The 144,179-nt window shown below is 40.6% G+C and overlaps 6 protein-coding genes and 2 non-coding genes across 10 annotated transcripts; 3 read left to right on the top strand and 5 right to left on the bottom strand.

Annotated features, from left to right (window-relative positions):
- Nucleotides 1-32,897: 32,897 nt before the first annotated feature.
- Nucleotides 32,898-43,569, bottom strand: SOD2 (superoxide dismutase 2). The gene is made up of 5 exons (XM_060753663.2): nt 43,412-43,569; nt 41,741-41,943; nt 37,778-37,894; nt 34,667-34,846; nt 32,898-33,839 (listed from the first exon to the last, which is right to left on the bottom strand). The coding sequence occupies exons 1-5, from the start codon at nt 43,444-43,446 to the stop codon at nt 33,694-33,696; spliced, it is 681 nt and encodes a 226-aa protein (XP_060609646.2). The 5' UTR covers nt 43,447-43,569; the 3' UTR covers nt 32,898-33,693.
- A 6,260-nt stretch (nt 43,570-49,829) lies between these two features.
- WTAP (WT1 associated protein) lies at nt 49,830-67,494 on the bottom strand. 2 transcript variants are annotated; one of them, XM_060753665.2, is made up of 8 exons: nt 67,249-67,494; nt 63,861-63,898; nt 63,713-63,768; nt 62,947-63,005; nt 61,109-61,236; nt 59,156-59,334; nt 52,662-52,816; nt 49,830-51,024 (listed from the first exon to the last, which is right to left on the bottom strand). In XM_060753665.2, the coding sequence occupies exons 2-8, from the start codon at nt 63,888-63,890 to the stop codon at nt 50,438-50,440; spliced, it is 1,194 nt and encodes a 397-aa protein (XP_060609648.2). In that variant the 5' UTR covers nt 63,891-63,898; nt 67,249-67,494; the 3' UTR covers nt 49,830-50,437. The 2 variants fall into 2 exon arrangements, with proteins under 2 accessions (XP_060609648.2, XP_060609647.2); XM_060753664.2 differs by lacking the exon at nt 67,249-67,494 and adding an exon at nt 66,821-67,090.
- Nucleotides 67,495-75,749: 8,255 nt separating this feature from the next.
- On the top strand, nt 75,750-101,844 carry ACAT2 (acetyl-CoA acetyltransferase 2). Its single transcript, XM_060753667.2, has 9 exons — nt 75,750-75,891; nt 81,890-82,024; nt 84,519-84,700; nt 85,978-86,095; nt 86,980-87,123; nt 91,212-91,334; nt 93,262-93,416; nt 94,971-95,081; nt 96,188-101,844. The coding sequence occupies exons 1-9, from the start codon at nt 75,828-75,830 to the stop codon at nt 96,353-96,355; spliced, it is 1,200 nt and encodes a 399-aa protein (XP_060609650.2). The 5' UTR covers nt 75,750-75,827; the 3' UTR covers nt 96,356-101,844.
- TCP1 (t-complex 1) lies at nt 97,057-108,421 on the bottom strand. The gene is made up of 12 exons (XM_060753666.2): nt 108,247-108,421; nt 104,598-104,683; nt 103,655-103,783; nt 102,463-102,560; nt 101,687-101,797; nt 101,205-101,386; nt 100,633-100,759; nt 99,249-99,424; nt 98,971-99,094; nt 98,438-98,630; nt 97,632-97,795; nt 97,057-97,394 (listed from the first exon to the last, which is right to left on the bottom strand). Exons 1-12 carry the CDS (start codon nt 108,317-108,319, stop codon nt 97,178-97,180), a joined length of 1,680 nt encoding a protein of 559 aa, XP_060609649.1. The 5' UTR covers nt 108,320-108,421; the 3' UTR covers nt 97,057-97,177.
- On the bottom strand, nt 103,097-103,231 carry LOC132762267 (small nucleolar RNA SNORA29). The gene has a single exon (XR_009630153.2). It is a non-coding gene; the product is annotated as a small nucleolar RNA SNORA29 (small nucleolar RNA).
- Nucleotides 105,219-105,353, bottom strand: LOC132762268 (small nucleolar RNA SNORA29). Its single transcript, XR_009630154.2, has one exon. It is a non-coding gene; the product is annotated as a small nucleolar RNA SNORA29 (small nucleolar RNA).
- Nucleotides 108,422-109,085: 664 nt separating the features above from the next.
- Nucleotides 109,086-114,441, top strand: MRPL18 (mitochondrial ribosomal protein L18). The gene is made up of 4 exons (XM_060753668.2): nt 109,086-109,374; nt 112,732-112,918; nt 113,622-113,856; nt 114,244-114,441. Exons 1-4 carry the CDS (start codon nt 109,308-109,310, stop codon nt 114,313-114,315), a joined length of 561 nt encoding a protein of 186 aa, XP_060609651.2. The 5' UTR covers nt 109,086-109,307; the 3' UTR covers nt 114,316-114,441.
- Nucleotides 114,442-116,645: 2,204 nt separating this feature from the next.
- Nucleotides 116,646-142,256, top strand: PNLDC1 (PARN like ribonuclease domain containing exonuclease 1). Of its 2 annotated transcripts, XM_060753669.2 has the most exons (19): nt 116,646-116,751; nt 120,683-120,737; nt 120,840-120,913; nt 122,362-122,395; nt 122,505-122,628; nt 124,438-124,523; nt 125,941-126,041; nt 127,095-127,174; nt 127,649-127,786; nt 128,691-128,760; nt 129,756-129,841; nt 130,029-130,084; nt 132,082-132,146; nt 132,648-132,701; nt 134,606-134,648; nt 135,956-136,055; nt 136,432-136,607; nt 138,607-138,705; nt 142,087-142,256. In XM_060753669.2, exons 1-19 carry the CDS (start codon nt 116,676-116,678, stop codon nt 142,157-142,159), a joined length of 1,590 nt encoding a protein of 529 aa, XP_060609652.2. In that variant the 5' UTR covers nt 116,646-116,675; the 3' UTR covers nt 142,160-142,256. The 2 variants fall into 2 exon arrangements, with proteins under 2 accessions (XP_060609652.2, XP_060609653.2); XM_060753670.2 differs by lacking the exons at nt 116,646-116,751; nt 120,683-120,737; nt 122,362-122,395 and having other exon boundaries at nt 120,842-120,913.
- Nucleotides 142,257-144,179: the final 1,923 nt, after the last annotated feature.

Below are 144,179 nucleotides of genomic sequence, written 5' to 3'. Positions count from 1 at the left end.
CACAAGATGAGAGAAGAAGGGCAGATACAGCAGTGAAATGCAAAGAAGGGAAGCAAGACAGAGTCCAGGAAGGAGGAAGAATAAGGGTAGGGCAAAGAAGGAGCACAGTGACAGAGACAAGGCAGGGAAAGAAGAGAAGACGTGGTCCTTTAGGAGGAGGGAAACAATGCAATTGATTGATCCCAGGCTCTGCATCCTATGGTGGGTCACTTCATGATGCTACTTTGAAGAAAGAGCAAGTGTAAACTTTAGCATTTATATGTATTGTCGAAGACTTTCATGGCTGGAATCACTAAGTTCTTGTGGGTTTTTTCGGACTATATGGCCATGTTCTAGAGGCATTTCTCTCTATATATAAACCCCTTTTCCCAGTTCCAGCAGACCTCACCTCTGAGGATGCTTGCCATAGATGCAGGCGAAACGTCAGGAGAACATGGCCATATAGCCCGAAAAAACCCACAAGAACTTTAGCATTTATATTTTCATGAAAAATCAACTAGGTGAAAGAAAGGTATGCAAGATGTTTTTCTAAGCACACTTTTAAACAGAGTGTACAGGAAAAAATCACTTAATGACTCTTGCTCAACTAAAATGCAATACCTCTTAATAGTATTTATAACTGTAGAAATTTAAAGGATCCCATTAACTCCTCAGAGACTTTTGAGAGCTGCATCTCTGCATTTTTTATTTCCTTTGCTTTCCCCCAGATGTGGAGGTATTTTATATCATTAAGTCAGTGGTTCTGAACCTTTTTTTGACCAGGGACCACTTGACTAAGGACCACTTTGACCAAGAACCACTTGACCAGGGACCATTTGAACAGGGACCACTTTGACCAGGGGCCATTCTCTAACATTAGTACCAAAGGGATTACGAATCAGTTTTTGGTCAACTTTAGATTTGATATGGTTATTTAGGGTGCTGATTCAGAAAGTTGCATTGAATAGACCACATTAGCTCAAGTTTCTGATACAGAACATATGCCATCCTGTAGTCACTATCTGCTTGCCCACAGAAAACCGTATTTAATAATCTAGAGCTTATGTGGTAGTAGTAATCTTTTGTGGTTAGTCAACTTCTCCCCTCCAGACATCCCCATTGCCTCAGCACTATAAGAGGGTTTTGTGAGACCAGTCACTCTTGTTAGCATGTGGTTTCGAGGCAATGGTGTAGTAATGCTGAGGACGCTGACTATATTTTCATTCTTGTGGACCACTGGTGGTCCACGGACCACAGGTTGAGAACTACTGCTTTAAGTGAATGTCCAATTCATTTCATTTTTAAAAGGCTTCTTCTTTCCCCTTGCTACCTGCATTTTTGGAGGAACCTCTGGCCATTCTTACAAAATCTGAAACAAATATCAATTAGATATGGGGAAGTGTTGGAAAAAGTCAAGATATTTTGCATACTGATTATATCATTATTCTTTTCTCTAACCCAGAACAACCAGGAGAATAAACTTTTAGGTATTCTATATCTTCAGTAAAAGCTTTAAGTCACAATATTAATATCCCAAAATCAGAACCCCTTAAAAAAGTTATAAAGAATTTTACATTTTTAAAAAAGGACTGAAAAGAAACTGACACCAAAAAGATACTTGAGAATAAGGATTTGTCCTGATATAAGAAAAAAAAATGAAAAAACAAAATGGAGAAAAATCTTAATAACTGGGAAATATAACCACTATTTTGGCTGGGAAGAACAATAGTTATAAAAATGATGACTCAAGAATAATTGTTTGCTCATGGTATTGCCTCCTCCAATTCAGAATAGCCAGAATTAGAAAGTTTATATAGAAGAATAAATGTTGTAGTGGTTTGAGCATTAAATTACAGCTCTGGAGAGTAGGTCTTAAATCTTTGTTGGGGCATATAAACCCACTGCGTGCTTTGACAGTTCAATATCAACAGCCAGCTGCATGACACACCTTTATCTTCTAATAAAAGTATTTAAAGTTTTATGGCTATAGTTGCAATTTGTATCTTCTTGCTTGCCATTGCACTCGAATGTCACTTCCACGATCATTTAACCATGCTTGAACACTGTACTCAGTCAGTGTCTCTGAATAAATCTACAAAAGCTCTTGCTGAAGTAAATCCGTTGTTTTAAAAATCCTTCCATATCCCACCCTCTTTTTGTTTAAATCATCTTAAAGTTCCTGGGACATTTTCAGGCTGTCACTTTTGAAACCACATATCAGAATGTTTGTTTACCAGTATCAGATGTTCTCCCCAGTCTTAAAGAAAACATCTGTCTGGAAAGTTTTTTCCACATAAATTCATTAAAATATACTTTTCTTTTAAGCATCCTAGAATATCCTTAGACTGTTGCTTCCAGTTCTTTTCTCTTCCAGTCGCCTGGCTCATTCTATGTCGCCTAATTGATTACTTACGAGTAACAAAGAAATGTCTCCTGGCAGTGGAGCAGGATGACACTTCCAAACCACTCCCACCAGTAAGAGAAGCTGCAGCAAGAAATTGTGACAGATGTTCCTGCTTCTGATTGGTGCAACCTTTCTCAGTGGTGGCATGGGGCTGGAAACATCTTCCTCTTATGCCCCAGTCACCAGTAAAACAGACCTCCATCTCTTACAGCAGCTGCTGCCTGGTACAGAAGGTCTGGGAGGGCAATTACAATTGTAACTACAGCACCACAACGATGACTACGTAATGTTACTGGCCATAGAGACCTTGTCTGCCTCCTGAGGAATCTGTATAATGACCAAGTAGCAACAATAAGAACAATAGACTGGTTCAGGATTGGGAAAGGAGTATGGCAGGGCTGTATACTCTCACCCTACCTATTCAACTTGTATGCAGAACACATCATGCGATATGTGGGGCTTGATGAATCCAAGGCTAGAGTTAAAATTGCTGCAAAAAACATTAACAACCTTAGATATGCAGAAGATACCACTTTGATGGCTGAAAGCAAGGAGGAGCTGAGGAGCCTTCTAACAAGAAAGCATAAAAGCTGGGTTGCAGTTAAATATAAAAAAAAACCAAGATTATGGCAACCAAACTGATTGATAATGGGCAAATAGAGGGAGAAAATGTGGAGGCAGTGACAAATTTTGTATTTCTAGGCACGATTATTGCAGACGCAGACTGCAGCCAGGAAATCAGAAGACGTTTCCTTCTTGGGAGGAGAGCAATGATCAATCTCGATAAAATAGTGAAGAGTAGAGATATCACACTCGCAGCGAAGTTAAAACAATGGTATTCCCTGTAGTAACCTATGGATGCGAGAGCCAGACCATAAGGAAGGCAGAGCAAAGGAAGATAGATGCTTTTGAACTGTAGTGCTGGAGGAAAATTCTGAGAGTGCCTTGGACCACAAAAAGATCCAACCAGTCCATACTCCAGAAAATAAAGCTGACTGCTCACTGGAGGGAAGTCCATTAGAGGCAAAGATGAAGTACTCTGGCCACATAATGAGAACACAAGAAGGCTTGGAGAAGATAATGATGCTGGGGAAAATGGAAGAAAAAGGAAGAGGGGCCAACTAAGGGCAAGATGGATGGATGGTATCCTTGAAGTGACTGAATTGACCTTAAAGGACCTGGGGGTGGCGACAAGCCAACAGGGAGCTCTGGCGTAGGCTGGTCCATGAGGACGTGAAGAGTCAGAAGTGACTGAATGAATAAACAACACATAGAAAGGCTTCATATCTGAAACGCTATGTTTATGAACCCAGAGCTGCAATAGCGAATACCTGCTTATGATTTTAACTAGAGCTGGAAAATGGCAAGTCAACTCAGTTTTAGAGAAGCAGCGCAAAAAAGTAATTACTTGCTGTGGATTTTGCCAATTACCCATCATGCTTATTAAAACCAGCTCCTCTGTCCTGAAATGAATCCTTATAGAGATCTGACTATATGATTAAAGTTAAATTTTAGAATCTGAGTCCCTCTACGGAGGTAGAAAAGATCAGGATATAAAAGTTTTAAATAAATAAATAAATAAATACTATTACAATCAAGAAAACTTTTCATTCTGCTTCTTTGCTATTTGCATTCAGTGATATTCCAAGCATAAGTGGCATAAAGTGAGTAGGTCTTACTTGTATATAAGAATAGGTTCTTGTGTAGAAAGACCCTTTTAACCAAAGATTGGAGATTTTAGAACTTTGCAGTATGCAATTCACCACATTGTCTGAATGGTTGTAATGGTTGTAAATAAGCCAGGTCTGTTCAAAAATATAGCATCTTCTAATATTCGCAAAATGCTTTCCCCATCTCTAATTTCAGGCATGAACTGAAGTGTTGGAATGGCATTTTTCTACCCAGGACATAAGGCTTCAAAAAGAAGATGCATGGTAGTGCTTTTGAACTTTCAGTCTCTTTCTTTGGATTTTATATATTTAAAAAATAATCAAAATAGTACACAGACAGTATGAACATTATGGCAATAAGTGTCACTGGACTGCAGTGCAATGCAAGGTGCTTTCATCTTCTCCACTGAGTGTGGGTAGATGTACAATAGATCATACTGTCTTGGGAGACAGAAATATTGTCTATCACATGTATTTATATTATACAATTACATCTGTTTGATACCGTTTCATTGTCACCACCCATCTAATCTTAGGATTTTTTGTTTGTTTGGTGAAGTACTAAGCATTCTGTATCAGAAATAATTAATGATGTAGCTCATGAAAGTATTTTAGAATTCCTTGGAAAAAGATTCTGAATACCTCACCAAACTACAAACCCCAGGATTCCATAAAATGGAGTCTTGACAAAGTGTTATCAAACTGTGAATCATTATAATTACACAAAGGGTACCAGAAGACAAATAGTTGTGCTAGATAAGTGTGAGTGCTAGATAAATCCAACCTTTAGACAGAAAGTACATATATGCCAGAGAAGAATGCTAGTCTATTATTTTGTTGTTTATTCATTCAGTCGCTTCTGACTCTTTGTGACCTCATGGACCAACCCACACCAGAGCTCCCTGTCAGCCATGACCACCCTCGGCTCCTTCAAGGTCAAGCCTGTCACTCCAAGGATACCATCCATCCATCTTGTCCTTGGTTGGCCCCTCTTCCTATCTATGATACTTGAGCTAATTCTTCCATTCATTGATTCTGGCTTCTAAGAAGCATCCCACCAAATTACTTTTAGTTTAACCTGAGATACTTAATATACATCAGCTTTATAGTCCTTTATAGAATCCAGCTGTATGCTATTTTTTAAAACGAAGCAAGGCTCAGAAGCAGCACACTCAGGGAACTGGACATAAATTGAGTGAATGAGGCTGCTGCCAAACAAATATACTTCATATACCCAGAAGGCTTATTTGCAGTAAGGGAATGTTCAATTTGCATTAAACTGAAAATGCTGGGTTAAAAGAGGGAAATGGCCTTTATATATTTCTTGTTAACTTTGCACAGCTCTTGAATTTATACTAAGCAAGGCTTTTTTCTTGAAAAGGTTTAAATGATATTAAAACATTTTAAAAACATCATTGGTATTGCTTTTATGATGTGCAGACAAAGAAATAACTCAACAGGCTAGGAGAGAAGCAAGAGTAAACATGAGAGTAGGGAAAAATCACATGCAGAAAGAAAAAGGCTGTCTGATTCTTTAATATATCAGAAGTTTGAATAAGATTTCTAAAAGTGTGAGCTAGGAAGGACTAGAGTTTGGGAATCACTGTAGATAGTGATGAGGACCTGCATTTAACATGCAATAGTGCACTTGCAACACCCTTGTATTAAAGGTAAAGGTAAAGGTTTTCCCTTGACATTAAGTCTACACGTGTCTGACTCTAGGAGTTGGTGTTCATCTCCATTTCAAAGCCAAAGAGCTGGCATTGTCCATAGACACCTCCAAGGTCATATGGAGGCATGATTGCATGGAGCGCCGTTGCCTTCCAGCCACAGCAGTACTTATTGATCTACTCACTTTTGCATGTTTTTGAACTGCTAGGGTGACAGAAGTTGGGGCTAACAACAGGAGCTCACCCTGTCCCATGGAATTGAACCTCCGACTTTCCAGCCAGCAAGTTCTGCAGCTTAGTGGTTTAATCCCACCGCGGCAGCTTGTATTATGCATATATTAATATGCCAAGGGAGTTACTCTCAGAAAAGCTGAGAAAATATGATATTATTGTGAGTAAATCTAGAAATATTCAGACTTGGGTCCCATCTCCCAGATGTCGTGTGTGTGTGCATTTGTATGTGTTCTTTGACAAGTAAAGGGTCACCCAAGGCTGAATACTCAAAGTGAGAGCTCCAAGCTCTGATTTAGAGAGGCATAGCTGCATCAATGGAAAGTAACCAGTAATTCCAAGGGTGAAGGTGGCAGAGAAGTATAAGAAGGGAAGTACCAGGCAGCAGCCATAATGGGAAGTGACACAAGTGTAAGATCTTTCAGAAGGAAGTGCTAAACAATTTCTTAAAGTTGTTTACCTTGAAAACCTTATGATGAAAAAAAGTAATATGAAGCAAGAAGTAGTTTCTGAAGACAAGCTCCCCATATCAGAAAGCAGACAGCCAACTGCTGGGAAAGAGCAGAGGACAGTTACAGTTGATATTGAGTCTAATAATGTGACTGTATTCAAGCAAAAGGAAGTTCAGTTGTTGTGATAATCAGATGTGGAAGGAAGATTCACAGTTCCGTAACACAGAAGTTACAAAACAAGAAATGGAGCACATAAAGATTGCAGTACTGAATACTGTCAGATACATATCCTCAAAGTAGTATGTTCTAATAACAAGGGGTTGCTCTTTGATAAAAGGTGTATTAGTGTTGATTATTTCAATAATATTCAGAAGAGGGAAAAAGTCAATATGAGGTACTGATTTTGGACTAATACTTTGCATAAGTCAGATTCCCAACTATCTGTAGTTTGATTATTTTCCTCAAACTATAAAGTAAACCCCACAAAACTGAATTATAAAATTAAAATACTGGATGCAAGGAAAGTTTTTGTGACAATTAATGGGAACTGAAGTAAAACACACTCTGTCAACTGTCTGGTTCATGTATTCAATTTGCGTCAACAGCTTTACACTTTTTTCTTCTTGGCTCAAGTTGGAGACCATGTTAAATGAAATGAAAAAAATGGGAATGAAAAAAAATGAAATGCAAAACTGAGCAACACATTGACAGTTTAACACTTTCTGTGATGCTGGATGCTACCTAAATTAATATAAAAAACAGTTTGAGTGTTGTCTTTCTTCTGGAGCAGTTGAAAAGAGAGAGAGAACAAAGCGGTCTTTCTGAGATGGTGTGGTAGGAGGGTGCCTGAAAAATGAGTCAAATATGTTGCTGCTACAAACAAGATATTAAGGAAAAAGTGACAACAGGGTTCATTCAAATTTGACATTGTTTGAAAATGCTATAGAGGACTGACACTAAACAATGCAGTGATGGGTCTGAAACTTTTAGCTACAAATAATTGAAAGGGTTTAATAATTCCATGTCCTCATTGGACCATTTCCTTTTCTTTTTTAATGGGAGTGAGAAGGGACAAGAAGCTACTGCACATACAAGGAGAATGTTAAAAGGTTACTTTGAAAGATATTAACATTATTTTTGTCATCACTCAGCCAACTGTTTCCTAGCACAAAACATCTGCTTCCAGCCATGCATTAGTTTATGGAAAATATCCTGGAAACTGCTAAACCTTTCCCGCTTCTTCCACTAAATATACAAGTGCTGAATCACAAGACATGACAAGCAGTCCCTGAGTAAAAAACATTCAACTTACATGCGACTCCTCCGTCCAGACAGTACCTTTATTGTGGTAACTCCCGAAATAAAGAAGGGGCTGTCCAGACAATGGTTAGTAGCGAATTAATTAGATAGTGGATTTATTCCGTGCCTTCTCAGACAGCAGTCCAGACACCATTCCCACAGTTTTCCGGACTCAATTAGGCCAGATTGAGTGGGAATATCCACCCCCTACCCCAAAGCCCCCAACCGCCTTTTAAAAGTAAAGAAAACTTACCTGGCCTCCAGTACAGTGTTGCAACACCTCTCCCCGCATGTAGAAATAACGCGGCAGGAGAGCGGGGGGAGGGAGGGGCAATTTCCTCCCTCCCCCCTTTCCTGGCATGTCATTTATACACACCAGGAGAGGTACTGCAACACTGTACTGGAGGCCGGGTAAGTTTTCTTTACTTTTAAAAGGGGGTTGGGGACTTCAGGAGGGAGGGTCCCCAGATGCTCTGCTGAGCTAGTCCCAGCAGAACATCTGGACACTGACCTCAGAAAGTGTGTGCTTTCTGGTTTGTTTGTACACAGGCCCCCAGGAACATCCACGTTTTTAAAATGCGAATGATCCTGGGATAAAGGGCTGTCTGGAACTGCCCCTAGTTATAAATGAAGGTGGCAATAAGAAGTGAGAGGAAATCTACCTCTGGGGGAGGGGGAAATTTACTCCTGGAAGAGTTAGCATGGGGAAAAGGTGTCTCCACTCAAGTGTTATCACCAATCTTTGTTTCCACAACAACCCAACATTTCCAAATTCCAGTTGTCACGGGGACAGAAAGTGAGGTGAAATCTTCTGAGCAGGAGCGCAAACACTACAGGGATGTTAACCCTTCCCTATGCAATCCAAAACTAAACAGAAATATTTTGGCTGGCTACAAAAATTATCTGTTTTGACTTACATAAAAATTCAGCTTAAGAACAAACCGACAGAAGCTGGGGACTGCCTATATAGGCTGGAACATTTCAAGCATATTCTTTGGTTTCTGAAGCAGAATACAATGACCTCTTCAGATTGCCTTTGGTTTTACTACATTGTTCAAATGCGGTCATATATAGCAAAGACCTGAGTCTACTTACAGCATTTTAGGGCACTTCCACACAACAGAAATGCTCGCCAAAGTGCATCCCCCCCCCCCCCAAAAAAATCCCGGGCTTTCCCAGGGGATGGCATCCAGCCACCCTGATACCCCCCAAAAGAAGCTTTAAAATTAAAAAGAAACTTATCAGACTGCTATTAAGGTGGTCCTTCAGTCCTCCTCGCTCATAGAAATGATGGACCAGGAGGAGTGAAGGATCATTTTAATGGCGGCCCAGTAAGCTTTTTTCAGATTTAAGGCTTGTTTTGGGGGAGGGGGTAAGTGCCCTCTTGGTTTTTCAGGCTCAAGATGGTTGTGTGGATTGGGCTTGGGGACCTCGGAAAAACTATGTTTTTAATCTGTTTTATTACATTTATATGTTTAAACTATTTTATAATTGTAAATGTTATATTTATTATTTGTATGCATAATGTGGCATTGGATTTTGCCATAATCTGTAAGTCACTCTGAGTCCCCTTCAGGGTGAGAAGAGTAGGGTATAAATATAGTAAACTAACTAATTAACTAACTAACTAATAAATAAATCCATACCTGGTAAGTCCCGGATCTTACCTAAGATCCGGGTCTTACCAGATATCTAATTAATTCGGCTCCAGCAAAGGATCACCGCCTTGTCGGGGCGCTGGAGCTTGAGCACCTCAATGATGTCATGAGCGAAACCGTGAAGGGCCACCCAAGACGGGACGGTTGTGGCAGAGAGGTCAGACCAAGCGTGATCCCTGGAGAAGGCAATGGCAAACCACTCCAGTATCCTTGCCAAGAAAACTAAATGGACCAGTACAACCAGAGATATGTTGGTATGCCATTGGAAGATGGGACTCCCAGGTCGGAAGATGGCCAAAATGCTACTGGGGAGGAGCAGAGGATACGTTCAACTAGCCCCAGATGTGATGACGCAGCTAGCTCAAAGCCGAAAGGAAGGCTAGCGGCCGACGGTACTGGAGGCGAACGACGAATCCGATGCTCTAAAGATCAACACACCATAGGAACCTGGAATGTAAGATCTATGAGCCAGGGCAAATTGGATGTTGTTATTGGTGAGATGTCAAGACTAAAGATAGACATTCTGGGGGTCAGCGAACTGAAATGGACTGGAATGGGCCACTTCACATCAGATGACCACGAGATCTACTACTGTGGACAAGAGGAACATCGAAGAAATGGAGTAGCCTTCATAATTAATAAGAAATTCGCTAAGGCGGTGCTTGGATACAACCCAAAAAATGACAGAATGATCTCAATTCGAGTGCAAGGAAAGCCTTTCAACATCACAGTGATCCAAATATACGCCCCAACCACAGCTGCTGAAGAAGTAGAAGTAGATCAGTTCTATGAGGATCTGCAGGACCTACTGGATAATACACCAAAAAGAGACATTATTTTCATTACAGGAGACTGGAATGCCAAGGTGGGAAGTCAAATGACAACAGGGATCACAGGCAAGCATGGTCTGGGAGAACAAAATGAAGCGGGACGCAGGCTGATAGAATTCTGCCAGGAAAACTCGCTGTGTATAACGAATACTCTCTTCCAACAACCTAAAAGACGGCTTTATACATGGACCTCACCAGATGGTCAACACCGAAATCAGATTGACTACATCCTTTGCAGCCAAAGGTGGCGGACATCCATCCAGTCGGTGAAAACAAGACCTGGGGCTGACTGTAGCTCAGATCACGAACTTCTTATTGCCCAATTTAGAATAAAACTAAAGAGATCAGGGAAAATACACAGACCAGTTAGATATGATCTCACTAACATTCCTAGCGAATATACAGTGGAAGTGAAGAACAGATTTGAAGGACTAGATTTAGTAAACAGAGTCCCAGAAGAACTATGGACAGAAGTCCGCGACATTGTTCAGGAGGCGGCAACAAAGTACATTCCAAAGAAAAAGAAAACCAAGAAGGCAAAATGGTTGTCTGCTGAGACACTGGAAGTAGCCCAAGAAAGGAGGAAAGCAAAAGGAAACAGTGAAAAGGGGAGATATGCCCAGTTAAATGCGCAATTCCAGAGGTTAGCCAGAAGAGATAAGGAACTATTTTTAAATAAGCAATGCATGGAAGTGGAAGAAGACAACAGAATAGGAAGGACAAGAGACCTCTTCCAGAAAATTAGAAACATTGGAGGTAAATTTCAGGCAAAAATCGGTATGATAAGAAACAAAGATGGCAGGGACCTAACAGAAGCTGAAGAGATCAAGAGAAGGTGGCGAGACTATACAGAAGATCTGTATAGGAAGGATAACAACATCGAGGATAGCTTTGACGGTGTGGTGAATGAATTAGAACCAGACATCCTGAGGAGTGAGGTTGAATGGGCCTTAAGAAGCATTGCTAACAACAAGGCAGCAGGAGACGACGAGATCCCAGCTGAACTGTTTAAAATCTTAAAAGATGATGCTGTCAAGGTGATGCATGCCATTTGCCAGCAAATATGGAAAACACAAGAATGGCCATCAGACTGGAAAAAATCAACTTATATCCCCATACCAAAAAAGGGAAATGCGAAAGACTGCTCCAACTTCCGTACAGTGGCCCTTATTTCTCATGCCAGTAAGGTAATGCTCAAGATCCTGCAAGGAAGACTCCAGCAATACATGGAGCGAGAGTTGCCAGATGTTCAAGCTGGGTTTAGAAAAGGCAGAGGAACGAGAGACCAGATTGCCAATATCCGCTGGATAATGGAGAAAGGCAGGGAGTTTCAGAAAAACATCTACTTCTGCTTCATTGACTATTCTAAAGCCTTTGACTGTGTGGATCATAATAAACTGTGGCAAGTTCTTGGTGGGATGGGCATACCAAGCCACCTTGTCTCTCTCCTGAGGAATCTGTACAAGGACCAAGTAGCAACAGTCAAAACTGACCACGGAACAACAGACTGGTTCAAGATTGGGAAAGGCGTACGGCAAGGCTGCATACTCTCACCCAACCTTTTTAACTTGTATGCAGAACACATCATGCGATGTGCGGGGCTGGATGAATGCAAAGCTGGGGTGAAAATTGCTGGAAGAAACATTAACAACCTCAGATATGCAGATGACACCACTCTGATAGCCGAAAGCGAGGAGGAGCTGAGGAGCCTTCTAATCAAGGTGAAAGAAGAAAGCACAAAAGCCGGGTTGCAGCTAAACGTCAAAAAAACCAAGATTATGGCAACGAGAATGATTGACAACTGGAAAATAGAGGGAGAAACCGTGGAGGCCGTGACAGACTTTGTATTTTTAGGTGCAAAGATTACTGCAGATGCAGACTGTGGCCAGGAAATCAGAAGACGCTTACTTCTTGGGAGGAGAGCAATGTCCAGTCTCGATAAAATAGTGAAGAGTAGAGACATCAGACTGGCAACAAAGATCCGCCTAGTCAAAGCCATGGTATTCCCTGTAGTAACCTACGGATGTGAGAGCTGGACCTTAGGGAAGGCTGAGCGAAGGAAGATCGATGCTTTTGAGCTGTGGTGTTGGAGGAAAGTGCTGAGAGTGCCTTGGACTGCGAGAAGATCCAACCAGTCCATCCTCCAGGAAATAAAGCCCGACTGCTCATTGGAGGGAAAGATACTAGAGACAAAGTTGAAGTACTTTGGCCACATCATGAGGAGACAGGAAAGCCTAGAGAAGACAATTATGCTGGGGAAAGTGGAAGGCAAAAGGAAGAGGGGCCGACCAAGGGCAAGATGGATGGATGGCATCCTTGAAGTGACTGGACTGACCTTGAGAGAGCTGGGGGTGGTAACGGCCGACAGGGAGCTCTGGCGTAGGCTGGTCCATGAGGTCACGAAGAGTCGGAGACGACTGAACGAATGAACAACAACAATTAATTCGGTTTTACCGGAGGCATCATTTGGATGCCTCCGGTGAAACCGAAACAGGTGTCGGGTTAAAGGCCTGTCTGGATGAGCCCTTGGAGAGACATGCCTTGCAGTTCTCTACCTTCATTTAGTTAATTTCAGCTAGAGTCAGCTCACTGTATCCATGCATTCTGTATACATAGAATCAAAAGCACACCTTGATTCTGCCATTTTATATAGGGGACTCTTTTTACCATGCCGTTATACGTCTATAATGAGACTTGGGCATCTATGAATTTTGGTATCCAAAGGGAGCCCTGGAACCAAATCTAGTGGATACTGAGGGCCTACTGTACGTGTGAGGCAGGGTACTCATAGGGTGGCCTGGAGGCTAAAAAAAGGAGAGAAAATATAGTTATGATTTGGGAAGTCACTTTATTCTTCATATAAATACAGTAAATTTAATCAGATGTTGAGCTTTTGTCCTTTAGATAAAGGATTGATGCCATCTTTGGGATCCATACCAGCTTTTTCTATATAAGTTTTGTCCTCTGTTAAGCAAATTTCCTTGGATAGAATTTGAGAGCAATTTAGTTATGCGTGAGCATTAAGATCTGCCAGGGAAGCCCTCCTCTCGATCCTGCCACCGTCACAAGTGCGGTTGGTGGGGACGAGGAAGAGGGCCTTTTTGGTGGTGGCCCCCCAGCCCTGGAACACCCTCCCGGGGAGATTACGCAGGCCCTCACACTGTCCTCCTTCTGTAGAGATCTGAAGACGTGGATGTTTAAGCAAGCTATTGCGAACATCTAGCCCCCAATGGTTTATGCAATAATGACACAGCACTGCACTTCTTCCCATGTCCTTATTCCATGGCTACAATTTTGCACTATCCCACTCCCTTGTCTTTTTGTTTACACTCTGCCCATGTTCTATGGTAGCTTGTAGCCATAGGTTATTGTGCACTGTTTTTTAGTTGTAAATTGTTGTTTTATATGTCATATGTTTTTGCATTTTGTGATTCATTTGATGCTCAGTTTTAGGCACTCTGTATCATCTGTAAGCTGTCCGGAATCCCTTCGGTGAGATGGAGGCAGGGTACAAGAATAAAGATTATCATCATCATCATCATTATTATTCTATCAAGACTGGATCACAAGTCTGATTTTTAAAATCTATGGTAAAAAAATCAATAGCTAGACATGTTCTGGTTCAGTTGGGACAAATAATAGCCATTCTTTCATTATGTGTATGGCAATACATGACTGGTATCATAAGGCAGAGCTAGGGGAGTGGATGATAGTATTTTGGTAGAGGCAGTGTTTGAACCAGAGATTTACCAATTCACAGATTATTTTTTTCCCACTGAGAATGGCAATTGACATAACTTAGAAGAGGAAGCACATTAAAATGAGCTTTAAGATCTGATGGGGAGGCCCTGCTCTCAGTCACACCCCCTTCGCAAGTGCGACTGGTTGGGACGAGAGACAGGGCCTTCTCAGTGGTGGCCCCTTGGTTGTGAAACTCCCTCCCAGTGACATCAGGCTGGTTCCATCCCTCCTGGTCTTCAGGAAAAAGCTAAAGACCTGGCTTTGTACACAGGCATTCGGAGATTAGGACAATACGGAATCAACCTCAACAGTTTGAATAATGACCATGAGAAAATCAATAAGTATGGAAAACCAAGATTTGGCAGTTTGTTATGTTTTAATCTGTTATTGTTTTAAGTGTTTTAATTCTTTATATGTTATAACTGTTTTATAGTTTGATATGTCTTGTTTTATTGTTGTTTCTATGATGTGGCACTGATTTTTTGCCAGAGTTTGTAAGCAGATTTGAGTCCCCTGAGGGATGAGAAGGGGGGGGGGGGAGTATAAATAAAGTAAATAAATAAAAGGTTGATGCAAATGCACATAAAATCTGTATATTCTTTGTATTTATAGATGCACATTTTGAAATAATGACAGGGCCTCTTCTCTATCTGTTATTGTCCAGGTTCCAGAGAGGAATACCTCAGCAAGCAAGAGTCCAAAAATGGCAGGCTAAATCCCAGAACCTCAATCAATGGTTGATACCAAACGAGAGACTCCCTCCTGGGCACGCAGAAAACTAGACGACTTGGAAGGCACTGAACAGACTGTGCTCTGGCACCACAAGATGCAGAGCCAACCTTAAGAAATGGGGCTACAAAGTGGAATCGCGACTTACGAGTGTGGAGAAGAGCAAACCACAGACCACCTACTTCAATGAAACCTGAGCCCTGACACATGCACAATGGAGGACCTCCTTGCGGCAACACCAGAGGCACTCCAAGTGGCCAGATACTGGTCAAAGGACATTTAATAGAATGCCAAGTTGGCAAACGTTATGGTTTTTTTAAAAAAATACAATACAACTGTTTGGTTCGCTCCCGACACAATAAATAAATAAATTGTCCAGGTGCTAAAGTATGTGTTGCTGGCCAGCTTTAAGTCCTTCTTAAAGTGGATTTGGACCAGACATCCTTTAAAACCGAAGACATCGTCAAATAGAGGTCTGTCCTCTATAAAATAGAATATTACCTTCTGGCTAACTACTCTAACTCTTGATCTTTTCTAGTCTTGTACTACAGCCTCTGACAACACAATCCAGATTGAGGGCTTCTCTAATGCATGAACAATTTGAAGCGGATATTATTGACAAAAAAATTTTCAAAAACATTTTGAAGCACATGTCCGTACACCTAACTGAGAAGTGACAGAATATCCTGAATATTGTTTCCATTTAGCTGTCTGGTTTTCCCCAAATACCACACACCCGCTCTCTCACAGCTCCATCATTTCTTTGTTTGACCTTGCATGATAGCTTTTTGTAAACATACACAAACACACAAACAAGAAAGTATTTTGGCCACAAAGCTGCCATTCTCTGTGTTTAAATCATGGAAAGTATATTTGTTACAGACTGACTAGTTAGAAACTCTCAAGAAAGAAAAGAAATACTTCTAGCAGATGTTTCCTCTTTAAAAAGAATGGATTAGAAAAGCCAGGGAGAATGCATGTTGGTCCCAATTAATCTCATATTAGAGCATAATCCCTGTAGTGTTCATTGTAGAAATCGCAAAATGCTCCCCTTGATGTGAACCTTCTAGTGTGAAAAATCTTACTGCTGGCATTGTTAATTCTCCCAATCAACTTGAGATAACTCTTGGTATCCGCATATCCAATCCTTTTAAGTTTATTGCACCATCCAACCTAATGCACACCTCAATTTTCAAAACTCTGAACCCCCCCTTCCTCCCCCCCCCCCCAATTGCTGGCTGATGTAATACATGGTGTCAAAACGTCCACTCTTTATAATCTGGCCAAAAAAGGTGTGCATTACAGTTGCTGCCTGCTTGAAATTCCTTCTTTAAAAATAAAAGTTTTAGAATACCAAAGCTTCCAACAATGGAAAGAAAAATCAGAGAAACAGGTAACCCTCAAGGAGCATCTCGGCTTTCTTGGGGTGCATCTATGCTGTAGAATGAATGCAGCTTGACACCACTTTAATTGTCCTGGCTCAATACGATGGAATACTGGGGGTTGTAGTTCTACAAGCTATTTAGCCTTCTCTGCCAAAGAGGGCTGGTGCCTCTCCATTCTACAGCTCCAGTGATTCCATAACACTGCATCATGGTATGCTAAGGCCCCTTCTACACTTCCATATAAAATCTACATTATCTGCTTTGAACTGGATTATATGGCAATGTAGACTCATATAATCCGGTTCAAAGCAGATTTATTTATTTATTTATTTATTTGTTTAGTACACTTGTATACCGCTAATATCTCAGCCTAAAACGGCGACTCATTGCGGTTTACAACATTTAAAAACAACAATATTCCAATTAAAAATATAAAACACATACATATACAATGCACAGTATTGGGCCACCAATACAGACCAATGCATCTCTTAAATTAAAATCATAATCCAATTTCGTTGTCTGTGATTGCCAGTCCTTGATCAGAGATTTCATCGCATCGGATTAGCCGAATGCTTGCTCAAACATCCATGTCTTGAGTTTTTTCCGAAATATTATCAGCGAGGAGGCTGATCTTATCTCTATAGGGAGGGCATTCCAAAGCCGCGGGGCCACCACAGAAAAGGCCCTGTCTCTCGTTCCCGCCAGCCGCACCTGTGAAGCAGGCGGGATGGAGAGAAGGGCCTCTCCCGAAGATCTTAGGGTCCTGGTGGGCTGATAGGCCGAGATACGTTCGGATAGATATGTTGGGCCAGAACCGTTTAGGGCTTTAAAGGCCAATGCCAGCACTTTGAATTGGGCCTGGTAGCTAATCGGCAGCCAGTGGAGCTGGTACAGCAGAGGAGTTGTATGCTCCCTGCGCCCTGCTCCTGTTAGTACCATGGCTGCCACCCGTTGGACTAGTTGGAGCTTCCGAGCCGTCTTCAAAGGCAACCCCACGTAGAGAGCGTTGCAGTAATCAAGGCGGGATGTAACCAGAGCGTGGACTACCGTGGCCAAGTCAGACTTCCCAAGGTACGGTCGCAGTTGGTGCACGAGTCTTAACTGTGCGAATGCTCCCCTGGTCACCGCCGAAACCTGGGGATCCAGGCTCAGCGATGAGTCCAGGATCACACCCAAACTGTGAACCTGTGTCTTCAGGGGGAGTGCAACCCCGTCTAACACAGGCTGTAACCCTATACCCTGTTCGGCCCTGCGACTGACCAGGAGTACCTCTGTCTTGTCTGGATTCAATTTCAATTTGTTCTCCCCCATCCAGACCGTCACAGCGGCCAAGCACCGGTTCAGGACCTCGACAGCCTCCTTAGTAGCAGGTGGGAAGGAGTGACAGAGTTGGACATCATCTGCGTACAGATGACACCGCACCCCGAAACTCCGGATGATCTCGCCCAGCGGCTTCATGTAGATGTTAAACAACATGGGGGACAGTATTGAACGCTGAGGAACCCCACAAAACAAAGGTTGTGGGGTAGAACAGGAGTCCCCCAGTAACACCTTCTGAGACCGACCCTCGAGGAATGACCGGAGCCACTGCAAAGCAGTACCTCCGAGACCCATTCCCGCGAGGCATCCCAGAAGGATACCGTGGTCGACGGTATCGAAGGCCGCTGAGAGGTCGAGTAGCACCAACAGGGACACACTCCCCCTGTCGAGCTCCCGACGGAGATCATCCACTAAGGCGACCAAGGCTGTCTCGGTACCATGCCCCGGCCTAAAGCCAGACTGTGCCGGATCCAGATAATCCGTGTCTACCAAGAATGCCTGGAGTTGTGAGGCCACCACACGTTCCATGACTTTGCCCAAAAAGGGGAGATTGGAAACAGGCCGATAGTTGACGAATTGAGTGGGGTCCAGTGATGGTTTCTTCAACAGCGGTTTTATCACAGCTTGCTTTAAGCTGGCTGGAAATATGCCTTCCCGAAGGGAGGCATTAACCACCACCTTAACCCACTCGGCCAATCCCCCTCTGGCCTCCTTTAGAAGCCAGGATGGGCAGGGGTCTAGGATGCATGTGGTAGCTCTCATTCCTCCAAGCACCTTGTCCACATCCTCGGTTTGAACTAATTGAAATGAATCCATCAAAATTGGACAAGCAGATGCTCGTGTTACATCCTCAGAGACTGCCGTTAATATGGTATCCAGTCCAGAGCGGATCAAAGCGACTTTGTCTGCAAAGAACTGAGCAAAGGCTTCACAGCGAGCTGCCGAGTCATCAGGGCACCCATCCTGAATGGTGGGTTTTAACAGGCCTCTGACAACTCGGAACAGTTCAGCCGGACGGTTCTTTGCAGACGCAATAGTGGCCGCAAAGAAAGTTTTCTTTGCGGCTCTTATTGCCGCGGCATATGACCTTAAAAAGGACACAAACCGTGTTCGATTTGGCTCGCTCGGATCCGAACGCCACACGCCCTCTAGTTCCCTCTTCTTTCGCTTCAACGCTGCCAGCTCCTCAGTAAACCAAGGGGCTGGTTTAGTTCGGCTACTTGAGAGGGGACGTTCTGGAGCGATCGTGTCTATTGCCCTAATCATCTCCCCATTCCAGAGAGCGACCAGGGCATCAACAGGATCACCAACCGAGGTGGCGGGGAATTCCCCAAGAGCCATCAGGAATCCCTCCGGATCCATAAGCCTCCTGGGGCGGACCAATTTAATAGGTCCTCCACCTCTGCAGAGGTTAGGGGGTGCAGTAAGTCTAAAGCTGACCAGGTGGTGGTCGGTCCATGGCAACGGAGAGATGGATAACTCCTCAACACCGCCGCCTTCCTCCCATCCCTGACAGAAAACCAAGTCCAATGTATGTCCAGCACTGTGGGTGGGGCCAGATACTTGTTGGGACAGCCCCATGGTCGCCATGGTAGACATGAAGTCCTGAGCCGCTCCCGTTAGGGCAGCCTCGGCGTGGACATTGAAGTCCCCCAGCACAAGCAGCCGTTGGGACTCCAGTGCCAGGTCCGAGACCACCCCCGCTAGCTCAGGTAGGGAGACTGTAGTGCAGCGAGGTGGACGGTACACTAGCAGAATCCCTAATCTGTCCCGGTCACCCACCCTCAGGTGGACGCATTCAAAATTTGTTGACTGCGGGATGGGGGTCCTGGTCAGAAGAATGGAATCTCTGTAGACTACTGCAACCCCGCCTCCCCGCCCTCCGGATCTCGGTTGGTGCTGCACAGAGAACCCGGGTGGACAAAGCTGGGTCAAATTTACACCTCCCTCTTCGTCCAGCCAGGTCTCTGTAATGCACGCCAGATCTGCCCGTTCATCCAGGATTAAATCTTGGATGAAAGTTGTTTTACCATTGACAGATCTGGCGTTCAACAGCACCACTTTCAATCCCGAGGGACCGCCAACCCGGTTACACCAACTTACCGTATCAGGAGACCGATTTGGGATTACTAATGTTGTTCTACGTTCCCTAGGCCGAATTAAAGGTCTCCCTTTCCCGTATCTCCCCTTCCCCACCACGACTTCTATGGGGGCTCCTCGGTTAACGGAAGCCTCTCCCTCCTCCATGACGCATTCAACATCCATAATAACAACCCAAGGATCATTGTAGACTGTTTAACATATTACAGCTCCAATTTGCCATGGCTTTGCCTTCCAATCATTTCCCGTTCCTATTATGTTATATTCGGGTCCCCCTGAGCTATTCCATTCCCTCTGACCCACATATGCAATTAGCAACCAGATTAACAAATGCCAGGGAGTGGATGATGACATAAATAGCAGCTGTTAAACACAATCAGGGAGTTTGGTTAAGGCTCTTAGAGTACAGATGGAGACTTATGTCAACACACATGATGGAATAACAATTAAAGTGTGGTGGCTTAACAATTAACCCCAAAGTGCTTAATGAAGTGCGTCATGGAGGCCTAATTCAATGCTAGATGTATCGAATCAATTAAAGTGCTAAAGTTGGTTAAAGTGCCACAGAATAGTAATCTAAAGTGCTAATAGAGTAAAGTGCTAAGATCACGCAATTAATAAAGTACTCCGCACAACCACACTGAAATTAGTCAGCACAGTTGAGAAGGTGGTCACACAATCAAGGGTAGTTAGCACCATCAGAGGAGGTCAGCACAATTAAGATGATCAGCACAGTTTAAGACAATGGTCAATACAATCAAAGATAGTCAGCACCCTCGAAAAATGGATTGCAAAGTCAAAAGGATCAGCACTGACAGACGGATTAACAACGATCAGCACAGTTTGTCCAAAATTGGATCAGCGAGATGCAAAGGTAGCAGTAATTTGGTCACAGGTGGCCGACTCAGTCTTCCGGGAGGTGGTGGATACCGGGCAAACAGCGAAGGGTAATGGCCAGGTAGCTGTTAATTCAAAAACTGGCTCTATTATCTGTTGCCCGTCGGAGATGGAATTTCTTCAAGGGCCAGAGCGTTAGGAAGATCAACTAAGGCTTTGATGAAGCAGCCTGGCTCTCAAGATGGCGGCAGCGTATCGAGGCCGGCGAGATGGAGCCCAAAATGGCGACACGACGCCGCCCCACGGCGGTCCAGCCGAAACCCAGCCGAAACAAGCCGGAGTGGGGCCCGGGAAACAGTCGGCCCCGGCGCCAGCCAGAGCAGCAGTCAGCCAACGCAAAGGGGTCCGCCGCCTAGGAGGCCAAGCAGCCCGGAGCAACCAACAGCGCACCCGCACGACAGCAACGCCGGTAGAGCCGCTCGGCAGCGGTAACCACAGCCCCGGGGGCCAGGTAACCCAGCGCCGGAGCGAGGCAGCGGGGCAGCCAAACCAGGAAGTCCCGAAGGAAGTCCTGAAGGAAGTCCTGAAGGAAGTCTTGAAGCCACCATGGTAACGCTGAGCAACCCCAGCAACCCTGGAACAGCAGCGGCACCGACGCCGAGCAGCGGAGATGCCGAAATCTGCTGCGTCCCGCGCCGCCGCAGCAGCCGCAGCAGCCACCGGCCCCAGCGGCGTCCCAGTTCAGCCTCCACGCCAGAGTCGGCGGCCGGCGGCCGAGCCCACGGGGTGCACAATCGGCCGAATCCAGGAGGGGGAAGGAGGAACCCCCCGGGGGGAAGAGAGAACCAACCCAAAGGGACCGTCTACGTACAACTTTGGGTAATGTCTCTGATGGAAGACTGGCAGAATCTCAGCATCCAAGCTGGAATGTAGAAACAGTAGATCCCGAAATCTCTCAGTGTTAGAGTAAAGGGATGGCTTTCCACAGATGATACACCAGGACAATGCAGAATGACATACAGTGTGGGGGAGATGCAGCCAGGACGCTGACCCTCTCCTGTTCTTGCAGGCAGGCTGTAGATTACCTGTTTGGTAATCGGGATTATATGGCAGGGTAGAAGGGGGCTATATTTCAGGTGAAGGGATTGGAAAAAAATCACCCTTTGTGGCTGGGAAACAGCTACCCCTCCTCTGCTTTAGGGCCCTTCCACACAAGCCTATATCCCAGAATATCAAGGCGGAAATCCCACAATATCTGCTTTGAACTGGGTTCTGCACTCAGATAATGTGGAATTTTCTTCCTTGATATTCTGGGATTTAGGGCTGTGTGGAAGGGCCCTTTCACTCTCTCTGTAACTAAGCCATAAAAGCCGACGAGTCCCCTTCGGGGTTAAAAAGGACAGGGTATAAATATGGTAAATATAAATGAAATGGGTGAGCCTTAAGACTCGAGTAAATATGGAAGATAAAAATACAAAACAAAAAGCAAACTATAATTTTGCCAGTTTGTATAAGGAAAACCGTTTTACCACCCCATTGCAAATAATGAAACTTGAGGATCCTCAGATTATTATATCCTGGGAGGGAGGTGGTGGGGATCTTGGAAAGCAGGGCCCACTGTAAAAGTATATGTTTAAAAATTTACTCTTTGGAAAGAAAATGGGGCGGGGGGGGGGGATTAAAAGTTTAGTCTTGAAAGGTCAAGTTACATTATTTTATAGTCTCAAAAAACAAAGGAGGTGGCAGGTCTAGTTTAATATACTATTAGTAACTAGGGAAGTAGTTCTGGTTCCTTGCAAGCATTCACCGCATGGTTTACTTTATTGCTGGCATGTCGCCTCAGCAGCAGTCATCGAGAAGCACCCACAGCAGGGAAATCAATCTGCAATGGTGTTGTCACCTCTTCAAGTGAGGTCCACACACACACACACACACAAACCAACAACAGAAATTCCCAGATGGGAGGAATGGGGGATGACAGAGCCTCGGACTTGGGCTCGGCATCTCCTGAGTGGCCGCTGCCACTGCAAGTTTTGCTTGTGGGGAGCTGTGGATTATAGACAACACACTAGTGTATCGTGACATACAGTTTGGAAAGCTCTGCTTTAGGCAGTTGTCTTTCCTAGAAAGCAAATTTCGCTAGGCTTAATAAGCAAAGTAATTATTCTATTGCTTGTTGAGGAAGGGATGAATTACCTGGTCCAAAATAAAACACTCATTTGGCCACCTCCTGATTTTTCAGCAGGCTTAGTGTTTATACCATAGCTTGAGGTAATAGCGTACAAGTAGAACTGGTATAGATTACTGCAACACATTCTACATGGGGTTGCCTTTGAAGACTGTTCGGAAGCTTCAAATGGTCCAGTGGGCAGCAGCCAGGTTGCTAATGAGAGCAGCGCTCAGGGAGCATACAACTCCTCTGTTGCACCAGCTCCACTGGCTGCCAGTTTGCTATGGGGCACAATTCAAAGTGCTGGCTTTAGCCTATAAAGCCCTAAAACAGTGGTTCTCTACCTGTGGGTCCCCAGATGTTTTGGCCTTCAGCTCCCAGAAATCCTAACAGCTGGTAAACTGGCTGGGATTTCTGGGAATTGTAGGCCAAAACACCTGGGGACCCACAGGTTGAGAGCCACTGCCCTAAAAGGTTCCAGCCCAATCTACCTGTCCAAACATATATCTCCTTATGAACCATCTAAGAACTTAAGATTGTCTGGGGAGGCTTTGCTCTCAGTCCTGCCTTCTTCGCAGGCGTGTTTGGCAGGGATGAGAGACATGGCCTTCTCAGTGGTGGCCGCTTGATTGTGGAACTTCCTTCCTAGGGATATTATATTGACCCCCTCCCTTCTGACTTTCCGGAAAAAAGTAAAAACCTGGCTCTTCGAACAAGCTTTTGGAAATGCAGTAATAGATAAGCACGGTACTATGAAAGAGTGAACTCGGAACGGCTTAAACGACATTAATGGAAAATGAGTTTAACTGGAAGACATTGATTATTATAGTTTTAATGGTTTTTATATGGATTTTTGTTATGTTAAATGTTTTTAATGGTATTTATTAATGTTGTGCCATCAAATTGCTGCCAATTGTAAGCCGCCTTAAGTCGCCTTTGAGCTGAGAAAGGCAGGATAGAAATACTGTAAATAAATACATACATACATACAAATGCATAGTGTGTGTGTGTGAGAGAGAGAATGTGTTTGGCATTGCCTGTTGTTTTTCCAGTCTGCCATGCTAGTTAGTGCTGCCCTTCAAGTTGGCTCAAGGATGCTGCTAGAAAGCTGATGTATTTTCAAGCTGCAGCTGCGCTTTACTTTACAAAGTCAGTCGTCTGGGCAAAAGGGAAAAAATAGCCCTGTGTAGTGAATAAATATGTTTTCCCCTAGAGATTCCAAGATGGTTGAGAAAAGAGACTTGATTTGCTCCCAGTGCCATAAATTCCTAAACACTGGCTCAGTTGGTCTGGTGTAGTCCAGTACTGTCACTCATATTTGCAAAAGTTGCCATCTATGCCTCTAAATCCTTCAAATTTGCTCCAGACTCCAAAACAGTGGTTGCAATTTTGCTTCACATACATATTTCATATACTCAAGTGTTATTTATGTTGGAAATATGTCTTAGTGTATAAAAATGTAAAAGTGGACAAGTCTCTTTAGAAAAGTGACACTCCCAGAAGTCACGGTTTGGAAGGAAGGGGCTTGCATGTCCTTCAGAAATTGATGAGAATGGGAAAGAAGTATCCAAAATAACATGACTGGTTAGCTCCATAGCAGTAACTACTATGGAAACTTCCATATTAGTGGGTTAGTCACTCCGCCCTTGAATTTTAAAGGAATTATCAAAGCTGTTGAAACTATTTTAGAGTTAGAGCTTAGTATTTTGGATAGTTCCTATAAAGTTCTGACTAAAGCCTGGAATGGATTCATCACCTCACTGGCATACCACTTACTTGCCACTACTCCACAGAAAGGAATATTGGATACCCTGGGAAAAAAAGGAACTAATACATAATCAATCTAAAATGTAAAATTCACCTTGTTGATTATTTTGGAATATATACACTAAGAAAGTTTCACCTCTCTTAGAAATAATGAATAGCTGTGTTAAATTGTTGTCCAGTGCCACGTGATAAAACTGGTGTATGTGTGCTTTTTTAAACAGAAGAGTTTCAAAAGCAGTTTAAAATGAGACGCAGAGACCATTTTTCTCTATTAGGAACTACAGCTTTTGGATCCCCAGAGTTTTGAAAATGTGATACTCTTTCCAAGGAAAGGATTTATGGGTTGCTTGTATAACAAATGCAAATTTCTGTACCAAATATGGAATACATTTGAAAAGCTTTTACTGTTGCTATTTTCCAGTACTGCTGATTTTTCTTTTATTAAATTGCTAAACGGTTACAAAAAAAACTCCAGTAAATAGAATCTCCCTTTCTTATGTCTATCTACCTTAAAGTGTATATAAAAATCTATCAACAGCCAGCATAAACCTTGCAGATCCTTTACAAACTTTGCAAAGCTTATAGCATTCCCTCCTCCTAAGTGTTTTGATCCCACTAAAGAGAAGAAAGAACATTAGTTTGACATCAGTTGTTTTGTGGGTTACATGAACTGCCTGGGGTTGTTACTGTTCCTGGAACTGAGATTATCTCTGGTTTCTCACAATGTCATCCTTCCAAACATACTGCAAAAGATGGACAGAGCAAGGCTGGGTTTGTGGGTTTCTCCCCTCCCTTTGCTTTCCCAAAAACATATGCAACTTATCTTCATAAAAAGTTAGGGCTAGGCAATAAAGAGAACTTGGTCTAGATGCTGTCTGATCTTGGGGGCTAAACAGGCTCAACCTTGATTAGTACTTGGATGAAAGACCACCAATGAATAGGAAGTGCTGTGTACTATATTTCAGAGGAAGGAATCATAATGGCTAAGTCCAAGCACACCATGCCTGTGTAGCATCATGGTTTGGGCTCCCAGAGACCAAATTTCAAAGTTCCACTTAGATATGGAGACCCACTCAATGACCATGGACAAATCACACTCGCTCCAACCTTGGAGAAAGCAATAGCAAATCATTTTTGAAAAAATCTTACCAAGAAAATGCCATGATAGTTTCCGCTTAGGATTGGCATAAATCAGAAACAACTTGAAAACACACCCCTGTCTCCACAACCAGATAAATCTGTTAAATACCTTCTACTCTCTGTCATGTAGAACAGCTTGGAGGGGGTAGTTTATTGTCCTCCTCTCAACGTTTTTGGAATGGGAAAGGAAGATGAATTTTGAAAAGACTTTTGGAGCAAACTAAACACAAAGAAAAAAAAAGAACTTGGCCTTTCACATTTCCACATGCTAACTCTTATACAGTGGTCCATGCTCTCATTGCATCTCGAATAGACTACTGCAACACGCTCTATGTGGGGTTGCCTTTGAAGACTGTTCAGAAGCTCCAAGTAGTCTAACAGGTGGCAGCCAGGTTGCTTATGGTGCGACGAAGTACAGGGAGCATACCACTCCCATTACATCAGCTCCACTGGCTTCTGGTCTCCTACCGAGCACAATTCAAAGTGCTGGCTTTAGCCTACACAGCTCTAAATGGGTCCAGTCCAACTTACCTGTCTGAATGTATCTCTCCCTATGAACTGGTTAGAGAGTTAAGATCTGCAGGGGAGATCCTGCTCTTGGTCCCAACCCTATTGCAAGTGCAACAAGTGGAGACAAGGAACAGGGCCTTCTCAGTGGTGGCCCCTCAGTTGTGGAACTCCTTCTCCAGTGATATCAGACTGGCCCCCTCTCTCCTGTCTTCAGGAAAAAAGTGAAGACCTGGCTTTGGAATCAGGCATTTGGGTAGAGCAATGCGGAATCAGCACAATGTAGCACACAAATGACAACTTTAGCACTATATATATATGTTTTAACATTTTATGATATTTATGTTTTTTTATTGTTTTATTGCTACGTGATGTTTTGTATTGTTTGTTGTTGAATATGCAGCATTGAATATTGCCATACTGTAAGTCGCTCTTAGTCCCCTGCAGGGCGAGAGAGAGCGAGAAATATAGTAAATAAATAAATAATATATATCTCAATTTTTCAGAATTCTCTTGGCAGCTAATGGCAAATAACCAGGCAAGACCAAATTTTCTACCACTGCAGAGGGTAAGGTACAAATGGTTCACACCCAGAATTTTTCATTTTCTGTGTTCTTGTTTTCTCAGTAAGTTTGCTTTCCTCATTCATTCAGATGCCAAAACTTAATTTCCAATTGTTCATCTAAATTTTTAAGTTATTAGAATGCTACAAATTTGGGCCCTGAAGGCAAATTTAATTGGGGGGGGGGGGGAAGAAGTTTTATTTGAGAGGGAAAGGCTCTCAGTTTGTTCTTTGAGAAGTTAGGACCCAAAACATTTGGAGAGTCCGAGCTTGCATACCCTGTTTTGTTTTTGAAAGATGTGATCGCACAAATGTTAGGGGCAGGGGAATTACGCCTATTTTGTTTGGGGAGGTGACAAAACCAGCTTTGCAAATGGTCTCAATCTTTCTCTCCCAAATGTTTGGCTCATAAATGCATTTTAAAGGTATTCCTTCCTTTAGTTTTTTTTCAGCTTTTCTATATCCTTTGCAAACCTGCATAGTTAGCAGTGTATAAAAATAAAAAGGGGCTTTAGGTATATGGTTTTCAAAGGCAACTAAATTAATAGAATTAACAGAAAGAACTACCTGTTATTGTTGGAGGAGGAAGTCTGTATGTAATTTGATCAGAATTATATGTTCAGAAATATCTGAATGCATGTTTTCAGAAAAAGTATGTGCCCTAGAAAGGTAATGGCAACCTGCTCTGAATCAATCTTGCTAAGAAAACCACAGGATTGGGTCACCATATGGCAGGGTTGATTTAAAGCCATGGGAGGGTTGCCATGTTCAGTGTTGCCTGGGTCAGAGGAAGTGCAGTATTAGGCCTCTTTTTGTCATTTTGCTGGGAATACTGTATTTCATCAATTCTACAACACATGTCAACACATATAAACATCTCAAAAAAGGGGGTATATCTTAGAACTACAGTTTGGTGGGGTGTTTTTTTTTTTTTTTTTTTTGGTTGTCTAGAGCGACCTGAGAAACTGCAAGTCGCTTCTGGTGTGAGAGAATTGGCCGTCTGCAAGCACGTTGCCCAGGGGGCACCTGGATGATTTGATGTTTTTATCATCCATGTGGGAGGCTTCTCTCATGTCCCCGCATGAGGAGCTGGAGCTGATAGAGGGAGCTCATCCGCCTCTCCCTGGAGTCGAACCTACGACCTGTTCCTGCCAGCACAGGGGTTTAACCCACTGCGCCACCGGGGGCTCCATAGAACTACAGGTGCTTTTAATGTATTTAAATAAGATTTTTCATCTGTTAATACTATTATTTATTTATTATTTATTTGCTTTATTTCTATACCGCATTTTTCAGCCCAATTAGGCGACTCAATGCGGTTTACATAATACAGGTTATCACAACAGTATCATAAGCAATTACTACTGAAATTAGTGGGCCCTTTAGAACTGATGGCTTCCTAGAATTGATGGAATATGGCAGTATAAGAGAGGATTCCCTGATTTACTTTTTTAAGGCCACATATACTGATTTGCTGAGATGGGATATGTTTGGTTCATCCATTTTCATTTTAAAAGCAACACATACAATACTGCCTGTCCATAACATAGTACACATAGACTACATACACCTGGATGCAGCTCTTGAACAGTGAGTTATTATGCTAAGGATAGCACCTTGAGCCCTTTCACATAAGTCTACACAACACTGTGATGCATCCATGGAAACATCTCAAAGAATCCTTAGGTTTGTACATTGGTGAAACATTAGTGCTCTCAGCCAGATCCCCTCCCTATATACTACATTTCCCAGGATTTCCTAAACTGTATCCACAGTCCTTATGCTATAATGGTGTAGTGTTAAAAGTGCCTGAGGGTTAGCATAAATATCGAGTTACAGAGCAAGTCCTGCACTGTTCTATTGAAACAATACTTGTTTTATCTAAGTAAATCGTTTTTAGTAAGTGCATACTGTCTTATTCCATTTATCTTTTCTCATCTAATACTGATGAAGAACATACAAAAAGCCATCGTGGACAAGGTCAAAATCCTGTCCAACTCAACATTCTGCTCACACTGGGATCAATCATTTGCTTATGGAAAGTCTAACAAAAAGCTGTAAATGCAACTAAATCCTTTCTCGCCCTTCCTGGAAACTCATTTATAGACAGGTAGGGTTTGGCCACACTGATCAAAACAATCTGTTTGGCATGCACTTTGCCAATCTAACTTGGCCCTGTAGTGACCATACATTTTCTCCCTAGCCAACTCATTTGTCTGTTAGAAGGTGGTCTATATTTCCAATCCTTCACAATATTTTCATTTAAACCACCATGGACACTCAACTTCTCTTTTTGTTTTTTTCCATCATATATACAAATGTATTTTCTGTTAAGCAGTTGTGCAATAATATGTTGATAGGTATGTATCAGTATAAGTGTTGCACTATGGAAACTCCATTTATCTTATTTTTTCCATCATATATACAAATAAATATATTTTCTGAAGCATTTGTGAAATAATATGTTAATATGTAAGTATCAGTATAATTATTGCACAAATGCTTAACAGAAATATGTGAGTGTCAGTATATTACACTACTGAAATAAAAGGCCAGTTTTTGGAACAATTTAAACCCAAAGGAATACCTTGCAAATGAATCGTCAAGTATGCTGTGTGTCAAGATCAGTGTGTCTACAAGGTATTACTTTCTTAGTTTATGTAGACAGCCCCATAGATACTCTGAGACCGGTTGGACGTCAGCATTGTTGCCCCTAACATCCACGAAATTGTCCAATCTAAGACAGCAAGACTTCTAGGCAGTGCCTACCTTGATGTTCATGACAACATCCAGATGAGGGTTAGCATTTTTAAAAGCTGAAAAATTGTCTTTCTTGAATAACCCAAGTTTCTTCTGGTCTTGCAATGTGAAAATATTCTTAGATACCTGAATAGAAGATAATATAGAGAAAGATCTCCCTCTACTGGTACCATTCCACATATTTGGTAATATAATGTACCTTTCTCCTCCCCATACTTTGTGGTTTTGTTTTTGTTTTGGTTTTTTTGGCTAGGAGCATTATTTCCTGAAGCAACACATTTTTATCGGCATCTATGACTCCCAGGATAACATCTGAGACAATGTGAATATTATTAAGTTGCTATGCACAAACCAATACACACATGTAAACTCAGTGTAAAACTTGGTGGTCAGAGCAATCCTTTCTTTTGAGAGATCGGAGTTGGGAACTGCTACAGATTAAGAAGAGATGGAACTGTCCTGCTTTTCTTTGCTTCATCTCCTTTCTTGAAGCCACTTATTATCTCCTTTCCATGGGAAGAAAAATCTCTATGACAGCTCAAAAGATGACAATGAAGACGAAGAAATAAGATCTCAGCAGCCCTCCACATTAGCAGTTACAAAACTCAGTTCTTGTGGGTTTTTTCGGGCTATATGGCCATGTTCTAGAGGCATTTCTCCTGACGTTTCGCCTGCATCTATGGCAAGCTTCCTCAGAGGTGAGGTCAGAGGTGTAACTCAGAGGTGAGTTACAAAACTGCCTCAGGAAAACAAGAAAGTTGTGGATCCCCAAAAGAGAAGCAGCATGGTGCTGTAGTTTGAGTGCCAGATGACAACACTGGAGATGGGTGAACTTGGAGAAGTTACAGTCAGAGGAAGGCAAAGACAAGCTCCCTTGCCAAGAAAACCGCCTTAGGATTGCCATAAATTGGCTATGACTTGAATGCAAAAACAACTGCAACAACACAAACCCCAGTGTCTCCCCACATATGCAGAGCTGTTGTCTCTATTGACAATCGAGCTCTGATATCATGGAAAGTGGGAAATCTGGAAAGTGGGAGGTTGTATCTTACTCTCTGAGGTCTGGCCTCTTTCCACCAGCCGAAGCAGGTATTTAAAACATTCTATAGCCTCAGGGCCAACTATAAGCATTTATCATTAAATACCAAAGTCATGTGGGAGAGCCCTTCAGACCACAAAGCCTTCTAAAACAAGACAAAATGAATGGGTTTTAAAGAAAATCAGGCATGAACTCTCACTAAAGGGCCCATCCCACTATAGAAAGTATTGTCGAATACTTTCATCGCCATGATCATGGGTTGTTGTGTGTTTTCCGGGCTATATGGACATGTTCCAGAAGCATTCTCTCCTGACATTTTGCCTGCATCCAAGGCAGGCATCCTCAGAGGTTGTGAGGCAGGCAAAATGTCAGGAGATAATGCTTCTTGAACATGGCCGTACAGCCCGGAAAACACACAGCAACCCACTTTAAATCCAGTTGCTGCTTCCTGCAGAATTCTGGGGTTCATAGTTTAGGGAGGTGGTTTTAACAGCCTCAATAAACTACAAACCCCAGAATTCTGCAGGAGGCAGAAACTGGATTTAAAGTGGATTCATTCTCTAGTGTAATTAAGTAATAGAAACCAAGATGACTGGTCTACTTTAGACACAAGAGGATGTGGCCCCTTGGAAAAGACTATAATGCTTGTTACAGTGGAAGGCAGTAGGAAAAGTCTTCTGTTAGAGATAATGGATCCTTTTGCACCAGTATTCTCTGTATCATCAGGTCTTGTGGTGCCTGTCTGAGCCATACAAAGGCTTTCTTCACATAAGCAAGTTGAGGATATTGGATGCTTGAGATCACTGCATAAAATTGAAGAATCCCTGCTTCTTGGAAGGCTAGTACAACCTTGTGAGTAAGTAAGAGGTATATCTGAAGGCACTCTGCAGCTTGCTAAGGGCTGGATGCTCCCTCACCTGTTACAGAACAAACTTCCAGTGTTGTAGCATCTACACAAGGATAATAAGCATTTGCTGCTTATGTGTTTTCTTCATTTTGAGTACTTGTCTTCAAAATACACAACTACAGTATGCAGTTTCAGTTACTCCTTACCATACATCCTAGAGTATGAGATGATAGCTACAGTGGGGAAAATATCATGCCAAAATGCCCCCAAATGAATAAAACCAGAAGTAGCATTACAAGGTATATCCACACTGCACAATTACAATGCTTTGATAGTACTGTAATCACAATGGTTTAATCCTATGGTTTCCTGGAATTTGCAATTATGGGAGGTACTTTCAAGGTACTCAAAATAATGGTCTATGATCCAGTTTCCAGAAAAGAAACAATTGCAGAGAATTTGCACAAATATATGAGCTCCCAGCACATTAAAAATGCTACCCCCACCCCCAAACAAACAACTTAAGAATCACCAGTCTTGCACTCCTTTCTGGAATTTCAGCATTACAACTCACTAGCAGAGTGTGAAGTATCTCACCAAACGATCAATCCCAGCATTCTGCAATAAGGAAGTAGGAAACTTAAAGTGGTATGAAAGCACTGTAATTGTGTAGTATGAATACACCCCTGGTTTTGGAGGCACTGCAAAAGCCAACATGGAACACCAAGGTGCAACCAAATAAAGTTAAGGTAATTGTGCCCAAAACATTTTGGAAGAGATACTCTCCAAAACAAATTGATCACCATGCAAAACCAGCATAACAATTGTGTTCTTAAGGTGCCGCAAGACTTCGGCAGAAGCCAGATTGTGGTATGGGAGCTCCATCTGCTGGACAACGAAGAGACTGAGTTAGATGAAGTCAACCAGGATGGTTGCATATCCTGGACTTTCTGCTTTTAATGTTTTGAACTTCTGATCTGTGACCGTATAATAAGAGACTTAGTATTAACATATAATAAAAGTCCATGTTTTACACGTGGAGAACTCGCACTGCAAAGAATTTTCTAACTCACTTTCAGGGCTGTATAGCCATGTTCCAGAAGCATTCCCTCCTGATGTTTCACCCACATCTATGGCAGGCATCCTCAGAGGTTGTGAGGTGTGTTGAAAACTAGGCAAGTGGGATTTATATATCTGTGGAATGTCCAGGGTGTGAGAAAAAAACTCTTGTCTTCTGGAGGCAAGTGTAAATGTAGCAATTGGCCACCTTGATTAGAATTGAATGTCCTTGTAGCTTCAACACCTAGCTGCTTCCTGCCTGGGGGAATAATTTTTTGGGAGGTGTTAACTGGCCCTGATTATTTCCTGTCTGGAATTCCCATTTTTTGAGTGTTGTCTTTATTTACTTTATTTAGAGTTTTTAAATACTGGTAGTAAAAAGTCCAATTGCCTAGTTTCCAACAGTTTCCAACAGACATCACCACCTCTGAGGATGTCTGCCATAGATGTGGGTGAAACGTCAGGAGAGAGTGCTTCTGGAACAAGGCCATGAAGCCTGGAAAACACACAGCAACCTAGTGATTCCAGCTATGAAAGCCTTTGCCAACACAGCAAGCTCACTGCTGTTATGTAAAACCATTTTTCATCAAGTACAGTAAGAATCAGATAGCTCATATCAACTATCAAACATTTCTGAAAATACAAGGTATCATTGCAGGACGACAACTCCTACTATAACATTTAAGGTATTGTATTTTCAAATACTGTTACAATTAAAATCATACCCATAGTTAATAATGAGGTTGAATCCATTTTAGATTTTATTTTGAGAACAAAAATCAAACATCGTAGTGCAAAAAAAGGAAGCCATTACAGACCAGTCTCAGAAAACAATCTGGTTATCATCCATTAATAGTACACTACAAAAATAGCCCTAAATAGATACTACACAAATAATGAATAAGCCAAGCACAAATCACATAATCTATTCATTTGGTGCAATTTCTCTGATCATGACTTTCCCTATTTTAACAGATTTCATGAAAGCTAACTTGCCAGCCTTTAACAGCTGTGAGATACATTCAAAATGTTTCTATTGTGTTTAAACAAATTCCTGTCTTTAATACTGCCTTTTACCCACCCAGCATGTCCACAATGATATACAACAGTTTTCAGGAAATTTAGGTTACAAAATGCTCTTGAAGTGCTATTAATATGTCTCAGATCCTGCTCTTAAATTTGGTATGCCTAGCTCGGTCTTTGCAGCACAAGAAACACGTTTGAAGGAATAATCAAACTTACAAGAAAGTTTTCAACTGCAATCCGGATGTTTTCAAAAATCATGTTCTTTCATAGCACCGAATAAATTATTACCATTTCAGAGAGCAGCTTAGCACTTTTAAGACCTACACTTTGTTAACTTTCACCAAATTAGACAAACGTTTAACTTAATGGCAAAAAAAACCAAAACCCTTTTATTTGATGTGCTATATTTTCAGTGGTGGAGGAATTACCAAGCCAAGTGTTAGAGGTTGTACAAAAATGATCCAAGGAACATGAAGGTTCTTGTTTGAGTCTGTATAAGAATTTTACCCTACTTTTTGCAAGCTGCATATCTTGAAGATACGTTTTCCCAGTTGATCACATTCCAAATAGCTTTGAGATAGTCAGGTCTAACATTTTTATACTGAAGATAATATGCATGTTCCCACACATCAATTCCTAGCAAGGGAATAAGACCTAGAAAAAAAGAAGAAATATGACGACCGTAAAACGAGGATTAAACAAGTTATTACAGTATTTTCTTCAAATGATTACTACATGACATTTGACACCAACAAAGAGTGCTATTTTGTTCACAGGCTTTAAAAAATATGAATTCCTGACTATCAGTTCTTAATAGGATTAAGTACTAGACTTAAGAACTAGACCCGGAGCCCCTGGTGACTCAGTGGGTTAAGCCCCCACTGTTAGCCCTAACTTCTACCAATCTAGCAGTTCGGAAACATGCAAATGTGAGTAGATTAATAGGTACTGCTCCAGAAGGAAGTTAACAGCGCTCCATGCAGTCATGCCGGCCACATGACCTTGGAGGCATCTACGGACAATGCCGGTTCTTCAGCTTAGAAATGGAGATAAGCACCATCCCCCAAAGTCGGACACAACTAGACTTAATGTCAAGGGGAAACCTTTACCTTTACTAATAGGCAGCTTCCTGGTTTTAAGTCTCAAATAATGTATTTGCTGACATGTAGGTGCTTCTACAATTATTTAGGGAAGTGAGGAGTATCACAGCGCAGGGCAAAAAAGTGCTCAATAGATAGGTAAAGCTCAATAAATGCTAGATACATAATCCAACTCTCTGAAAACTCTCACTTTTATTACAACAAAGAATTCTAGCCTTTGGAGCTTAGAAGTTTGTGGGAAATGTTTGCTGAGTTCTCAGGAGCCAGAGAGATGAATTAATGGCTAATGGCTGGGGCCAAAAAGGGCACTTCATCTTGATAATTTCCAACTGCATAAGACAAGCAGTATCTTTCCATTTTGGCAAGGTTTCAAAAACTCACCAGTGGTTCCTTGGAGAGGATCCTGATTGGAGCAAGCAGAAACCTGCAGTCGACCTTGTTCTTTGTTAAAACCAAGCCATCCCCAACCCGATCCTTGGACACCAACTGAGACGGTGGTTAATTTCTCCTTGAAGTTTGCAAAGGAGCCAAAATCACGTTTAATTGCTTCCATTAGCTCCCCTTAAACAAAAAAAATCACACAAATACAAAACAGAGTTAGTTTTTCCTCTGCTATTTCCTCAAGAGGTTGAACAGGTTAGGTACAGATAACAAAACTCTTGATTGTCTTCTATACAAAGGGGAGAAGGCAATAATCATCATCATCATCATCATTATCATCATTATCATCATCATCATCCAGTATATAGATCTCATTTGCTGTGACATACTGTGTTTTTATGTCAATAATAATAATAATAATAATAATAATAATAATACACCCTCTCTCCCTGGAGGGACTCAGAATGGTTTACACATAAAAAGGCAAATATTCAATGCCTCGAAATGGGTACAAACACATCAAAACAATACAGGATAATGCACTGTAACAACAGTAAACTTACAATGAAGGAATTGAGCATTGAAATAAAAATGAAACAGGAACAATCCACCAAGACATAAAGAACTAAAACATGAGTAAACATTACAATATACACCCTAAAAGAAAAATTAAGAAACAATACATTAAGAATGGCTGACACTGGTGCTTCATTTAAGATGCATCATAGCTGTCATAGAATACAAATGGGTTAGCCAGCATTCCAATGCTTAAACAATTTCCACTATGCTCCACCCTACAATTCATCTCATCCATTACTTATCAGGCTTAACCACAACCAAGTGTGTGCCCAGCACCACATCTGCACTAATCCTGAACATGTAATCTTGCCTGCTCTTATAACCATTGGTAATGCTGGCTAGGGAAAATGGAAGATATTGTCAAAAGGATCTGGAGCACAACAGTCTAGTATACTGCAGTTTACATTGCAGTAAACAGTCACTTGCCACATAGTTCAATCTAACTTTCCTCCATTCGTAACGTCTGACACTGGTTGAGTCTTCTTTATCCAAAATGCCTGGACTGAAATGCTTGGGGAATGTTGGAATGTTGGAAAGCTCCAGTTGCCTGGCCAGTTCATGCTGCACTTACCCTTTTTGTCCTGTTTTCCAAGGCCCTTGCCTCCACCCTTGACCAGGATGGAGAGTGGCCAGGAAGTTGGGACTTTCCAACATTGCCCAAGCCATAGCACTGCATTGAATTGTTGTCTATGTGTAAAGCCACCTTGAGTTCTCTTAGGGGTGAGAAGGGAAGGGTACAAATATGGTAGATAAATAAATAAATAGCAACAGGATACACTTGCACTTCTCCTTTTTCTTATGTTTGCTTTTAAATGGACTTTTAAAGTCAATCTGCAGGACCCACCATCCTCCCCGCTTCCCTTTATGCTTTCAGATTTCAAATTTCTGACAATGAGGGAGCTCCTTCAGATAAATTCAGTGGGTACTGAATGTGGAACAAGGCCCTTTTCTCCAAAGACAGAAGTAACTTCAGTGGCAAAAAGTTTCAGAATCTTTTAGATTTCTGGAACAGGAAAACTTGTAAATATATATTTTAAAAGAATTGCGGTGTTCCTGTTTTAGTTAACGGTATTTATATTTAATTTACTGTTGCTTTTATTTTGTAAACCAATTTGAGGCTTTTTTATTGTTAAAGTATTAAAACAGATGAGAACAAGTATTATTGTTTTAATGCTTTTTGATGTATTGTTGTAATTGCGATTTATGTTTAATTGTGGTTTTACTATTGTAATTGTTTGAATTGGCATTGTATCGGTGCCCAACGTAAGGCATTGAATTTTGCCATTATTTATGTGTAAACCGCTTTGAGTCCCCCCAGGGGTGAGAAAGGCAGTATACAAATACTATAAATAAATAATAAATAAGTATAAGTTGTTCGAATCTAAAGAACCATGGAAACGTAAAGCCACACACACATATCATGATTGGGTTTCTTAAGTCTCTTAAGATTCTTAATTCTCTAGCACAAGCTAGAGACTTAAGAATATATGTCACTAAAAATCACAGAATCACAGAGCTGGAAGAGACCCCAAGGATCATCCAGTCCAACCCCGTCATACAGGAACACACTAGCAACCCTGACAGATGGCCATCCAACCTCTGCTTAAAAACTTACTACAAAAGAGCATCCACCACACTCCAAAGCAGTGAGTTCCACTGTCAAACTGCTCTTACCATCAAGAACTTCTTCCTAATGTTTAGGTAGAATCTCTTTTCCTGCAATGTGAATTCATTGCTCTGAATCCTAGTCTTCAGGGCAGTAGAAAACAAGTTTGCCCCTCCTCAATGTGACATCCTTTCAAATACTTAAACATGGCTATCATGTCCCTTCTCAGCCATCTTTTCTCCAAGCTAAACATATACAGCTATCTCAGACACTCCTCATAGGGCTTGGCTTCTAAACCTTTGATAATTTTGTTCGCACTCCTCTAGACATCTTACACCTTATCAATATTCTTTAACTGTAGTGCACAGAGCTGGACACAGTATTCCAAGTGAAGTCTGAACAATACAGAATAGAGTGGGACTATGACTTCCCTAGATCTTGACATTATATATTTTTGATGCATCCTAGAATCACATTGACTTTTTAAGCTGCTCATCACAATGATGCAGCGGCTAAAACAAATGTTGCTTGGAAATATACAAAGATAAAGAATGAATAAAATATCTAAGGTACAATTCATTTAGACTGCAGTATGTACAGATAGGTAAGCACTAGTCCTTTTTCCCCAGTCATAAGCCCAACAAGAAGGGGCCTTTCACCCAGCATCAGTAATAGCCATTGGGAAAAATGCTTCCACTGGTACCACAAATGCCTTTTCCTTTAAAGCCAGCAGAGGTCTCCCTGTGTCAGAAAAAGTAACTCCATAACTTACATAGTATATCCTATGAAGTTCCCCTTCTTTTTTCCCTTTTTAATTGTTTGAGTATTTTTTCTCTTTTTTGAAAACAAAATAAAAACGTATCTGCAACAGAACAAAAGCTTGACTTAGCAGAATCCATAATACTTGAGTCATTTTGATTACAGACCTGTAGGTTCCCCTCCACCATTGGGAGAAAGGTTTGTCCAAAAGATAGTGTGATTAATATGACCTCCGCCATTGAACTTCAGAGCCGGCTGAAGAGATACCTGAGCAGTCACATCACCTGTAGGTGCAAAGAACAGAGAAATTCCCTGGAAAACTAAGGTAAACCCGGGCATAAAAACATGGTGCTGTTACTTGAAACACTTATTTAATATTACTAAATAAGAAAACAGATTGATTATAGCTTATAGAGAAACATGCCTTTGTTGACAAATTATAAACATAGGATTGTTGTCGATTTTTCGGGCTGTATGACCATGTTCTAGAAGCATTCTCTCCTGACATTTCACCTGCATCTATGGCAGGAATCCTCAGAGGTTGTGAGGTCAGAAGTCATCTTCTTTTAGAAAGGGGCATATCCAACTTTCTTCTAGTTTTAGTATTTTTAAATATTTGTATAATAGTAATAATAATAATAATAATAATAATAATAATAAACTTTATTTATATCCCACCAACATCTCCCTAAAGGGACTCAGGGTGGTTTATAAACGTACGTAGTAGTGCAACAGAATACACAAGGTACAGCAAAATACATATAACAATGTCAATTTACATAAACAAATATATATCAAATTAGCATATAAAATACGGCCATATCAATGTCAGTCACATAAAGTGCAGTAGTCAAACAATTCGCTTGGTCCTCAGTATTAACTGATGTTTAATCATGCTCGAAGGCCTGCTTGAAGAGCCATGTTTTTAAATTTATCTGAAAACACTGGAGTGTGGGGGCTAGCCTAATTGCACTGGGGAGGGTATTCCAAAGCCGAGGGGCCACCACCAAGAAGGCCCTCTCCCTCGTCCCCACCAACCATGCTTGAGACGGTTGGAACTGAGAGGAGGGCCTCCCTGGCAGATCTTAGAGCCCGCACAGGTTCATAGGGGGAGATGCAGTCTCGAAGATAAGTTGGACCCAAACAATGTAAGCCTCCCACTAATTAAAAAAAAAATCCAAGGTGGCTTAGTTATTTAAAAAGTAACAGTACTCCGTGTGCATTTCAAAACGGACCAGACTTGCTTGCTTGTTTGTTTTTTACAAACATCTTCAGACTTAATTATTTTCCACCAAGTCTAAATCAAACCGTTGTCCCAACAAGAGTAAGATCAGTGGTACACTTATCAAGTGATTTCTACTCAGTGGATCTGGTATATTGCTATTTTCCCTTACTGAGATTAACAAAGATATGCAGCATTTACTGAGAATTACAATGTAAGATATTTCGCAAAAGAAATAGGGATAACCAGCTGGAATAGAAAGCTCTGAAATGCTTACTATTTGGTGACAGTTATGGGAAGACCAAAGTGAGATGATCTATCTCTGATCGTTTTCTTCCATATATATACAAAAACGTTTCTAGATAGTAAAGGCACTTACTCCTGATGAAAAACTGAATGCAACTGGAAATATATTGGGCTAATTATCAATTTCTGTAAGATTTGCTTTGTGCTGTTGGTTTTTTATTTCAGGTAGTTTGAGTGTTAGGCAACATATTTATTGCAGGCACTCAAGAATTTGCTTTGGTAACATCCTAAAATGAGGGTGCGGACAGCTATTTGCTTATCTAGGAGCCACCCGCAGGGGGAAAAAACACACTCCTGCCCTGAGCTAATTATTAAGCAGAATAACTGTACTTTTCCACCCTTTTTCTGTTTTCTCCACACAGGTTACATGGAACATTTACAAAGAAAAAATGAGTACACCTTTAAGAAAGTCTTATTTTGGCACTCCAGTAATCTTATCTATCTATCTATCTCTATATCTTCCTTTCTTTTCAGGGCTTACATAACTAAATAGCTCTCTAAAAATTCCATAGCCAGTGCCTTTGAAAACTTGTTAAGTAAATTAGGTTACAACCATGAACGAGCCATCATTAAATATTTATTTATTTATTTATTTACTTTATTTGTATACCGCTCTTCTCAGCCCTTAGGCGACTCAGAGCGGTTTACAACAATTTAGGTATACACAATACAAAATCATTAAGCATTTAAAAGCAATAGCATCACAAATCATTAAACATCAATATCAATACATCACTACATCAATATAACAAATCCATCAGGTCTCATCAATGAAATCAGAATCCAAACTCGTTATCCGATATTCCGTGTTCCGATAATCAGTCAATCAATCACACTGCTCAGTCAAATGCCTGTTCGAACAGCCAGGTCTTTACTTTCCTCCGGAATGCCAGCAAGGAGGGGGTCGATCTAATATCTGCAGGAAGGGCGTTCCACAGCCGAGGGGCCACCACTGAGAAGGCCCTGTCTCTCGTCCCCGCCAGGCGTGCTTGTGAAGCCGGCGGGATCGAGAGCAGGGCCTCCCCAGACGATCTTAATGTCCTAACTGGTTCATAGGAGGAGACGCGTTCGGACAGGTAGGTCAGGCCAGAACCGTTTAGGGCTTTAAAGGTTAAAGCCAGCACATTGTGCCTGGTAGCAAATTGGCAGCCAGTGGAGCTGGCGCAGCAGTGGAGTGGTATGCTCCCTGAGTGCCGCTCCTGTTAGCATCCTGGCTGCCGATCGTTGGACCATTTGAAGCTTCCGAGCAGTCTTCAGAGGCAACCCCACGTAGAGAGCGTTGCAGTAGTCTAAACAGGATATGACTAGAGCATGGAATTTAAAGAGGACCAACAATGTGTTCAAGCCTGAAACAGTCAAGTTAAAATGCATATCCACAATGGGCTCTTCATATCTGCTAGGGCTTGGTCCTAGGACCCCTATGGATACCAAAAGTTGTGGTTGCTCAAGTCCCATTATATATAATCTGTAGTAAAATGGTGTCCCAAATTTAAAATGGTAAAATCAGGGTTTGCTTTTTGGAATGTTAAAAATATTTTCAAGCCACGGATGAATGACTCCATGAAAGTAACAGCCGTGGATATAGATTGCCAACTATATCCCAAAACTCCAAAATAACAAAGCCCAGTGTTTTCATTGACAATGTATTAGACCAGGGGTCCTCAAACTTTGTAAACAGAGGGCCAGGTCACAATCCCTCAAACTGTTGGAGGGCCAGATTATTATTTGAAAAAAAAAACATGAATGAATTCCTATGCACACTGCACATATCTTATTTGTAGTGCAAAAAACACTTAAAAACAATACAATAATTAAAATTAAGAACAATTTTAACAAATATAAACGTATTAGTATTTTAATGGGAAGTGTGGACTTGCTTTTGGCTGATGAGATAGGATTGTTGTTGTTGTGTGCTTTCAGGTCATTTCAGACTTAGGTTGACCCTGTGCGAGGGCCGGGTAAATGACCTTGGAGGGCCGCATCTGGCCCCCGGGCCTTAGTTTGAGGACCCCTGTATTAGACCATATTTTAGAAGGGCAGTGATATAGCAACACCAGTGCTTGTTATCCCCAAGGTGATAGACAGAATGAGCAAGACAGTAAACGGCTTGGTGCCTGCCAATGCAGCAGACCCACCGTACAATAAAGCTTGTTTAGCTGCTACGGCTGCATGTGGGAGCACCAAACAATGTTTGCTCATGAAAAGCCAGCAATCCTATAGAATTCTAGATTATTGTCTTATGGCGAAAGAGTCAATGTTTTCACTCCAGACTTACGCAACTCAAGTGTTCTTATAAAATAATCCTCCTTAAGAGATAACTTTTTCTTCAAAACATGCCATAACAATAAGTCACAATGATACAAAGCTTTCAGTACAGACATCTTCATAGTCCTCAAATAGTATACTACGGATAAACGATAGGAGCTTTTGTGGTATGGTATTTGGAGCCTGAAGCGTACCTTAAGGTTGTACATTTTACAAGCACATTGAAAAAGTACCGTAACACAAGTGACTGTTAACTTTAGCCCAAGAGAAAACATATGTGCACACAATGATAGGTATGCAGCAGCAGTTTTGCTAGGCATCACCTTCACGAACATACCTTTTGCCAAGGCCTCTTTGTATTTTTCTTCAGCAACATTCAGATTATTTACATATGTGGCATGATGTTTGCTGTGGTGAAGCTGCATTATTTCTGCACTAATATGGGGTTGAAGTGCACCATAATCATAAGGCAAGTCAGGAAGAGTGTGCTTCTGTCGGGAGGCCAGGCAGCCGAGTGATGCAAGGAGTTGAATGGCATTTCTGGAAGAGGGCACAAAACAGTGAAAACATTGGCCTATTCGAGCGTTCCTCAACCTGGGGGTCGTGAGGTGGGTGTCAGAGGGGTCACTAAAGACAATAAGAAAACACAGTATTTTTGTTGGTCATGTGGAATCTATATGGGAAGTTTGGCCCAATTCTATCATTGGTGGGGTTCAGAATTCTCTTTGCTTGTAGGTGAACTATACATCCCAGCAACTACAACTCCCAAATGACCATGTCTATTTTCTCCAAACTCCCACCAGGTTTCACATTTGGGCATATTGAGTATTTGTGCCAAGTTTGGTCCAGATCCATCATTGTTTGAGTCGACAGTGCTCTCTGGATGTAGCTGAACTACAACTCCAAAACTCAAGGCCAATGCCCACCAAACTCTTCCAGTATTTTCTGTTGGTCAAGGGAGTTCTGTGTGCCAAGTTTAATTCAATTCCATCACTGGTGGAATTCAGAGTGCTCTTTAATGGCAGGGGAACTTTAAATCCCAGCAACTGCAACTCTCAAATGACAAAATCAATTCCCCGCCCCAACCCCACCAGCATTCAAATGTGGACATTTCAGGTATTTGTGCCAAATTTGGTCCAGTGAATGAAAATACATTCTTCATATCAGATATTTGCATTACAATTAAAGACAGTAGATAAATTACAGTTATAAAGTAACAATAAAAATAATTTTAGTTAGAACTGTTCAGCTGTGGAACTCTCTGCCCTGGAGTGTGATGGAGGGTTCTTCTTTGGAGGCTTTTAAACAGAGGCTGGATGGCCATCTGTCAGGGGTGCTTTGAATGTGATTTTCGACTGTGAGAGCTGTTCAGCAGCGGAACTCTCTGCCCTGGAGTGTGGTGGAGGGTCCTTCTTTGGAGGCTTTTAAACAGAGGCTGGATGGCCATCTGTCAGGGGTGCTTTGATGCGATTTTCCTGCTTCTTAGCAGGGGGTTGGACTGGATGGCACACGAGGTCTCTTCCAACTCTATGATTCTAAGTTCCTACTACTTTAAGGTGTCAAAATTGAGGTCAAACTGCATTAATTTGACTATGTAGATGCACGCCTGATTGGGCCCAGCAACTGGAAACAAGCCCTTTTGTTCAAGTGGTTAAAGAAATGCCCCATATGCCACTCGGTTCACATTGGTTCCTAAAAGAGGAGGCTATGTAGATTCATTGCAGAATGAACGCAGCCTGAGACCCATTTGAAGTGCCATGGTTCAATACTATGGAGGCCTGGGCTGTGCAGACTTGGTAATGTCAGAACTCCCAAGGATTGCACAACCCTGAGCCATGGCAGTCAAAACGCCGCCTCACGGGCGCCCCCTGCCGGCCATAGAGGGCGGCGCAGCCCCTCGGGCCTCCTTCCCTCCCTCCTTCTTCCTAATCTCCCGCCTCGTCCGCGGCGCCCTTGGCCAGGCTCGGTCAAGGGCTTCCAAGGGAAACTCCGCCGGGTTCCGTCTCACCTGCGGCTGCTCCGCGAAGCTAAGCGGCAGAGCATTTTAGAAGACGAAGCAGAGACACCGCTGAGCTCTTTGGGCCGCTGGACAGAAACAAACCAAGGCCGCCACTTGCACAACTCTGCCGCCTGGCCCTGCCTTTTGAGGGCGGGGAGCGCGCGCCTGCTTGCCTCCCGGTCCAGGATTGGACGCTGCTGCTGCGCTACCGAATAGGCTCCATGCTATGGAATCCTGGGAAATGTAGTTTGGTGAGCCGCCGGCACTCCTGGGCACAGAGGAGGCTAAAGGCCGTGCAAAACTGCAGTTCCCAGGATGCCATAGCATTTGGCCCATGGCAGTGAAATCGTTCCTAAACTGCAGTGTAGGTGCACCCTATGGCTTGCCCAAAAGTAGGTTTCCATGGCAGAGCAGGGACTCTGTCCCCCAGAGGCCTAATCTACACTGCCATATAATGCAGGTTGGAACCACATTCTATGGTCAATTTAGGCCCATATAATGCAATTCAATGTGGGCCACACCTGATGGGGTATAATTGTATGAATTTTAGAATACAGTTTGGAAATGCAGTATACTGTAATGCTGCTATGCTCTTTGCTATGGTAGAATAGCTATTTACTCAAGGTTTATGTTTTGCTCTCTCATTTGAATGAAGATGAAGAAGCATTATTCTGTGTTACTTAGGACTATGTAAGTTTGTTGCACTGTTTTTTTTTTTGTATGCAACACTGCAAGTTTATGTTTTGCCTCTACTGATAAGAGTAAAGTTTTTCCTATTCCTTTTTCCTCTTACCTATGTGTCTTTTGCATTGAACCTGGCTAAAATCCGCTTCTGTGCAACACGTTGGACTCCACTTCTGAAGTCTTTCCTCACGTAAAGAAAATGCTACTCACTTTGAATGTCTGTCCTCAGAAGAGCTGTAGGTCCAAAACAGGTGGAAATTAGGACTAAGTAGGAGAAAGCACTGATTAAAACCCAATGTAGAGAGATGTGGACAAGAGTTTTGCTCTGTATTAGTCATCTACACAAGTTCTCCGTGGATATGTTCTGCTACTGCAATGGTTCATAGTCAAGAGTAAATAATACATGTTTACAAGAAGAGAGGGATTGCATAGATGAGAGGTTTTCAAGAATGCAGAAGGGTATTTAGAGTGTGGTAACTGACAACTATTTTATATATTAGTGAGTGAACTAAGGAAGAATTTAACTCCCTTTTACCTTGCCCGCCCATTTGTTGATCAAGACCTAAGTTGGCAAGTGAAATAACAAAGCAATCCACCACAATTGTTATATGGAGCGGAAATATGGGAACAGGGTAACACAAAGCAGGTTGAATGTATCCAGAATAAATTTGTCATGACACTAGAGAAAAAATTCACTTAAAATCCAGTTTCTGCCTCCTGCAGAATTCTGGGGTTTGTAGTTTAGTGGCTGCTCCCTAAGCTACAAAAGAGCTCTTTTAGCCCTTCCTCCTGGGACACCATGTGCCTTGTTGAGGCTTGAATTGGATCGTCCCTCACTCAAGGCCAGAATGCATAAGCTTAATATTTCATACAGGGAAGGGACTTCTGGAAATGGAGGATGAGAGTATAACAAAGTAATGCTTGATGGAGAAATAAAAGCAGGGAGGTTGGGCTCAATACTGGTTAGCCCTGCTCCATCAGTATTTTGATAGGCTAACAACCCTAATGCAGTTTAACAAGAAGGCGATTAGAGACAGAATATTTGAGATGGATGCATCTGACAACTTGCGGAACAATAAACAGCAAGGTTTCACCACTTGGGGTTCTCTACTAAACAGTGACCAATATTGTCAACAGTATCTTCAAAACTTAATGTTCGTAGCCCTTAAAAAGCATTGACAGCCCTGCACTTCTAAACAATTCCATCAGGCTGGCTAGAGGGAAGATATAGAGCAGGTATAGACAAACCCAGGCCTGGAGACTGGATGCAGCCCCTTGGGCTCTTTTCTCAGGCCCTCCTCTCTCTCACCATCCTATCCTTCTCTCTTTCCTTCCTCCTTCCCTCCCTACTTTCCTTCCTTACCTCCCTCTTACTCCTTCCTTCCCTTCCACCCTTTTGTCTTTCCTTCCTCTTTCATCCCTCGTCCCCTTCTCTTTCTCATTCCTCCCTCCATTCCCTTCCATCCTTCTCTCCCTCCCTCCCTTCTTTTTTCCTTCCTTTCTTCCTGAGGGATGTTTAGCTGGGACAAGAGAAGGTAGAGAGGGAACATGTGAACCATGCTTCAAGGTTTAAAGGGTGTCCCACTGAGGAGGAGGAGCGGGGGGGGGGGGGGGGGACTGACTTTCTGCTGCTCTAGAGACCAGGGCACAAGGGAGAAATGGGTTTAAAAGGCAGGGAAAGAGATTCAACTGAAAAGATTAGGAAGAAATTTGAGAGTAAGAGCTGTTGGAGAGTGGCATAAGCTGTGGTGGAGCCTCCTTCTCTGGAGGCTTTTCCACAGAGGCTGTCTATCAAGAGTGCTTTGGTTATGCCTTCTTGCATGGCAGAGGGTTGGACTGGATGGCCCCTGGGGGCCTCTTCCAGTGGTAGGATTTTATATCAGGAGAAGGCAATATGGAGTCTAATGGATACACTTTTTCTCTCCCGTCCACCATCTCATCCTGATCAAGGCCAGCCCCTTTGGGATCCAAATGTTTCCCATCTTTTCTTCACTTTCTGACTCCAAAAGAGAAGAAGGGGAGGAAAAGGCAGGGAGAGGACTTGGGGAGAGCCCTCTCCCTCCCAGCCGCCTACCCCACTCTGGCCCCCAAGTTCCTTGCTGGGATTCCCTTTTGTACACGTCTCGTTTAACTTGCCAACTTTAAGATGGAAGTCTTGTTATATTTATGTGTCTTCACGCCAGTTCTGACTTATGGTGACCCTATTGCGGGGCTTTCTTAGCAGAATTTATTCACATAGGGTTTGCCTACACTTTCTGAGGTTGAGACAGCGTGACATGCCCAGGGCCATCCACCAGGTTCCCACTTCTGAGTGGAGATTTGAACCCTGGTCTCCCATTGTCCTATACCTAAACCATTACACACCACACTAATCATCTTGAAAACAGGAATCTATAGAAAATTCTCTTTGCTCTTCTTCCACAAAGGAAGTACTAGGCCTGGCCCTGCTTTGCTCCCAGAGCAGATTTTGAGGTTTCACGGGGAGTTTGCTTGCCTTCTGCTCCCTGCTGACAGGAGCAGTTCTGTCAGAAAATTCCCTGCATAATGAAAATCTGGTGGGAAAGCAGTGGGATATGTGTATCTCTGAATATTCAACACCCATAGAAGAAACAAATCAGTACTGAGATTATATTTTCTATTCCAGAGGGCCTAAAGTAAATCCACAAATCCAAGGACATTATTCCACCCCATCCCATGCTCAGAGTGATTTAGGGGACTGACGTCAAAGTAAGAGCAGAGTTCAGTTTTTCAGTGGTTTAACAAAAGAATTAGAAAAATACCCCGCCAAAATGTGAGCATGTTCTTAAACGCAATACTTAAAATACATCAGAAATGGAAAATCTATGGGGGAGAATCATGGTGCATAAGGGTACCAATTATTACTAAGCTATGCACAGTGAACAAAGGGTGCATCTGCACTGTAATTAATGCAGTTTGATCCCACTTTAAGTGTGATGGAATCATGGGTGTTGTAGTTTCATGATGCAACATTATTTGGCCGAGAAGGCTCAAGAACTTGTTAAACTACAAGTACCATGATTCCACAGCATTGAACCATTGTAGTTAAAGCGATGTCAAACTACATGAATTCTACAAACCCCAAAATCTGACAAAGCTCTTTTGATACCTCCGAACTCTCTCCCTTATCCTATCCAGCTGGAGGTTGTTTTTTATGTTTCTAGAAAGTTTGTCCCTCTGTATTTTGAATCTGCAATAGATCTACAAAATTGGCCACCGAAACAGGAGTCATAAGACATACAGGCCGATGAAAGATAGTCATTTCTGGATATACTTTAACACAGACATTAAAATGTTATCTAGAAGGCTCTAAGTGCTTTCTTATGCAAGGATTACTTGACCTGGTTATTTCATGTTACATTACCACATTGTTGGCTTGGGATTAAAAAAAATGCTGAAAACATAGAATCATAGAATCATAGAGTTGGAAGAGACCTCATGGGCCATCCAGTCCAACCCCCTGCCAAGAAGCAGGAATATTGCATTCAAATCACCCCTGACAAATGGCCATCCAGCCTCTGCTTAAAAGCTTCCAAAGAAGGAGCCTCCACCACACTCCGGGGCAGAGAGTTCCACTGCTGAACGGCTCTCACAGTCAGGAAGTTCTTCCTAATGTTCAGATGGAATCTCCTCTCTTGTAGTTTGAAGCCATTGTTCCGCGTCCTAGTCTCCAAGGAAGCAGAAAACAAGCTTGCTCCCTCCTCCCTGTGGCTTCCTCTCACATATTTATACATGGCTATCATATCTCCTCTCAGCCTTCTCTTCTTCAGGCTAAACATGCCCAGTTCCCTAAGCCGCTCCTCATAGGGCTTGTTCTCCAGACCCTTGATCATTTTAGTCGCCCTCCTCTGGACACTTTCCAGCTTGTCAACATCTCTCTTGAATTGTGGTGCCCAGAATTGGACACAATATTCCAGATGTGGTCTAACCAAAGCAGAATAGAGGGGCAGCATTACTTCCTTAGATCTAGACACTATGCTTCTATTGATGCAGGCCAAAATCCCATTGGCTTTTTTTGCCGCCACATCACATTGTTGGCTCATGTTTAACTTGTTGTCCACGAGGACTCCAAGATCTTTTTCACACGTACTGCTCTCGAGCCAGGCGTCCCCCATTCTGTATCTTTGCATTTCATTTTTTCTGCCAAAGTGGAGTATCTTGCATTTGTCACTGTTGAACTTCATTTTGTTAGTTTTGGCCCATCTCTCTAATCTGTCAAGATCGTTTTGAATTCTGCTCCTGTCCTCTGCTCCTGTCCACATGTGGAAGTGCCTTCTTTTTTTTAGTGCGTTAACCTATTCTTTGCGTATTTTGTGTCCCTTTTAAGTGCTTCCCCCACCCCTTAACATTTTACAATGTTTCTGGTCCCAAATTTTCTGTTGAAATCATACCCAAGAACACATCTCATTCATTAACTGAGGTACACCTGTATTGCTTTCAGTATCAGAGGCACTTAGCATGGAACATAAGCAGGTATTTTTGAGCTATTTCCTAGACATCTGATGGCCTATTGTGCCAACAGGATATTGACCTGGACAGGTCTTTGGTGAGATCCAGCAGGTTTTACTGACCACAGTATAACAGGATAGTTTTAAAATGAGACTAAAAAAGCTGAACGAAATCACTTTTTCAGTTCAATGAGAAAAATCTACAAATAAACAGGAAAGTAACCAATGTAGTCTACATTTTATACTGTATAAGAGGGGGGATCCAGAGGAAACATTAACATTGTAGTGAGCTTAACCACCGTACATTATGGAAAACCAATCTTGGTTTTCATGGCAAGGAGAAATCTAGTGCTTTTAGGGTATTTAAGACAATGCTGCAATACAGTTAAAACATTATGTTAAGGTTACATTCACCAAAATGAAAGTATGAAACACATGTCCTTCGCTTCACCTTTTCCCTTAAATAGGCCTATTTAAGGCAAGATCTTTGTGCCAATTGTTTCATGTAATACTTCTATGTTTTATACCATTGTCCTTTTATAGTGCTTTATATTGTTGTTTTTTTAACTTTGTTTTATATCATTGCCTTCTTGACATTGTTTTATTTGTGTGAATACGAATGTGGATTTGGTAATCACAGAACAATTTCTCATGCAGTCAGAAAAAGCCCCAGAGAATGGTTCTTATAGCTTGAGTTTAAATGGCACTTGAACAGATAATGTATCAGAAAGAGTAAGAAATTAAAACAGGACAGTTACTTTTGTGGTTTTACTGCCAAATTGAACCAAGTAACCCAAGTACACAAAGTGCTTCCTTATTCTAAACAGCTCTGGCTGATCAGGTGGATGTTTTGCTCTGCCTGTCATAGATGCAAAAAGGTTATTTAAAATGTCATTGGAGCTTGAGGTTTTTGAATAATGGCAAACCTTCAACTGAAAATACTTCATCTCAAATGGCTGAAGTTTCAGATTTGGAGGATGAAGACAAAACACATTTTGTACATGCTTAGGCAAACCTGAGACATTTCTTTTTAACAGTAAGCATTTAGGTATTATCACATCATCATCTGTAACATTTGTGAAATTGCTACAAATACTTCAACGGTTAAGACAGGACATACCACTTGATACTAGAAATGTGTTGTTAAAATAGATAAAATAAATGATAATACCATCTTAAGGCAGTAAGAGGAACAGGTTTTCAATATTCCTTCATGACTTATTAGTAAAGTATCCCACCAATGTCTGCACAGGACAAATGCAGAGAAACTGAATAAATTAATTATTAAAAATCTTTATTTAAGGTTTGGTCAGTACAGGTAAGATAATATTGGAGTCACAGAGCAATATGCATTAACAGGATACAACAGTTCTTAAACTGAGTAACTATGCACACAAAATTCTTAAACATTCGATCACCTAAAAAGAACGCACAGATGCATGGTGGCAAAACTGGAACACAAACTACTATAGGACTCCCTCACCAAGTTCATTTTAGTTAGAAAACTATTGTACTGGGTAGCTTGGCAGTCATTAACCCACAGCTATTATGACAAATCTCAAATGTTATAACAGTATGAGTAAAGAATGCCCTTACACAGCACAAGTTCTAAATATACATAGATTTGTACAGACATCATTATGTTATACTTGGAAATAAAGTTCCATTTTCAACTTCACATTAACTCAAAAATGCCTTGAGCCTACACAAACATCCTTTTAGCAACATTCAATGTAATTGTTAAAATTTCAGAAGTGGCAGAGGTATTGAAGCAAAAAACCCACAAAGGCAAAATTGTGACATATATGCACTAATTTGAACAGTTCTGGACAGCTTCTTCTCCCAATGTCAATGACACTATATAAAAACGTTGCAGAAAAAAAGATTACAAAACTGAACCCTGGACATTTACATTTGAGTCCAAACCATTCTGAACATGACGAGACCCCATAGTTCTGTTACCTTTCACACTGACTGTTTTCTCCTCCTGAGGATCATGGTTGGAGTCTGTGTCATTCGAATGGTGTGTCAGGGAATTTTCACTACCAGTGGGAGAGTCTACACTTTCGTACCCAGTACTGAGTTGGTTTATATAGCTACCAGATCCTCTGCCAGTTCTATCTTCAGAGTGGTTGGAGAGCTTATTACCATTGCTTGGTGAGGGTGGGAAGTCATCCTCTGCTCCACTACCCTCTCTATAAAAACCAGGCCCAGGTGTCCTCTGGTGGGAAGAGCTGCCATTGCTTGGTCCATTCGCCAGACGACTGCAGTCTTTGTTCATGGGCTCCACCTGATCTATAGCAGCTTCGGAAGCTGGAGTCCGGCTGGTACCTGGGGCTGGGGATTGCGACGGCTGTTGCTGGTACTGAACCAATTGCTGGCGAGTCTCCTTCAGTTGCTGCTGTAGGACTAGAATGGTGCTCTGCATACCTTCTACCTCCTCATCAAGCTGGATGATGAAATCATTCAGTTCTATATGAAGAAAAACACATTTGGAGTGTACACTTAATAGCTCATATGAATATTCTCAAGTGGCATCAGTCACCTGAGCATAGTAATAACATGCTCAGTTACAAGATAATGAAATTCTATTTTTCTTTATGTGCAATTCTGATAAAGCACCCAAAGAAAATTCAGCTTTTATCCTTCAAAGTACTGCTGTTAGGGAAGCACAGATCATGTAGGGATGAAATAGAAAGAGAAACAAAACACAAAATAGATAAACATTTAATCTCAGTATGTCTTGTAAAAATAGTCATGAGCTAAACAGGAAGTCCCCTTTTTTTCTAAGAAGAAGCAGAGCTTCTTGTTACTTTGTGTTAAATGTTTTATCTTTATTATTCCTATAATCTACAAATACACACAAGTTAAAATAAAACTTATTTGCCCTATTCCATTTTATTATCAACACTAGATTGAATTTCATATATTGTATAAATTAGGGTGGCAGCTGAATTCCCATAGAACAGAATTTTTCTACCTAATCCAAGCTTACTCCCATGGTTCCTATTATAAAACCTATTTTGCATATGATCACTTTGCTCAAGTAAAAACCTTCACTGTTTCTACAGTCTTCATCTTCAATATCAATGAAATTATATACAGGTTCTTTTTTTACAATCTACAGATTACAATCAACCTGAATTACATGTACCGGGTTTATGTTGTGGACCAGGGATTGAATCATCACCCTAGTCATGGAAACCCACTAGGTGAATTTCCATGGGCAAACCACACTCTCTCAGCCTCAGAAGAAATAAGGGCAAACCTCCTCAAGAAAGCTTGCCATAAGAAGGAAACAACTTGAAGTCACAACAGAAAAAGAAAATAATAATTTGAACCTTTTTTCAAAACAAACAAAAAGATATAGACTGTTGTGATTTTATATAAAATGCCAAATCTAAACTGGACTAAGTCCAGTTATCCCATGTTATATCCTTCAAAAGCCACAATACACAGAACAATATGGACTGGGTGGCCCATGAGGTCTCTTCCAACTCTTTGATTCTATGATATAGCAGGCATACTTCCAAAATACCTATAAAATCTATTCTGACCACCCACAAAAATGCCCTTGAGATATACTCCTTAAGATAAAGAACAATGTATTTTTCAAACCCTTAAGCAGAGGAAAATTTCAACAACCAGCTGAAAACTATGTCTCTAATGTTTCATTCCTAAGATTTAAATTGAAATTAAAGCTATGCCCCCAAATGCAGTTTCCAATAAAGATTTCAGCTGAATCAAAGAAATGGAAAAATGAAGCAAAGATTCACTACCACATGGGTGTTAGTGCCAGCTTTTTAACATGTACGGACTAATGCATCAATCATTGCATCAATCATTACAAACATATATGGAAAATTCTACATATTGCTTAGGTCCTTCACAACTAGAACTAAAGTCTAGAAATAAACTATAAAAATAATAGTTTTTAGGAAAAGTATTGCTTGTTTTTAGTCATTTTTTCAGTTTTAACCAACAAGTGCAATCAGGTTGAAACAATCACATTATTCAAACTTTTACTAACACACACAAATACAAGTTAACCTGTGCCCTTCACAAACATAACGCAATTCTTCAGTTTCTTTATAAAAAAAATCCCTTACCATCCTGACTGCTTTTAAGTTCCTCACTATATTTCTTCTGTAAAGCCAACTCTGCCTCAAGTTGTGCAATACGTCCTTGGGACAGTTGCCTTCCAAGCTCTTGATTCTCCTGGATAAGCATTCGACACTTCGCCATTAACTTTTTACCTGTTTGGCTGTAAAGGAAAAAGTCATCTATCACAAAATGAAGACAAATTCTGTCATCTCCCTTGATAAGCAGTAGTTGCTGGAAGTGCCACTGCTGTGCACGTCATTTTAAAGTCTCATATTACCAGTTGTCACAGTACAAAATTTCACTACAGATACCACAAACTGATCCATCATCTGTTGATCTTCTGGCTCTGTCGTTGAAACTGAAAGGTAATATCTACAAATGAACAACTTAAATTATCAAAACATTATAATCAAAGGTTATCTAATATTTTAACTATGGCACCCAATAATTTTCAAAAGAAAAGGGGTTCTTTTTTGTCGAATGGATTTCTACTTTTTATGGGACTAAAAATTCCATTTTACTTACATAATTGAAAACTCTAGCCATCCTACATACATTGCCTCAAATTTTTAATGTTACAATACATACACCGCTGTATCAGCTGTAGAAATGCTGTGGGGCTTACATATTTATGAGCAAGGGAAAAACCCCTTGACAAAAATTAGAGTGCACAGCTCTTAACTTCATGGACCGTAACCCTTCCTTGTTGGCTTCCTATTATTTATGGTGTGTCCCTATATTAAACATACAACTTCTATTGTTCCTTCTGGGTTAAGATCTTCCTGCACCTCTTTCATACATTTTCTAGCAACTCACTAGTTTTCAGCACTGAGTTGGCTCACTAGAGGTATAGCATCATATGCAACTACAAAGCAGCAAGGCACAGTGTGAGAGTATTGGCCTATTTAGAAATGGTCAGAAACACTACAATACACCTAGCTCAAGGCCAATATGGAAGGAAGCTCTACACTGTAATTGCTACAAGCAGTGGCAGGTCCAAGACTAAGTATTTTTAACATGCAACTGATTAATGCTGAAGACCCCAATCTGTGTTAAACAATTGTTTAAACTGTAGGGAACACCAAAAAACCCCTGCAAAATATTTAAGGTAGTATATACACAGTTGTGCATGAGACAAGGATTTATGAAATCTCAGGGAGAAACAAACAAAAAACACAAAGGAATTTTACGTGGTTGAGAAAGAAGGAAATAAGTTTTCTACCATCCCTTAAAAATACAGAATTGGGAAGTCACTCCCCCCCCCCCCAATCTTTTTTTCTTTCATCCAAATAAGTATGTGTTAAATGCAAGGACTGCAGGCTGAATCTGGCCGTGTCATTTTATATGGATTGTGAGGTTTCAAAGCCAGGGCAACATAGTTACATTTATACAACCTTTTGAATTACAAACCACCCTTTTGAAGGCAACCATAAGGCTGATGTGGCCCTTGGAAAAATGAGTCCAATATCCCTTTTCTAGGGGCGTAATTCTCCAAATTCTTAGTTATGATTTTTCACATGGGAGAAGGCCTGAAAACCATACATAATACCTTGGGACTCCCACAGGCGGCATGTGGGCCACACAATCTCTATTCCTAGACTATAATCATAAGTGGAAGGGACCTTAGGTATCATATTGTGTTCCTATGCTTATCCCAATAGATGCAGGATATCGATTACCAGAACATTCCATTATATGTGGTTACTAGCCCTTACTTAGCATCTCTTATAATGTAGAATCACCTTCCATTGCAGTCTACTACGCTACTGAAATGCTTCATAAAGCATGTAAATGCCCCTTCTAGTAAATTGGTTTGAGTCTCAAAACAAATATCTAATTTACTCTTTGATCTATGCAATAACCCCCCAAATATATACACTACCTCCTGTTTCCTCTAAATCCTAAACATGCCAAACTCCTTTGCCCTTTCCATGTCCAAGCTCAATCCATGAATGTTTCCCTCCTCCAGACACATTCTTGTTTATTACTATTCTCCTTAATACTGTGCCTAAAATTTTATTTCTTTCATTCAGTATACTTTTACATTTTAAGACTACAGCTTCAAACACTCCACAACTGTACATAGCAAAGAGAGTACCATCTCAGTGGAAGAGAACGTGCTTTACATGCAGAAGGTCCCAAATTCAATAAACAGTCCGAAGGCCTCAAGCAGTAGGGTTAGGGAAACCACTATCAAAAATATCAAAGAGTTACTTCTACTTAAAAAGTACACACTGCTGGTTAAATAGACCACACAACTTATGTCAAGAAGCAGGATGGTCAAAAACGAAAGTGTAAGATGACGATTTCCACCTTCTTTGAGGCTTGAAAACACCAGAATAGCTAATGGTCTCTGAAGGGCATAGAAAATGCAGTTTCAAAATTGACATTAAATAAAATGGGGTATATACAAATGTTTGTCTCAATGACAGTTAACTTAAACTGATGAGGCATACATAAGTGGTAACTAGTACGGCATTCATTATAATGGTTCCAGTCTACAGTGGAAGCATATGTTTAGACCAGCATACAATTGCATTAGTAGTTTCAAGAACAAGATAAGTTAACTTAATTACATTAGACTCAGGAAGACAATGGAGTATATTGGTTTGGGTACTGGATTAGGACTCCAGGAGGCCAGGGTTGGCCACAGAAAACCCATAGCTCGGCCTTGGGCAACTCATACTCTATCAGTCTCAGAGTATTGCAATGGCAAACCCCTATGAACAATTCTTGTTGAGAAACTCCATGATAAGTTTTGTCTTAGGTTTACTGTTTCAAGTAAAAAACAACTTGAATACACGTAAAAAGAAAATATATGCCATTTTTTTGTCATTAAAAATTATTTCAGGTAATCTTTGCAAAAAACACATTCCTGCCATTTACATTAGCTATTGTTTCTGGAAAAGGCAATAAAACCCATAACTAATATCTAACACAATCCAAGCATGATGATTTCAATTTGCACGAGGAATGTAAATCTAAACTTTGTAAATCCTGTAGCATCTACTCTAAACATGTATGCAGATACATAACAGTTTCATTATCCAATTCCAGGCCTGTTTATCTATTCATGTAGTAACCATGGCTAAATAAAAGTTTGACTTTTTATGGTATCTTCTAATACAAAAAACCAATATTAATTCTACCTAGAGTAGACTGACTAAAAAAGAAACCAAACTTAGCTTAGCTTTGCCTAAGCTGTTCTACTCATTTCAAGAGATCCAGCTTAGACAAAAGTAAAACTGAATTCATCCATTAATATACTATCATACTGGCTACAAGCCAAAGAGCTACTTTGAATGTAAAAAAAATATAGCTTGGCCATGCCAAGTAAAATACTGGGTTTTTGTTTGTTTTTTTGAAATGGTCATTATGGAATATCCGAAAAAAATTCTGTTCCATTAGCATTGTGTTGTATACCATAAAAGATTTCTGCTTAAATGAATATATAAAACCTAGAATTTGTCAATTTGGATGGTTCTCTGGATCCTAGTGAAAGTCTTCAAACATTAACAATTTCAGAAACTTCCATCTTAATTTTTTTTTCATCTACTTCCATCCAATAACACATTAGTTGTTTTTAAAACCTACATGATATTGAATTGTTGCTCATTCTCGTTCATATCAGTCTTATGTAATTAAACAAAACTACTTGCAAATTAGATTGTTGTTTTGTTTTTTTTTTTTTGTCATGTCAGCAGTGACTTGAGAAATGGCAAGTCGCTTCTGGTGTGAGAGAATTGGCCATCTGCAAGGACGTTGCCCAGAGGACGCCCGGATGATTTTTGATGTTTTTATCATCCTTGTGAGAGTCTTCTCTCATGTCCCCGCATGAGGAGCTGGAGCTGATAGAGGGAGCTCATCCGCCACTCCCCGGATTTGAACCTGCGACCTGTCGGTCTTCAGTCCTGCCAGCACAGGGGTTTAACCCACTGCGCCACCAGGGGCTCCAAATTAGATTGTAAACGTTGATTTTAAAAATCAGTAACTAGCTAACTCTATGGCAGATAATACATTATAGGATAGTACCACAGTGCATCTTCCGCCTCTTTGGCAAAACAAACACATAATCAAGACATAATTTCAAAATATGTTATATTAATAGAGTGCCCCATTGAAATGTTCCTAATAATCAAAATCTCTATTGGATATGATGAAAGGTATCAGTGACAGTATATAATAAAATATAAAACATCCAGCGATTTCCTCCTGCTGCAATCAAGAAGATTGTTAAACACAATGTTGAAATGAAGTTAGATTTGAAAAACATCTCTTCCTTACACTCTTTAGAACCACATGCGGAAATAAATGAAGGAAAATCTTTAAAAGAATAAATTAAAATCTCACCTCTTGGATGAGACTTCTGATGTGTTTGACATGTTTTGGACTACAACTCTCAAAACGCTTTGCTAGTGGGCATGCTAGCTAGACTTATGAATTAAAACATTTGAAGACTAACAAGGGAAAGTAATCAAAATCTCTGTGCGTCTAAGTCAGTTATGAAGAAGATAAAATACAACTAGTCTGGTATTTACAGAAAAGCGATTTCCCATGTTTCTGGATTTCTCAATATGGAAATACGCATATCAGAACAACCTACTAAAACCCAAGTATAAATTATTTTGCCCATATCTATTTAAACTGAACACCAAGTAAATTTACCCCGCAGTCAATAAAACATTTAAAACCCCGATTCATTTGAAGTTAACATTCTCCATCCAAACATGAATTCGTTTCATAAAGTTGAATGATCACAAGCAATATGCATGACATCCCACAATTAAAACAAAACCTATGAAGAATGGTTTTCTGATTATACATTCAGTACATTTTGCAAAACAAGTTGTAACATATTAAGGCAGAGTTTTTAATTCACCCAGCAAAAATCTTACCTCTGCTGTGATGTTAGATCTTTAAAAGATCTTCCATACTGTCACACCAAGGTGGTTTCCAAAATGCACAATTTGTTTTCATGTCTTTCTAGGTACACTCAAAGGTTTATATACTATCACATCTCATGAGCTATGATTACCTAAAGCAGAACTAAAATGTATTTCATGAATGTGTTCAAGTTAAGTTAGATGGATAATACTGCATTCAGAATACCAGAACTGGCACATGGATTGCCTCGTTTTTCTAGATTTCACCTCGTATGAAATGTCAAAAGTGTTTTTTTTCCAACCATATTGACTATAAGTATCTATAAATGCAGCAGTCCAAGTTATTTTAGTAGTGTTCTCACTGTGATCTCAACAGTGCACATGACAATGCCCCACAGATCTAATTCCCAGAATTCTTGGGATACGCAAGGCACCAGAACATACCAATTCTGAACTGATGCCAACCCACAGGGATGCTTGTAAGGTTGAACATAATTCTTTCAGGACAAGCCAAAGCAGTAGCTTGTTTGCATTTCTTTTATACTCGTACCTCATAAAAGCTTCACATACAGTAGTATGACAAGCAGCATTCCCTGAGCTACGCAGTACAACTATTTCAAGGCATAGTTTATAAAGATGTGCAAGAGAAAAATTAGATATACAATGGAAAGCAAAATGCCTTATACAACTCTAAAGGCTACTGCCATAGATGCACCTTCTTTAGTCTGCATATATCTTCTTGTGGCAAAATTAAATGGCACTTCTGCATTAGCAAGGGCAATATAAGAATCACAACTAGGCTTTTGATTATATAATCTAGCTGAGATCCACATTATACACGACTGCTTCAACAATGGAAAAAGATATAGTTAACTGCATCTATGTTTGTACAGTACTAAATTTAGGAGTTCACATATTGCCATCCATCAACAGAACAATTTGTTATTCATAACCACGACATGGTTCACTGAAGTCCTATGGCGCTCAAATGTTAAGAAATCAATCAATACTGACTGTGTGCATGTTTTACAGCTATTCAAAGCTGATTACCAAATATGTGATTTAAACAAAATTCACCTCATTGAGTTTTGACCCAGCAGTTCAGTGAACAAGGAGGAAGTCCACAGTCTTTAATGGCAAATCTGACTTAAGCAGTCTCTAAGTCACTAGGTTTAGGGTTAAGAGCGAAGTATGTTCCATTTTAATGTTTTACTGGAATTTGACATGATCAATTCATGATTAAAATCTCTAGGTTCTCCTCCAATCTGTCTGTAGACATAGTGTGCCACAGACATTGGCCTTCTGCTTCTCCCTCTATTTTCTTCAAATAGAACCATTTGGCAAATGTCTACACGTTCTAGAAAGGACATTTTTTTCTGAGGTGGTCACTTCTTCAGAAAAGTCCGACGCTGTCAGGCCTCTGAAGCAAAAGGGGGGAAAGCTGAAACACAAGGTTCATCTGGTAAGTGTTACATTAAGCAATACAAGCTGGACAGTATAAGAATGTGGCTTTTGGCTCAAAACGTCTGAGTCTTGGTGTGGAAACGAGTACGTGGTTGTCCCACCAAAGCATTCTCTGTCAGGGAAGTCTTGACTGGGGAGTATGTTTTGTTTACCTATCAGGTGTAAACTTCCAGGCACTCAGTTCATTTTGGGCTTGTTCCAGTTTGTCTTTAGTCTGTTCCAGTTCACCTTTCATTTTTAGGAAAAACAAGTTGATGGCTGGGTCCACCATTGTAGTTCTCAGTTGAGCAACACTCGGCTGCTGGACTTGCTTGAGGTACTGGATCTGATTCTATGCACAAAAAATGAAAAATTATTAAGCATGCATTCATGGATCCAATTATATACCCCTATATATTACCCCTAGGTAATAATAATAATAATAATAATAATAATAATAATAATAATAAAATTGATTTATTGCCCGCCTCTCCCTGTGGCTTGAGGCAGGATACATCATCATTAAAACAAGATAAACACTATTAAGACACATACAACAAGATACACAGAGTTAAAATACAAATTAAAATTCAGTAATGAAAAGCGAATTAAAGTTCACAACTTAAAACTGACTGGGTAGGCCTGAAGGAAGAGATGGGTCTTCAGCTGCTTTTTAAATTTTGACAGCTAACTTAGCTGTTGAATCTCTTCGAACAAATCATTCCAGTCTTGGATCAGTAGATGAAAAGGTCCTCTAGGTGACGGTCGCCAGTTGGGTTCTGGCAGGCTGGAGTAGCCCCCCCCCCCCCCCCCCAGGCCCTTAGTGTTCAGGGAGGATTGTGTGGGAAAAGGCTATCCTCTTGGTAACTTGAACCCAAACCATGTGGATCTTTGAAAGTCAAAACCAGCATTTTGTAATTTCCCTGAAAACTAAACTGGCAACCAGTGGAGTGACTGTAGCATGGGTGTGATGTGCTCACTCCTAGATGTTCTTGTTGCTGTATTTTGAACTAATTGAGTTTCAAACTTTGTACAGAATTATTCCAATGTAAAGCACACTGCCGAAGTCCAACCTTGAGGATACCAGCAAGTGCACTAACATCTTTAGGTCCCCTACTTCTAGGAAGGGGCTCAGCTGGCATACTATCCTTAGCTAAAGCTGGTTTTGAAGGCATGGAAAAATAGACTTGGCTGTCATCAGTATACTGAAAGCACCCTGCCCCTTGCCTCCAGATGATCTCTCCTAGCAGTTTCATTAAAATCTTTTAAAGCCCCTTGTGAGATTCCATATAATAGTTCCTAATATGTTTGAAAGAGAAACTAAACTTTGAAATCAGTTCGATATGGCTGAAATTTATGCAGTAAACACATTTCTATACAATGCAACCTGCATACAGCATATGCACAAATGCTTAATAACCAGAGGTTATGGAAATAATTGCAGCACATGAACTACATGTATTTCCTTGAATTATTTCTGGCAATAAAACGGATATAAAGTAATGCCAGTACGTTTATTCGTACACACTTGGCTTAATTGTAATGGGTATGTAAATAAAAGAAAGGTGTTCCTTGTACCCAGTTTTGATGGAGGAGATAACCACTTCTGTGCTGGTAATGCATGTGTTCCCTTTAAATACAAATGAAGATAGGAACACAGAAGAGATGCTACAAGAGGCAACTCCAGTAACAGTCTGTTTTACCTAGAGCTTGTTAAATATCCCTCCCCCATAGTTAAAGTGTTTCATCTGTAAGTTTTTTTATACCTTAAAAAATGGAAGGAACTTCAGCTGCCAGACTCAATAGGTTTCCCTAGTCCTTGTACTATAGAAATCTGAGGAGTTTACGTCACTTGCGGGTGTTAACCATTAATTTTGCTTAGGCTTGGAGTTGATCTATGGCATTTAATAACCTAAAAACCAGAAAATATCAATATGCTTTGGACTACTTTGATGAAAATTACTAAGATGGCCTTCTGGGGGAAAATCCTGAAAATATCCTACATAACAACTGAGGCAAACATCATGAGATATTAATCTGTATAAGAATCTAAGATATTTAAAAAAAAACAAATTACAGTGTGACAGCACAGGCACTTTCATTCCTAAAAGTTAAACTTCACTTACAGTACACTCTTGCATCTCTTGTTCCTTTGTTGCCAGCCGCATCACCAGGATATTTTCTCTTCTAGCAGATTCTTGCTGTTGTTGCTTCAGCTTTTCTTCAGATTCCCTCAGTCCAGTTACATCATTAGCTAGTGTTAAATGGTAAAATGCTGATGAGCAGAAGCCTTTCAATTTAGCCAAACTACAATTTTTCAACAGAACAAGGCAAAAGTAACTTGGCTATTCATTACTTGCTCTGCCCTTCATGAAAGAAAATAGCCACAGTAGCACTGTAAACAGTAGATTCTGCTCTTTCCTCCCTTTGCTAACTTTCTAAGAAATACATGCTATTGTCATGTCATGTCATGTCAAGCAATATTGTTTCCACTACTGGTGCTGTTTGTAGTACATCTGCTGCTCCTGAAAATACATTTACAGCAATGCCAGCTTTCACTTGATAGACAGTGACAACTTCTATTTATGGAGGCCCTCAGATTTGTCACTTCATGAGTAAAGCAAGCTTTTTTCTAAGATATCAAAACTTGCCTATTTTGGCTTCAATTATCTGCTCTGGTAACGTTCAGGCTAATTACAAAATGTGCTTTTCTTTGCATTGTTTTTGAAAGTATATGAGATAGAACTGTGGCTTGCCAACTTGTTTACGAACTTAATTCTAAGCACTGATTTTTGATTTAAAGACCTCCACATCTTAGAACCCCAAATAATCCAACTTCATTTCCCCATAGAAATCTGCATGGATTGTGCTCAACACTTGAGATGCGTGTCTATTTTTTAAGATGGATATTTATGTGTAGGATTATTAAACAGCGTAATTGTGAATTTGTCTAGATTCTTTAGTATCTCCTTTAGCTATTAGAATACCCACTTTCTTCAACACATATGAATGCACCAATAATAATTTTCTTGAAACCACAGCAGAATTACAAAACTAAGTTCTCTCTGCAAATTGCAGTTTAGTTTGAGTTCAATCAATAAATTCCGTTTTCACACAGATGTGTTTAGGAAAATAACACTTACTTGTCTCACTCTAGAGGCATTACATGATTACCTATGCAGTGAATTCTGTTTTCAACATTAATCCCATGGAAGAAAGGTAAAGCAAGCCATAGATGGAAATAAATTCTGGATTTTAGTAAATTAAAACAACTAAAACTTAATTTTAAATAATATAAAGAAGTTTAACACTGTGATGAAAATTCCTGACTGAATGTATTTTGTGAGCAAATAAAATACATTTTTCTGTCAAAGGAGAGGAAAGTGAAAAGTAAAAAATCTGTAGTAATTTTATAAACAAAATGAGATAGAGAGGGCAAAAAGCTCTCAATATTGATGGGTGAACAAAAGGATCTGGGAGTTGTTTATAGTAAACAGACTGAATATATATTATCTTGTGATGCCCAAGAGACTAATTAACCAGTTATGGGACCACACTTGCTCTTAAGAATACTTCTATGAGGGTGCAACAGAGGTTACCACTTACTTCCAAGAATTGAAAACAAGATCATTAAATGGAATGTTATTTTGAAGTTCAGTCTTCAGCTGTTTGGATAATTATCAAATGTAGAAGATATGACACGTTAGATAGGTTGCTATAGCATGGATGACTGTCCTAGCGATGCCACCAACATATACCTTTCCCAACAGAGAGCTATCATTTATTACTAATATTAACTGACATCTCCCCATGTTTCTGTGCACAAGTCTTTAGAAGAAATTTTTTGGCTGTACTTATGTGTTTCTCCAAATAATTCCCCAAAGCTCCTTTTTCTTTTACTATCATTTCTGTTTCTTAAAAGTCACTCAAATCTGATGACACATTTAGTGGAGTTTCAACTTACAATTAAGGTCTGTGTATTTTCCCTCCAGAGCTTGTACGTATGCTTCATACTGCTTCCACCTAAAGAATTGAAAAAATGTTTCTAACTTTTGATGTTGAAGTATGATGCACACGTCAACATATAAGAATGCTTTCAAATACACATCATAAAATTCATTACAAAAACTGTTTACAACCAAGTATTACGAACTATATGTGATCTCAGAATTAAGAATACATAAACTGAAACATATTACTGTATTTTTGTTTGCCAAAAATCTGACCACACATATTACTACCAATAACAGAGTATAGAAGATATAATATGGAATGAGAAGTGTTTTTACATGGTTTGGCTGATTTAGTGTTTCCTGAAGAAGGCTGCTGTTGACAGGAGCTACAAATGTTCTGGTTTTGTCTACCTGATGACAATCACAATTTCAACACAGGACCCATATACTCAGATTTCAAAGTGAAAATTCTGAGATTTTGGAACTTCCTACTGAGGGAGTAAGACCTGACTTGCTATCACCCAAAGCAGGTTTAGATAGCAGGAAAATCACTTAGATCTTTAATAACAGTGGGCTTTTTGTCTGTTGATAGGCACTGTACTTTTTTTAAAAAAATGTTATTGTGAACATAATGAATTTGGACAGAAGTGGACATAATTCTATAAATCAACACTGCCTAAATAACTTCAAGACTGAATGTTATTTTGAACTTGGTTCTACTTTATTCAAAATAGGAACAAGATAGTAAGAAAAGTACTGTTTCACCCATTACTTTACCTTAAGATCAACTCCTCTCTAGGGAGAACCTTGAAGTCTGTTTCACTGAGGCGAACCTAAAGAACAAAAACAATAACTTTCAATACTTTCCCCCTGATATTTTATGAAGAGATGAACAGGCACACATATGTCTAAAAACTGTAATTACCTTCTTTGGAAGTGGTTCTTCGTTAGTCATTGTGGATTCTGTGAAAAAGGAGACACTAGCATTACTTGGTCTTTTTACAAAGATAGTAAACATCTGCACACCACATTAAAAATTAAAACTTCACTCCCACTACTCTATAACTTATTGTAAATAACCAATGTACATATAAGAGGGTTGAGGGTGAGAGCTTGTTTCCCAGCACATTTCAAGTGTTTAGGTTAAATTTAAATAAATAATTTGAAGGTCTACATCAGTGGTTCTCAGCCTGTGGGTCCCCAGATGTTTTGGCCTTCAACTCCAAGAAATCCTAACAGCTGGCAAACTGGCTGGGATTTCTGGGATTTGTAGGCCAAAACACCTGGGGACCCACAGGTTGAGAACCACTGATCCACATGAACCTAAAGGATTCTTTTAAAATTCTGTACTCTTTAAACATTTGTCTATAAGCATACTGTATATGATGGTATGTATGGTAACAAAAATAAACAAGTTATTAAATACTGAAGGTCCTTCGAGACTTTTGGCCCATCCAATATATGAGATTGAGAATACATTTCCATATCCAATAAATTTTATTTTGTTTTTTGCTGCCCAAAGTATTCCTTAGTATATATTAATTATCTATTATCCAACTGCATATGCAGAAATGAATACATCCTACTGCGATTCAGGGAAATCACATCCAAAGTTTTCCCAGTTCTTTAGAAAATGTTTTAAGGATGTTCAAGATGAGGGAGGGAAGAATGCTACAGTGGAATGGGAAATTAGATCCACTTCCAATTTTGTTAATAGAATCTGATTACTTGTCCACAAAAGGCCAGTAATATTTTTTATCTAAACACTATACTTTCAAAAGTCTTGTATTCAAGTAAAGACTGGTTATTCCTAAAAGAGATCTCTAAATTGCAGAATGTTGCTTGTGCGGTAGCTTTGTGGAAGCCTACCTTTGTTTATAGTAAATTAAAACCACCCTATATTACTCTACTTCTGTTTGGCATGTGAGGCAAGGCAACAACGAATAGAAGATTCTCTGAAGTAGATATATATGGTACATAAAAGAGAAGGGAAACCTTCTCTTTTAAGCAGCATCTTTCCTGGTTGTGGACAGGCACAACTGGATATAACTTTGAAAGCCTACTATCTCTGAATGCAAAAGTAGTCATTTAGTGCAGAAATAATATTTTATTAACCCCTTTTTATTACATTGACTAACAAAACTTGGTTGTCAGTGTTACATTGCTGATAAGTGAGCTAACTGAAGTGTATGTGGTCTCTACTTATCTGATGCTATTAAGCCACATATGTCAATCTCACAGGTCCAACGAACACTGCAACTTGTTGAGTGCAAAAATACTGTATTGAGACTAGACTGCTTTTTCAATATACTATTCTTATTTTTAAAAAAATCCATACCCAAAAATCTGATCTACGCTTAGCATCCCTCTCCAAGCAACACAACAATCCTAGGCATGGTGTCTTGGCAGTATTAAAATGCTACATTACATAAATGCATATTTGTTCATTCAGGTGTATCGTAAACTAATACCATTGGTCTGTATAGGTGCAGCATCAAGGCACAGGTAGTTCTATATATGAATGGCTGGACTTGTATTATATATTTGTATTAATATGTAAGCACTAGTCCTTTAATGTGAGTGCAAGCTGCCACAAGCATTACATTTAGGGCTGCCCACTGAAGAAATATTTTCAGTTATGGTAGGTAGAGACTTTAAACTGCAGGCTGCATGTCTTGTCAGATAAACATAGCATATACTAACCTGGAATCTGAAACATAATTTATCTGTAAATGTCAAGAAATGATCAGGGATTGTGTACACCTGATATTTGAAACGGCCTTGGACCATGATTTTTGGATTATGTGATTTTACCATTTATATTAATATGTTTTTAACTCCACATTTTAATGTTTAAATGTGGTTACATATTTATGACCAAATCAATAGTTACATGTTATTGTTGTTTTAGGTTAGGTTTCATATGTATGTGAGGCATTCAATTTTGCCATAAATAAGTTGGAAACCACTTTGAGTCCCTCCCTGGGGTGAGAAAGGCAGTATACAAGTCAAGTAAGTAAATAAATTACAATGAAAATTGCTTAGTCTGAAAGAAAGCCTAAAGACCACCCTGGGTTTCTTTAAATACTATTTTTATGCATTATTTGCTGGCAATGCAGCTATTACTATTTAGATATTAGACCAGGGCATGGGCAAACTTGGGCCCTCCGGGTGTTTTGTTGAAATTCAACCCCCACAATTCCTAACAGCCTCTGGCCCTTTCCTTTTTTCCCCTCAGTCGCGTAATCATAATATGAACACTGGATTTAGTATCCCAATAATAGCCTCCTGCTTGAAACTTGGTCGGGCAAAGGATGTCAGTGGGGGAAAGATTAAATGGGTCCCATCTTTAAATGAACGTCTGAACACAACCCAAGCTGTCATTTCCTTTCTGGCTAATAAAATACGGCCATTCGGGCCTTTGCCTGAGTAAGCACACAGCAAGATCACTATTTTAAAGAAAACTGGCAAACGAGGGTAACTCTTGATTCCCAGATAAGCCATCCACACGGCCTTTATTCGCAGAAGCATAAAACTCAGGCGCTGCGTGGGTCCAAATCGTGGCACCAAGAGATTCTCGCAAAAGGCTTGTTCGTATAGGCTTTTTTAAAGGTAACTGGCGTTCTTTGGATGTCGATGGCAAGGCCGAGGCGTAAGGCCCTTTCCCCTCCATCCCTATCGCGCTAGTAAACAAGCCTGTGTTTTGCGGGAAGCGGAAGAAACGCTTCCGGGCGTGGCGGCCTCGGGCCCTCCAAAGAGGAGGGTGGGCGACGCCGCAGGAGCGCCAGAGCAGAGCCCCCCCCCCCCCTCTCCCCAGCCTCCATCTTGCGAAACGGTCGTCTTTTCCTCCCTGAAGCGTCGGGCCTTCATTCCCCCCTTCCTCACCTCAGTGGAGGCGGCGCCGCGAAGGCGTCCTCGTCCTCACTCGTCGTCTCCCCCTCAACCGACTTCCCCTGAGGCAGGGTTTCTCTGTCGCATCAATGAGCCGGAAGCCTCGAGGCAAGGCTTCTTCTCACCCTCCCGGTTGGGGGGGGGAGGAAGAGGGGGGGCTGCAGCACCGCACGCGCTTCCCGCCCGTTCTTATATTTGGGGCTCCTCCGCTGCGCTACAAAATGGCGCCGGCGAGAGCGCAACGAGAGGAGCCGCCTCGCCCCTTCCGCGCCTCGTCCAATCAAAAAGCAGGAACCGCCGGCAGCCCTCAAAGCGGGCCTGGCCCCGCCCCTTCGCTCCCTCTGCCTGCGCGCGCTACTCCCCCCTCCCCTCCCCAGCCCCGCCCGCGCGCCGCCTCGCGCCACCTCCTCCTCCGCACTTACCGGCCCAGCCAGCCACCAACGGACGGGAGTCCTTCGTCTCGCGCTCTTCCAGGCCGCCGCCCTCCTCTCCCCTTCCCCCGCCCTGCGTCCTAACAGTGTTTGAGTCAAGGCCTTTGACTCCCTCTTGCGCTCGGCACTGAGAAGGGGAAGTAAATAAGATTTGCAGAGGGGGAGGGGGGAGCCCCGGGGGAAAGGCGTGATGCGCGCCTCTTGCTTCCCTCCTCGCGCCCGCCAGAGTGCGCACTCGCAAAGCATGCTGGGGCGCTGAGGGAAGCGGCGGAAGGATCCGCAACGGGCCATCTGGCCACCTGCAGGAGTAAACACCAGAAGCGCGGAGGGATATCAGTCCCGTCTGCCCTGGGAGGAATCTTTTGGCTGCCGGAGAAGGGCTGTTGCCTGGATTCATAGTGCATGCAGTACCGGGTTTAAAATCAGAACCATTGAGTTGGAAGAGACCTCGTGGGCCATTCGATCCAGGCCCCTGCCAAGAAGCAGGAAAATCACATTCAAAGCCTCTGTTTAAAAGCCTCCAAAGAAGGAGCCTCCACCATACTCAGACGCAGGGAGTTCCACTGCTGAACAGATCTCGCAATTAGGAAGTGCTTCCTAATGTTTAGGCCATAGCTGTTTGGAAGTGGCCCTAGTCTCTAGAGTAGAAGAAAATATGTGATATTCTTTCAAATATTTAAAAAATGATTATCAAGGATGCTTGCCATAGATGCAGGCGAAACCTCAGGAGAAAATGCCTCTAGAACATGGCCATAGAGCCCGGAAAAACCTACAACAACCCGATTATCAAGTATTTTCTTGGCCTTCTTTTCTTAAAGCATAACATACCCAACACCCTAAATTTCATAGGGCTTGATTTCCAAAGGCATTCTTAATCCATTCCTGATTACCTATGTAGTGCTCACAAAGTGGTGGTTTCTTGGTATTAACATTTTGTTCACATTGCTTTAACATTTTGCTTATAACCAAGGTGAAAGAACAAAGTGCAAAAGCTGGGTTGCAGTTAAACAAACAAAAAAAACCCCAAGATTATGGCTGATTGATAACAAGCAAACATGGAGGCAGTGACAGACTTTGTATTTCTAGGAGTGAAGATTACTGCAGACTGCAGCCAGGAAATCAGAAGATGTTTACTTCTTGGGAGGAGAGCAATGACCAATCTCGACATCACATTGGCAATGAAGATCCACATAGTTAAAGCAGTGGTATTCCACATAGTAACCTATGGGTGCAAGAGCTGGACCACAAGGAAAGCTGAGTGAAGGAAGATAGACGCTTTTGAACTGTGGTGTTGGAGGAAAATGCTGAGAGTGCCTTGGACAGCAAGATCAAACCAGTCCATATTCCAGGAAATAATGTCCTGCTGCTCACTGAAGGGAAGGATATTAGAGGCAAAGATGAAGGACATTGGGCACATAACGAGAAGACAGGAAAGCTTGGAGAAGAGTATGACTCTGGGGAAAATGGAAGGAAAGAGGAAGAGGGGCCGACCAAGGGTAAGGTGGATGGAGAGTATCCTTGAAGTGACTGGCTTGACCTTGAGGGAGCTGCGGGTGGCAACAGCTGACCCATGAAGTCACAAAGAGTTGGAAGCAACTGAATGAATAAGCAACAAAGTTCAGAAGTATTCCTGGTTGTAGATTTACTAACTACTCTAAATGTTTCACTTGATGACACAAGCACTTCACCTTAATTTGGCAGTTAATCATAATCTACAGAAGCGATGTAAGTTTATCATGACTACTATGCATTTATTTATGAGTAAATTTTTAATTATCTGTGGTCAATAATGTGGGAATTATCTCAGACTGAAGAAATAGAGCTCAAGGAGAGAAACAGTAGCTTGTCAAAAGCCTGTTTGCTCAGCAAACTAAATTTCACAACAGAAAGTACTGTTGAGGCAAGCCTGTCCTAACATGTTGCCGTTGCATTTAATCAACATTGAAAGAAAGAAGAGAAAGTGACAGCATGATTACCCACACACATTTCCTAATCAAAACTATTCTAATCTAATACCTTAGCAGCCTGAAAGCCAAAACCAAGGTTACAACATCTGTTATAGAACTCCAGTATGCTGATGACAACGTCATCTGTGCATTCAGAAGAAGATCTACAAGCCACTCTAAACACCTTCGCAGAAGCATACGAGAAGCTTGGCCTGTCATTGAACATCGAGAAAACCAAAGTGCTCTTCCAGCAGTTACTGGCCAATCCCTCTCCAATGCCAGAAATACAGCTTAATGGCGTAACATTAGAAAATGTTGACCATTTCTGCTACCTTGGCAGCTACCTCTCCACAAAAGTCAACATTGATACTGAAATACAACACTTTCCTGAGCTCTGCGAGTGCAGCATTTTTCCGAATGAAGCCTAGAGTGTTTGAGGACCAGGACATCCGTAGGGATACCAAGGGGCTTGTTTATAAAGCTATTGTCCTCCCAACCCTGCTATATGCCTGTGAGACATGGACTATCTACAGATATCACATGCAACTCCTGGAACAATTCCATCAGCATTGGCTCCGAAAAATCCTGCAAATCTCTTTGGAAGACAAGTGGACAAACGTCAGCGTGCTGGAAGAAGCAAAGACCACCAGCAATGAAGTGACAGTCCTCCACCATCAACTCCACTGGACCGGCCACACTGTCCGGATGCCCGACCACTGTCTCCCAAAGCAGTTGAACATCTCTCACAGTCAGGAAGTTCTTCCTTATGTTCAAGTGGAATCTCCTTTCCTGTCATTTCCTGCTCCTAGTCCTAGTTTCCAAGACAGCAGAAAACAAGCCAGCTCTCTCTTCTTTATGACATCTTTTCACTTATTTAAACATGGCAATAACGTCTTTTTTCAACATTCTCTTCTGCAGACCAAACATGCCCAGCAATTTAACTTGAGAGAGTTTCCATTTTAGACTGTGGCACTCAGAATACTCTTTCCAATGCCAGAATCATGAATGGCTATGCTAGCTTTATAATCCCAAGGATACCTCTTCAGCATTCGACACGTGAAGACTGAACACTGTAATAAAGCCAGAAGCCAGCTCAACCCCAGTGTCTACTGCGGCATCAATGACAGCAGGCACACTGTAGGGGGTTCATCTACCAAAATTATATATGGCAGCCTCCTAATATTTCTTTTCTGCATAGTGGGGATGAAGGGGCAGAGATCCAAAATACTCCTTAAATCCAAATCCGAAATGCAGGAGTCCCCTTTCCACTGGAGAGGGCTTGGAAGGACACCACGGAAGTTGGATCTTAAAACTGCAAAAAAGCTGTTTATTGTGTGGCCATACACCCCAGAGTCCCGTATGCACACATACGTGGCAAACTTTCAGTGCCATTTAGGCACAAAGCTATATAGACAGACACAGAAGCAGTTTAACATTCCAGCTTTCTGGCTTCATGAGGGTATGCTCGATTCTGGCCACAGCGGGGAGCTGCCGCTTCACCATCCACTTGTGACACTGAATCCTTTATGGAGTACTTCCTCATTCCTGCACATACTGCTGGAAGGTTTTATGGTGTTGTAAATTAGTTAAATTAGCCTCCCCGCATAAAACGGTACCTAAATTTCCTACTTGACATATGCAACTGTCTTTCGGATTGAAGAGTGGGTGGGCAGGGGACAGTTCCATCCTGTTGGTGACCCCTCCCCCAAGCACCAACTGCCGCTCTGGGCCAGAGTGAAGAGAGGGGGGCCCAGGGGACAGTTCCACCTTGTCTCTTATGCTATGCTAACCATATAATATAATGTAATATAATATAATGTAATATAATATATCTCCAGCAAAGGATCGTGGCGCTGGAGCTTGAGCACCTCAATGATGTCATGAGCGAAACCGTGAAGGGCCACCCAAGACGGGACGGTCAAAATGCTGCTGGGGAGGAGCAGAGGATAAGTTCAACTAGCCTCAGATGTGACGACGCAGCTAGCTCAAAGCCGAAAGGAAGGCTAGCGCCGACGGTACTGGAGGTGAACGACGAATCCGATGCGCTAAAGATCAGCACACCATAGGATCCTGGAATGTAAGATCTATGAGCCAGGGCAAATTGGATGTTGTTATTGGTGAGATGTCAAGACTAAAGATAGACATTTTGGGGGTCAGCGAACTGAAATGGACTGGAATGGGCCACTTCACATCAGATGACCACCAGATCTACTACTGTGGACAAGAGGAACACCGAAGAAATGGAGTAGCCTTCATAATTAATAAGAAATTAGCTAAAGCAGTGTTTGGATACAACCCAAAAAATGACAGAATGATCTCAATTCGAGTGCAAGGAAAGCCTTTCAACATTACATTGATCCAAATATACGCCCCAACCACAGCTGCTGAAGAAGCAGAAGTAGATCAGTTCTATGAGGATCTGCAGGACCTACTGGATAATACACCAAAAAGAGACATTATTTTCATTACAGGAGACTGGAATGCCAAGGTGGGAAGTCAAATGACAACTGGGATCACAGGCAAGCATGGTCTGGGAGAACAAAATGAAGCGGGGCGCAGGCTGATAGAATTTTGCCAGGAAAACTCGCTGTGTATAACGAATACTCTCTTCCAACAACCTAAAAGACGGCTTTATACATGGACCTCACCAGATAGTCAACACCGAAATCAGATTGATTACATCCTTTGTGTATAACGAATACTCTCTTCCAACAACCTAAAAGACGGCTTTATACATGGACCTCACCAGATGGTCAACACCGAAATCAGATTGATTACATCCTTTGCAGCCAAAGGTGGCGGACATCCATCCAGTCGGTGAAAACAAGACCTGGGGCTGACTGTAGCTCAGATCACGAACTTCTTATTCCTCAGTTTAGAATAAAACTAAAGAGAGCAGGGAAAATACACAGACCAGTTAGATATGATCTCACTAACATTCCTAGCGAATATACAGTGGAAGTGAAGAACAGATTTGAAGGACTAGATTTAGTAAACAGAGTCCCAGAAGAACTATGGACAGAAGTCCGTGACATTGTTCAGGAGGCGGCAACAAAGTATGTCCCAAAGAAAAAGAAAACCAAGAAGGCAAAATGGTTGTCTGCTGAGACACTGGAAGTAGCCCAAGAAAGGAGGAAAGCAAAAGGAAACAGTGATAAGGGGAGATATACCCAGTTAAATGTGCAATTCCAGAGGTTAGCCAGAAGAGATAAGGAACTATTTTTAAATAAGCAATGCATGGAAGTGGAAGAAGACAACAGAATAAGAAGGACAAGAGACCTCTTCCAGAAAATTAGAAACATTGGAAGTAAATTTCAGGCAAAAATTGGTATGATAAGAAACAAAGATGGCAGGGACCTAACAGAAGCTGAAGAGATCAAGAGAAGGTGGCGAGACTATTCAGAAGATCTGTATAGGAAGGATAATAATATCGAGGATAGTTTTGATGGTGTGGTGAATGAATTAGAACCAGACATCCTGAAGAGTGAGGTTGAATGGTCCTTAAGAAGCATTGCTAACAACAAGGCAGCAGGAGACGACGGGATCCCAGCTGAACTGTTTAAAATTTTAAAAGATGATGCTGTCAAGGTGATGCATGCCATATGCCAGCAAATATGGAAAACACAAGAATGGCCATCAGACTGGAAAAAATCAACTTATATCCCCATACCAAAAAAGGGAAATGCGAAGGACTGCTCAAAATTCCGTACAGTGGCCCTTATTTCTCATGCCAGTAAGGTAATGCTCAAGATCCTGCAAGGAAGACTCCAGCAATACATGGAGCGAGAGTTGCCAGATGTTCAAGCTGGGTTTAGAAAAGGCAGAGGAACGAGAGACCAGATTGCCAATATCCGCTGGATAATGGAGAAAGGCAGGGAGTTTCAGAAAAACATCTATTTCTGCTTTATTGACTATTCTAAAGCCTTTGACTGGGTGGATCATAATAAATTGTGGCACGTTCTTGGTGGGATGGGCATACCAAGCCACCTTGTCTCTCTCCTGAGGAATATGTACAAGGACCAAGTGGCAACAGTAAGAACTGACCACTGAACAACCGACTGGTTCAAGATTGGGAAAGGCGTACGGCAAGGCTGCATACTCTCACCCAACCTTTTTAACTTGTATGCAGAACACATCATGCGATGTGCGAGGCTTGATGAATGCAAAGCTGGGGTGAAAATTGCTGGAAGAAACATTAACAACCTCAGATATGCAGATGACACCACTCTGATGGCCGAAAGCGAGGAGGAGCTGAGGAGCCTTCTAATTAAGGTGAAAGAAGAAAGCGTAAAAGCTGGGTTGCAGCTAAACATCAAAAAAACCAAGATTATGGCAACAAGAATGATTGACAACTGGAAAATAGAGGGAGAAAATGTGGAGGCCATGACAGACTTTGTATTTCTAGGTTCAAAGATTACTGCAGATGCAGACTGTGGCCAGGAAATCAGATGATGCTTACTTCTTGGGAGGAGAGCAATGTCCAGTCTCGATAAAATCGTAAAGAGTAGAGACATCACACTGGCAACAAAGATCCGCCTAGTCAAAGCCATGGTATTCCCTGTAGTAACCTACGGATGTGAGAGCTGGACCTTAGGGAAGGCTGAGCGAAGGAAGATAGATGCTTTTGAACTGTGGTGCTGGAGGAAAGTCCTGAGAGTGCCTTGGACTGCGAGAAGATCCAACCAGTCCATCCTCCAGGAAATAAAGCCCGACTGCTCATTGGAGGGAAGGATATTAGAGACAAGGCTGAAGTACTTTGGCCACATCATGAGGAGACAGCAAAGCCTAGAAAAGACAATTATGCTGGGGAAAGTGGAAGGCAAAAGGAAGAGGGGCCGACCAAGGGCAAGATGGATGGATGGCATCCTTGAAGTGACTGGACTGACCTTGAAGGAGCTGGGGGTGGTGACGGCCGACAGGGAGCTCTGGCGTGGGCTGGTCCATGAGGTCACGAAGAGTCGGAGACAACTGAATGAATGAACAACAACAATATAATATATTGCATATACATATATTTATAATGTTATAATGTAATACAATATAATAATACTACTAATAATATGTGATGTTATAATTATATATATTATATTACATGTAATGTTACTAATAATTTTACAATATAATGGTATAGTACAGTGGTTCTCACCTGTGCGACCCCAGGTGTTCTGGCCTACAACTCCCAGAAATCCCAGTCAGTTTACAAACTATTAGGATTTCTGGGAGTTGAAGGCCAAAACGTCTGGGGACCCACAGGCTGAGAATCACTGGTATAGTACAATATAGTAATATATAATACTGATATTGTACTATGCTAATAATATAATGTATTGTATGTGTGTGTGTGTGTGTATATATATATATATATATATATATATGTACATCAACACCGAAATACAACACCGCCTGAGCTCTGCGAGTGCAGCATTTTCCTGAATGAAGTAGAGAGGACTGGGACATCCGTAGGGATACCAAGGTGCTTGTTTATAAAACTATTGTCCTCCCAACCCTGCTATATTTCTGCGAAACGTGGACTGTCTATAGAAGTCACATGCAACTCCTGGAACGATTCCATCAGCGCTGCCTCCGGAAAATCCTGCAAATCTCTTGGGAAGACAAGCGGACAAACATCAGCGTGCTGGAAGAAGCAAAGACCACCAGCATTGAAGCGATGGTCCTCTGCCATCAACTCCGCTGGGCCGGCCACGTTGTCCGGATGCCTGACCACCGTCTCCCAAAGCAGTTGCTCTACTCTGAACAAGAATGGAAAACGGAACATTGTTGGACAGGAAAAGAGATTTAAAGATGGCCTCAAAGCCAACCTTAAAATCTCTGGCATAGGCACTGAGAACTGGGAAGCCCTGGCCCTTGAGTGCTCCAGCTGGAGGTCAGCTGTGACCAGCAGTGCTGCAGAATTCGAGGAGGCACGAGTGGAGGGTGAAAGAGAGAAACGTGCCAGGAGGAAGGCGCGTCAAGCCAACCCTGACCGGGACCGCCTTCCACCTGGAAACCAATGCCCTCACTGTGGGAGAAGATGCGGATGAAGAATAGGGCTCCACAGCCACCTACGAACCCACAGGGAAACGCATAATGGAAGACCATCTTACTCGTCCAACGAGGGATTGCCTAAGTAAGTAAGTATATATATGTATGTATGTATATCTTGTAAGCATCTCTGAGTCTCCTTCGGGGTGAGAAGGGCGGCATATAAATGTCGTAAATAAATAAATAGGTCAACAGCAAGCTAGACTATTAATTGTCAGGAGCTCACTCTGACGGAGACTGGCTTTGAACTCATGACCTCTGGGTCAGTAGTGATTAAATGCAGCTGGTTACTAACTAGCCGTGCCACAGCCCTGTCTATGCTTCTATAGAGGGAGAAACGTCAGGACAGGTAAGCTGGGCTTTGGAATTAAATAATGAGAGCAATGCGTGCTGCTCTCCTCCTTCCCCTCTGCCACGTGACATCCTCTCCTCTCTCCCCCTCCAGGCAAGCCCTTCATGATGTAAGCGCTGGGGGTGGGCGGGAGGCGTGTCGGCCAGCCAATGGGAACGCGCGGCCCTGGTTTACAGATAGAACGGAGCTTGCTCTGCAGGAACAGCTTGCTCGCTGCCAGAGGAGCCAGGATGAGCGCCGCCGCCGCCGCCGGGGAAGCAGTCGTGTTCGTGGCTGCAGTCAGGACTCCCGTGGGTGAGTGAGGAGGACCCTCGCAAAGGGAAGGCTAAGGCTGCTCATGAGCCCCGAGCACGTTGAGTAGGAAGGAAGGAAGGAGGGCGGGCGATGCTGCAGACCGTCAAGAAAGCACGGCATCTCTGTTGGACGTCTATAGAAAGCACGCACGAATGCAAAAAACAAAACAAAAACCCTGCCTTACGACCTCATCATACTAGAGCAGTGGTTCTCAACCTGGGGTCCCCAGATGTTTTTGGCCTACAACTCCCAGAAATCCTAACAGCTGATAAACTGGCTGAGATTTCTGGGAGTTGTAGGCCAAAAACATCTGGGGACCCCAGGTTGAGAACCACTGTACTAGAGAATGAATCCACTTTAAATCCGGTTGCTGCCTCATGCAGAATTCTGGGGTTTGTAGTTTAGGGAGGAGCCTTTAAGAGCCTCCCTAAACTACAAACCCCAGAATTCTGCAGGAGGCAGAAACCGGATTTAAAGTGGATTCATTCTCTAGTGTGAAGAAGTATTTACAGTGATTTGGCAATAATCAAAAGCTAATCTAAAGGCGGTCAGTCGAACTGATCTACCTGAGACTCCACAATCCAATGCTACGTCATGCTCAGGGGTGCACCTACTCTGTACATTTAATGCGCCTTGAGATCACCCTGACTGCAATACCTCAATGTTGTGGAATCTGGGGGTTGTCGTTTGGCAAAAGACTTTGCAAAACCACAGCTCCCATGATCCCATAGCATTGAGCCATGGCCATCAAAAAGATGTCAGACTTGGTTAATCCTACATCATAGATACACTCTGGATACCCTACCCATATCGATTCAGGAATGAGTTCCCCAGGACTTTGTCTTCACAATCAAGTCATCCCAATTCAACATCTTGTCGTTAAGGTTCCTATGATTATTGGGTTGCCTTGAGTTTTCCCGGCTGTCTGGCCATGTTCCAAAAGCATTTTCTCCTGACGTTTCGCCTTTATGATAGGTATTCTCAGAGGTTGTGAGGTCTGTTGGAAACTAGGAAAATGGGGTTTATATATCAGTGGAATAATATCCAGGGTGGAAGAAAGAACTCTTTGTGTGCTTGAGGTAGGTGTGAAAGTTGCAATTGGCAATCCTGATTAGCATTTAATGGCCTAGCACTTTCAAGCTTTGGTTTCTTACTACCTAGGGGAATCCTTTGTTGGGAGGAGAGAATGCTTCAGGAACATGGCCATACAGCCCAGAAAACTCACAACAACCCAGTGATTCTGGCCATGAGAGCCTTCGACAATACATATTATGATTATGTTTATGTTTATTTAATTTTGTTAATATCAGGAGCGACTTGAGAAACTGAGAAAAGGAAGGGGCCTGAGGCCGCTAGGAATTGTGGGAGTTGAAGTCCAAAACACCTGGAGGGAGGGCCCAAGTTTCCCCATGCCTGCCTTAGAGAGAACCTGCACCCTGCATCTGGGTTTCTCAAGGTTGACTCCAGAATAAACAGGCTCACGCAGCCCATAATAATGACCTGAATCAATGCCTTATTTATCCCAGTGGCATTGTTGATTCTCCCTTGTACCTGGGAAGGGATGACTGAGGCAGCTCCTCCCTCCCCTGTGCTTTGCCTGCAGCCATTGGTCAGCGCCTCTGGAGCCACTGTAAGGAGAGGCTGTGATTGCTTCCCCGGCCTTGCTTCTTGCTCTGATTGGGCCACAACTCGTAGGACCATAAAGCCCACTCTTTCCTTCAACTAAGAAACCCTCAAGGCTGCTCTTCTTCTTCCAATGTGTGTGTGTCAGGGAACTCATTCCGGAATCGAGGGACAGATCCTCCAAAAAATGGGCTGAAATGAATACAGCACAATGAAATTAAATAGAGAAAATGATAGGTATAGGATGGCAAACACTTTACTCAGCTGAGAGCAACCTCCTTAGCCATTTTGTTGGCATTTAGGAACACAGACACACAGAGATCTAAGTTTTGCTTTGCACGAAGGCTGTCACGACCAGAGATAACCAGCTTCTCTTTGGCCAAATTAATGTGTGGGAATGACCTTGTATGTTGCAAGGGAGGAACGCTAAGATACTTTTAATGAGCAGAGGAATAGATAAGTTGAACCTGAGCCAGAGCGTGATGCTGAAGATAAGAAGGCAAACAGTATTTTAGCCTGTGTTGATGGTTTGATGTTAGGTAAATGTAAAAGTTTTCCCCTGACAGTAAGTCCAGTCATGTCCGACTCTAGGGTGTGGTGCTCATCTCCATTTCTAAGCCGAAGAGCCGGTGTTGTCCATAGACACCTCCAAGGTCATGTGGCTGGCATGACTGCATGGACCACCGTTACATTCCCATCGGAGCAGTACCTATTGATCTACTCACATTTGCATGTTTTCAAACTGCTAGGTTGGCAGAAGCTGGGGCTGACAGTGGAAGCTCACACCGCTCCCTGGATTCAAACCTGCGACCTTTCAGTCAACAAGCTCAGCAGCTCAGCGGTTTAACCCACTGCGTCACCGGGGGCTCCGTTTTGATGTTACAGGAGTAGGTTTTGAAATTTCTAGACCAGTGGTGCACAACCTGTGACCCTTCAGGTGTTTGGGATTCCAGCTCCCAAAAGCCCAAGCTAGTTTATCAGATGGACAAGCAAAACACCTTGAGGCATACAGGTTATCCATACTGGGCCTAGACAGTTGGTGCATCTCCATTATAGAATGAATGCTGTAAAATACCATTTTAAATGCCAGGGCTCAGTGCTATGGAATTGTGGGAGTTGTAGTTTTACAAGATGTTTAGCCTTCTCTGCCAAAGAATGCTGCTGCTTCACCAAGCTACAAATCTCAGAATTCCCTAGCCTTGGGCCATGCAGGTTCAAAGTGGTGTCAAACTGTATTTATTCTACAGTGTAGAGCAGGTATGGGAAAACCCGGGCCTGGGGGCTGGATGCGGCCCCTTGGACTCTTTTCTCAGGCCCTTCTCTCTCTCTCACCATCTTATCCTTCCTTCTCTCTTTCCTTCCCTCCTTACCTTACTCTTTCTCTCTCCCTCCTTCCTTTCCACCATTTCGTCCTTCCTTCCCTCTTTCCTCCCCCCTTCTCTCTCTCCTTCTTTCCTTCCCTTTTGTCTTTCTTTCCTTCTCTCTTTTCTCTCTCCCTTCATTGCCTTCCACCCTTCCTTCCTTCCATCCTTTCCTTCCTTCCTTCCTTCCTTCCTTCCTTCTTTTCTTCCTTCGCTTTTTCCTTCCTCCTGGGAGATATTTAGCTGGGAGAAGAGAAGGTAAAGCGGGAACATGAGAACCATGTTTCAAGATTTCAAAGGGTGCCTTATTGAGGAGTGGGGGGGGGGGGGGGGGTGGACTGACTTTCTGCTGCTCTAGAGACCAGGGCACAAGGGAGCAATGGATTCAAATGGCAGGGAAAGAGATTGGACTGAAAAGATTAGGAAGAACTAGGTTCTTGTGGGTTTTTTTCGGGCTATAGAGCCATGTTCTAGAGGCATTTCTCCTGACGTTTCGCCTGCATCTATGGCAAGCATCCTCAGAGGTGTGAGGTCTGGGAGAACTTAGGAAGAACTTCCTGGAGAGTGGCATAGGCTGCCTTGAAGTGTGGTGGAGTCTCCTTCTCTAGAGACTTTTCCACATAGGCTGTCTATCGGGAGTGCTTTGATTGTGCCTTCCTGCACGGCAGGGGGTTGGACTGGATGTCCCTTGGGAGTCTCATCCAGCTCTAGGAGTCTAGCAGTCTATATCACGATTAGGCAAATACGGGTTCTCATGGATACACTTTTTCTCTCCTGTCTACCATCTCATCCTGACCAAGACCAACCCTTTTGAGGAAGGGGAGAAAAGGGCAGGGAGGGGACTTGGGGAGGACCTCCTCCCTCCCAGCCCACACACCCCACCCCAGCCCACCATGCGGCCCCCAAATTAGAAAGTTTGCCCATGCCTGGTATAAAGCCAACCAGCAAGAGCAGTTCAGCAATGGAACTAATTGATGAGAGGGATGGTGGGGTTTCCTTTTCTGAACGACTTCCAAAAGAGGCCAGGCAGCTACCTGCTGGGGGTGCCTTCGCTGGAGATCCTGTGTTGAGCAGAAGAGTGGAACTAAATGTCCCATTGGACATCTTCTAAATTTATGATTCTATAATAACCTTTCATTTAAGAAGGAAGCGGAAGCCAGCACTTGTTTCACATAGAGAGATACTATAAAGGTAGCTTCTGATTTTATGTAATCCTGATACTTTGGACTATTACCTCTGAGTATTTGGTCGCTTCTGGTGACCACAGCGAAGACATCTGCCCTTGCGCTTTGCTACTCTGCTGCTGAGTACGCATGCCTAGTGTGGAACACATCTCACCATGCTAAAACAATGGATGTAGCTCTTAATGAAACATGTCGTATTATCACAGGATGTCTGCGCCATACACCACTGGAGAAATTACACTGTTTAGCTGGTATTGCACCACCTGACATCTGCCGGGAAGTAGCAGCCAATAATAAAAAGACCAAGGCAGTGACGTCTCTGGCCCATCCCCTGTTCAGATATCGGCCAACATGCCAACGCCTTAAATCAAGAAATAGTTTTTGAAGATCTACAGAGATACCCTCAGGAACACCTCAGCAAGCAAGAGTCCAAAAGTGGCAAGCTAAAACCTTGAGCCTCAAGTTATGGCTGATACCAAATGAGAGACTCCCTCCTGGGCAGGCCCGTAGCCAGGATTTCGTTTCGGGGGGGGGGCTAAAAAATTTTCAGGGGGGGTTTCGGGGGGGGCTGAGTTTTGGGGGGGGGGCTGAGTCTGAGTGAAAGAGGGTCTAGCCTAGCAAACCTTTTGTATCATTACCCCAATACCCCCATACATATGGGATATATTGAGAATGGTAATCAAATCATGATATTAATAAACATAACAGTTTAAATAATGCACCAGTAAGGCCTTTTCGCGAACCACCATGAGAATTTCGAGGGGGGGCTGAAGCCCCCCGAGGCCCCCCCCCCCCCCCCCCCCGGCTACATGCCTGCTCTTGGGAACACAGAAGACTGGGTGACTTGGAAGGCACTGAACAGATTGCGCTCTGGCACCATGAGATGCAGAGCCAACTTTAAGAAATGGGGCCACAAAGTGGAGTCCACAACATGCAAGTGTGGAGAAGAGCAAACCAGAGACCACCTATTATAATGCAGCCTGAGCCCAGCCACATGCACAGTGGAGGACCTTCTTATATCAACACCAGAAGCACTCCCAAGTGGCGAGCTTCTGGTCAAAGGACATGTAATATAATATCAAGTTTCTAAACTGTGGTTTGTTTTGTTTTTAAAAATGCATTACAACTGCACCCTTGATTTGCTCCTGATAGATAAATAAATAAAATACCACTGACTATGCTTAGAGCCCTCCCGCCTTTGATAACAATTATATAGCCTTTCCTTGGGTGCTGCAGAGAAGTTGCCTGTTCCCTTTAAGGAAAATTTCTCCTTTTAATGCATCTCTCTCCTTTTACTTTTTCACAGAAAAGGCCAGTGAAACTAATAAATATGTAAATTTGCCAGATGTGGAAATCTGCTCTGTGCAAATTAATCAAGGTGTATTCACTTCAAGGTGGTTTGTGATATCTTTGTATCATATGAAATGTACTAAGGTATTGCATAAGGTAATGGAGCAAAGACCAAGGTTGCTTTCAAAACTCTTTCTTAACCAGTGTGACCTCATTATTTGTGTGTATTCTTTAAGCAATAATGTCTTTTGTGTTTACACTTGGTGTTAAAAAATTCTGTCTTCTAATCTTTATTTAGGAATAAGTAATTGAATTGGGACTTGGTTGCAAGTCATTGTATAACAGATTATAGTGAATGAACATCATATACACCTGTGTACACAGATTTATTGGGGAATACAATGCACTGCACAAATGTTACTTGCACATGTATGTTTTGCTAGCGTTCGGAGTCAGGATGATTTTTCTAACATGGGTTAAATAATTAGAATTACAGTATGCTTGTGACTCGTCTGAAAACGTCACTTGTGTTTTCTCTAGGATCCTTCAATGGGGCCTTGTCCACTTTGCATGCCCATGAGTTGGCTTCTGTAGTTATTAAGGAATCCTTGCAGAGGGCAAACATTAATCCCAGCGAAGTGTCCGAGGTTATATTTGGACAAGTCTTGGCTGCAGGTATGTCTCTGAAGAATCCATTGTTTCAGGTTTTCAGTCATAATCACTTTAGAATTGTTGGAATGCATCAATGAAGGGTGCATTTATATGTGATGTCTAAGGCTTTCATGGCTAGAATCACTGGGTTCTGTGAGTTTTCCGGGCTGTATGGCCATGTTCCAGAAGCATTCTCTCCTGTCTATGGCAGGCATCCTCAGAGATTGCGAGATCTTTTGGAATCTAGGCAAGTGAGGTTTATATATTTGTGGAAGGCAGATGTGAAGTAGAAAAAATAAGACTGAGACTGATATTTCAAATGTAACTTCTGTAGTTTGATGTATAAATTGTATGTACAAGGAGGGGAGGGTGGGAGTGGGGGAAAAACCAATAAACAAATTTTAAAAAATGTCTGTGGAAGGTCCAGGGTGGGAGAAAGAACTCTTGTCTGCTTGAGGCAAGTGTGAATGTTGCAATGGGCCACCTTGATTAGCATTTAATGGCCCTTACCCTCCTCTCCTTTAAGAAACTTCTAAAAATGCACCTATGCACTTTAGCATATGGAGAGGAGGGGGACCAAGACACCTTAAACACTTGGCTAGTCCCACTTGTACTATATGGCTGCTATGATACATTTTAAATAAACATCAGCCCCAGCCATTTATAATGTAACTATTTTAAATTGTTTTTAGGATGTTGGTTGTAGTGTTTACTTTGTTTTAGTTAATTATGTCATATTTGATAGTTTTGTTTTATTTCTCATCACAATGTTTAATTCTTCATTGTAAGATCACTGTTATTACTGTTGCTTTATTGTTTATTATTTTGATACATTTATACTTACCTGAGGCACTGAATGCTTACCTTTGTGTGTGTGGAAACCTCACTGAGTCCTTTGGGGAGAAATAAAGCTTTATTATTATTATTATTATTATTATTATTATTATTGCTGCTTCTGCTGCTACTACTACTATTACTATTATTTATTTATTTAATTACTTATTTATTCCTTACCATTGATCCTGCTGGCTGGGGATGCTGGGAGTTGCAAAGTAACAATATTTAGACAGATTCATAGTTCCCATGCCTGCTGTATCCCATCAGTCTACCCTATTTTCTGATAGCCATCCCTTCCTTCCCATCTGATAGACACAATTTATGCCAAGTTTAGGAATGTAACATTTCTCAACAGTACCATTCCCTTATACATTTCTGCCTTCTCTATTTGTTCTCCATTATACTATTATCCGCATTTCTGTTTTGTTCTACCCTTTACCTAACCCTTTTCACATTACATAATTTTGGAGCTATTGTTCCACTTTTGATTACTATGGCTATATCCTATGGAATCCTGGTGTTTGTAGTTTGTTGAAGCATTAGAGTTCTCCGGCTGAATGTTAAATGCTCTTCCCTAAACTACAAGTCCCAGGATTTCATAGGATGGGATCATGATAATTACAATATCATCATAGCACCATAATTTATTAGTATGAAAGGGTTCCTAAACGTCCCAAGCCACCCAGATCTGTTTAACGACATGTCCCATCATCTCCAGCTGACACAGCAGAATAAGACAAGTTACATAGTTTGCTTAATTTCCTCAATTTTCCCATTTTATAAGACGTGAATTATCGTCTCTAGACTGCATGGCAAACATATTTGGACAGCAGGAGTAAAAGGAAAAGTTGAATAGTTAGCAAATCTCTTCAATGCTACTATTTTATAAAAGGTAAAGCAACCCCCATTGGTTCTTCCATGCATGGTTGCCTGCAAGGAAAAAAAACTAACCTGGAAATAGCTGAGTTGTTATGTAAATGATTAAAATTTAAAAGATAGCAGTTCAGTTAAAAGTACACTAAACTAAATCAATCAAATACAGAGTGGAATAATTGTATATTTAGACCTTATTTGCATGCTAGCATAGTGAGGACCACATGTATTTGCTGAGGTGGGCATTTCGGAAAGGTTGTGCTGCAACAGATAAGTTTCTTTGCTTGGCATTTGCCATTTTATAGCTCTTACTAGAATGACCATAGTAAGAACAGGGCCTGAGATGTTGGCTTTTTTCCAACTAACCTTAAAACTGAAGAGAGTCCTGTATTTCTAATTATTAGCTTGGTCTCAAACTGCTAAAAGAAGATAAAGGGGTTATTTAGTGTGACTGAAGGTTTCAACAAAGTTCAACCTGTATCAATTTTGTGGCACATCCCAAAGGTAAAGAAGGGCCACCCAGAAACTTTAGATTAAAGGTCACTTGAGTAACCAAAGTGCAGGTGTTGAAATCCAGAGTGACGCAAACATTTCTACCAAAGCAACATTTGGCTCTGGAAGAAACAGCTAGTTACTAACATTACCAGACAAGAACAGAACTGGATGTTAACAGCGTTAGCAGCCATAGATCATGTCTTCATTTCACTTTGCATTTCCATAAAGGCAAAACTTTAATAAGAGGGATGGAGGACAGCCAGCTTGGTCTTGTTTTTTTCTAAAAAATCCTGAGTCCATTTTTCTTCTACAGGTGCTGGTCAGAATCCGGTTCGACAGGCCAGTGTCGCTGCAGGGATTCCATATGAGGTTCCAGCCTGGACATGCCAAATGATCTGTGGTTCAGGCCTAAAGGCAGTGTGCCTTGGGGCCCAATCCATTATGATAGGAGACTCCAGCATTGTTGTGGCTGGAGGCATGGAAAACATGAGCAAGGTGAACGTTACTTGATCTCTTGGGTTTATTCTTTTTTTCAAGAAACAGGCATGGTGAAAACAGAAAGGCTTGGACTGCACCTGTAGCATAATCTAACTTGCAGTAGAATCTCAGTGCAACAAGCCTGAGCCTGACTGGTTCTACCAGGGAAATTTACTTTACCAGTCGTAATTTCTTGGTCATATCTGGGTTGCTTTTCAGTTTATTTGGTTACTACATCATCATGGGCAATCGCTCATGGCCAAGTATGTGTTAGGGTAAACCACCCTAAAATACAGCAGAGCATCCAAAAATCAAACAGGATACTAAAAATTGAGCATCAGCTAAATTTTTTACAACCAGAACCAATGGCACTTCACACTCCACTCGCTAATGAGCTGATGCTCAATTTTTACAATAATAAGAACTAACTACATTTATTCATGGTAAAGAACTGAGTTTGAGCTATTCTAATACCCATCTCTTCTAAGGTTTCAAAGAGAGGGAAAAACACCAATCGCTACATCTCTCTGACACATACGCAGAGAGAGATCTCAAAGCACACAGCACATACTCAGATGTAAGAAACAGATATTAAAATAAAGGCTTGCAGTAGAAAAGTATCCGTTCTACGCAACCAATCAGAATGATAGTAGAAACAGAGAGGAGACAAGAAATAGATTCATTCCCAACTGCCATACAGGAGAAGGTAACAACAAGGGTTTTCTTGATGTGCCTTCCTCTTGGCATGTTTCTTCCTTTCTCCCTATGCCTCAGTTAACAAAGTAGATATGTTCCTGAATATGACTCTTTTAACAAAAAAATTGGTCACAGAGACAGAAATAATATGGGAAAAGTATGGATGGATTCCTACACTGAACAAAAAAGAATGTTTTGACATGTTTTATTTATCTTTTACTCAAAAATAATAATGTGCATATGTGAGATAAAAGTACCAGGTCAGAGCAGCTTTGCATAAGTGAACAGAAACATTTTGATCCTTCTAGAAACCATTAGAAAACTTCTAAGTGGGTTTTTACCATATCGGGGTGGAGTGCAGAAACTGATGAGGTAGTCTAATCTGCCCCCTCCCCCCTTTTTTTTGTTTGTTGTGATCTTCATACATGCTCAGGAGGGGATTCTGGGGTCAACAATTGTTTACCTTGCCTGTTCGGGGCAATAAACAATACGACTACACATGCAAACAAAGGATGTATTCAAGCTTACATCTGATACACAAAGGCTGCCAAGAAATATCATCTCAGAATTCTATATATTTCAAAATGCTTTGCTTGCAGGCACCACATCTCATTCACATGCGTGCCGGTGTAAAGATGGGGGAAACCTCTTTGCAAGATAGCATAATCCATGATGGTTTGACGGATGCCTTTTATCGTTACCATATGGGCATAACTGGTAAGAGACAAGATTTTTGAAAGTAACATGTTCAAGAAATCCAGGACATTGTCATTTTAAAAATTGTTGTTTAGTATGTAGATGAGCAAGAAGGTTTGTCTAACAATAATATGTCTCAAAGGAACATGAGTAAATAAACATTGGGGATTGTGGATGATATATTCCCTAAAAATCTGCCTTTTGAGCACAGATCTATGCAGGCAGTGACATGAAAAATATAATTAGTCTTGAGGAGCCTTAGACGCCAATAGATTTCATGGATCACCACTCATTTTAACAGATGAATGGGGTGTTGTTGGAAAGCCAGCATGGCTGAGCATTGGACTAGAACTGGGGTCCAATCATTAGAGAGGGAACCGAAATACAAAACAATTCAAATAGAATCATATGGTTGGAAGGCGCCTAATGAACCATCATATTCAACCCACTGCTCAGAGCTGGATTTTTATCTTAACAGTGGTTCTCAACCTGTGGGCCCCCAGTTGTTTTGGCCTCCAACTCCCAGAAATCCCAGCCTGTTTACCAGCTGTTAGGATTACTGGGAGTTGAAGGCCAAAACATCTGGGGACCCACAGGTTGAGAATCACTATTTTAAAACAACCCCACCAGATTAGCTGTCCAGCCTCTTTGAAGCAGTCCAGAGAAAGGAGACCACACCATCTTTTTAGACAATTGGTTTTATTGAACAGTAATCACAAATAGTAATCCTTACTTCAACAGTGGCAATGAAAAAAAAAGTTTAAATCGTCGTACAAATATATTTTGCATGAATATGTTGTTCAATACACATAATTCTTGCTTCAACAGTTTCCCCCTCAGCAGAAGCATTGTGTGAAGAGTCTGCTCTTCGTTGTGCGTGTTTATATATGTATTTCTTGTTCCAGCTGAAAATGTGGCCAAACAGTGGAATGTGAGTCGAGAGGAACAAGACCAACTGGCTGTGAAGTCACAGAACAGAGCTGAACATGCGCAGAAGGCTGGCTATTTCGATAAAGAAATGATACCTATTTCTGTGCCTTCCAGGAAAGGTATGATTTAATATAGCAATGATTTTACTGGAGAGAAATGGACTTCCTAATATCCATTTTATCCATTTCCATTTGTTTTTGCAACAGTTTCTCCTCTCTAATAATAGTATGTAGGAAAGGATGGGGTCTCAGCCCTGTTCTGACCTCCTCTCTAAATTTAAGGACTTAGTTGTTACTCTTCAGGACAGGAGGTCCTGAAATATTTAGGGTCTTCTAAAGTCATACTTTCATAATCTAACTACCCATTCTTTATACCATCTTCTCTTCTGAAGCAGTTTCTGATCTTAGACAATGAGTTTTTATGTTTTGCCATGCTGTAAAACTTTTTCATTATTTCAAAAAATGACCAGTCCTCATTAAAAAGAGGGACTTTTTGTTAAAGTAGCATAGATTTTGGGGGTGCTTCACCAGTAGTGGTTGTAGATCAGAACTCTAAGCAGGGTTTAATCCATGAGCAATGGTGGCAGATCTGAGGGACAGTCTTAAGAATCCTTCAAGGGTGCATGGATTATTCCATATAAACCAAATCTGTAAATGACATGCCACTTCTGGAAACTTTCATGAAAGGCAGTTCACTCTCATGTACCCTTCATCTGAATGAAAAGGGTGATCGAAGGGGCTTGGAGAGGTTATGAGTCCCAGAATAATTAAAGAGATAGCATATGGTCCTAATGGGTATGGCACATTCTGCAATTCTTGGAAGGACAGTTTCGCCTGTGTGCTTTTTGCATGCACAGATCAGCCATTTACACACAAGCAGATGTTCTTAGCCAGATGTGGCTACGATCCAAGCCTCCCAATGTCTATAATCAGTGATGTGCATTTCCTGGAAAAAGTAAAATTGGATTTTGTTGTTGTTGAGAAAATGCTTTGACTAATAATAATTTCTTTACTTGGCATGTTTAGTTTAAGTGGTATATTCAAAACACATTCAGAACTTTATGTGGAATGTTTACTTCAAATGTTTGTAATAATGTAGCCTATATAGCTGACATTTTCCTATATTTTTGGGGGGAAGTACTGTATATACTTGAGTATAAGCTAACCCAAATATAAGCCAGGGCACCTAATTTTACCACAGAAAACTGGGAAAACGTGTTAACTCTAGTATAAGCCAAGGGTGGGAGCTACTAGTAAATTTCAAAATAAAAAATAGATACCAATAAAATTACATTAATTGAGGCATCAGTAGGTGAAAAGTTTTTGAAAATTTACATAACACTGTAATTTAAGATAAGACTGTCAAACTCTTATTAAACCATTATTCTAGCCTTCCTCAGTGTAAATGTGCTTATATATCCTTCCAATAAAAATAAAGAGATAATAAGATAATTAATGTAATAATAATAATAAATGGAGTAAAATAATAAATGCAATAATAATAATAGAGTAAAATAATAAATGTAATATAATAATAATAATAACAACAACAACAACAGCAGCAGCAACAATAACAATAAAAGAGTAAAATAATAAATAACCTTGACTCGAGTATAAGCCAAGGGGGGGGGGGGGGGTTCACCCTAAAAAAAGGGCAGAAAAACTCAGCTTACACTCGAATATATACAGTACACCTTTAAAAATTGGGTTTTTTTTAGGACAGATCTAAAGAAAGCTTTTCCTCAGTTTAAGTGGCTTAGCTATAGCACCTTAAGCTTCACCTCACACACACTCTGCAATATTTATCAGACCTGTTTTGAACTCAGAAAAATTTGATTTTATCCCAGTTAGTTGGGCATTCAAGGATTGATTGCACTACAGGCTCTGAGTAAACATTAAATTATTATTATTATTATTATTATTATTATTATTATTATCTTTATTTGTACCCCGCTACCATCTCCCGAAGGACTCGGTGCGGCTTACAAAGGCCAAGGCCCTCAATAAAACAACAGCATAATAAAAACAATGATAAAACTCAAAAAGCAAATCAATAAACATTAAAGCAATAACAGTAAACATTAAACAATAACATTGTGACACATTTAAAAAACTAAGGGCTGGGCCAAATGCAATGAATAAGATTAAAAGTACTGGACATGACAGGTGAAATGTAAGGATTTTGTAGTAGGTGCGATGTGCAGACAAATCTTAAATCTCTAATAAAGTGTGTTTGGGACATGATGCTGGGAGTTTTCTATTCTGGAAAGGCACACTGGCACATCCAGGTCTTCAAGCTCTTCCTAAAGACTGCCAATGTTGGGGCTTGTCTGATGTCCTTGGGGAGAGAGTTCCAGAGTCGGGGGCTACTACAGAGAAGGCCCTGTCCCTCGTCCCCACCAAATGCGCTTGCGACGCAGGTGGAATCGTGAGCAGGGCCTCTCCAGATGAACGAAGGGATCGTGTGGGTTCATATATGGAGATGCGGTCACGCAGGTAGGCGGGTCCCAAACCATTTAGGGCTTTGTAGGTGAGCACCTGCACCTTGAATTGGGACCGGAAAATGAACGGCAGGCAATGGAGCTCCTTAAACAGGAGGGTTGATCTCTCTCTGTAAGGAGCACTAGTTAACAACCTGGCCGCTGCCTGTTGGACCAGTTGGAATTTCCGTAAAAGGATACCGTAAATATATCCTATGGAAATGTTTAAGTTGAAAACTGTAAATGAAAGATTTTTCCACCCTGCATTTCTGTCTATAACAGAGAGTGCATTCCAAGCTTTTAGGTGACCATGAAGTAGTTGAATTGTCCCAGTTATTATGAACACTCCCATTTCCTATGAGTGGCTAAAAAGAGTCCCCCAGATGAGCATCCCTCCTCCCAGTAAGTGAGTTTCCTGGAAGATGGATTTTCAGAGATTATATAATTCAGAAGAAAACAATGAAAATCAAAACGCTTAGGTGAAACCCAGTATCTATTCCCATAACTCTGAGAACAATGTAAGCAGATTCCAAGACAGAAAGTCTTCTTCCCCAGCAATCCCCAGCTTTGAACTGCCAAGCCAAAACGGCAGTATCTAGCAAGCATATGAGATACTGATTAACCCTTTCTGTGCCATTGGACAGTCATTCAATTTAGCTATTATGCTATCAAGGGATCAATGATGGGTGGTGCCTCCTATGTTTGATAGCTTTAGCTTTTACTGAGCATATATATATATATAGAGAGAGAGAGAGTAGGAAGAGAGTAGGTCAGCCCACTTCATTTGTGGGTTTAACTTTTGGATATTTGATGATTTACAGATTTGATTAAAATCTTCTCTGTAGGTCAGTGGTTCGTAACCTGTAGTCCATGAGCCATCAGTGGTCCCCAAGAACTAAAATATGGTCCACAGCCTCACCTTTACTACAATGTTGCAACAAGAACAAGAACGACTGGTCTCGCAGAACCCTCTAATAGTGTCGAGGCTCATTAAATATAGTTTTCTGTGGGCAAGCAGATAGTGACTACTGGGTGGCATATGTTCTGTATCAGAAATGAGACCTGATGTGGTCTATCCAATGCAATTTTCTGAATCAGCACCCCAAATAACCAAACTGAATCTAAAGTTGACCAAAACCTGATTCATAGCCCTTTTGGTACTAATGTTGGAGAGTAGTCCCTGGTCAAATTGGTCCCTGATCAAGTGGTCGCTGGTCAAAAAAAAAGGTTGGGAACCACTGATCTAGGTTTTCTGCGGCGATTCTGTGGTCAGGTTATGCAAGAAGCTGAATATGCAGTCATCCTTCTCTAGGAATGTCTAGCTCCTCTGCAATTATTCCATTATAATTTGACCATAGTCACTCTGGAGGATTTAGAGACATGTTCTCTTAAGTTTTAATAAATAATGTTTTTGAAATGTGCAGTTTAGCAACTTCCATGGAAGCCCAGAATCCATAATCCCTGTGAAAGCTGAAAATGTACAAAATAGTGATTTCAAAAATGACATTGAATTATCTCATTGAAACATCTTTGATCCCTTCTACATTGCCATATAAAATCCAGATTCTCCATTTTGAACTAGATTGTATGTCAGCGTAGACTCATATAATCCAATTCAAAGTAGATGATGTGGATTATTTTTCTTTTGCAATCTGGATTATATGGCAGTGTAGAAGGGGCCTTTGTCAAATAAAAATGGTCACTGATAAAATATTTTCTGCTTTTCAGGTCCTGTAGAGGTTAAAGCAGATGAGCATCCTCGCCATGGTAGCAACTTGGAAGCAGTTAGAAAGCTGAAGCCATCATTTGTGACTGATGGGACAGGAACTGTAACTCCAGGCAATGCGTCAGGTCAGTTTTGTAAGGCTGTAAAATCATGGGTTAAATTAATGTCTTAGCCCCAATGAGTAGATTACTGACTCATGCAAACTTGGAAAGTCAATGCTTAATTAACTCCCAATAATTCAATGTAACGACTAAACTTTAGTTGGAGTTAGCATTTACAATTAGGCCAATGTGTACAGACTAAATGTGTATTACTTGAGGTACAAACAATAACTGAAAAAAGTAATATTTTTTTTAGCTGGGTAGTGAAAAAGAGACAGATGAGACGTGCAAAATGTCTCTTCTTCAGCTGAAAAAAAAAGAACAGTATAATGTACAGTATCCTGGAGAAATATCTGTAAACCACAAATTATCATAGAGAGATCTAAAGCATTTATGAAAGCAAAGGGGTAGTTTAAAGCCTTTCTATCCTTGTAAATAAGAGTGTGTTTGTGCCCTCTAATCACTGAAAATGCTATGAAATCAGAAGTGTGAAAAGTTATGTTTGAACTCCAGTTCCTGGAATCGCCCAGCCTACAGCCCTGAGTGGAAGATTCTGGGAATTTGAGCTTCTCTTAACTCTGATGAAAATATGTAGGTGGTTTGGGCTAAGGAGCCTTTCCAAGTTCATTAGTTATTGTCTAATGAACCTTTTTTTTGCTTGTACAGTTTTTGAGAAATATTGGAGTTTTTCTACATCTTCATACGTTCAACAAATTATTCTGAGTGTGGATACCTGTGCGCACTAACCTTTCCTTTTCCTTTGCATATTTTTCCTTAGACTCCTGTCAAACCTTAGAAACATTACCACAGTAGGAAGTGTGGTTTAACAATAATAGAATGTATGGAGATACACCAATAAAGGTTATTATTATTGAGATATAAAGTAACCAAAGCCGTCTTTTGGATATTTCTCTTGTGCGCTTTTAGTTTGTTGCATATCACTTCAGTTAAATCTGTTTCGGATTGTGGCCTTTGTAACTAAGGGCCTTTCTATACAGCCCTATAACCTAGAATATCAAGACAGGAAATCTCACAATATCTGCTTTGAACTGGGTTATCTGAGTCTACACTGTCATATATTCCAGTTCAAAGCAGGAAATGTGGGATTTTATATAGCTGTGTGGAAGGGGCCTAAGAAAGAGTTCATCTTTGTTGGGTTCATCCATGGACTGAAAAAATTCTCTCATGTCATCAAGTTTCCAGACCTCAATGAGTAGCTAGAATAGAGATAGGATCAGGCTGTGGGATTCCTCCCTCACATTCCTATACATGTTTTCCCAGAAAGAGCTTTACTCTTCCTCCTTGCCACTGTCTCCTCCCCCTTTGATGATGTAGCAGTTGAATTCTGTGAGGGAACTTCCTCCTTAAGTTTTTTGCCTTTGAGTTGACCATTCGGTCTCCTCCATTGTCTCTTCTATTTTTTCTTCTCTTCCAGTAAGGACATATTTTGCCTCTCTCTGTTGAGGACAGAGTAACTTGAGATCTCTCATTTATGGGATCAGTATAAGTCAACATGACTTGGAGGCAGTTAACATCAAGAAAATAAATAAATAAATGGGAAAACAGTACACTGTGGTATTTCTGTAGAACAGTGGTTCTCAACCCCAGGTATTTTGGCCTACAACTCCCAGAAATCCCAGCCAGTTTTCCAACACATCTGGAGGCCAAAACATCTGGAGACCCACAGGTTGAGAACCACTGATGTAGACCTTCACATCTTTCGTAAAGAGAAGAAGAGCTTCCTTGCGTTTTCCTCCCACTTGCAGTAGTACTCTTGAATGTATTCATGTTTACTGGAGTGAGAGGAACAAGCCATCCAAGAATACTCTGTATTCACTGAATAAAATCAAATTGTTATGAGAACCCACAGTGTTCTTTCTCTGCTGCCCGGAGGATATCTTCAACCCATGTGTTCCATGCTTTAAGGCAAAAATGGTTGTTCATTTTCCAGGTATAAATGATGGTGCTGCAACTGTAATTCTTATGAAGAAGGCAGAAGCTGTTAAACGAGGCTTGTCTCCCTTGGCACAGATTGTCTCCTGGGCACAAGCTGGGGTAGATCCTTCTGTAATGGGGATTGGACCTGTCCCAGCCATTAAAAAAGCTGTAAGTAATCTTATTGGAATCAGTAACCTTGTCTGAAACAAATGTTCTGATACCTGGGCACTGCATGACACTCATTCTGTCCAACAAGAGCCCCCGGGGGGCGCAGTGGGTTAAACCCCTGTGTTGGCAGGACTGAAGACCAACAGCTTGCAGGTTTGAATCCAGGGAGAGCATGGATGAGCTCCCTCTATCAGCTCCAGCTCCCTATTGCGGGGACATTAGAGAAGCCTCCCACAAGGATGGTAAAACATCAAAACATCCGGGCATCCCCTGGGCAACATTCTTGCAGAGAGCCAATTATCTCACACCAGAAGTGACTTGCAGTTTCTCAAGTTGCTCCTGACACAACAAAAAAAACTATGTCCAACAATACAAGTTGGTCCTTTATAATAGGCATGGGCAAATTTGGCCCTCCAGTTGTTTTGGATTTAGTCTACTGGCTGTTAGGAATTGTGGGAGGGCCAGAGTTTGCCCATGTCTGCTTTATAACATCGTACTGTATTGTTGGGTGTTCAGCAAACCTCGGTTATTATTATTATTTTCATTATTAAATTAACAACATAAAAAGTAAATGTTTCCCCTGACATTAAGTCTAGTTTTGTTCGACTAGACTGGGTGTGGTCCTCATCTTCATTTCTAAGCCATTGTCCATAGACACCTCCAAAGTCATCTGGCCAGTATGACTACATAGAGCATTGTTACCTTCCTGCCGGAGTGGTATCTATTGGTCTACTCATACTTGCATGTTTTTAAACTGTTAGGTTGGCAGGAGCTGGGGCTAACAGCAGGAGCTCACCCCACTCCCCGGATTCGGACCACTGACCTTTCAGTCAGCAAGTTCTGCAGTTCAGCGGTTTAACCTTCTGCGCCACCGGAGGCTGCTTATTTGTAAAATGCACTGCTTATATGCAAAAATTGAAAATGTAGGGTCTCACGAGTATGGTGAATGATGTGTTCCATAGCAAGAAAACTAGCTGCTGTCTATCAAGTTTGAGCATTAGTCCATCCAGTGTAGGGCTCTTTGAATATGCTGGCAGAAGCTCTGCAGGGTTCAGACAGTATTTTTTCCGGCACTTGACTGCAGACAACTGGAATCTTTTGAATGCAAAACATGTGCTTCATCACTGTGGTGCAAGTCACAAATGGATTGATGGCATTGTCATAAACAGACAAGCAACTTGAAGACACATACATACGCAAGATAGCTTTTGTTCTTTTACTTACAAGGTAATAGGCAAAGACTTGATATACTTTATCAACAAATACCTTATTCAAGCAGAATTTTGGCACTTTGAGTAGTTGCTTTGAAAAGAGAGGCTATGAACTTTCTTTCTGATGTGCTTATAATACTCTTGTGTTCTAATATAATTTGTTTAATTAGGATTTCAAATACATTTCATGTTTTTCTAACTAAACATTTTAATTCATGTAGTGAGCCAGAAAATTCTTTGCTATTATGAATACTTTTGTAGGCTTTCAAATGTGCATGAGTAAGAATCAGAAAACATGGCAGGGTTCAACTTATCACTTTAATTACCTCTTTCTATCCTTTAGCTTGAAAAAGCAGGTTGGACAGTGGACGACGTAGATTTGTATGAAATCAATGAAGCCTTTTCTTCCGTCAGTCTTGGAATAATAAAGGACCTGAAATTGAACCCAGAGAAGGTATGTCCCACCTTTTTTGTTACCTTAGTATCTTGGATAATGGAACCATCTAACAATGCAACAACTGTTTCCATGTTAAAGTGGTGTCCTGCGAGATTGTAGCCAGCCTTTTTTTCAGATGGGAAAGACAATGTTCAAAATAATTCATATATTCTTAGACCTAAAATGGGTCAGTGCATATTGTAAAGAACAGGGCACAACTCGTTTCTCCTAAAATTCCAAAATCCACACCATTGGCCAGGCTAGATGGTCTTGAGTAGTCATACACTAAAGCAGCTACAAGGACCAAAGTTCTCCCAACCTCTATTTGCCTGTTGGGAGAGGCAGCTAATAACTGATACATAACAATGAGGATCTCCTTTCAAATGGTAAGTGCCAACATAGTACTTCAATATCTGATCTCAGCAGAACAAGATTGTCTTTGTCTCCTGCCACAAACTTCCTGGGTATCAAACTTCTCTGGGTTTTTTTGTTCTCTGCATTGAAAAATGTGCAATTGGCAGTGACTGCAGTAGGGAGCGGGCTGCCAATTTGGCCAGTAGTTCTGCTAACTGTTATCAACTCAAAGTTATGCATACTCCAGGAAAGCTTTCAGGAGTGGCAGTCTCTTAAATGTTCTGTGGGGCTATGTGTACATATACAGGTTGTGGAAATTGGCCACGTTCACCTCTCCTTGCATGACATAGAATCATAGAGTTGAAAGAGACCTTGCGGGCCATCCAGTCCAAGCCCCTGCCAAGAAGCAGGAAAATCGCATTCAAAGCACCCCTGACAGATGGCCATCCCACCTCTGTTTAAAAGGCTCCAAAGGAGCCTCCACCACACTCCGGGGCAGAGTTCTACTGCTGAACAGCTCTCAGGCAGGAAGTTCTTCCTAATGTTCAGATGGAATCTCCACATATCCGTGCACATCAGTCACAAACCTTTTTGCATTAGCTATGAAGACAGGAGGCTGCTTTCATAGCTAATCTTCTGCGAGGGCTAGGCAGAAGCCAAGATTCCCCAGTCCTGTTCTGGAAATTAGCACAATGAATGGGGCAGGGGGTGGGGGGAAATGTGTAACTGTTGATGTAATTCTTAATAAAAGCATTTTATTTTTGTGACAGGTTAATATCCAAGGTGGAGCTGTTGCCCTTGGCCATCCTCTTGGAGCATCAGGTTGTCGAATCCTCGTTACACTTTTATATGCGCTTGAACGAACAGGTGGCAAACGTGGTGTTGCTGCATTATGTATAGGAGGGGGAATGGGTATAGCTATGTGTGTTGAAAGATAGGGAGGGACTATTTCTGTATGAATTTGTAGCATTTATTGCTTTTAGTAATAAAAACAGAGGACATTTAAAAAATTTGGATGTTATAAGAATTACGGTCGTACTGAATTTTGCCTGAATTGCAACCTTTTTTTAAGAGCAATGTGGACCTCGTCACAAAATGTCTTTTCAATTTCTTTAACTCAGGCAGGACATATTTACCACAGCATAAGTCACACCTCCACTTGTTATCACATTCAGAGCTTAAAAGAGGTAGTGCCAGACCTGCCAATTAACATGACAAGTTTTGAAGGAAATCAGTTGTAGCACCCACCTTTTGCTTTTGTGTATATATGAACACATCTGGACCATTCTATATACTGGTTCTGAATGAGTCATTTATCTACAGATGTATGTCAAACTGTTGCAGATTATTTGCTATTGCCACTACTATGTTACATGATTTTAATTGTACCTTTTGAACATAGTAAAAGCTGGGGACAAGTATTAAGTCAGCCTTAGTCAGTGGCCAAATCTTTCATTGCTGGAAATGGCGAAGTGGCTGCGCTTTTGGCTTCTTTCCCTGAAGTAGTGTGTGGGTCTCTAGGGCAGACTGAAGAATTTGTTGCTATAAGAACAGCCATTGCAGCCCTTTCCTATTTCTTTTGCCCACCTCCTGCCCTCCTTCCTGTCTACATCTTTGAAACACAAACAAGAATACAATATGTGACCATCTTTCATTTATTTTCTAGTTAGGCAAGAGTCCAACAGCTTTTTTTCTCAAACATACATTACTAAATACAAGGGTACAAAGAATTTTACAGGAATGGTTAAATAAACAGCCATTTAATCTTCAATTGCCCCAGAGTGAACAGCATCTTCATAGCACCCTCCTTTATCACCTTTACTTTCAGGGTGCAATTTAATAAGGTCATCAATTCGAAGAATAGTAATTGCCGCTTCTGTTGCAAACTTCAAACTCTTTGTTTTGACCACAGTGGGTTCATAAACACCAGCTTGCTTGTTGTCGCGTGGCTTCCCATTGATTAAGTCAAGACCAATCCTTTAAAGAGAAAGCAACAATATTATGCCTTCAACCTGTCCACATGCAAAGCCATTTTCAAACTGACATGAAATGCACATCTGAAATTTGAGACAATATAAAATTAATCTTGCTTTTCTTCTCAGCAAGCTTTTGATCATTTTATTACACCCTGAAACAGCCCACAACCAGTAAGCTGTCAAAAAAATTATTCACATGATCTTAGGGTTCCCACCATTGTTTTGCGTATTCACTTACCATTTCAAATTTTTACGTTCTGGATTCACTTGAGCTTCATTGTGAAAGGCCCTGAGTTTTGCAACAAGATCTATGGCATCTTGAGCAGCATTGACTGCTAATGTGTTTGGAATAACTAGGAGAGATCTTGCAAATTCTGCAATAGCGAGCTGTTCACGTGATCCCTAATTAAACAGAGAAAAATTGCATTATTGTACACATTATTGGAAATAATTGGTTTGTTCCAAATGCATCCAAAGTACAATGTTAATGTAGGTCATATTCCTTATAAAATATTTGTCTATTTTGAGTATTCTTAGAAATAAAAAAATTAGGACAGCTTATAATAAATATGATAGTTGTTCAGAACGGGCATAATCAAAGTGAGATGAAGATCAGATTAACACAGAAACAGTGCATGCCAAACACTACTAAGCCAGGAGTCCCCAAACTAAGGCTAAGAGACTGGATGCAGCCTTCCAAGGTCATTTACTCAGCTCCCACCCTAAACTTTAGGCCTAGGGTCGCCCTAAGTCTGAAACTACTTGAAGGCACACACACATAAAAATTCTAATTAACTTGACTCACATCAGCCAGAAGCAGCCCCACATTTCCCATGGAAATACTGCCAAGTGCATGAGTTTTAATTGTTCTACATTTTAAATATGGTATTAATCTTTCATTTTTGTACCACAAATAAGATGTGCCGTGTGCATATGATTTGTTCATGTTTTTTTCAAACTGTACTCTGACCCCCACTACAGTCTGATGGGCCGTGAACTGGCCTTCTGCTTAAAAGGTTTGAGGCCCCTGAACCAGACACTTACCATGCTAGTTGCATAATTTTCTAGGTAAATGGAAAGTGCTGCTTCAACTGCACCACCTCCTGGTACCACAGACTTGGACTCTAATACTCTTTTGACAACACAAAGAGCATCGTGTAAGGATCGTTCCATTTCATCACACATGAAATCATTTGCTCCTCGTAGTATAATGGCGGCTGAGGTCCTCGCCTTGGTACTGTTTCAAGAAGACAAACAAGGGAGAATACCCCCAGAATTAATTATCTACAATTCAATACCAAGACTTCATTTAAAGCCATTTAATTGTGTGTGACTTTGACAAGAAATCACTCATGTAGATATTAAGGAACATTGTGCATTCTGAAACTGCATTATATGGCAGTGTAGATGAGTCCTAAGTCCTACAGCAATCACTATCTCAACATTCTTACAGGGCCTGAAGATCATGTATCCCATGCGTATAATAGCTGATGCCGCTTAGCAATAGCCTGGCAACCACTAAATGGGAAATTACTTCCAAGAAACAGAGATATACTTTACAACAGAAGTTTCCTTACTTTTTGATTAAAATCAATTCATCATCACAGATCCTCTCCTGAATCACCTCTTCTGCTTGTCCCAACATTGAAGCTTCAAATGTTTCTTCCCCTTCCAGATTTGCCAGTGTAGGACAAACAGTAGCTTATGAAACAGAAAATTAACCTTTTAATATGTTTCACAAATAAAAACCAAAGTATATTATATTCTCTAATCAAGAATTTCACCATATATTTAACATTCGAATCCAAAGAAGAAGTAACTGAGGAATTAGATTTTTCAAAATTTCTGTAATTACCTCCAGAAGCCTTAGCAATGCGTTTAAGGTCTCTTTTTAGGACTCTGCGTACTGCCATGGCACCAGCATCTACAAAATACTTCAGACACATATCATCAATGCCGCCAGTGGTCAGAATAACATTTGCTCCTGTACTCAGGATCTTCTGAATTCTCTCTTTAGTGATATCAGCTTCTCTGCATGAGATAAGAGGTGTGCATTTTTTTTAAAAAAAAAAAACCTAAACTAGAAATTAGTGGCAAAGCTATATAGTGAAATAAAATACCATATTTCATTGATTCTAAGATGTCACTGATTGTAAGACACACATTAATTTCAGTACCATCAACAGAAAAAGATATATAGAAAATCAACTGTGATTTTAAGACACACCCGGGTTTTAGACATGTTTATAGGAGGAAGAAGTGTGTCTTTGAATTGAAGTAATACAGTAGTTCGGTTTTAAATCACTGTAATTAAATGAAGCTGTTTAGAGGTGGAGGCTTAGAAATACCCTCCCCAAGACACCAGGGACCAATACCATACTTGTGCCCATTAGCTAAGATTGTATTAATCTTTCCTGGAAACTCTGCAAGGACTGGCAGCCAATGGTTCACAGATCAGCACCTGCCATCAAGCTTGATTTTCTCCTTCCTTGCAGTTCCTAGAGCATCTTTAAATGAGATGCAGAGGCTTGAACCAAATTTGCGAGTGATACAAATGAGAAGGGCTACATATGTGGTCTGAATTTTGAACTATCAGTGCTAGAGCTCTTTATGCAACTTAGCAGTCACTTCCAAAGAAATGGCTAAGTCCCATTAGGATTCTTTGGAATTTTGTCATTTACATTATAAGAGTGCTGGATAAGCTGCCTTGCATCTTTCTCAGATTGTAGGTGGGCCTACATTACTGTGGAAAAATTTAACTTTCATTTATAACCAACTCCAACTGTACTTCTCAAGAACATGTAAGTGTATGCATAGTATGAGCATATTCTATACTTTAGATTCAGGATTTTAAAAAAATGCTTTGATACCTGACTAGAAGAAAAATGTAGCTCATTAACTGCGTATATAATAATAACAACAACAGCAGCAGCAGCAACTTCATTTGTATCCTGCCACCATTTCCCTGTAGGGACTCGGGGTGGCTCACAGGATGCTCTCAAGTACTGCCACACAATACACATACAACAAAACATAAAAGGTTAAATTAATAACAATAACCCCATTACACATGAAACAATAAAACCCCGAGAAAAATACTACAAGACCCAACAAGCTATAATATAGTGGCTATGAGCAATATTCGTCTTCGTGAAGTGCAACAGTGACCACCGTTTGTACCAAATACCTGTAGCCTATGTACTCTATACCTTTTTATAACAAAAGTACATTTTGTATACCTTTGCCTAATCTGGTCCAGTTTTTCAGGGTCTGTGACCACCACCTGAACACCAAGTTTCATTTTTGCCTTTTGAAGGCTGAAGTCAAGACAGGCAATCTTTGCATTAACTATTCTCTTAGGCATACCTAAAAGAAAAAGTGAAGAGAAAGCACAACAGGGAAGGTTCTTTATTAAATTGCACCTTAGTTTTAACTGAGAAATGTGAAATATTTCAAATTGATAATTAGCACTATTATTTCTTTCTATCAAACCATTTCCTAAGCCTATCTATTTTCCGAAAGCCTATGTATCTGTAAGACTGCTAAGCTAAATCATACTAATCCTGTGAGAGGTTTTTAGATTGGAGTTACCTACCTAAAATATTTAAATATAAGGAGATCACTGATATCAAGTTTCAATTTGCTAGCTAAATCAGTGCCTTTTTAAAAAACAGAACATTGAGGCTCTTTTCAGCTATTTTATGAAGGGAAAACTGTTAGATAAGACTCTTATGATTATAAATATATCCTGTCTAACTTCTAATCCAAATCTGAAATTGATGCTGCAATGCAAATATGATTTTCACCTTACCTTGGGAGCCCACGACACAGTTTAATGCATAACCATTTACAAGAATGCTCTCTTTCTGACTGCGACCATGTGCCTTTAAAACATTTATGGAGTTGATGGGATAATGTGCTTGTCCCTTTTGATCTGTGTATTTAACTGCAAGTGCAGCATCCACTACCATGTTGGCAAAGAAATCACTATCACTAAAAGAATATTGTTAAGGCAAATACGACACATGTTACAGGACAATATATGCTGCATGCACATTATAAATGTTATAAATCTTTTTAAAATCTTAACGGTAGCAAAGAGTAATAGCATTTTACAGGTGTCAGTTCTGTAGAGAGATATTTGAAGTTAATATCTGTGACACCACATCTAACCATCCCTTATTTTTTCCTTTTAAGTGTAGAAAAAGTCATTTTCTCTAAAATATAGCATTGAAATACTTTATATTGTGTGGAAACAATGTCCTAACTTGTAATGATCAACTGAAAGGATACATTCCTATGATTTTAGAGGATATCGCTGTTTTAGCTGCATTAATAAGGCAGTCCCTGCCCAGTTCATCTGAATTAATAACCAGGTTCTCGTTGATGTAACGAACTGCCTCCCTGTTGAATAGAAACAATATTTTTAAAAATAAAATTGTAATACTTTACTTTGTCTCTGTAATTATTTTACATTATATGTCAAGAAAATAGCATTTCATATTGTTTTAGTTGGAGTTAAGAGCTGAAATATGTCTAATGTTTACAATAGCTTTTAATAAACAATCGGCATTCATATGGTGTCTTACAAACTTCTACAAAATAAAAACAATGAGGGTGCCCTGATCTTTACTATCCCTGGGACTTCCAAACACAGATTTTACAACCCAGGACTACCATTCTATGATTTAGCCTTTTCTTATCAAGTGGGGTTAATGTCTCCAAAACTCACAGAGGCTCCCACCCCCACATGAAGGTATATATCCTGTTGGCAAAGGGAAGACATTTCTCTTCAACCATTGCTGTTACTAGCCTGTTCCAATTTTTCTCTACCTTGCTAAGCTATAGACTGGAAACATGCATTTAGTATATAGCCCACATTACGCTGTAACACCCACAACACCTCCCTTTTGATAGTCGAGACCATTAAAAGACCACCATTATCTCAAGAACATTTTTATCAGAATGGGAAAATCATGTGTTGCCCTACTCATTATATCTTAAATTTTAAAAAAAAAGAGGGAAAACTAACACTGCTTCCTGCAAGGACTACTCAACATCTCACTTACTTGCAAGCAAGACGATATCCACTAATAACAGAAGTGGGATGGATTTTCTGTTTAACCAACTCATCTGCATTCTTTAAAAGTTCTGCAGCAATAATTACCTGTCAGAATGAAAAAGACATGCCATCTAGTAATATACACATTGAAATCCCATAGCGTGTTTAAGACAGACACAAGGAAATAATAATGGCCTTGTAAGTTTTAATGTTGGTCTGTAAGTTCTTTCTCTTTAGTACACAGAAACAATCTACATCTAGTTGACTTTTCCCTTTATGCTCTGGTAGTAGAGCCAATCAAATTGGCTTAATATGTTCATTAAATAGAAGGCACTTGCAGCCCAATAATGTCTAAGAAGACATACATCAACCCTGCTAAAGGAACCCATGAGAAAAATATACATATGCATCAATAGCCATTTTTTTAATTGTGGCATCAGATCTGTTTTCCTTCACAGGGATAGGAATGCGATGCAGAGGCAGATTTGTCAACTGAAAATAGTCCCACTGTCCCCAAAAAGCTTTTTTTTTGTACCCATAAACTCTTCAAGACTTTAGCTGTGCATCACAACACTTCTATGTCTGAAACAGTAATGTTATTGTTTGCTTTGAAATCTAAATAATACCAGAATTTGTAATTTAATAGTATGTTTTGCCATTAAATATAGGAAGAAGATACTATCAGTCTTCTCCTTAAAACGATGGCAGATATTTCTATATCCCACAAGCATAGCTGCTTATTTTGAAGTGCAAATAAGTAGCAGTCAAATGGGAAGCATTCTCCTTCAGTATTGGTGGTAAATTAAATCAATTTTGAATCAAATATTAACCAATTTCTATCCAATCCAGCCCCCTAACACTGAAAGAATGAATTTACGGGAAATTTTGTATGAAACTTTAATTTAAATTACAGACTAATTCAACGCTAATTGTGTGTATGTTGCTTGACAAAAGAATTTGCCAAAATGCTTTACAATACAAGGGCACATGGAAATACAACAGTCACAGTAATCTGCCTGAACAGATTTTGTCAATCATTTCTGAAAGGGTGACAAGTCAATTTGACATGAATTTCTCGTTTGAAATGCAGGCTTTCAAAAACTTTTAAGAATGCTGAGCTTTCAAAGCCTCTGCAATCATGGAGAGGACAGAACAAAAATAATTACTATACATCTGGGTTTAAACATACTGACACCTACCACAGAAGTGGTCCCATCTCCAACTTCTTTGTCCTGCAGTTCTGCTAGCTCACAGAGAACCTTTGCCGCAGGATGCTCTACTTCTAGCAGCTTTAGAATAGTGGCACCATCATTAGTAATGGTCACATCCTAACAAAAAAAGTTCATGTTAATTAAAACAGATTTTATGAGGTATTAAATGAAAATACTAACGACTCACTATGAGTTAACATAATGGGTCATAGCCAATGTCAGCCCTACCAGTGAGCAAGAATTGGGTTAAATATTTTTAACAGGACATCATCCACTTCTGCCGAACTTCCAAATTCACTTTGGTTCTTTTGGCTAATTGTGTTAGGAAATATTTTTTGTAATTTTGTACTGTAATATCATCATTATTAACAACGTTCATCAACCACTGTATTTTTAGAGGGATTGCTATGTATAATGCAACAATTGCAGGTGTCACACTCATGTTGGCAAGTTGACGTTTGGATCCATTGCTTCTACCAGCTACTTTAAGTTTAAGGTTTCCACGCAATATAGGTTTTGTTAAAAAAATGTGGGATAGTAAACATTTCTAGGCTTCTGATAATTGTTCCTCTAGCTAGCAGTATTTTTAAAAAGACCTTGCTACTCATAATTGATATGTAACAACGGAATTATTTCATTGTAAACACAAATAGAAAAATAAATGTTTATGATACATTTGCCCTAGGAAAATTGAGAATACACTTCTATGCACATGTATGTGTGAATAAATTCCAAAAGTTATAGAAGTTAGTCCAGAATAAATATATAGATAGTTGTACTGTACTTTATAAAGATTTATTTGATTTCACCAACTTTTCCCATCCATCTACTACATAAATCTTTTTAAAATAAAAATATGTACCTCAACTCTGTTTTAATCTGTTTGGACACAGGGAACAATTTTATCTTACAAAGACCAATGTCTACTTACACCAATGTCATCCACCAGCATTTTATCCAAACCAACTGGACCAAGAGAACTCTTCACAATATTGGCAATAGAAGCAGCAGCTGTCACTGTTTCAAGAAAAGAAAAGAAGTTCTCACAAACAGAATCATGGAATTTCTTTAACTTTGACTTGGTAAGGTTAAGGGAACAAGAACATTTAGGGTTTTGTTTAGGATGAACTATAATTTAGTTCACACAGCACTCTGTCATGTTTTGTATATGAAACTAGGCATGAATTTAGTTCACACAGCACTCTGTCATGTTTTGTATATGAAACTAGGCATGAATTCCCAGTATGAACCAGAGCTATTGCACACAGGAGAACCAGCATGATGTATTTGAGTGTCACTGGTGGAGCAGAGTTCAAATCCCTGCTCAGTCATGAAAACTGACCAGTGACATTATTTATTCACACAATCTATTCCCACTTCATCATTGAATGGATCCTAAAAGTAGATCTTAAATTTATTGCCATTTATTTGTATAAACATGCATATGTTGCACTGTTCCTTATATAGTGGATCTTTGACATGATTTCTACAAATAATACAACAGGGAACAACATCATTTTGTCTGGACAATAAAATCTATCATTTGCTTTGTGATGCCATGTTTAGCCATTTCATATAGGAGAAAGACAATATCAATCTTCTCCTTCAGACAATGGCTAGTGTTTCTTTATCCCATAAGCAAAGACTCTTATTTTATTGTAGAAATAAGAGGCAGTACAATGGGAAGTATCAATCTGAATCACTGAGCACATTCTAAATAGTCTTACAACTGAATTTAAGGCAGAAACGGGGAACTGGAGTTTTCACTTTTCAGTTCCCAAGCAGCAAAGCAAAAGATGATAAATGCAGTGAATGATAGACCAACAACAAACAGAAGGCTTCATGGCTCTAGTTTTTTATTTGGGAGTGATAACTGCATTTAACAATTCAACAAATTTACATGGCATTTACATTAACTAATCTGTGAGGGTTTTTTCCTCTCTCAAACTTTTACATATGCCATTATTAATTCAATGTACTGTATATAAAAAGTGTAAGAAGTGTAACTTTCACAAAAAGGACTGATTCTGGCGTTTTCCTGACTAAGGGTTACTGCCACTTTAACTTAACTTGTTGAGTAAAAACAAACAATAAAAAATATTTCCACCAATGACAGTTTATGGTCATTCATGATTGTGATCAATGCCTTACAGACCTTAGACAGTATTACTCCAGTGTGTTCAGTGTAAAATAACATACAATCAAATGTATGTGGTTAATATTTGCCACCAGTTCAACCATCCACAAATGAAATTGCATTTTGGTAAGATGTATTATTTTGATAAACTTTGAAATAATACTGTTATATAAAAATAGATTGTCAAGAAAATGTAATATTTGAAAATTATATATTTAGAATCTGAGTTCAGAACTTATATTTTTAACAATTTTTAATTTTATTTCTTGAAAGAATAAAGTCTACAGATATACCATGCTTCAAACTGCTTTGTAACTCATTGATAATGTACGGGATACTCATAAATTAACAACATAGTTATACTTGGTACACCAATGCTATTTATTGAAAGAAGTAAGCTTCCAAACTGCAAGTGCCATAAAAGGAAGCAATTGGGGCTCCACTGTGCTAGCCATTCAGCTACCAACTTATGAGTATCATGCCCCTCCCCACTATAGTTCTCTCCTCATGGCACACTTTCTCTTGTCTTTAATGAAGACTCAATTCCATTGTCCGCCCCTCCTGATCTCTTCCAGACACATACTTTTTCATTTATTTATCTCACCCAGGGTTTTATCAATCCTACTCTGTGCATTTGGCTTGCCCACCGTGCTTTTATGTTATTTCTTCATCATGTTATTTTGCATATGTTTGTATCACTCCCTGTTGTTTTATGTATTTTATTTTGATGTTATTATTTGCTGTTTGTACTTCATTTTATTTTGTTGTACTGTAATTCTGGGCTTGGCCTCATGCTAGCTGCCCCAAGTCCCCTTTGGGGAGATGGTGGTGGAGTATAAATAAAATTTTCTATTATTATTTTCCAGAAGTTTTGAAGCAGAAGCTGGGTGGTCGTCTGTCGGGGGTGCTTTGATTGTGCTTTCCCGCAGGGCGAAATGGGTTTGGATTGGATTGTCGAAGGCTTTCATGGCCAGAATCACTGGGTTGTTGTAGGTTTTTATCGGTCTACATGGCCATGTTCTAGAGCAGGGGTCCTCAAACTAAGGCCCGGGGGCCGGATACGGACCTCCAAGTTTATTTACCCAGCCCTCACTCAAGGTCAACCTAAGTCTGAAATGACTTAAAAGCACACAACAACAACAACAACAACAACCCTATCTCATCAGCCAAAAGCAGGCCTATACTACTCATTGAAATACTTATATTTCTTTAAATTGTTCTTCATTGTAATTATTGTATTCCTTTTAAGTGTTTGTGCACTACAAATAAGATATGTGCAGTGTGAATAGGAATTCATTCGGTTATTTTTCCCCCAAATTATAATCCAGCCCTCTAACAGTTTGAGGGACTCTCACCTGGCCCTCTGTTTAAAAAGTTTGAGGACTCCTGTTCTAGAGGCATTCTCTCCTGACGTTTCGCCTGCATCTATGGCAAGCATCTTCAGAGGTAGTGAGGTCTGTTGGAACTAGGAAAAAGGGTTTATATATCTGTGGAATGACCAGGGTGGGACAAAGAACTCTTGTCTGCTGCAGCTAGTTGTGAATGTTTCAACTGACCACCTTGAAATACACAAGCATGTGGACAATTTCAACAGAAAGGAGGAAACCATGAAAATGAACAAAATCTGGCTACCAGTATTAAAAAAAACCTCTAAAATTGCAACAGCACAACAACAGAGAGGAAGCAGGCAGGGACATCTAATCACCTCTCAACAAAAGTTTGCTCCAGGCACTGTCAGACCATTATATGCTAATCAAGGTGGTCAGTTGAAACATTCACACCTAGTTCCAACAGACAAGAGTCCTTTGCCCCACCCTGGTCATTCCACAGATATATAAACCCATTTTCCTAGTTCCAACAGACCTCACTACCTCTGAGGATGCTTGCCATAGATGCAGGCGAAACGTCAGGAGAGAATGCCTCTAGAACATGACCATATAGCCCGAAAAAACCTACAACAACCTTGGATTGGATTGCCTTTCAAATTCTAACGTTCCATTTCTTGTTTGTTGTGGATACTTGAGTCCCGTTATATATAACGGAATAGTAAAATGGTGTTTCCTAAATTAAATGCTTTAAAAATTGTTTTAATATTTTAGAGGCATGGAAACGAAGGTTGACCCCAAATATATGAGTAAGAATAACAATATTATTGTTTATTCATTAGCCGTCTCTTCTTAGGGCTCGAGGCGGGTCCTCGCAGTTAAAATACGGCCACATGAAAACAAATATAAACATATTAATATAAATGAAGCAAAAGTGAAAACACAACACGCCTTGAACGTGGTCTTAAAATTCGAACTGGCAGGAGAGGCCTGCGAAAAGAGAGGGGCCTTCAGTTGAGGTATACAACACGCAGAGCTGTACTGCCAGTGTACAACGAAATGCAGGAAGAGAGGAGAGGGAGGGCGAGAGCGGCCTTCCTGCCTTCTTTCCCGCTTACCGTTCTGCGTGCGGACGTTCTCGCCGGTGCTCCGCTCGCCCAAGACCGCCAACGGGCCATCCAGCGCCGCCATCTTCCCGAACAAAAAGAAGCCCGGCCGACAGCAACGTGCGGAGAAGGAGGAAGGAAGGAAGGAAGGGGCCCGCAGCCAGGCGCGAAAGGGCTTCTGGGTACCACGCCTCTCAAGATGGCGACTCAAAGATGCGATGCCGACGATTGGAAGAGCCTCAAAAGAATATTAACCAATCCAAACGCCTGTGACAAACGTAATAGGCCGACTGCTTCTGAGCTGCTGATGGTCATTGGTTGTTGGGCAAGGCAGGGCTCCTTCCGTCTACTGTTACATAGCAACAAGCGATATGGGCGTGGCTGTTGCGTTTGTTCTGGAACGTTCTAGAAAAAACGCTGTTTTCACAAGCCTAATCTGCCAATAGGTACTAATGGCGCTCCAGACTACAACTCCCATGATGCCATCTGCACTGACGTTTGTCTGTCTAAAACAGGCCTGGGGCCCTGCAGGAGTTTTGGACTTCAACTCCCACAATTCCTAGCAGCTTCAGGCCCTTTCCTTTTCCCCCTCAGCCGCTTAAGCGGCTGAGGGGGAAAAGGAAGGGGCCTAAAGCTGCTAGGAATTGTGGGAGTTGAAGTCCAAAACTCCTGCAGGGCCGAGATTTGCCTACTCCTGATTTGAAAGGTTCCATTCCGACCCTTCGGAATGCCCTTGTCTCATAGGACCATCATAGAGAAAAGGAGGCGGGACTAGTTGCCCGGAGCCAATCGCAAGCAAGGTTATAAGCATCCATCATTTGTAGGCGCCATTTTTTAAAAGGGCGAAGTCTTTTTTCCCCTACGGCTTCAGTAGATTTCCTAGTTTGTGGACTCCATCTCCCAGAATTCCTGATCGCTGCCGACAGTGTCTAGGACTTTCGGGAGTTGAAGTCCAACCCCTGGGCCACTGCTTGTATCCAACGGAGACATCGAGCTGCGAGTGGGAAGCAGGCCTTTCCCTGAGTCAAGATGGCGCTCTCTCCGGTTTCCTAGCTATCCTGCCAGGCGGCGTGATGGCTCTGCGGAAAGCGACGTTGCTGGCGAGGATCACGGCCAGGGGACTGCGGGAAGCAGCGCCAGGTACACAGCCCACGGGGTTTGGATTAGAAACGGGGCAGTTTAGTAGGAAAAACTCCTTCTTGGAAGCCACGATCGCATATACAAAAGAAGTCCCAACACCCACTAGCCAAGGCATGGACAAACTGAAGCTGCAGGGTGCAGGTTCCCTCTAAGGCAGGCATGGGACAACTTCGGCCCTCCGGGTGTTTTGGACTTCAACTCCCACAATTCCTAGCAGTCGGTATGAAATTCAGTGCTGCATCAGTTGGAGGTCCTCTGCAGCAACCCCTGAAAATCTGCCCAGGACAGTTCTGCAGACTTCTCGAGCTGATCTTGAGGATATGAATAGGGCAGGAGTCGGGGCAATTCCTCAGTCCAGTTTGAGGCTGAACCCTCACACTGAACCCTCTGCTTTCTTTTTATGAAAGTCTGATGATGATGATGATAATAATAATAATAATAATCTATATAAATAAAAATGTAATGTTCGTTTGTGGGATTAACAGAACTCAAACACCAGTGAGCCAATGGACACCAAATTTGGACAGCATACACCTAACAACCCAATGTATGTCCTTCACTCAAAATTTTTTGATTTTGCCATTTGGGAGTTGTAGTTGCTGGGATTTATAGTTCACCTACAATCAAAGAGCATTCTGAACTCCACCAATGATGGAATTGAACCAAACGTGGCACACAGAACTCCCATGACCAACAGAAAACGCTAAAAGGGTTTGGTGCGCATTGAGCTTGAGTTTGGGAGTTGTTGTTCACCTACATCCAGAGAGCACTGTGGACTCAAACAATGATGGATCTGGACTAAACTTGGCACAAATATTCCATATGCCCAAATATGAACACAATTTGGGGGATATAGACACTGACATTTGGGAGTTGTAGTTACTGGGATTTATAGTTCACCTACAATCAAAGAGCATTCTGAATCTCACAAACAACAGAATTGGGGCAAACTTCCCACACAGAACCCCCATGACAACAACAAAAAAACCTCTGGAAGGGCATGGACCTTATGTTTTGGAGTTTTAGTTCACCAACAGAAAATACTTAAGCCCATCCAGTCCAACTCCCTTCACCAGGGCAAGAAAACATAATCAGAGCCCTCCTGACACTTTCTCATTACTTTATTTTCCAGATCACCAGACTGGGCCACAGCAACGCTTACATGAGGCCAAGCCCAGCAATATAGTAAAACAATATACAACAGAACACAGCAAAAATAAAATACAATACAAACCCATTTTAAACACGTCAACAATATTAAATCACAGCATTTAAACACACAGAAATTGATCACATTGGGCGGGCCGGTTTCAATAGATTAAACATTTAAAACACTGGTGAAACAGCAGTGTTTCACCAGTGTTTCACCAGGGAATCCAAGAGGTAGAGTAGGGTGTAATTGCACTAGCAGGTAAAATAAATGCTACCAAGGGCCTTTTTACAGAGGTAGATCATGTCAGGGTATTATCGTTCTGCAGACATCACAGTTCTTGTTCTAAGGAATGTGAATACAGTATTAGGTAGAAACTCAGGGAGCCATAAAGAGTCCCCCCCCCCCCCCCGGTGATATTTTCTTCTATATAAATAAAAATGTAATGTTCATTTGTGGGATTAACATAACTCAAAAACCACTAGACGAATTGACACCAAATTTGGACACAATACACCCATCAGGCCGACGAGTGACCATCACTCATAAAAATACTGAAAAACACAGCAAAAGAGACTACAAAAGCCAAAAAACAAAAAATACATTACAACACATGCGCAAAACCACATATATATATGCAGACACACATATATACAGACAGAAAACACGTATATGTCCAGACATATACACACACACAACACATTTTACACAGACTGGGCCACAGCAAAGCGTGGCAGGGGACGGCTAGTATATAAATAAAAATGTAATGTTCATTTGTGGGTTTAACATAACTCAAAAACCACTGGACGAATTTACACCAAATTTGGACACAATACACCTATTAGGCCAACAAGTGACCATCACCCATAAAAACACTGAAAAACACAGCAGAAGAGACTTAAAAAGCCAAAGAAACAAAAATTACATTACAACACATGCGCAAAACCACATATGCACATATTTATTTATTTATTTATTTCATATATTCTCCCCACAAGGGGGACTCAGCGCGGCCTCACATGAGCATCAGAGGATGCTAACAACATAAATACCCTAAAAACTACAACTCACAATAAAATCATTTTAAAACGTACATCAGTAAAATTTAACAATAAATTAATAGATTAATGTGCCAGTAAAACCAAGCCATATACTCAATAAATTAATAGATTAATGTGCCAGTAAAACCAAAAACATATGCACAAATATGTCCAGACATATACACACACACAACACATTTTACACAGACTGGGCCACAGCAAAGCGTGGCAGGGGACGGCTAGTATATAAATAAAAATGTAATGTTCATTTGTGGGTTTAACATAACTCAAAAACCACTGGACGAATTTACACCAAATTTGGACACAATACACCTATTAGGCCAACAAGTGACCATCACCCATAAAAACACTGAAAAACACAGCAGAAGAGACTTAAAAAGCCAAAGAAACAAAAATTACATTACAACACATGCGCAAAACCACATATGCACATATTTATTTATTTATTTATTTCATATATTCTCCCCACAAGGGGGACTCAGCGCGGCCTCACATGAGCATCAGAGGATGCTAACAACATAAATACCCTAAAAACTACAACTCACAATAAAATCATTTTAAAACGTACATCAGTAAAATTTAACAATAAATTAATAGATTAATGTGCCAGTAAAACCAAGCCATATACTCAATAAATTAATAGATTAATGTGCCAGTAAAACCAAAAACATATGCACAAATATGTCCAGACATATACACACACACAACACATTTTACACAGACTGGGCCACAGCAACGCGTGGCAGGGGACGGCTAGTTTGTCTATAAATCTAGTGCTTCATAGAAGTTATTGCTTCTATTAACTCAGGCTATTCTTGCCTTTTAAACAATTATTCAAATATTTCCTCTAATTTTAACTGCAGATTTATCCTTATTTTCCCCAGCTCAGTTAAATATGCTGTCTTCTAAATTCTGGAGCAGGGTGCATAAGGAAACTGTCTATAAACATTCTTTTATTAATTCAAGTTGGACATTCTGAGAGTTAGCCAGAATGTTTAACCTCTTATTCAGAGACCGTCAACATCGCTGTAATACGTTTATAAGTACTGACAACTTTTCTAACTTGAAGGAAGAATTCATTGTTTATTGTATTTTGTTTCTCTCTATTTGGATTTCAGTGTTTTTAAACACTTTATTCCTTTACAGGGTTTAGATGTATTTCTGCTATTCCCAGTTCCACACCTTCTGCTGAGGATGAAGTGGATACAAGAGAAAATGAGATTGTAAACCCTGACTTCACTAACCGGAACCCACGTAACCTGGAACGCTTGGCTCTGGCAAGGAAGGAACGGGGCTGGAGAACCACATGGCCCAAACGAGACTATTGGCATAGGTTGGTTAGGGAAATATGTAGAACAGCAGAATTCTTATGTATATTTTTGAATTTTTCACTACTAAAGAAGTGAGAGCCAGAGAAGTGACGTGGTTTGTGTGTTACACTAGTACACTGGGAAGCTAGGATTCAAATCCCTGCTCACCATAGAAACCTAGAGGAAAGCAAAGAAAAACTGCCTCTGAAAAAAAATCTCTTACCAAGAAAACTATATTATGTTCAACCTGTTGTTGTGTAGTTTCAAGCCATTTCGGACTAAAGTGAAAGCTATCACAAGGCTTTCTTGGCAAGATATGTTTAAAGGAAGTTTGTGTTTATCTTCCTCTGAGGCTGGGAGACTGGGACATGTTCAAGGTCACTCAGTGAGTAGCCATGGCTGGGCAGGTATTCAAATCTGGGCTCCAGAGTCATCATTCAATGCTGAAACCACTACACCGACTAAGGATTAGGATATGGATAAATTGACTTAAAAAGAACAGAAGTGTTTTGTCTCGAGAATCTTAAACGAAAATCATGTGTTTTTAAAGAATTCCACCTGTTTCATGACTTGTTATCCCTTCACAATATTTTCGATCCTTATGTCATGAAAGTGTTCTGAGAAGTAGTGCCATACTTTTCTTTATAAAATCTTTTCAGCAGTGATAAGAATAAGTTTTTAATTTCTAAACTCAAGTTATGATTTTAAAAATGCTCAACTCTTCAGGTTGCGACTTGTGCGATCACAGAAGCACGTGGAGGCCTACGTTGAGCATTGCAGTGGCCACATTGTCGTCTCCGCGTCCACCCGAGAGTGGGCCATCAAGAAACACCTTCACAGTACATCCAACATGGCAGCATGTGAGAATGTGGGACGAGTACTAGCACAACGCTGTCTTGAAGCAGGAATCGGCTTAGTGGACTTTCGTGCTATAATTCCATGGGAAAGGCGTAGCGAAACGGCAAGTAGATTGAGTTTTGGGACAGGATTTGTTTTTTACTAATTATAAAAATCAACATGCAATTGATTCTACAATTCAACCTCCTGTCATGTCTGAAAAGCAACTTTATTTCCAGCAAGATGTCATCTGGCTCTAGTGTTAATTATCTTATTTGCTCTTAATTATTGGGTCTATAGCCCATCTTTCTTCAGGTGATGGAAATGCAATTTCAGCAATTGCTGAAAGTCGACACTGGTTTGTAGCCTTAAAGTTAGAATATGCTGCAAAAAGTTGGAAAGTTCTCTAGGAAAAATTAGAACAAATGTGAAAAAAAGTATATTCCAAAAATACATTGTGTGGTTGAACAAAGATCATGACTTAATTTGTTTCTCTTTTAAACAAAAACAGGTCAAACAATTTGAAAATGCTATGACAGAAGGTGGTGTTACTTTGACAGAGGTACAAAGAATATATGGATAAACTGAAGATTCACAAGAAGACACTGAGAAATACTGTTCCAAAGTCTGTGCTGTATTCTTTCAGGAGAAATAACTGTAGTTTAATAATACTGAACCATGTGTTGATAAATAAAAATATAAAGATGGACTGATTTCAATGGCATTTTTTTTATAGCTGTTACCTAAAACTGAACTTTACCTGGAACTCATACAAAGAAACTGGATTTCAAGACAGGTGTACTCCTTCTCACATTGAAGTGAATTTCATAAAACTTTAAAATTTAAATGTATGCTTCATTCAGAAAAATTAAAACAGGCAAAGTAAAATGTATAGAATAGGACTGTGAGTTGGGCTTAATATAAACTGACGTCATGTTCTAAAGACGTTTACTTGGAATTGTGTGTAGAAAATACATTTGTTGGTAGCACAAGCATTAAGATATCCTGACCATCTTAAGTGAAAACATGCAGGTTCCACCCAGGCTGAAAAATAGTTAAGTTGCCCATTTGTTAAGAGTCCAAGCAGGTCCTCCTAAGGCCCCTACCTAGGAGGGGCCTCAAACATGACGAATAGTCCAGGGAACCATTCAGGCTACGAATCATAGCATAAATTCTTAAGTGCCAGGGCTGCATCCTATGCAAACCTGGGATTGGTACTTTCATTACATTAAACTCTCAACCAAGGAGCTGTAGCGTGTCTTCAAACGACAAACCCCAGAATTTGAGAGTATGCACCACAGCAGTTAAAAGTGGGATCGTATCCCTATACAGAAGGCATGGGCAAACTTCGGCCCTCCAAGTGTTTTGAACCACAACTCTCATAATTCCTAATCCCTTTCCTTTTTCCCTTCAGCCGCTTAAGCACCTGGGAAGAATCGTAGAATCAAAGAGTTGGAGGAGACCTCATGGGCCATCCAGTCCAACCCCCTGCCAAGAAGCAGGAATATTGCATTCAAAGCACCCCTGACAGATGGCCATCTAGATCTATCCTCTGTTTAAAAGCTTGCTCCCTCCTCTCACATATTTACACATCGCTATTGTGTCTCCTCTCAGCCTTCAGGCTAAACATGCCCAGCTCCTTAAGCTGCTCCTCATAGGGCTTGTTCTCCAGACCCTTGATCATTTTAGTCGCCCCCCTCTGGACACATTCCAGCTTGTCAATGTCTCTCTTCAATTAGGGTGCCCAGAACTGGACACAATATTCCAGGTGTGGTCTAATCAAGGCAGAACAGACTTCCTATCTCAAGGACTTTCCACCCACCCATATAACCCAGAATATCAAGGCTGAATAACCCACAATATTTGCTTTGAACTGGGTTATCTGAGCCCATGCTGCCATATATTCCAGCTCAAAGCAGAAAATGTGGGATTTTATTCCTCTGCGTGGAAGGGGCCCTAGAATATCAAGTCAGAAAATCCCACATTATCTGAATGCGGCCTCAGACAACCCAGTTCAAAGTAGATATTGTGAAATTTCCTATCTTGATCTTCTGGGGGCCCTTCCACACAACCCTATATCCCAGAATTTGTTGTTGTTCATTGGTACAGTCGTTTCCGACTCTTCGTGACTTCATGGACAAGTCCACGCCAGAGCTCCCCATCGGTCATCACCACCCCCTGCTCCTTCAAGGATCCCATCCATCCATCTTGCCCTTGGTCATCCCCTCTTCCTTTTTCCTTCAATTTTCCCCAGCATAATTGTCTTAGAATCATAGAATCAAAGAGTTGGAAGAGACCTCATGGGCCATCCAGTCCAACCCCCTGCCAAGAAGCAGGAATATTGCATTCAAAGCACCCCTGACAGATGGCCATCCAGCCTCTGTTTAAAAGCTTCCAAAGGAGCCTCCACCACATTCCGGGGCAGTTCTCGAAGCTTTCCTTTCTTCTCATGATAGAATATCAAGGCAAAAAAATCAACAATACCTGCTTTGAATTGGGTTATCTGAGTTCACACTGCCATATATTTTAGTCCAAAGCAGAAAATGTGGGATTTTATTCAGCTGCGTGGAAGGGGCCTGGGTTATATGAATCCACATTCAAATAATGTGGGCTTTTCTGCCTTGATATACTGAAATATACGGCTGTGTGGAAGGGCCCAGGATCAGAAAGTGAGCTGAACTCTTCTGAAAAGGGGCACAGACTGCAAAACAAACCCAACAGGGGTGTTTCCCCTTCTCTGTGCTAGCCTGGATGCTATTGACTCCTGGTAGCTGTAGTTTTTGAAGGCCTCTGCCCAAGAAAGGAGGCGGATCCCTCACCAAACTACAACTCCCAGGATCCCATAGCAAAGTTCAAGTGGGGCTACAAGGGAGGGAAGGAGGGAGAAGAGGCTGCTTCCAGTTCTCAGGGGTGGGAGGCGTGGCCTTCCAGAGAGGTGGCGGGATGGATGTCTGTGCCTCGCAGTTCGAGGACAAGCTGCCCGAGTTGCAGGAGCTCCTCTCGAGCTGTGATTTTGTCGGTGAGGAAAGCCATAGCGGGTGGAAGGAGGAGGCGGCCCAAGGCTGGGCTTTGCCAGTGGAACTGAGGCGGAGTTCCGTGCGCCAACCCACAGGGGGCGCTGTTTCCTGAGGCAAGGCCCATTCAGCCCTGTTTTGTCCCTTTTATCTGTCAGACATGGGCAAATGTGGGCCCTGCAGGTGTTTTGGACTCCAACTCCCACCATTCCTCACAGCCTCAGGCCCTTTCCTTTTCCCCCTCAGCCGCTTAAGCGGCTGAGGGGGAAAAGGAAGGGGCCTGAGGCTGTGAGGAATGATGGGAGTTGGAGTCCAAAACACCTGCAAGGCCCAAATTTGCCCAGGCCTGCTTTAACCTTTCTCCAAACTCAGAGCCACAAGTGCTGATGGGTTGCAATTCTTGTCTATTCATTCAGTCACTTCCGACTCTTTATGACCAAGGCCAGAGCGCCCTGTCAGCCGTGGCCGCCCCCAGCTCCTTCAAGGTCAAGCCAGTCACTTCAAGAATACCATCCATCCATGGACATGCTTTTTTCAATCCATAGTCTTTTTCGGAATTTGCAGTCTACACCTTCAAATTGAAAAATTCTCTTTTCCCGAGATGCAAGCTGCATATTTGCGATTCATAATTTTGATGCTTTTGCAATAGCGGAAGGAATAGCTTGATATCTTATTTCAAACTTAAATATTCTTTTTGCAACACAGTAATAACATTTGTATTGATTGTGTCATCCAAACATTACAATAGCCTTTATAAATAATATTTTGTTTTCATTTCAGTATTTTTATTTATTTCTTTATTTACAGCTTTTTATATTCCGCCCTTCTCACCCCGCAGGGGACTCAGGGCGGATTACAGTGTACACATATATGGCAAACATTCAATGCCCCCGGTGGCACAGTGGGTTAAAGCCCTGTGCCGGCAGGACTGAAGACTGACAGGTCGCAGGTTCAAATCTGGGGAGAGGCGGATGGGCTCCCTCTATCAGCTCCAGCTCCTCATGCGGGGACATGAGAGAAGCCTCCCACAAGGATGATAAAACATCAAAATCATCTCGGTGTCCCCTGGGCAACGTCCTTGCAGACGGCCAATTCTCTCACAACAGGACACTCCTGACATGACAAAAAAAATGCCAATTTTTGACATACAAACATATACAGACATACACAGAAGCTATTTAACTTGTTCTGGACGCCAGGGGAGCTGTCGCTTTCACCGTCCATCTGCGATGCTGATGAAGCACTTCCGCATTCCCCGCATGCTTCCCCGCTGGAATGCTTTGCTGGAGTCTTCTTTATGGCCTCATAAATCAGTTAATTTAGCCTCCCCACACTTTAAGGTGGTACCTAATTTTCCTACTTGACAGATGCAACTGTATTTCGGGTTGCAAAGGTCGACAACAGGCTACACAATTGGTTGGAAACCCACTCCAACCCGGGCTGGCTTCAAACTCATGACCTTTTGGTCAGAGTGATCTTAATGCAGCTGACACTCAGCCCGCTGCGCCACAATACCGGTTTCTGTTGTTCCACATTTTAAAAGTATTGTTTGTATAACAAAAAGGACTCCTTTCTGCAGGAAAAAAGAATACCATCCATCTTGCCCTTGGTCGGCCCCTCTTCCTTTTTCCTTCCATTTCCTCCAACATCACTGTCAACTCTAAGCTTTCCTGTCTTCTCATTATGTAGCCAAAGTACTTCATCTTTGCCTATAATATCCTCCAGTGAGCAGTCGGGCTTCATTTCCTGGAGTATGGACTGGTTGGATCTTCAAGATGGATGGATAGTATCCTTGAAGTGACTAGCTTGACTCTGAAGGAGGTGGTGATGGCCGACAACGAGCTCTGGCATGGGCTGGTCCATGAGGCCACAAAGAGTTGGAAGCGACCGAACGAGTGAACAACAATTAAACATAACTACATCTTCCTCAAAAGTAATCACAAATGATCAAAAATTAACCAATAATATAAGAAATATATGATTTCTCAACTTACATTGGGAAGAAACAGAGCAAGAATCTAAACAAAACAAAATTTATATAGATACATCACAGAGAAATAATTACTAAAAAGGTCACTAGTGACAAGGCTAGGAGCTTCTGCATCCCTAGTTCAGTAGTCTAGCTGGAGACTCCTATTTCTTCTACATACCTGGGCTGGTTGTTGACAGCATTAGTTTTTGGTCCTTCAGCAAGTTGTAATTCTTCATCAAGTTTTCAGCCCTAGCCAGTTTGTCTTAATAATAATAATAATAATAATAATAATAATAACACTTTATTTGTACCCCGCTACCATCTCCCCAAGGGACCCGGTGCGGCTTACATGACGCCGAGCCCAAACACAACAACACAATCAATAAAACAACAATACAAGCAATTAAAAAAAACATAGACAATAAAATACACAACATCTTTTGCCAGCCTCTCTTGAACACCCAGTTCCTGCGCTTGCTGTTCCAGCCTAAACTCTTTCTCTTTTGGGGCTCTTTCCCTCTCTTGCAGCTCCTCCTCCTTCAGTTTCAGCTCATTCAGCTGGAGTTCCAGAAAGCCTTGACCCCCCCCCCCCCCTCCGATGTAGAAATTCCTAGAATAATTAATCCCACCAATACTGATTGCATATTGTGAGAGGTCTCGGAGATTATCAAGTCTCAACACAAAATACATTTATCTTTCATGCACACTTTATGTATAGGAAGAAAATAAACTCATTTGAGATATGTTGAAGGAAGGGTTATGTGGAGACTGTGAAAAAAATGCTCTTGCAAATCAGGCTTGAACTCTCCCTTGAAACCAAGATGACAAAATTGAGGCTGTCACAACTTTGGCCATATCATGAGAAGACACAAGCTGCTAGAAAAAGGCAGTAATGCTTAGTAAGATCAAGGGTAATAGGAAACTATCAAGACATAGGAGCTGCTGTGGTGCAATGGATTAAACCCTTGTGCCGGCTGGACTGCTGACCTGAAGGCCAGGTTGCTGAACTGAAGGTTGCCAGTTCGAATCCGCAAGACAGGGTGAGCTCCTGTCTGTCAGCTCTAGCTTGCAGGGACATAAGAGAAGTCTCCCAGCAGGATGGTAACACGTCTGGGCACCCCCTTGGCAACATCAGTTCTCACAAACCAGAATACCATACACTTACAGTATGTTTCTCAAGTCACTTCTGACATGTGTTCCAGATATGTGTTCCAGACTCAATCAGGGAAGCCTCGACCCTGAGTCTGCAAGACCTGAGCAGGGTGGTTGATGTTCACATGGTATGGAGCTCCCTCCTTGATTGTGTCGTCCTAAGTCAAAGCCTATTTGAATACAATTAATAACAAATGCCTTCTACACATAGACTTGACAATAATTTTATATGCAATGTTTTTAATTATTTTGGTTCATTACCTTGATCTACCAGGAAGCACTGTCTCAGCCACCCATGTGGACAGTTTTGAATTTTTGAGCAATTCATAAGGGATATGCAAGCTGTTTGTTGCCGTCATTTAATAATACGTTGCATGATCTCTTGCATTTTTTTCATATCTATGTGGGGTCCCCAAACAGAACCCCTGAGGATACAATGAGCTCACTGTGCCATACATGTTTTTTTAAATCTAACATTGTGGTTGCAATTGTAGGAACTGTAATCCATTTAATAGTAGTGATATAACCATTGCAAGGCTGGGGGCTACATTCAGACTATGCAGGGGCACACTTCTAAAATATATATCTTTTAAACATTATTTGACTTACTTCAGGAGAAGTGGGAGCATTTGGAAGGCTGAATAAGATTTCTATTGAAGGGAGTAAAGGGAAGAGAATTTAAAGCAGGAATCTGTTGGAGCAGGTTGAACTCTTTGCTAAAATTAATATGTCATAAAGATCCCCCTTCTCATTGTCTTTGGTCTAGTGTGGTGTCCTTGCTTGAGTTTCAGTTTGTGTGCTGTGTTTTGCAGGCCTTGACATGGAATTCACAGGTTTACGTTCAGTGCTACCAGAGAAACAGCCCAGGTAAACCTGTCTGATTGAATGAATTTCCAGTTATGTGTCTACAGAAATAATGTGAACATGTACAAAAATGAAAGTCCTTTATGATTTCCTCCTCTTTCCTAGTCTCTTTGATTCACCTGCCGAGTGGTATCGAAAAGTCCGACAGAGTATTCAGCAATTTACAGTGAGTCAGCTTGGTGAGTGATTTCTAGTTTCTGAAACTCAGTGAAAGTTCTGCAACATGTGTGGCAGGTAAATGTACAGGAGGATCACAGAGGTAGTTGTAACTTTTTTCCTGCTTTCATGATTGTCTTAAAGGTCCATATCCATATTACAAAGTGATAATATGAGAGTAGTTTCTGAGGGCCCTTCCACACAGCCCTATATCCCAGAATATTAAGGCAGAAAATCCCACAAGATCTGCTTTGAGCTGGGTTATCTGAATCCACATATATACTCGAGTATAAGCCCAGCTTTCACCCCCTTTTTAGGCTGAAAAAGCCCCCCTTGGCTTATACTTGAGTCAAAGTTATTTATTATTTTACTGGGTTATTATTTTTTTTACATTTATTATTTTACTTTATTTACTATTATTATTACGTTTACATTATTTGACTCTATTATTATTACTGCATTTATTATTTTAATCTCTTTATTATTATTACATTTATTATTTTACTCTATTATTAATATTATTATATTTATTATTTTACTCTATTATTACTGTCATAATTAAATTTCCTTTATTTTACTCTATTATTTTTATTACATTTATTATTTTACTCTATTATTTTTATTACATTTATTATTTTACTCTATTATTATTGGAAAGATACATAAGCACAGTTACATTGAAGAAGGTTAGAATAATGGTTTAATCAGAGTTGGACAGGCTTATCCTAAACTACAGTTTTATGTAAATATTCAAAAACATTTAACCTACTGATGCCTCAATTAATGCAATTTATTGGTATCTATTTTTATTTTTGAAATTTACCAGTAGCTACTGCATTTCCCACCCTTGGCTTATACTCAAGTCAATACGTTTTCCCAGTTTTTTATGGCAAAATTAGGTGGCTCGGCTTATATTTACATCTCCTTATACTCAAGTATATACGGGTACTCAGTTTAAGAGTACTTGAATATAAGCAGACCCGTTATGAAGAATTAAAATGAGGAAGGGAATGGGAATTTAAACCACCTTTTTGTGGAATATTTAGGCCCTTCGAGGCATATTTGTTTAGTGGTACAGGGAGCTCTGGCGTGGACTAGTCCATGAAGTCACGAAGTGTTGGAAACGACTGAAGGAATGAACAACAACACAGAAGTTTAAAACTGGTTTCCCTGCATAACTTTACCAGCCTCAGAAATAATGTATATTTTAGGAAGTTGGTCCCAAAATGAATTTGTGGAGCCAGTGTATATGGGTAACAGTGTCCCTGCTGACATCAAACACTTTACATTTCTGTGAACTGCCAATAGTCAGACCTAAAACTAAATGGCCTTTAGGTTTTACTCTGATGTGAGCTCCTTATTAAGAGGGTTGGAAAGATTCTAGCATAGATAAATCCAAGAGAAGTAAAAGGCCAAGTGGCAGTGAACATCACTCTGTGTCTGAGACTGTCTGGTGTGGGTTTTTTTTTAGGTTTGTCAATATTTTGCCGTGAAACATCAACTAAGTAAGTAAAGTATTTTTTTCAGTCATGAGAAAATAAATGTTCGAGACTTCCCTATGGGCATCATCTGTTATAAGCCCACACGCTTAGTCGTTTCAATTAACTTTTACAGGTATGTGGCCCATTCATATAACTTTTTCCTCTTCCCTACAACATTTGGCCAAATGGATTCTGAGTTGTCTTTCCAAGGATCAAGCATCCAGTTTCTGTCTCACTATGGTTTTGACTTTAATAAGGTAATGTTTTCCTTTACAAATAGACTAGACCAGGGGTCCTCAAACTAAGGCTCAAAGACCAAATATGGCCCTCGAGGGTCATTTACCCAGCCCTTGCTCAAGGTCAACCTAAGTCTGAAATGACTTGAAAGCACACAACAACAACCTTATCTCATCAGCCAAAAGCAGGCCCACAATTCCCATTGAAATACTAATAAGTTTATATTTGTTAAAATTGTTCTTCATTTTAATTATTTTATTGTTTTAAGTGTTTTTTGCACTACAAATAAGATATGCGCAGTGTGCGTAGGAATTCATTCATGCTTTCTTCAAATTATAATCCCACCCTCCAACAGTTTGAGGGACTGTGACTTGGCCCTCTGTTTAAAAAGTTTGAGGAACCCTGGACTAGACAAATAAGACTTAAGCTGGGGAGAAGTTACACACAATAACTTTTTCAGAAGGATTTTTAAAAAATACTATTGCTTTTAAATTCTTTTGGAATGCAGTATACTCAGAGGTTATTAAAGTGTAACTATGAATTGATTGTTATGGAAAGGTGACTTTCGATGTTACAACACTTTAAAATTAAAGCATTTTGACACTGCCGTGGCTCAATGCTATAGAATCATGGGAGCTGTAGTTTTACAAGGTCTTTAGTTTTCTCTGTCAGAGTCCTTGTCTCACCAAACTACAACTCCCATGTGTCTATAGCATTGAGCCCTGACAGTTTAAATGGTGTCAAACTTCATTAGTTCTACGGTATAGATGCACCTTTCTGTGGCTGAAACAGATACCTTAGCCTGCCGTGGGATTTGCTTTTAACTGTCCAACTATTTTAAAGAGGCCAGACTGGATAGATTACAGACACTGATAACAGAACTATCACTTTGGGAGGTTGTACTCCTTCCTTCTTTAGTTTCAGGTGGGCTGTTACATACACTTCCAGTTCATCTACCATTTGAGTGACTGAAACATAATTTTACTCTGTTTTAAAAGATGGTACCCCCCAGTGTTGCAGAAGATTAAACTGCTGAGCTGCTGAACTTGCTGACCAAAAGGTTGGCAGTTCGAATCTGGGGAGTGGGGTTCACTCCCACTGTTAGCCTCAGCTTCTGCCAACCTAGCAATTCAAAAACACGCAAATATGAGTTGATCAATAGGTAGGTAACAGTGCTCCATGCAGTCAATCCGGCCACATGACCTAGAAGGCATCTATGGAAAACACCGGCTCTCTGGCTTAGAAATGGCGATGAGCACCACCCTCCAGAGTTGGACACAACCAGACTTAATGTCAAAGGGAAACCTTTACCTTTATACCTCCTTTTTAATTATTATGATGTTTCACTACTAGTGATGAGAATAGTTATGGAAGGTTTTAGAGCAGGAGTGAGCAACTTGTGATCCTCTGTTTTGGTTTGCAACTCCCATCAGCCAACCTAGCTAATACTGAGGGATTGTGAGAGCTACAGATTGCTACATTTTGGCTATCCGTGCTTTCAAAAGTGGGTAGAAAGGCATCCCCCCACCCCCCCACCCCCACCCCATTTCATTAAATGATGGAACTGTGTTTAGGATAACCCTTGCATCAACAGATATCAATTCAGAACTGATTCTGTTGCTTTTTGTAACCTTCTTGCTCAGTTGAACAGAGACAACTCTTGTTTTTTTTTTAAAAAAAAAACAAAACAAAATCAAGTTGTTGAAATTCAATGAATACTACCTAAATTAAATAGAGGACAAAGACCACCAAGTAAAAGACGGGCAGGGATGACCCTATATTCCACCAAAACAGCATGCTGTGTAACTTGACCCTTTCTCTTTCTTCAGTTTCTTAAAGATGGAATTCCATACATGAATGAAACACAGGAGAAAAAAATGGAGCATCTTGTACCTGGTAGCTGGATGGTCCGTAGGTATAGCAGCCCTGTGCCAATAGCTTTTGAAGTTGGATTTTTCCTTAATGTGAATTGATATGCATGTTTGCCACAATCTGAACCATTCTACTCCTCAGCTTCTCCTACACATATTACATAATGTAGCATATTTAGCCACCTTAAGAATGGTCCAATACCATGCAGTCTTTTTTTCCCCTGAGTCTCTTGTATTCCCAGCTTCCCCCTATCTTCCATGGACTGTGGTGTCTTTTCCACACTCCTTTATTTTATGCTTCCACTCTGCAGGATCTTGAACATTGTCTCCCATTTTCCCTAAGTATTTCCTTAACATTTGCCCAGTCATTTATCATTGGTATCTTTCCCTTTCCCTTCCTAACAGCTTACAAGATTTGTTCTCTCAATGACCAGCTTCAAACTTTTCACACCTCACATATTCGCACTCCTTGCTTTCTTTCTGTTGCCATATCTCCTATGTATTTGCTTACATTTTTCCTGATGCCTTCTATTCGTCAAAGTGGAGACGAAGCCAAAGATTGTCCTAGTGCCATAACAATTTGCAACTTCCCCTTGGTGAGGCTGTGGAGAACAAAACACCATTAAGGCATTGTGCTGTTAATAAGGTGGTGCCGGGGGACTCCTGTTTGAACCCCTGGCTGTTGACCTGTGGAATGGGGTGGAAACTTCTTCCTTGGAAGCTTTTAAACAGAGGCTGGATGACCATCTGTTGGGACTGCTTTGATTGTGCTTTTCCTGCATGGCAGGGGGATTGGACGAGGTGGCACATGTGGTCTCTTCCCACTGTATTATTCTATGATGGTCTCTCTTGGGAGGGAGTTTCACAGTCTGAGAGAATCCACTGAAAAGACCCTCTCCCGTGTTCCCACCAAAAGCGCAAGCAGGTGGTGAGAGAGAAAGAAGGCCCTTGTCAATCGTAGATGACTGGCGGGTTTGTAAAAAGAGTTGGTCATTCTGATAATCTGGACCTAAACTGAGTTAACATCTCACAAGGAATCTCTAGATCATTGGTTCTCTACCTGTGGATCCCCAGGTGTTTTGGCCTACAGCTCCCAATAGGATTTCTTGGAGTTGAAGTCCAAAACATCTGGGGACCCACAAGTTGAGAGCCACTGCTCTAGATCCTCCAAGGCAACTTAATGAGGACCATAGAATTGATCTGGAGGACCTAAAGAGAACATATTAATCAAATCTCTCTAATCTAGAAAAGTTAAAGCTGTGAATGGCAAATTAAACCATTAAAAATTCTGCCCTAAATCAGAACTGTCACTCTGCCTAATGGTAGGATTGGTCTTATCAGGATGCCTCAATTGTCAACCAGAGTGGGATATCCTTTGCAAACCTTGGGGTTCAAAAAGCAAGTTAATGCTGAGTTCAAAATAGAGCACAGTTTCATACGTGTGTCTTGTTCTTCTTCAAGTGGTTTTGGCAAAGATAAGCTGAAGAAGGTAATTGAAGAAGTTACTTGCTGGGTGTCTTCAGCAGAAGATAAAGATTCTATGGTTCTGCACAATCTGTATGGTAAGACATGTGATATAGCGCTTCATTCACTTTTAAAATCCACTTCCCATAATCCCTTGATTGAGTGTATGGCATTCTCACTTTTTCCCTGAGATATTATCTTTTTTCTTTGTTTTAGTTCTTTGCTTATTTCCTTTGGTGTTTATCTACTAAGAGGCAGTTTTGGTTGTAATATACTTAACTTGATCCTTGCAGGGATGGTGTTTTCCTCTTTTTGTTAATTCCTCATTACAAAGAATCATATCAAATAAGAGTCTTTCTATATACACCTCTTCAGCATGTTCAGCATGTACCATCTCTAAATTCACATGCGGGAATTGAAGGCATAAAGTTCAAATTCTTATTTTCAGTATAAAACTAACACTTTTAAGGGGAAGTTATAACTCTGTTCTCTGGAAAGCTGTATTTCAACATGTGGGGAGATATATTTTTTTTGTATGAGAAGGCTTAGGACTATCCTCAAGAGGATTGTTCCATATCTCTTGAATGGTTGAACTGGCTCACAGTGTTAAATAAGATTAATCAGAAAAGCCCTGCTTTCAATTTATTCGTTTCCTGATTGTTTTTCTTGAAACTTGCTCCCTACATAATTTGATAATGCTTCAGTTGCTTCCCCTGGAAAACCTAATCAGTGATGATCAAATTGCAATGATTTGCTCCCTAAAATACTTTTTAGTTTTCTGCATTTTTTCACTTTTCCCATTTTGATATTATGAGATCGTGGTGGCACTTTGGGTTAAACCCTTGTGCTGGCAGGACTGCTAACTTACAGGTCAGTGGTTCGAATCCAGGCAGAGTGGGTTGAGCTCCCTCTGCCAGCTCCCTATGCAAGGACATGAGAGAAGCTTCCCACAAGGATGCTAAAAACATCAAAACATCCGGCCGTCTCCTGGGCAATGTCTTTGCAGACGGCCAATTCTCTCACACCAGTAGCAACTTGCAGTTTCTCAAGTCGCTCCTGACACACACACAAAAATCTTGATATTATTAAAATATCCTAAGGTTACCATATGCAGCTCCTCGCCATATTATTTTTATTACTTCTTTTTGAAGGCTTCCAGATGTTTGAAGTGCAGCTGATTTTAAGACAAGCTATTAAAGATATTTGGACTATCCCTTTAGGAGATCATAAAGTAAGTGTATAACTTTACAGCATCTGACTGTGGGATTGTGAACTCCTTGTCTCTGCCATTGCCCCAGGTTTCCATGTTGAGAGCTTTGAGTCTAAATATTGATAACACAGTCTCACCATCATGGTAGAGATCTGCTTTTTAAACCAGCACTCTGAAGTTTATTTATGTATTCATTTGAATAAATGTGTATTATTCATAGTAAATAAATATACTCAAAAGTTTGATTTAAAAGTAAGTTAATAATAGCAAGCAGTGAAGTGTTACTGTTGTTAAGGCTGTGTTTACATGCTGACTCTTTCTAGCTGGCGTGTACTTCGTCTACTCAATAAATCTGTTCAATACATTGTTGAATGTTGATAGATCGTTCAATATATTGTTGGATGAACACTACAGTGTTCAAGACTGACAACAGGATTTAAACCAAGATATAATATTCCAACTTCACAGAAATGTATTTGTGTTGTTTTCTTCCAGGTGCTGGTGAAAAAGATGAATCCGCGCCAGCGTTGGCTGCTGGAGAACACTTCCTATGACTCTTGTCAAAAAGAGAAAATTATTCTCTGTGCAAAGGGCTTTACCAATCTTTTCCAGGCACTTGTTAAAGTCAAAAAGGCAAGTCCCAGTTTCCTTTTAAAAAAGGAATGCACACACACTGCTTTTAGTATAAATTAATAATTAGGCAAGAGCTTAAGCAGCTCATGACAATAGATGCCTTTTCATCTAAGAAGACTGATGGTAGTAGGTACATAATTCTTAAATTGATCTTTGGAACAGCACCGGATTATGATTGAGGATGGCGTGATTTTAATAGTGAATGCAATGTTTTATATGTTTTAATGTGCATTTACTTTTAATTTTTAACTTACCATAAGTGTATTTTAACTGTTTATTGTTCAAAGGCATTGAATAGTTGCCATATGTAAAGCCACCTTGAGTACCCTTTGGGGTAAAAAAAGGCAGGATACAAATAGAGTAAATAAATAAATAATATGCTAATAAAAATTTAGGACTATAAAATGTCTACCTTGCTGTGTTTATTCTTCAGCTGTCTCATGGCGTGTATATGTTTTCAAACATGTTACATGGAATTGTTTTTCATTGGATTACACAGACTTGATTGGAAGTGTGCGTGCCATTTCCCGTTTTTTACATGTGGAAAATTAAAGCTAAAATTGTTCTCTTCTGTATTTATAAACATTTTGCACCCAAGGGAAATGCCAGATGCCTTAAGCTTACCAAAGAAACTCCCACAAAGATCCTGAAGTCATGCAATGCTGTACTTGTTCTGTCTGCAAATTAGAACTGCTCAGCTTGTAGTCTGTGTTTTGCTTTTAGGGAAAGGGGCTCTTTATTAAAATAAGTTGCTGGGCCATATGACCATATCCTCCCCTTAGTCATTAGCAAAATGGTGCAAATCATGCAGAACCAAGCATTTACATTTTTAATGGCCCAGTATGGAGATGCAGTAGTTTGGTTGATGGTTTAGTGATATCTTGTGTCTTTTTTCTCTCTATAGCCGCTGGTGGGACACAATATGATGATGGATCTTTTGCACCTGCATGATAAATTTTACAACCCGCTTCCTGGTAATGACATTTCACACATCAACCACATAGAGACTTTTGTATCCTCTCTTTTGGTGATGAATAATTTCTCTTAATTCTTAGATAATCCTTTTCCACTTCTTACTTTCATTTAGGGCGGGGGTGGGGTACTGCAGCTAGCCAGGAACCTTTTTTATGTTTTGCTTCTGGGATACTCCAGAAGCCACATGGTCTGCCAAAAAAACCAGATAACTAAAAGAAATAGTTGGTGGTCTGTGCCTGCTTTTTAAGGGTTATTTTTTGACATTTATTTATTCATTTATATCCCACCTTTTTCACCCCGAAGGGGACTCAGTTCAGATCACAAAACGTACATAGGCGACAAACATTCAATGCCATTTTATACACAACTACACAGACAATTATACATAGATAAGAGGTATATATATTGGCTTCCCCCATCTTTCGGCATCTTGGAAGGTGTTGTGCTTGTTTCCGGCCATTGGCCGGTGCTGTCGCTCCATCTCCCTGCCGAAGTGCTAGTTCATAATTTCTTTCCTCTTTTTGGATTGAATTGCTGGCATTCCTCTGGGTACCTCAGAATACTTCCTCCGTTTTTAATGAGTGGTACCTATTTATCTAATCACATTTTGCTTTTGAATCTCTAGGTAGGTGGAAGCTGGGCTAAAAGCCAGGAGCTCACCCTGACCCGGCTTCGAACTGGCAGCCTTTTGACTGACAAGATTGACTACAGCTGGTGTTGAACCTGCTGCGCTAAAGCCAGCCCTATAAACAGTACAGGGATGAGTCGCAATATAATGAGAATCTAGATTGTATTTGCTGGGGGATTCCTCAATTCAAGGAGAGGTCTGAAAAAAGCCAAGCCCACATGGCCACATTTTGTCAATCTTGACTTTAGGAATCATTTCTAGTTTCTGATCAGATTAGCAATGGTGGCTTCATGAGTTGTATTTTAACAATTTAGGTTCATTGTCTTCTCTCTCCCTGCCTCCACCTCCTTCTGCTTACATTTTCAGAGAACTATGAAGAGTTTAAAAAGAACATACATACTCTGTTTCCCATCATCTTTGATACAAAAAATATTGCAAAGTCCATTTGGAAGGTAACTTTAATTCTCCAAGCTCATCACTCTTGCTTCTCCCACTGTGCCAAAATGAGCCCCACCAGAGGCCTTTTAAAACAACATAGAGTCACTTCCTATTTGTCTGGCTGTAGATTTTCTTCTTATCTTGTACAGTTCTTCAACTCTTTTAAAACCATAGAAACTAATTCTTTTTTTCTTTAAACAGGAATTTCCATTTCCTCAAGCTTCTACCCTTGCAGAAGTTTATGAAGGGCTTTGCAGGTAGGTCATATTTTTGAAGCTCTTTTGGGGTTTTATCATTGTGCTTGAAAAAGAATGTTGACTTTTTATTGTTTCTTACTAATACAGGCAGCCCCCAGTTACAAACATCCAACTTACAAACAACCCATAGCTATGAATGGGGTGAGACAGGAAGTGAGGGAAACCTACCCCTAAGAAGGGAAATTCACTATTGAAAAAGTTACCATGGGGGAAAAGGTTCTCCACGGAAGTTTTATCACCAATATTTTTTTTCCACAATAAGCCAAATGATCCAAAATCCAATTCACACAGGGATGGAAATTGAGGTGAAATCCTCTGAACAGGGGCACAGACAGCAAAACAAACACCAAAGGGGTGTTAATGTTTCCCTATGCTTCACTATATATAGTAGTGAAGTTACACTTAAAAATGTACCTATTCCGACTTACATACAAATTTAACTTAAGAACAAACCTACATACTGTATATACTCAAGTATAAGCTGACCTGAATATAAGCCGAGGCACCTAATTTTACCACAAAAAAAAAAACCCTGGGAAAATGTAGACTCGAGTATAAGCCAAGGGTGGGAAATGCAGCAGTTACTGGTAAAATTCAAAATAAAAATAGATACCAATAAAATTACATTAATTGAGGCATCAGTAGGTTAAATGTTTTTAAATATTTACATAAAACTGTTATTTAAGATAAGACAGTCCAACTCTGATTAAACCATTATTCTAACCTTCTTCAATGTAAATGTGCTTACTTATTAAAGAGAGTAAAATAATAAATGTAATAAAAACAATAATAAGAGTAAAATAAATGTCATAATGACAATAATAAATAGAGCAAAATAATAAATATAATAATGATAACAACAACAACAACCAGAGCAAAATAATAAATAACCTTGACCCAAGTATAAGCTGAGGGACCTTTTTCAGCCTAAAAAAAGGGCTAAAACCTCGGCTTATATTAGAGTATATACGGTAATATATCTTGTTGGTAACTTGAGAACTGCCTATAGTCACATTTCATTCAGCATTAGTTACAGTTTAGCCTTCCAGAATTCAAAAGCTGGTTTGCTTTTAGACCCTATCCTCAAAACAGCTGACCATTTCGATGAGAAGCGTTTCCATCTTAGGTTGACATCTGATGGATGCCCAGACTATGTGACTTCTGTCTAATAGTTCAGACCTGTTTTTTGAGTGAGACAGTTCCTCATGCAGAAGATATCATGATAAACCTAGACAGCCACAAGTAGATAAGCAGTTTATATAATTCTGTCATCCTTAGAGGCATGTCGTGCTTTGAACAAAAGAAATATAATTTAAATATGTTATACGCTATCCTCATTCTGATTATTGGGAGAAAGGTGGAATATAAATGTTTTCTGCTTCCCTGGAGACTAGGACATGGAACAATGGCTTCAAACTACAAGAAAGGAGATTCCATCTGAACATGAGGAAGAACTTCCTGACTGTGAGAGCCGTTCACCAGTGGAACTCTCTGCCTTGGAGTGTGGTGGAGGCTCCCTCTTTGGAAGCTTTTAAACAGAGGCTGGATGGCCATCTGTCAGGGGTGCTTTGAATGCAATATTCCTGCTTCTTGGCAGGGGGTTGGACTGGATGGCCCATGAGGTCTCTTCCAACTCTATGAGTCTATGATTCTGTGAATATTATTATTATTATTATCATCATCATCATCATCATCATCATTGGACTGTGAAAAATAAGAGGTTTAGAGAAATAATTTTTTTGTTAAAAGCAAATGACAGAAAAGAACATTTCAAACACCACCTTATCACCTAACTTAAATATGTTTTGTGTGGCAGAATAGCTAACACAGAAATAATTATCTTGTTTCTATAATTCCTTACCTCATCTAATCTAGTATAAAAATATAAACCATTCTCCTTGATTTTTTTTGTATTTCAACTGAGAAGCAGGCAGGGAGGATTGATGAGAATGTCACATAAATAAAGAGAACTGAAAACAGTCACTATCTCTCAACAGTGCTATAAATACAACAAACCAGTCTTGTCCAGAAATCTTTCACTCGGGGGATTGCCTCAGATATGGTAAATACGCTTATAAAACTCAAACTCTTGTCTTCTGGTCAAAAACCAGTATACGTAAAATACATATTATATAGTTCAAATTCCATCTAGAGTTCTAAAACACATGCCCCTCTTTGGATTTTCCATATTTTGTTGCTTTGTAGCCTGAAAGTGGAATAGATTTAATTGACATGGTTACCATATGATAATATTTTCTTTATTACGCAAGAATTAAAGAAAGAGTAACAAACTTGTGCTTTTTCAAAATACATCTGTTTCTAGAAACTCCTAGAGATGCTGGAGCCTCATAATAAGATTCGACGGTAATGTCCTGGGATTAGTATGTGTTAACCCTAATTGTCTCAATGCATTTATGCTTTAGAGGAGAGAAATGACAATATAAAGTAAAAAAAGGAAAAATGTTTCTTTTGATCTTTTGGTAACAATATGATTTGGTCTCAAAGTCCTTCTGTAGAATACCTTGCAAAAATTTGCATTTTTTGTTTTGATCAAACCTTTCAGCCACAAAGACGTGTCTCCATGAAGCAGCGTATGATGCATTCCTCTGCGGATCAGGTATTGGTGAAATTTCTAGCTTATACTACTCCTGTCCATATGAATTTGTACTCCTCTATAAAACAATTTGAAGTGTTTATCGGTCTATTTCTTTTATATAAATCCTCCACCTCCTTGAGTTCACAACTTAGTGTGTTATCTCATGGGTCCCCCCTTGGGGGTTGAGAAGGGCGGGTAGAAATGCGCGAAATAAATAAATAAATAAATAAATGGGATTAAATTGAAGCCCATTGGATCTGATCCATCAGTTTTAGGTACTCCATGAACAAACACCGCAGGTCTTTGTATTTGGACCTTGAATGTACATTTGTTAACCTGTTTGACAAGGTTTCACATTTAAACTTAAGTTGCTATAATAAATATTTTCATTTATTTATCGTGTCAGAAGTGAATTGAGGGTACAGCTGTAATGTGTTTAAAGACACAAACAAAGTTTTAAAACTTGGCATTATACTAAATGGCCTTTGACCAGTAACTGGCCACTTGGAGTACCTCTGGTGTCGCTATAAGAAGGTCCTTCATTGTGCATGTGGCAGCGCTCAGGCTGCATTGTAGCTGTGGGTTTGCTCTTCTCCACACTCACATGTTGTAGACTCCACTTTGTGGTCCCATTTCTTAATGTTGGCTCTGCATCTCATGGTACCAGAGCTCAGTCTATTCATCGCCTTCCAAGTCACCCAGTTTTCTGTGTGCCCTGGAGGGAATCTCAGCCACTGATTGAGGTTCCACATTTTCATAGAAATTTGGAACTGACTAGCATTTTGCCTTTTCTCAGAAAATTGCCTGTTTTGGGTCAAGGATTAGAAGTGCTGTCACTCTCAATTTTAATTTCTTTCAAACTTAAGCAAAATTGTCAGTATCACCCAAGCCATAGAAACCATGTTTCCTATTTTAATGTACTGGATATTCTATGTCATTTATTGACAATATCCAGCTTGCAAAAATACATGCTTCAGGTAATAATAATAATAATAATAATAATAATAATAATAATTTATTTATATCCCACTTTTTTCCCTCATGGGACTCAAAGCGAATTACCACATATTAAAATTGTGTAAACAACAATCCAAACACATCAATAATAAATACAAAGCACCATAAAATAACTATTTAAACAACAATAATATACATTCACATTCTCCTGGCAGGTATTAAACTTGTTGTGGGGAAGAGGAGGAAGATCCCAAAGAACTGTTCAAAGTTTAAAAAAACAAAACTATCCCTAATATGAGGTATCTGCTCTGTTGCTAAAGTTAAAGGATTAAGCTTTGCTAGAGTAGCATTAGAGGACATTCCTGAGTGACAGACTGCTGGTTCTACCTGGCCTAATACAGTAAGGATTGCTGTTTGCCATCTCCCTCAAACACAGCTAAGCATATCTGCAACCCATAGCTTCTGCTATGAAAATGGAACATCAGCAAAAATAGGAAGCAAGAGATCTGAGTGCAGTCATCACCATATGGATATTTCTTAATAATTATGGAATTTTATCTCAGTGCAATGGAAACAAGTGTACCGAGAAATGTGCCTGTTTTCATATAATCCATCTCAGAGAAACAGTCCACTTCATGAGGTCGAATCAAGCCCTAGTGATTTGAAATCATATTTCCGCATTTTGTATATTCACAAAAACAGTGGTTCCCATTTGGTCCTCCAGTTATTTTGGACTTCAACTCCCAGAAATCCCAGTCAGCTTTCCAGCTGTTAGGAACAGTGGGATCTGTAGTCCAAAACACATGGAGAACCAAAGATTGGGACTCACTGCACTAAAAGAAAGGGAAACGATTGTGGTACTTCACGTACATACGTCATTGCTGCAATTATAAAATGTCACTTTTCCTATGTTGTTGTCTGTTTGTACTCAACTATAGACATAACCATGGAACTGTTTTTCCTTCTAGTTCTTCTTAAAATTGCCCATTTGCTTCTTTGCAGCATGTCTTGGTAAGTGATGATTCCAATGAGATTTTTCTTGAAGAATCACCATAATTTCTTTCTCCACAACCCCCATTTTTATTTTTTTTAAAACTTTTTTCACCGATGTGCATGAGGAAATTTAGCTATGGTTTTCATACACCGTAGTGATCCAGACATAGCAGTGACCTATGAATGACTTATTGGAATATTTTAAAAAACTTTACACAATCTAAGCATAGACACTTAGTGGTTTTTAAAAATTAGAACTAGAAGGATACCCTTCTTTCTGAAATCAGATGGAGTGAAGAAATAGAAATGCAAACTTTTTCTTATTATAACTACAGAAGGCAGGAAGGATCAATGAGAAATTATGTAGATAATAATCTATAAATTTCCTTGTTTATCTATTTCTCTAGTCATGTAATATATTTTAAATCTGGTTAAATGGTGATATATGCTTAGATTATTTTTACAGGATAAATGGCTTTTAAATTGTTATTTATTTATACTTATAGTATTTTAAATTGTACCAAATGATAATTTTTGGTATTATTTTTAATCATGTATTGCTTATATTTTTGTATTACTGCTTGTTGTAAGTCGCCCCAAGTCCCTTCGCGTATTATTTTACATTGGCTCTACTGGCCGCCATTCTGCTACCGAGCACAATTCAAATTCTGCTTTTAGCCTATAAAGCCCTAAATGGTTCCAGCCCAGCTTACCTGTCCAAACGTATCTCCTCCTATGAACCACCTCGGAGATTAAGGTCATCTGGGGAGGCCCTGCTCTTGGTCCCGCCTCCTTCGCAGGTGCATCTGATGAGAACGAGAAACAGGGCCTTCTCAGTGGTGGCCCCTCAGCTGTGGAACTCCCTCTCCAATGATATCAGAGCAGCTCCCTCCCTCCTGGCCTTCAGAAGGAAAGTGTAAACCTGGCTCTGGGGTCAAGCCTTTAGAGATTAACTACAGTTCAATAATAGCTACGGAATTATGTGCAATGACTTTTGGAATGGCCCCAGATGGCAATTGTGGATAACGTGATTTTTAATAGTTATTTTAATGTTTTATATGTTTTTAATGTGGATTTAATTTTAATTTTAAATCTTTAACTTTTAATGTATTTTAACTGTTTGTTGTTCAAAGGCATTAAATAATTGCCATATTTTAAAGCTGCCTTGAGTCCCCTTCAGTTTAGAGAAAGGCAAAATACAAATAGAATAAATAAATAAATAAATAAATAAGATTAAATCTACCATTTTTTCCTAAGGCAGCTTACAATAATCAAGTTGTTAAAAATAAGTTCCTCTCATTCCTCCTCCTTCTTTTTTAAACTAGTGATCACACAAGGGCTGCCTCCTCTTTTTCCCAGTACCTCAACGTTTTGTCTTCACATGTGAATCAGGTGAACCTTATGCGATCTAGGATTCAGAAAATTGTGAGTATGAAATGCAAAAAAGAACCTGACTACCAACCTGCAGGGAAGCTACTTAAATGTCCATAAATTATTTAAAGGCTGCTGTGTGGAAAAGTCCTAAGGAAAAAAAGATACAGGATGGGGGACAATGACCCTTCAAAGGTGGGAATAGTTTGTGGATTGTATGGGTCTGATATGAAGCAAAAGATAATACTGTTAATACAATTGGCATCTTGAATTTGTGCGATTGGTGCTCGCTCTTTTATCAACAGAATCCAGTTTGGTGAAGCAAGAGAGACTATTTTCCTAACAGAATTTGCATTCAGACATAAACACACACACACAACATAAGGTCATCAGCAAATGAAAATTTAATTTTATTTATTTACTTTCTCAGAATTTTTCTGGCCTGGATGACCATACGAAACACTTCCCGCTTCTGATAGCTAACGTACAAAAATGGCCTGGAGTGAATGAAGAGCAAATCCATCGGGAATTAAGAATCTTCTGCAGGTTTGATGTGCGACGCCTAAGAATGAACCAGTTTCTCTTGCTGTCCAATAGACTTAAAAAGTAAGTCTTTGAAATACTAATGCGCCTTGCCTTCAAAATTGTCATTTTATACAGCTGATCTTTCCTGCTGTTTATTGCCTCAAAGAGGGAGAGTCTCATTTCTGAAACATTGGAAATCAAGGTGGATTCAGCTCATGTGCTAGATATGGCTACTTTTGCTGTGTTTAGTAAGCTGCATACATCTTCTGGAGTTAATAGACATTTCTGCAAATCCAAGAGTAGTTCAAAAACATTTTTTCAACATATTGTTGATCCTAAACATTTTCCCTGATCTTATTGACAGAATTGCTGATAAAGCAACATGAAATATAAAGCTTTTTATTGGAACACATACATATTAGTGGGTTGTTGTGAGTTTTCCAGGCTGTATGTCCATGTTCCAGACACATTCTCTCCTGACGTTTCACCCACATCTATGGCAAGCATCCTCAGAGGTTGTGAAGTCTGCTTGAAACTAGGCAAGTGGGTTTAATATATCTGTGGAATGTCCAGAGTGAGAGAAAGAACTCTTGTCTGCTTGAGGCAAGTGGGAATTCTTCATTTGGCCCACAAAGAAAATCTAACAAATGCTACATTCAGCAAAGGACAAGAGGGATTCTCTCGCTTCTGCAGGAGTCTACCGTATACCATGCAGCTGTGGAAAAGTCTACATAGGGACCACCAAAGGCAGCACCCAAACACGAATCAAGGAACATGAAAGGCACTGCAGACTACTTCAACCAGAGAAGTCAGCCATAGCAGAGCACCTGATGAAACAACCTGGACACAGCATATTATTTGAGAACACAGAAATGCTGGACCACTCTAACAACCACCATGTCAGACTACACAGAGAAGCCACTGAACTCCACAAGCATATGGACAATTTCAACAGAAAGGAGGAATACATGAAAATGAAGAAAATCTGGCTACCAGTATTTTAAAAACCCTCTAAAATCAGGATAGTAAACAAAGAGCAATGCTCAAAAAACAGGGGAAATCCAGACAAGAATCAGTCAAGGCCAGCTAACATCTCCCAACAAAGGATCCCCCAGGCAGCAACCAGCCAGGCTTTGAAGCTGCAAGGCCATTAAATGCTAAATTTTGTGTCAGGAGCACCTTGAGAAACTGCAAGTTGCTTCTGGTGTGAAAGAATTGGCCATCTGCAAGGACGATGCTCAGGAATGCTCAGATGTTTTACCATCTTGTGGGAGGCATCTCTCATGACAGACAGGACCTCAACAGTTCTGCCAGCACAAGATTTTAACCCATTGCGCCGCTAGGGCTCCAATGAAATTCTAATCAAGGTGGCCAATTGCAACCTTCACACCTACCTCAAACAGGCAAGAGCTCTTTCTCCCACCCTGGACATTCCACAGATATATAAACCTCACTTGCCTAGTTTCCAACAGACCTCACAACCTCTGAGGATGCCTGCTATACATGTAGGCGAAATGTCAGCAGAGAATGCTTCTGAAACATGGCCATACAGCCCAGAGAACTGACAGGAACCCAGTGGTTCAGGCCATGAAAGCCTTAGACAACTTATTTAATACATGTTAGATTTGTAACCATATTTATTATTGTGTTTATTAAACCTATGATTTTTTAAATTTTTCTTTTGTTTATTTTCAAGTAGTTCTCTTGTTAAAATGAGCTTTGTTGTATTATTTACATGGTAAAACTGTAGCGATCATTACATAGTTATCTAGTTGAATAAATTCTATTGATGATGAATGTTACCCCATCTTGTAATTAAGACCAGCTCCCTGCTACATAACAATCATTTATACATAATATGTTTGCTCTTAGTTTAGGTAAGGAGATGGACTCCTAGTCAGTACTTATAAAGGTTTTTTTTCTCATTGCTCTGAGGAAAAAAAATTACCCATTACCATAGAAGGAGCTATTAGCAGTGGGAGGGTAATGCTTTGTGGAAATGTTAGCCCTAGTTAGCATTTGCATTTTAGAAATTATTAAATTGCTTTTGGTTTTTTCCTTTTTCTTTCAATTCTTACAGCATCAGGATGGTGCTGGAAGAATATAAAACCCATCCCAACCTACAGATTTCCCTGTATTACTACTGGAGGCATGCCCCAGAAGTGAACTGTTTCCTCCAGTAAGTAAAACTGACTTTATTTGAAATCGTAGTTAATTATTAGAGTTTTATAATGCTAGTAATGACCAACAGGCATTCTCTGATTTAGGCCTTCTGTATCTGTCCACAATAAGATCTGAGCTCATGTAAAGCACTTCCCTGCTCTTTTTCTAGGGTTTCTCTGCAGAGCTTCCAATGAAATCCAAATCGTAGAATTTCAATGAGTGGTTTGTGTTGGGAATAGCAACCTCCCAAGCCTTCACTACTTATTTGTTAATGTATATATTTGCTAACCTGTGTTATATGTATATGATTATTTGTCAGTTTGACTGACCTCTTTGGTGGTCAAAATCTGGCTACCAGTATTAAAAAAAACTCTAAAATTAGAACAGCACAACAACAGAGAGGAAACAAACAAGGACATCTAATCAGCTCTTAACAAAAGATTGCTCCAGGCACTGCCAGGCAATCAAATCCTAATCAAGGTGGTCAGTTGAAACATTCACACCTAGCTCCAGCAGACAGGAGTCCTTTGTCTCACCCTGGTCATTCCACAGATATATAAACCCCTTTTTCCTAGTTCCAACAGACCTCACTACCTCTGACGATGCTTGCCATAGATGCAGGCGAAACATCAGGAGAAAGGCCTCTAGAACATGGCCATATAGCCTGAAAAAACCTACAACAACCCAGACCTCTTTGGTGTTGGAGGGGCTATAGACATGTGATTGTATTGAGCATGTTCAGACTCAAGACTTGATTTTGTTATCAGTATATGTTTGAGCTTCAGTAGAGAAGTATGCTTTAGAGACTTCATTAGAATCAGTATGTTTTTGGACTTTAATGAGAGCAGATGTCATTTGGACTTATGCAGAACAGTTTACTACATGCTTGCTTTGAGAAGCAGTGAGTACAATTATACTTTGTACTATGGACTATTGAATAAGAATGATACCCTGTGTTCTCAACACATAGAAATCACATCCTATCTATAAATGTGTCCGTATGGTGAATTAATACAAGATGTTTGAGAGTAAACAAGATATGTATTTTTTCAAAGAAGACTTTATTTTTATCTCTGTGCATATTTTAAACTAAAAGGTTTCAGTGGAGAGTATATATTTTTGGGCAACTGCAATTTCAATTTCAACTTCAAAGAAACATCTTTAAAACTCTGCTAGCCAAATATTTTTTTATGCAATGGCATGTCTTCGTCCATGGCAGTTCAAAGACATGGTTAATTAGTTTAACAGCTAAGTTACCTGTGTGCCATTACATGAATGCTTACGGATATCACTTGTTCAGAGGGCTGACTTCTAATAAGGTCATGCCTTTTCTTAACTAGTGGTTATCAAAAGATGGTCTCCAGATGTTCATGGAGATTCACCTTTGCCAAATGGCTATGACATCATTTTCCCTTTTCAATAAGGTTATGATTGTCATTTCCCACCCCCACCCCCCCAAAAAAAACAACGTTTGAAGCATTGTCGAAATATAGCCTAGGCGTGTGTCTCATACTGACATTTGCTTCTCTTTCCTCACAAGGCTTATAGTTGGTCCTCCTTATCCACTGATTCTGTATCAATGGATTCCACCGGCCACAGCTTGAAAATATTCCTCCACAAAAAAAATCTCCAAAGCAAACCATGATTATGACATTTTATAAATGGTGCATCATTTACTAGGTTGTTGTATATAATGGGACTTCAACATCAACAGTTTTTGGTATCCACAGGGGATCATTACTTTTTTGTAACTGGCTTTAGAAGTGCATCCTCATCAGTACAGCTGTAGTGTTTGCCTTGTGCCACTCTACTCCCCCCCCCCCCCATTCTTTCCAGACCTATCAAGTCTGATTTTCTTCCTCTGCAAAGAGAGCAGGCAAGGAAAACAAACCAAAAATATGACTACTTAATCTTGTAAATCAGGAGTAGAGAATTTGTGGTCTTCCAGGTGTTAGACTGCACTTCCCATAGTTTCTATTAACCCATTGTGAAATTCAATTGGGAATTGCACTGAATCAACATCTGAAAAGCCACAAGTTGGCCATCCTTGCTGCAGGAAAGTGAGCACTGCCCTCCCATCATAGATAAGTGGACAACAGTCACTGCAATTTTTGTTTTGCACAACAATAAAAAATGAAAGGTTGAGTATCATTTATTCTGAAATCTGAAATGTTTGAGAATAATCTATATGGGTGGCTGGGATAATGGCATCTTCCCTTTCTGATTGTTCAGTGCAAACTGTTTTATGCACAAAATTATTATTTGAGTGGTGTTGGAAAAAAATGATTCTCCCGGAAACCTAATGGAGTGAGTGATGGTTTATCCTTCATGTTTTCTTTATGCAGCTTCAGGGGTTCAGCCTTATTCCTCTGACATTTTTGCCATAAAAACTTTCAATCAAACCACAGTGATATTTTTGGTATTTCCAATTCTGTATTTTTTGTTTTATTTCCAATTTTGGGAACTTGGCAGAGTATCACGTATGTCCTGTGGGTAAAAGATTCAGTTCAGAAGAAATACAGAAAAATAAATAAATAAATAGCAGAATTATTTGATATAGAGCTTGTGCCTTCATGCTAGCATCAGGTTAAGGAGCCCTTGGTGGCGTAATGGGTTAAACCCCTGTGCCAGCAGGACTGAAGACCAACAGGTCGGAGGTTCGACTCCAGGGAGAGTGTGGATGAGCTCCCTCTGTCAGCTCCAACTCCCCATGCGGGGACAGGGGAGAAGCCACAAGGATGGTAAAGCATCAAAACATCTGGGTGTCCCCTGGGCAACATTCCTACAGATGGCCAATTCTCTCACACCAGAAGCAACTTGTAGTTTCTCAATTCACTCCTGACACGGGGAAAAAAGCATTAGGTTTTGTTTTAATTTTTACATGTTTGCTTGTTTTATGAAATATGCTTCCAGATCGCAATCCTGGGAGAAAAGCTACCTTTCTGAATACAGCTGCTGACTATTTCCTAACCTGGATGGAACCTAGTATTTAAAGTTATTCTACCCAAAGCAAAAGAACATGAAATCAAACAAAAAAGAGAGACAGATAAAACATGACCTAGTTATTTTAATTGTTCATTATCAATAATTCACTAGCCATAAGCTAATTTTATGCAAAAAATTATTATTTGAGTGGTGTTGGAAAAAAATGATTCTATATCAAAATTATTATTTGAGTGGTGTTGGAAAAAATATTATATCTGTATTATCTCTTTTTTATTTATTTTCAATAATTTAGAAGTGGAAATAGGTGTTATTGCAAGGTCACATATTCTGAACTGGCAGTAGAATGAAGCACCATATTGCTTGTGCCTATGAACATGGATATGGAACTTTAGAGATCAAAATGGTCATTCTGGAGCCTGATGGTGTTCTAAACTTTCTTCTCTCTTTCCAGAATTTGTGGCATTGTGGCCTCTTGGTCTCTGCTAACCTTCTTCCTTGGAGGCTCCTCCAGTTGTGCTGTGTGACAGATCATCTGTTGGAAACATATTTTCTTTATGCAGCTTCACCTTTCCCACCCACCCACCTCATAAGTCATATGCGGAATAAAATAATTTGCATTTTTGTTGTCTTAAGCCTTTGTTCACTCATGATTTTGATGGGAGTCAGAATTAGCATCCAGCTCTCCCATCCAGTTACATCTTTCCCCACCTACCTCATGAAGAGAGCTGCATCTAGTATTGGCATTGGGTGAGAAGGTAAAAAGGGCAGACATCAGTGGACAACAAGAATCCAAGAAACTGGGTTGGAAAGCTGAACCAGCTGTAATCTGAACCTGTCTACTGCCTACATGGCCTATTACTGCCATCCTCCTTTTTTGAACTTGTCAGTACAGGGAAAGGGGGATGGATCAGTCCCACCTTGTCCTCCCAGTCTTCAGAGAATGGCCACAGATCTCCAGAGAGCTCCTTGTTATTTCTAGGCTCCTTTGCTGTCATCAGCAAAAATACCCAACAATGGTCAAGACCTGAGCTTTATGGCCATCCTGCAACAGAGATGGGGTCAGCCAAGGTAAGGTATCAATCCAGCGGGATCAAATGTGTTTCCAGTAGCATTATATTTTTATAGAATTAAAACAGCAAAAAAAAATTGATATTGAAGCAGGCATCCTTTCTGTTTTCCTCTAAACAGTGTACCTGAGCAAATGGAGATGATAATGAGCAAACATGCATAAGGTTGAGCTGCAACAGAGATGTGTGCATATGGAGGAACTTTCAGAAAAATTCTGTTTTCTGTATTATATAGCCCCTGAAGAAGGCAAATCAGTAAATATAAGGGCTAAAATGTATTGGGCTTCTTATGAAACCGGATAACTAAAAAACCCTGCTTAAAGGAAACAATACAACTGTCAACAAGCGTGTGAACACCTGTTCCTTATTTGCCAGAGAAGTAACAGAAGCACCATAGTAGTGTTTGGTTGCAAAGAACTGCAACAGCAATCTCCTTGTTCAAAGTACACCAGAGATAATCAGCACTGTTGACAATAGATATAGCGATATGTACCCAACAAGACACAGGCTGATTGCTATTCATACTTCCTCATACTCTAAACATTTTGATATGAAGACGTCCGAGTCAGTGCTGTCACACTAACTCAGTGTGACAGCACTGGTGGTCCATCATTCATCCATACAGTACTACTCAAAATTGTGGGCATTGTAGAATGTCCAGAAAAGAAACAAAATAGCCAAATACAGTGACTAATGGCACATTAGGTGAAAAAGCCCTGCCAGGTTCCCACATCAGGCAGTTTATTATCACTATATGTGATCCATAGCCAGGACACTGCCTTCATCTTAAGAGTTGTGCAAAAAAAAAAAAAAGGTTGCTCACCTAAAAATGTACTGGCAGCTGCTTTTAGTAAAAATACCCTTCTGTTTGCATTCACGCATTACGTCTTAACAGCAAGTACCTTTCCAGATCTGTATGAGCACATTTCTTCTGTGGTTCCTCCTGATCTTTTTGTCTTTAGAATATCCATCTGCTGGAGTGGCTGTTTATCCTAAAGGGCAAGCTTCTGTTTGGAGGCTTGTACAAGGATGCTCTTCCGTCAGTTTAAAGGTCTGTCTGCTCAGACCCAAATGATAACATTTTGGATTAAGTCCCTGAATTTCCCAGACGGTGTGGCCAAAAAGTAATCTGGTCCATTTCTAGTTTTGAGTGTCTTCTTTTTTGTGTGTGTCAGGAGCGATTTGAGAAACTGCAAGTCACTTCTGGTGTGAGAGAATTGGCCATCTGCAAGGACATTGCCCAGGGGATGCCCAGATGTTTGATGTTTTACTATAGAGTCATATGGGAGAGCAGGAACAGTTATCCATCAGCAGTTAACATTTCAATAGCACACTCAGCTGGCACACAGATCATCTAATCAGTTTTCTCTGGTACAGTGTTATTATTGTTGCTTAAATTTTAGGAGTTATTTCTAACTTTGGGGAATATGTTCCAAGGCACAAATGTCTATAGATACCCAAAACTGGACAATAGCAA

This window comes from Anolis sagrei, chromosome 1, assembly GCF_037176765.1.
Source record: "Anolis sagrei isolate rAnoSag1 chromosome 1, rAnoSag1.mat, whole genome shotgun sequence".
NCBI lineage: Eukaryota > Metazoa > Chordata > Lepidosauria > Squamata > Dactyloidae > Anolis > Anolis sagrei.
Note: the sequence above shows the minus strand (reverse complement) of the source record. Positions and strands in the feature narration are given on the sequence as shown.

What these genes read in the sequence shown, in the direction of transcription:
- SOD2 (XM_060753663.2), bottom strand. Translation starts at nt 43,446, where the DNA reads ATGCTCTGCCGCTTAGCTTCGCGGAGCAGCCGCAG. An exon ending in CAAAGAGGCCTTGGCAAAAG is followed by an intron (nt 37,895 to 41,740) that starts GTATGTTCGTGA and finishes TTGCACCTACAG; the next exon opens with GTGATGTGACTGCTCAGGTA. An exon ending in TGGTGGAGGGGAACCTACAG is followed by an intron (nt 34,847 to 37,777) that starts GTCTGTAATCAA and finishes TTTTTGTTTAAG; the next exon opens with GGGAGCTAATGGAAGCAATT.
- WTAP (XM_060753665.2), bottom strand. Translation starts at nt 63,890, where the DNA reads ATGACTAACGAAGAACCACTTCCAAAGAAG. An exon ending in AAGAACCACTTCCAAAGAAG is followed by an intron (nt 63,769 to 63,860) that starts GTAATTACAGTT and finishes TTTGTTCTTTAG; the next exon opens with GTTCGCCTCAGTGAAACAGA. An exon ending in AAGAGATGCAAGAGTGTACT is followed by an intron (nt 59,335 to 61,108) that starts GTAAGTGAAGTT and finishes TTTTGTGCATAG; the next exon opens with AATCAGATCCAGTACCTCAA.
- ACAT2 (XM_060753667.2), top strand. Translation starts at nt 75,828, where the DNA reads ATGAGCGCCGCCGCCGCCGCCGGGGAAGCAGTCGTGTTCGTGGCTGCA. An exon ending in TTACCATATGGGCATAACTG is followed by an intron (nt 86,096 to 86,979) that starts GTAAGAGACAAG and finishes TTCTTGTTCCAG; the next exon opens with CTGAAAATGTGGCCAAACAG. An exon ending in TCCCAGCCATTAAAAAAGCT is followed by an intron (nt 93,417 to 94,970) that starts GTAAGTAATCTT and finishes TCTATCCTTTAG; the next exon opens with CTTGAAAAAGCAGGTTGGAC.
- TCP1 (XM_060753666.2), bottom strand. Translation starts at nt 108,319, where the DNA reads ATGGCGGCGCTGGATGGCCCGTTGGCGGTCTTGGGCGAGCGGAGCACC. An exon ending in CATTGCTAAGGCTTCTGGAG is followed by an intron (nt 99,095 to 99,248) that starts GTAATTACAGAA and finishes CTGTTTCATAAG; the next exon opens with CTACTGTTTGTCCTACACTG. An exon ending in GAATTGATTTTAATCAAAAA is followed by an intron (nt 98,631 to 98,970) that starts GTAAGGAAACTT and finishes TTCTTGAAACAG; the next exon opens with TACCAAGGCGAGGACCTCAG.
- MRPL18 (XM_060753668.2), top strand. Translation starts at nt 109,308, where the DNA reads ATGGCTCTGCGGAAAGCGACGTTGCTGGCGAGGATCACGGCCAGGGGA. An exon ending in ACTGCGGGAAGCAGCGCCAG is followed by an intron (nt 109,375 to 112,731) that starts GTACACAGCCCA and finishes ATTCCTTTACAG; the next exon opens with GGTTTAGATGTATTTCTGCT. An exon ending in AAACGAGACTATTGGCATAG is followed by an intron (nt 112,919 to 113,621) that starts GTTGGTTAGGGA and finishes TCAACTCTTCAG; the next exon opens with GTTGCGACTTGTGCGATCAC.
- PNLDC1 (XM_060753669.2), top strand. Translation starts at nt 116,676, where the DNA reads ATGGATGTCTGTGCCTCGCAGTTCGAGGACAAGCTGCCCGAGTTGCAG. An exon ending in CTACCAGAGAAACAGCCCAG is followed by an intron (nt 120,738 to 120,839) that starts GTAAACCTGTCT and finishes CCTCTTTCCTAG; the next exon opens with TCTCTTTGATTCACCTGCCG. An exon ending in GAAGTGAACTGTTTCCTCCA is followed by an intron (nt 138,706 to 142,086) that starts GTAAGTAAAACT and finishes CTCTCTTTCCAG; the next exon opens with AATTTGTGGCATTGTGGCCT.